General features: G+C 41.2%; 3 protein-coding genes across 9 annotated transcripts in view; 1 reads left to right on the top strand and 2 right to left on the bottom strand.

Annotated features, from left to right (window-relative positions):
- The window catches only part of LRBA (LPS responsive beige-like anchor protein), a 367,500-nt gene extending 319,158 nt beyond the window's left edge, over window positions 1-48,342 (bottom strand). For all 3 annotated transcript variants that reach the window (XM_081875163.1, XM_081875165.1, XM_081875164.1), the window contains exons 1-17: window positions 48,015-48,342; window positions 47,188-47,574; window positions 15,317-15,548; window positions 15,076-15,176; window positions 14,385-14,480; window positions 12,484-12,605; window positions 12,235-12,361; window positions 11,107-11,226; window positions 9,476-9,622; window positions 8,738-8,935; window positions 8,145-8,278; window positions 6,424-6,532; window positions 6,147-6,299; window positions 5,241-5,409; window positions 4,651-4,730; window positions 2,241-2,303; window positions 178-275 (exon numbers count right to left, since the gene is read on the bottom strand). In XM_081875163.1, coding sequence (XP_081731289.1) covers window positions 178-275; window positions 2,241-2,303; window positions 4,651-4,730; window positions 5,241-5,409; window positions 6,147-6,299; window positions 6,424-6,532; window positions 8,145-8,278; window positions 8,738-8,935; window positions 9,476-9,622; window positions 11,107-11,226; window positions 12,235-12,361; window positions 12,484-12,605; window positions 14,385-14,480; window positions 15,076-15,176; window positions 15,317-15,548; window positions 47,188-47,424 — 2,186 coding nt within the window. In that variant the 5' untranslated portion in view covers window positions 47,425-47,574; window positions 48,015-48,342. The remainder of the gene's footprint in view (window positions 1-177; window positions 276-2,240; window positions 2,304-4,650; window positions 4,731-5,240; window positions 5,410-6,146; window positions 6,300-6,423; window positions 6,533-8,144; window positions 8,279-8,737; window positions 8,936-9,475; window positions 9,623-11,106; window positions 11,227-12,234; window positions 12,362-12,483; window positions 12,606-14,384; window positions 14,481-15,075; window positions 15,177-15,316; window positions 15,549-47,187; window positions 47,575-48,014) is intronic.
- Window positions 48,343-71,540: 23,198 nt separating this feature from the next.
- Window positions 71,541-75,915, top strand: RPS3A (ribosomal protein S3A). The gene is made up of 6 exons (XM_081875486.1): window positions 71,541-71,693; window positions 72,572-72,675; window positions 73,293-73,480; window positions 74,259-74,467; window positions 75,347-75,456; window positions 75,753-75,915. Exons 1-6 carry the CDS (start codon window positions 71,632-71,634, stop codon window positions 75,872-75,874), a joined length of 795 nt encoding a protein of 264 aa, XP_081731612.1. The 5' UTR covers window positions 71,541-71,631; the 3' UTR covers window positions 75,875-75,915.
- Window positions 75,916-77,816: 1,901 nt separating this feature from the next.
- SH3D19 (SH3 domain containing 19) lies at window positions 77,817-143,753 on the bottom strand. Of its 5 annotated transcripts, none has more exons than XM_081875264.1 (22): window positions 143,628-143,687; window positions 125,626-125,665; window positions 116,072-116,112; window positions 112,133-112,173; window positions 110,692-110,734; window positions 108,893-109,040; window positions 108,493-108,700; window positions 106,272-107,240; window positions 101,355-101,462; window positions 99,438-99,550; window positions 97,766-97,824; window positions 94,734-94,992; window positions 94,279-94,347; window positions 94,048-94,188; window positions 93,236-93,308; window positions 91,767-91,897; window positions 88,768-88,826; window positions 85,808-85,995; window positions 85,501-85,544; window positions 84,036-84,222; window positions 82,654-82,751; window positions 77,817-81,761 (listed from the first exon to the last, which is right to left on the bottom strand). In XM_081875264.1, the coding sequence occupies exons 4-22, from the start codon at window positions 112,146-112,148 to the stop codon at window positions 81,645-81,647; spliced, it is 3,030 nt and encodes a 1,009-aa protein (XP_081731390.1). In that variant the 5' UTR covers window positions 112,149-112,173; window positions 116,072-116,112; window positions 125,626-125,665; window positions 143,628-143,687; the 3' UTR covers window positions 77,817-81,644. The 5 variants fall into 5 exon arrangements, with proteins under 5 accessions (XP_081731390.1, XP_081731389.1, XP_081731386.1 ...); XM_081875263.1 differs by lacking the exon at window positions 143,628-143,687 and adding an exon at window positions 127,059-127,309; XM_081875260.1 differs by lacking the exon at window positions 112,133-112,173 and having other exon boundaries at window positions 143,628-143,753.
- Between the last annotated feature and the right edge of the window lie 426 nt (window positions 143,754-144,179).

The following is a 144,179-nucleotide window of genomic DNA, read 5'->3' as shown; positions in this document are numbered from 1 at the left end:
GCCTGTAATATGTTTACACAATGCAAGCACAACATTAACTGAGATGAGAAAATCAGAGGAAATTACTCTGCAATGGAGACTCTAACGGTATCCAAATTCAAGTAGGACTTCCAGTGGCAAATAAAATGATACGAATACTCTTATTTATGGCTGTTTTGACTGAAATGTAACTCTTACCGTAATCCATTCCTCTGATCAAAGGCTGGGATCATAGAGCTGGGGTGCTCTGACATAAGGGCAACAAGTAGCTGTAGGACATCCATTAAATTGTCATCCTGTTAAATATAAATGGAGATCCACATTCATATAATCATTGAATTATCAGTGCAATCTTCCAGATAAGAGAATATAGAATTGTAATCCAAATCAACTTTGTTGAAGACAAAGAGAGAGAACATACATAAATAATAAAAATATTGGATAAATATATGTGACTGGGGGCATGACTACCAAAAAAGCCCAGTACGTTTGATCCAGACTTCACCTTTTTGCCAATTCTCTCCCTACACCCCCTCCCACCGTTTTCCACACTGCAAAGGAGTCTATTCCAGCCTTCTATGGGGGCTTTTAATCTGGATCCAGTTCATTCCAGGACTGCTTAACCTGAAACAACAACTGGACAACCCTAACAAGAACTCAGAATTCACAAAGCAGTACACTTACCCTGTGTGAAATGGGGCATTTTTATTTTTAAAAAATGCATGAATAGTAGCTATATAGTTTTATTTACACACACACATGCACACATACATGTCAGGATCTAAAAAAACCCAAACAACTTGGTATCTTTCAACAAAAAACACCACCAAGCAGAAAAGAACTTCAAAAGAAACTTTAATATAGAACAAGTGGAGTGGAGGAGATCCCACCAGGAATACCCGAAACTCTTAGCTATGCCTAAAGTAGTTATTTGGATTCCAGCCATTATATACCAGCTTAAGGGCCCACCTGTTTTGATAAATAGGGAATGGAGAGTTGATGTCAAAGGGAAAAAATTACACAACTTCTGTATTTCAGCTTTTGTAAATTCCACTGGTATCAATGAGTCAGCCATGAATAACTAAGTGCAAGGCTGTTCCTGCTGAATTTAACCCTAACTCTGAAATTACTTATGTGAAAAATGTCCCAGTGGATAATTGGAAAAATCAAATACACAAACTATTTCAAGGCTGCAATCCTGAATTTGCAAGATAGGCTCTGTTTAAGGTTTCTTTCAGTGTGAAACTGTTTTTTATATATAGCAATCACATTCGGATCTCATGGATTACGTAGGATATTGAAAACAGCATTTAAATAAGAAATCAATGGTGTATAGAAAATGTAACTTGCAAGCTATTTGGCAATTTTAAAAAAAATGGTACTTCCATTACAGAAATAATAATTTCTTATTACAATCCAGGAATAGGTTAAGAAATGGAAAAACAATAAAACACACTCCAAGAGGTAAAATGACATTGGCTGTTTTTTTATGCAAAGTAGGCAACCATCAAAAATCCTTATTTACATATTGCAATTTTGCGTAAATAATGTATTCTCCAGATTTGTTTAATTTTTAGGTATTGCCCAGAAAGTCATTTATTGAATCTCAAGGAGGCAGTTTTGTTTTCAAGTGCAATCTCCCAGCATAAATGCAGCTATAGGTGAAAACACAACAGAGGGGGGAAATTTATACTTCTCAAAGAAAAATTCAATTAATTCTTTATTCTACCCATTTCAAGCACCCTGAAAGAAATTAGTTTGGTTAGATTTATGTTCCTATTTCCTAACTCTTTGATGTTACATCTGGCATCAAGCACTTGCCTGGTGCTAAAATATGAAGATGTAGATATCCCCTTGGTAATGTTTATTTCCAACTATGTTTACAATCTTTGCTTAGAGTTGATTAGTGTGTTTATTTTAAAATCCACATTTAGAAAGAATTATTTTACTTAAAAAACAAGATGGGAGGAAAATTACTTGAACCACATAAAACAGCTTTTCATATGTGCAGCTTTGCCATCTGTTTTCTACACCAACTCTCCTCAATATATCAGTTCAATGAACTGAATAGGAAACTATCAGAACTTATTACGTTAATGAACTTCAATGCACCATTGAACAGGTTTCTTAAATCATCACTCACTATTTGTAGTTTCCACCAACAGTTGATTTTATGCTTCTTATTTAAAGCCATCTTGTAGCGAGAAGGGCTGTTTTGTTCAAACAGTTGTTGGAAGCAAAACAGTTAAAATTAAGATTACCTCATGCATGGTGAGGAGATAGTTGAGGATGCCCTGTAGTTCATCTTCTTTTACTCCATGATCCTTAAAATATAAAATAAAATAAGTGGCATAACACAAACAAGTCATGCATATAAAGCATCTTGAGCTACTTTATGGGAAATGATACACAAATGGAATTAAATAAATTAAACCTAACAACGGAACACAAAGGGTACATGCTAGAGCAGTGTTTCCCAACCTTTTTTGGGCAAAGGCACACTTGTTTCATGAAAAAAATCTCGAGGCACACCACCATTAGAAAATGTTTAAAAAATTAACTCTGTGCCTATATTGACTATATATAAAGTAATTCTCTTTAATAGGAATCAAACACAAAGAAAGTATTTTATAATTACTTTATTATGAAATAGTAAGTAAACAGAAATATGAAAAATTATAAAATACTTTATTCAGTGCGCCTTTTGTCCCTCTCCTCGAAATGCTCCAACTCAATGTTCCTCCGCGGGCTGGCCATTGGAGAGCCATGTCGCCCACACCGCAGCCCAATACAATATGAACCCTCCCCTCGCAAGCGGCAACCCCTCCACACTCCCCACCTTAAGCCTCCACACGCCCCCTGCCCAAAGAGATGCCCGTCCGTGCGCGAGGGGATCCTTTACCTCAGCATCCCGCCAAAAAAAAAAAAAAAAGAGGGCGGGAGACTGCGGTCCCTAAGAGGCTGGGCGTTAGGAAGAAGCAGCCGCCTTCATCCAAGCAGGAGCAGCAGCAGCTGTAGCTGTAGTAGCGCCAAGCTGTGCCGGGGACTCCATGCCCATGAGGGGAGGGAGGGGAGACAGAGGAGAGGCAGCTGGTCGCCCTCTTAAGTCGCGCGCGCGCAGGCACCACCACGCATCCCTCGCGCCCTCTCGCAGAGCCCCTGCTCAGCACCTCCCGCCTCGGGGACGCCCGTCATGAGCCGCTGAGAGGCCGCCAAGCCTCCAGGCTGCTCCCATTCAGCCTTAGGCGCGCGCCCGCCTCGGGAAAAGCGGTGCTGGGAGGCGGAGAGAGAGAGAGAGAGGACGCCGCTGGCCGCGTCCCACCCTCAGTCAGTCGGCTCGGAGCTACTGAGGAGAGGGAGGTGGGGACGACGGCGCGTCTGTTCCGCTCGGGGCCAGCGCGCCCCCGCCCCCCTCTCCAGAATCCCCAACTAAATACGATGCGCTAAGGGAGGGGGGAGAACCCACCCACAAAGAGGACGCCTTTCTGCAGGGCGCCTAAGGCCTCTCGCCGCCCGACTCGCCCGCCTCCCTCCCACGGCACACCAGGCAACGTCTCGCGGCACACTAGTGTGCCGCGGAACACCAGTTGGGAAACACTGTGCTAGAGAAATGCCTGTGAAATCAATAGGATTCACAAACAGAACTTTTCCAGTTTTGCACCACAAGATATAAACCCTCCAGGAACTGTTCCCACATATACTCCAGCGTTTTCATGCTTAGCCCATAGCTGTCAACTTTTCCCTTTTCTTGCGAGGAATCCTATTCAGAATAAGGGAATTTCCCTTTAAAAAAGGGAAACACTGACAGCTTTGGCATAGCCTGTATATTATTCTTTTATATCTCAGTCCTTTAGCCACTTTGTCATGAATGAACCTATTAACTTTGAGGAGTTATGATGGCAGTTGTGGTCTAAGTTAAAATAATAATAATTTATAGCTATAATTAAGAATGTGGCACGACTATCACACAGGCCTGTACCTCCTAGAAATTAAGCAATTTACACCAGTAGTGTTTGCCAACTAAATGTGCAGTCCTTTTCCACAAAAAAAGCAACCTCTAGTTTTACCACCATTCACAATAAGTGCTTTTCCTATGTAATACCATGGCCCACGAGGTAAGATCTTCAAAATTATAGTTCACTAAGACTAAGCAATTTGCTAGGCCTCAGCTCCAGTACAAGATCTGAAACCCAAATAGCCCCCTTCTTCCTCCTCTCTTGGAATAAGTCCATCCAGGTTGCCACCACCACCACCACCTCCTTTCTGCTCAGCACAGAAGAGTTCTTTGCAAAATAATCAGCCTTCAGGGGAAGAACAGGATCAGCCTGACAGGAATTTTATTTAAATGTTTCTGTTCTAGTGTTTTGATTGAAAAGACCCAATAAAGTTATTTATCTCAAAATTATTAAAACGAAAGACTCCTGCAGACCCCTTGACACTTAGTTGAGTAAGCCTGTAAACCTTGAGTGCCAGAGAGGGATGCAGCTGTACTAAGAGGAGGAGATAAAAAAGTTGCTGCAACTTACATTCTCTTCTCGGTCCCTCACCCACCTTCCCAGCTAGCCAGAGGCGTCAGGTCTCTTTCCTCCCTCTCTGGGATAAGCACTGCTTAAGCTTCAGCACAATGCAAGACACACTGCAGAGCCCAGCCCCAATTTGTAGACTGCTTACCTTCATTACTAACTGCTTAACAAACATCAGCAAAAAGGCTCTCAAGGAAAAAATTTCTTTCTGATTGGGTCGCGGTCCATCTTAATTTAAAAGAGACATGTTATATACTTCACAGCTTGGTATTAATTTTGCTATTAATACATTAACTCTGAAAATTAAATCATCCTCCACCTCCACCACCCAAAAAACAAATTGAGAACACACAGATTTACAGGAAAACATCTGCTCACACTTCTCTGGATCCAGCCCCCAGTTAATAAGCATGTTCTGGATCTTCCATCAGCATCTGGCAAATATTTTCTGTACCTACTGTTGTGTTTTCACCTAGCTACCTCACTGAAAAGGACACCAGCATCAGCCTTTCCACTGAAGTGGCAAGACCCTGTTACACTTTATTAGGTCATCTTTTCCTTTATAAACACCTCCATATCTCACAGAATGGAAGAGGTCTCTAGGGATCCAGGAGAGGGTAAAGTCTCACTACACTCTTAACAAATTCTGCCCCTACCAAGATCCACAACATTATAAAAAAAAACCTGTGCAATTGTTGTGGTACACTGTTGATGAGTAGCACTGGACTTTTCGCATACCTAAACCTTTTGGAATAATTCCGCTGCGATCTTGAGGATTCACCACCCAGTAGTAGTACTTCAATGTGTGCATAGCCAGGAGAACTGTTCCTACTCGTCGAATTGCATTGTATATATTGGCTGTGCCAATGAATTCGGTAGATAAGTAAGTGTACAGGATCAACTGAACCTGTATCAGACAATTGAGAATAGAAATAGGTTATATAAGATGCCATACACATGGCAGGGTGAACCACAAGCAACTAAAGGTTGGGTAATTCCAACTAGTAAGCCTACAATACTGCACTCAGTGATGCTTACTTTTCGGTAGACATGTACAGTAAGCGTGCAATGTACGCAGGAGTTATGTTCTTTCTTATTTAATAGTATTTGGTTTGAATTGTGTAAAGGTAAAGGGACCCCTGACCATTAGGTCCAATCATGGCCGACTCTGGGGTTGCGGCGCTGATCTCGCTTTATTGGCCGAGGAAGCCGGCGTACTGCTTCCAGGTCATGTGGCCAGCATGACTAAGCCACTTCTGGCGAACCAGAGCAGCGCACGGAAATGCCATTTACCTTCCCGCCGGAGCGGTACCTATTTATCTACTTGCACTTTGGCGTGCTTTCGAACTGCTAGGTTGGCAGGAGCAGTGACTGAGCAATGGGAGCTCACCCCGTCGCGGGGATTCGAACTGCCGACCTTCTGATTGGCAAGTCCTAGGCTCTGTGGTTTAACCCACAGCACCACCCGCATCCTTGAATTGTGTAGCACTAGGTTAAACAGGTGACTAATAAATATACATAATAAATAAAAGGAAGCTAAGTAAATTCATGTGTCAAAGAAATATTCCCTTAGAACTAGGGTCTAAGATGTCTACAAGACCTTAGATACTTTCATGCCATCTCCATGAATTGAAAATGTTTTACCTTGGCTGGAGTATGAATCCATATTGCAGGGTTAAGGAGAATATGATCACACAGTTGCTTCAGCAAGGGCACGCCATTGTGCAAATTGCTCAGATACTTAGCAAAGGCAAGACAAAGTTCAAGAACAGCTCTGCTAATGTGTGCTTTGGAAGACTGCAGAAAGAGAAAAGGAATGTGTTTAAGACAACATATAGATAGTGATTTATGTGACCAAAACATGAAACGTATTTAATGCAGATTAAAAGAGAGAGAAAAGCAAGCAACAGGCTTCATTTACCTTTTCAAGACTGTATCCTATTACAAGGAAGCCCTTACAAGAAAGCATTTGTTCTTGCATAGCAATTGAGTTCTTCAGCAACTCCATGATGAAAGCCAACAGAATGGAACTGGAAGACACATTGTATTGAAATACTGCAGTTTATAGTGTTTAATAGCAGATTAGTACATTAGACTTGTAATAACAATCTATTTCCTCAATTCACATACTACTTTTTGAACATTATTAAATTTATGCATCCTATTAGTTTGTCTTCATATCCCCACAATCACCCAGTGGTGATTGCTGAATTCAAAGAAATAGAAATAGAATACATCACAGTACACAAAAAATGATACATGATTCAGACGGCAGTATCTAGGTATATGATAGGTGTCCCATGTTTTAACAAAGCAAGGCAAATCTTGCTCTGCAATGGGGTTTTATTTGTGTTAAATCCATTTGGACTTGCTTTGTAAACATGTAAGGAATTAAAATATTTGTCTTGTAACAAATGGTTGTAAGAAGGGATTGCTATAACAGGATCATCATATCTGGATTTCAGTTCACTAGTTCACTGTTCCCATGCAGTGATCATCAGCAAAGTCAGAAATTACACTTCTGTAAGCAGAAGAGGTTTTCTACTCACTAAAGAGCACTTTTGTATCACAGACAATTTACTCTCAGTCTCATTAAGTCTCCTAAAGGACAAGTGAAGAGTGTACAGGAAGTAAGAATTGCAAAATCATACACTTCCAATTACCTCCTTGATTTGTTAATATCTGAAGCAAGGCTCAATGACTGCAATGACCTTAGAAATCTTAGGTAACAGTAAAAAGCGTAAAATCAGAAAATTGAATTGACAGGCAAATGACAGTATAAATAGAAAGCTAGGGCAAGGGATTTGCGTAGCTGTATTTTTGAGGAATTTTAAGAGTCACACTCCACATTCCTAACATTTTTTCCTTAACCTGTTCTTTCTACAACAAATAGAAATAGCAATACTTTGAGAAAGATACTGTATAAAACACACACACATTATAATACAAGCACCTTTTATGGCTTTTACCACAAAACATCATCATTAGTCGTCTGAAAACACCTAGCCTTTCCTTTTGACAGTCCCATAGTGAAGTTGAAGTAGTCTAGATATACAAGACATCTTTCACTGATCAAGCACTGGGCCAGGAAGATAAACTCTCCTTGGTTAGAACCAGCAGCCCTGTAAAAAAATAGCCCCCCCCCCTTGACAGGAAGGAATTCATCCTCGAGAAAGAGATTTTCCATATCCCCACTACTCCATAAATTACATAGCTACTGAATGATGTACACATTTGTGTAGAAGACCTGGTGCCAGTAATCTTGACTTCATCTCAAGGTCTTCTCTGCACAAGAGATTTAAAATGATCTAACCTTGAAAATATAAATAATGTTCCCAATGCTGCAATATAATTGCATTATTTGGAGGTAATTTCCCCCCATAAGGGGAAACTTCCTCTCACAACATCTTCACCTTGGCTATATTTAGATGTGCATGTCCATCATTTAGTGTGCATTTTATTGTCAGCTTACTCTATCTAGAAAACACTTCTCCCAATTTAGACGGCAGAATAACAGTTAATAGGCTAACTGAAAGGTCAGGCATAAGAAATTGTATACTACTGTAGAGTGCTAGTTTCTCTAGAATGCAATAGACATCGCAAAACAAATTGGCAATCTGAAGAGCAAATAAAAGGTCTTACCAAACAGTTGTGTCAGGTTGATCCAATGAATATTGCCTATAGTCCAGCTGTGCAAACAGAGGAAAAAGCACCTGCACTCCTCCAATTGAATGCATTGCACTTTGGATTGAATGGGTTATGACTGCTTTTACATCCTGTTAATACCAAGTTTGTACAAATTACAAATGGATATTGCATTTGTTTAACTACTTTGAAGCATTCAAAATGTGACCTGAATGCTTCAATAGGATCTCTAAAAATTAAACGGTTACCTTGTTGAAATGACACAGAGTGTGGGGGAACTTAAAGATGTGTGACAATAAACTTCAAAAGAAAAGCAGTTAAAACAACTTCGGGAATGGAAAATCTATCAGAAATACAAAGCACTGGGCCTGTTCAGCTTTGAGGAAGGGAGGAGAGAGAGCGATATGACTGCACTCTACAAAACAACTACATTTGGCGACTGAGCAGGCTGTAAATCTAAATAAATAAACAAAACAGATGGACCTGAGTGCTTTAAAGGACTCACAGTCAAACAGAACACAAAAGTATCCAAGGGAAAGAAAACAAAGGAAATCCAGTCCTCCTTGAAGTTGAAACCAATGCTAAAATACCTGCAGCATGAGGGCATGTGGTGAATGTACAAAGATGGAAGGGTTATCCTTGGGTGATGATTCTAGGCAGAGCTGTGCATCTGTAGCCCTTGGATTGTACGTAAAGGCAATACAATTAGAAAGTTTCCCGTCATACAGTAACAGTTTGTGATGGTCAGCAAGGAAGAGGTCACTTTCTCCCTTGAATTTAAAAGTTCCCTAGAATAGAAACAAAAGGTAAAGTAGGCTAGAATCCAGTTGGAAATAAAACTTCCACATGTGAAATATTTCAAGACAGCTTAACCATGGTGATCTGAGGTGCATTTTTCTAAATAAAATTCATTAATTTGTGGTCCAAGGTCATTGTAGTTCTTTTAATTTTCTAGACATATGTTTTAAACAGTGTTTTCTTTTAAAGCATGAAAGATTTTGCTTTTCTTATTTTGTAACAGAAAAGAAGACTAGTATAGTGTCTTTAGACACAGTCATGAATAAAAACTTATTTGCTTATATTCATAACAGTGGTTTGGATGTAAAAAGTTATTTCTGTTTTGCAGTTTAGCTTGATAGCTCTGCAGGTGGTTTGTGCAAATGCAAAACAAGACATTTGACAACCCACACATAACTTTCATAGGAGAGTTTAAAACTTTTTAAGGAAAATGCATAACAAACTAAAGTGTCTGTATTAGCTCTTTGCTGAAACCAGAAACACCGGAATACAGTAAGATTGTATTGAAACTATATTGAGACAATAAATACCTTGTATCCAAGACCAAGCTGATAAATAGCAAAAATCTGAGCAGCATTGAGCGCCTCACTGAAAAGATAGACAGCTGTCATCTGGCCACAAAACACTCGATTGGCATCTGCTGTTTCTGAAGAACCCAGGAAACATTTATCAAATGTCTAGGAAAGAGAACAAAATATTAAGGAATAATATAAATGGGATCTATGTTAGTGTGGTTCTCTTTTGGAAGGTAAGAATATACATCCAAGTTTCAATATGATGTATGGCTTTGATGCACATACATGAATACCAGGCGCTGTGGCAGAGAAGGGATGTACCCACTCTCATAAACATCATGTAGGTTATATGAGGTGTGCATGTGAAAACCCAACTGACACAGAAGTCAAGGGGAACGTCCCCTGTGCTCATGTGCACATCTATGATCTAATCCATTAGGGCTATAAGATATAGCCTGCAAAATTATATTTGATCATGGTTAATTCTCCATCCCTCTTCACATTTGACTATTAAGTACGATGTGATGGGTAAGTTTGATTCCAGAGTAGAGCATATGCTTTGTATATGAGAGGTCCAAGTTTCAATCCCTGGCATTTTTATTTAAAATTATATCAACCTAACAGGAAAGACCTCTGCCTAAGGTTTTAAAGAGCTGCTGCCATTTGTAACAGACTATACTGACTTTTTAAATCATTTTAGACACAAAATACACTGTAGCAATTCTTAAAATATCCAGGGAAATCTTTCATATTTCCAGGATGTAGGCATGAACTTTGTGTCATGCAACCACAATTTTACCTGCTTTTGCCTGCATATTATGAAACAGCATATCATCCCTACAACTTCAATACATATTTATGGGTGAATAAATGTGGTAATTCACTTCAGTGACTGGGACCAGACAAAAGTAAACGATGGAAGAGGTGTTTATTTAGGGAAGATAACTTAGTGCTCATATGCAAGATCACTGAAGGCAGATTAAAGCACTAGGCAGACTGATGTAGTCAAAACTGGAGATATGAAGAACTGGCAGAGTAGGGGTGGAGAACTGAATCTGGCCAGTGGGCAGTATTGCTAACTTCCTCCACCTTTGGAGGGCTATGGATGACATATGAGGGTCACCAACAGTACCAGCTCAGCCATTAGCTGGGGCAAGGCCGCCTCTTCAGGAGGCGCCCCTGTGGACACCCTGCCTTCCCTGCCACTTCCACTGGCATCAGTGCCAATTTTGGGCAAGATCTCACCAATTTCCATGGTGATTGTACTGCTTCTCCACTGGCAGTGGCAGCAGTGGGGCAGGAATCAGCAGCAGCAGGGCAGAGTGGTACTTCCTGTTTTGCCTCATGTGGTGAAATGGGACACACCGCTCCCGGTGACCCACCACATTTGATATCATGTGACTAATATATGCTCACACAATTTAAAAAAAAACTCTGAGGGCAAAGACACAGCCCTCAAAGTACTGATCACCTGATCGTTGGGTACTGCATTGGGCTTTGCAAGACCTGCTAATTATCCAAGTGTTGGCACTTTGCAGAACCCTATGCGAGGGATTTATTTTTTTAATTTCCATTTATACATTCTACCTCAAATTAAGCATCAAAAAGAAAGAGAGGGACACCTTTTGGTGTAACAAGTTACTTACGTCACTGGTATTGACAAACCATGTTATCTCTCCATAAGATGCAAGTTCCCCATTCACATAACATCTGAGTTCACTGTTCTTCCAACGGTTATAGATATGCACTATAGTAACCATGTACCACTACGTAAGAAATTTAGAAATGTTAAACTAAATTTAAAGAAGATTTTTTTCTTCACCTGTTGAAAATTGTGCATTAGTTAGAAAAATATAGAGAATTGGCATCACACACACTTCCCAAACAAGGGGGACAAAAGAAGACACAAAGTTTGCATATGGTAATTTATATGTGTGTGTCAATTCTAAAATAAGTGCTGTAATTTAATTAGAAATACATCTCACCATAATTTAGAAGGCATCAGGTGACTTAGGTTGCTGTTCAAGTCTGCAAAGCATTGGACAATGTCACAGCCCAAATCTCTCTTTTTAGGGTTCCTTATCTTGAATCAGGTTTGGATGGTACAGCCCTCAAACAGAAGACTGGCCTCCCCTTACAAGGACAGAATACTGTCCTCTGTAAAGTAGGACATATGGCCATCCTCATTAGAATAAGCAGCAAAATTGTCGCCAAAATGCTTAAAATATAATGACCATAAACCAAACCAACACATCCAAAACTGATTCATTTTGGGGGGGGGGGCATTACTCTTATATTCTTCCCCTGAATAGTTTCACCAGTGTATCTGGCTGTGCTGTGGTAACAGCTAGTATTTACAAGGAGGTAAACCCCTTCAAACTTAAGCGCTTGCCTAACTAGAAAACTTCAGAATTAATCAACAGCTGCAAATTCCTTTCAACTTGAATATTCTGCATAAAAAGAACACAGCAAGGTTGCCATATGAAAAAGTAAAGCACACAGAAAACCTGCACTCTAGATTATTACTTTTAAACGACATTTTTATACCACATTTAGAGACCTTTCCTTTCCTTTAACTGTAAACTAAACTCATATGCCAGAATTTTCTCTTTTCTCTCCTCAAAGCCAAATTTCAGAACATACAGATGACAACAAATGTTATCATAACACCACTAGAGCCAATGGCCATTAATTCCTGTAGAGCAGAGACTTAAACCTAATGTCTACTGGCATGCATTTAATGGGCATTTGCAGGACAACACATCTGAACTCACCTTTTGTGGCTTGAAATCAAATTTCACACAGTGCTGAAAGCCTTTTCCTTTTGATTTAATTGAGGTCACAACCAAACAGCCTCCAACGAAATGAGCAGAATACCCAAGTCCTTTGCTTGTTCGAAAACTGAAACAATTTATTTTAAAATGGTTAAATTCACCATTTATTCACAGGTAGTTGGTGAGAGCAATCTTTAAAAGGAGACATAGATGAAACACATTTCAGAAGACATAATAATGCATACATACCAATATAAGTAAGGCTTATCCTTGTCTACATTGATATTATTTACAGGATCCATTCTTAACCAAGTATGAAAAGTAAATCCATTCTGGTAGGGCCATTTGGCTATAGGAGGTAAGGCAATAGCCTAGGGGAAAAAACAAGTTTATATAAAGCAGTGAGGTACTTCAGAGCAAGTCATTTGATTTGTAGAATCAGAAAGCATGGAAAAGAAAAGTGTATACAATTTAGATGTGACAGTATTGATACCAAAGTTTGCCTCTTCACATTTAAATCATAGTGAGACAAAAATATATTTGGGCTCTTCCACATGAAAAAAAAATATTTTAAATAGTCATAATTATTATATATAAAACCCAGTCCTAGAACTAGAAGTCCCCTTTTGCCCCAAGTGATGGCAAAACTTGCTGCAAATAGAAGTGCCCTTTTTTTTTTAGCCTGAAAGATAGCACAGACATGAAGGCATTTGCCTTTATTAAGGGGGAAGCTGCAAGGACAAATCTTCGAATCAAAAATTAGTTTTCTGAAAGGTTTCTGTAACTCTGTGGTTTAAAGATGCTGACAACTTTATCGATACAAATGAACACAAACATCAAAGAATTTGAATGTCAGCAGACTTTGCATTACATTGCTAAACTCTGTCACTATTCCTGCCCAAACACAATGCCATAAATCTTCTAGAGAGGATATATCAGTAACCCACTGACATATCTGAGGAAAACATTCCTTGAAGTACATGAGGGCAAAACATTTTAACCAAAACACTATTCCTTAATATATTTCATCCTTATGTTTTATTTATACAACTATCAAACATTAGAAAATATCTGTATGTTGCAGTTCAATACATATTACAATGCTTTTATATTGTTATACCTTTATTTCAATGTGATACACGAAGTTCCCCAAGCCAGTCCATAAGGATAAAAATAACTATTGTACAATTTTTATTTTTACTTTTTAGTAAGGTTTTTTTTGCTATGATTTAAAAACCTATGAAGTAATTTAGGGACCAGCACAAAACATACCATGGTTCTGGAATTCATTAACATTTGACCTCCAGACTACCATATTCCAGGCCTTTTGAAAGGCACTGAAGATCTACCTGGTATCAAATCGTGGCAGAAGTGGAGAACCACCACAGCAACTTGGCAAACTATCTACAGAAGCCACTTACTCTAATAAGTGTAAGATGCACCTAGAACAAAGTGGGCTCTTTTTAAGAACACCTGGAGTTAAGAGGCAGCTTCCCTAGGAATTTGGCCAGGAAAATATTGCTCATCAAAGCTCTCTTGGTCAAGTTATCAAGAAGCACAAAAAAACAGCAAAGGCAACACACAAACACACACACACCCCAGTACAGTACAGTACAGTACAGTACAGTACAGTACAGTACAGTACAGTACAATAATCTCATTCTGAAAATATTTTAAAAAGCTACAACAATGGTTGCAAAATTCCCATCAAAGTGTTTTCAAAGCATTGCTTACTGAGACTAGGGCTTGAAATGAGGTTCATTTAATTAGGCAAACCACCCATGAGGTTCTTATAAGCCATTATATCTAAAACAGTTCAATACAATAAACTGAGTTTTCATCAGTTAATAGACAGCAGCCCTTACGGTATGGTATTAGCAAACCACTATCATAGAGAAACAAATACTTGAGCAATAAAATGTTTATCAAGAACATTAAAAATTTAACATTCATGTACATGTGTGTTATGTTCAAGTTTCTAAAACCTGGGAGTGGAAGGAGGGCAGGTTGAAAGAGAAAAGATTTGTGTTATTTTTTACTGCCTTGTATTTGAGTGTGCTTAGAACTAAAGGGGCTTAATGAAAGCATGTAGGAAAAACAACCCAAACACATAAATTAAAGCAAAAAAGAATAGGGAAATAACTACTTACTGCAGCACTTTTTCCTGGAAAGTTGAAGAAGGCATCAGGACCATACTTCTGAGGCATGTGCTTTAACACAGACAACAGCTTTCCAGCATGTGGTGGCTATTTAAAGAACGATTTCTCATTTAGTATTTGAATACAAAATTCAGCAAAATGATTGAACATTAACTATGAACTTTAGACAACACTTCTGCTGACTTGCACATTACAATAATGCTATCATACACAAATTATCTCATAAATCCTATTTGCCTTGGATATCTAGAACCATCATTCTGAGTGGATGGTACTGGTTGCAAGTTGAGTTCTTACAATGTAGAATATGAGACTTATGCCCACCCCTCTGCCATCCAGTGCCAAGGTAGTGAACTAACCACATGATAGGGCACCATACCATGTCATACAAATGTTGCCTAAATAACATGTCTGTTGAGGGTATGGGCCCTTAAGAACTGTCATTTCAGGGATTTTGGTGCTTTAGTGAACATGTTAAACTGAATGTTCAATTAACAACAACAACAACAAAATTCCAAACAAGTACAGGTCACACAACCACATGCTGGCCTGGTTACAGCCTTCCATCAAATCTTTTCATTAACCTTATGTATGAAATCAATGTATGAAGTCAATGAAATCAGTTTCAGTGAAATAAACATCTTTTCTCTCTTTTTTGGCTAATGCAGAGTGTTCTACTTACCCATTTTCCTTTGTCTCCCTGAAGTTTGCTGAAGTACAGCTTTAACTCCCGAACTGTCACACTGTAGCTTGCTAATACTCCCAGCATATCAACTAGGAGATCTAAGAAAAGCAAATTATTAGATTTAGATTAATAACCAACTTTTTATTTTACCAGCAAAAAATGTTATAAAAAGGATTCTATGTCAATTAAAGACACTACCACAGTTACTTCCAGTTTTAGGCTTACTGGAAATTCATACCTGCAATCATATTGTCAGCTTTATCAATCCTCTGGAGCACGTGCTCAACAAGACCCACTTCTGTGCAAATTTGGAGATTTCGTATACTTTTCTTCAAGATGGCTGTAAACATGCTCCATACCTCAGCCTGGCAAGTGACATCACATTTATCCAACAAGTCCACCATGCAAGTAATACTCTCTCCATCTTGTATAATAAAGTTCATTTCCAGATCAAAGTGACCTCCTACAAGCTTCAATATAAAAAGAATAGACATTAGTGATTTTCTCTATCTCCAGAATTATATGTTTAAAAGATTTACAACATACAATAGCAGCATTCCTTCTCTGGGGATACACAGTAAGGATATGAGAAGACACCACTAGAAACTTTAGATTGCACAATCGAATAAGTGCAGGCCGAATTAGAAATAAGTGTTACTGGGTGGAATCCAGAATTATATGCACATAATGGGGTGGGTGGAAGCTAGCCATCCCTCATCCCTATGGCAGCATTCCCCAGGTCCTCAAGAATGCTCCACTGAGGGATAGGGGCTCTACTACATGAGGTGAGCACCCCCCACAAAAAACTGGGCATGGCACCTTCCATGAGTGAAGCTCCTGCTTGAAGAAGTTGCTTCTGCCCAGTTTTCAAGAATCTCCCTATTACATGCACTTAGTTTTAAATCCAACTCATTGAGTCCAATGGGTCTTATATTTGCATGTGTTTCCATCGTTTTACGTTAACAATCTAGCAACAGGCATCAGTGTATATGATCAATGTATATAGGAAGCCAATGTCGGAGTAAGAAATATGATCCCAAATACTGTTTTTCCAAGGAGCAATTTTAGAAACATTCCTTTTGACACATGACCGGTCGGTTACCATAGCTGTCCACAGGAATTTTGAGGGTGAGAGGGTGAATGCTACAAACAAACAAACCTAACTGGCATCAGATAATAGGACTATCATTTGTGGGTAGACCTGGCTCTGTTGAACTTGTATTCTGAGTATATTCTTCCATTTGTTCTCTATGGGTAGACTGCTGTCCATCTGCCTAGACACATGCCTGGTGCACCTGTAATGTCTTTTCTCTCACCACTGAAACTAGGTTATAAACACTGTACTATACCTTCAGAGTTGGATATAATAATGATGGACTTTATGCGCATTGGCATGAACAGATTACTTTTTAAAATGTTTAGGAATTCAGAATAGTACCACATTTTTGTATGAAATGAGGCCTTAGTTAGAAAGATCACAAGTTCCTGGTTTTGTTGCTGTATATTGTGGTTGAGCTGGCAGGTGAATCCCCAAGTTGCTACTCCAAACTTAAGTTCCATTGAATTGGATAGGAAAGTGATCGTTGCACTTATTTTGAGGGGACTAACGTGACTAAGGCTGCAATCCTATGCACGCTTATCTGAGTGGGACTCTACTGACAAGTAAACATACAACAATCCTATACACATTGCTCTTCTGCTCTCACTGCCCCATTGTACTGACTCCCGCTACTGCTGCCCGTGTATTTATACTCCCGGCTTGCTTAGCTATGTTCTTTTACATAGCACTTGGTGGTTTCTTCAACAGATCATCAGGAGTAGTGCCTCATAATACCCAGCCTGCAATGTCACCTGCCAGCTCGTCTGATGACAGGGTTTATCACACAAGAGCTGTATTTAATTCAGTGAATGACACCCCTTGGGTATATGAGGGTTAGCAGCAGAGATCTATTACTAAACAGAAACTAATCAGATAGGATTTTTTCATTAAAAATATATTCATTCAGATATAAGATTTGCCAAAACAGTCACTCTTCCTGGCTTTTCCCTGAATCCCAGCAGCTCCCACTCATTACTCAAGATCTGAAGTGTTAGAGATATACATGTTGGGAAGCACATTTTTCAGCATTCTTAACATAAATCAGCAACAATGTCATGCACCTCAAGATTAGAAAGCTACAGTGAGTGTATCTGAGATTCCTAAACAGAATACACGTATAATGGAAAAGAAAGAAAGAAAGAATAAATAAATAAATAACACCTTAAATATTTCTCCTCTTTCACTCTTATTTCATTAATGAAATGAAGGAAGAATGGCACAGGTAACAACTTGTAGCAGGTGATAACTTTCTTCCGCCTCCATTAGCAGCAGTAGTGAATGTCAAAAAATGAATGGAATTGGAATGTGGCCGGCTAGACCTTTTGGCCTAGTGGTGAGAGGGTCAGCCCTAGGGGTGTGTTTGAAAACTGCTGATAGTGAAGGTTCCTAGCAGGGATAGTCAATAGACACACATTGTGCAACAGCGTCCAGGCACAATTTAAAGCTATTTTTTTACCTAGGAGGGTTTGCAGTAAAACTAAAGGACTACTTTCACTACCTTCCATTGTAGTGCCCAGATCAGAGGGCAACTCCTGACTGACATATTGCTGCCATGTCACAAGTGATAACAAAGTAATGTTGGTTTTCTGGCTAGAAAACCTACCCTTACCGTTTTATGCATGCAACAGCAACAGTCAAGTACTTGGGCTCAGTAGAAAGGCAGACTCATGCAAAGAACTGCCAACATCTTGAAAGCAAAAGATTTAAGGAAGCCATGTATGATTTTATGCTTATGAACCAACGATGGAATTATCCAGCTTTTCTGCCAATGTCAAGCACAGTGCAAAGTTGTTAGGAAAAAAATCCGTGGCTCACTAGCTTCTTAAAGTTCATTTCTATGAGTTAATGTATTTGGTTTTAAGTGACCATCAACTACCATGCCAACACTTTACAGGCCATACATTCTGCTGTTAACTAAAATGACCTCACCTTCACCTCAATTCTCTACTACCCATCTTTCACTTTTGGCTACATGTACTATTGTCAGTAACTACCCATCCAAGAAGTTGACAAATTAGTTTTCCTATCTAATCTGCAAAACACAAATAATTCAGCAGCGTTAGAAGTAGAACACTCCTAGGACCAGACACTAGACTTAAATCTCCCTCATTTAAGTGTTTTATGAAATTACTTTAAGAAAATATGGGAAACAGTTACATGCAATTTGTAGTGAATTTGATATACTGTTAATATGCAAAAATATTATAGATGCACATAAGTGCACACCTATACAGTATGTCATATTAACCCTTTCTAATGGCAATTTGAGACTGATCAACCTTCAAGACACAAATTTGTTGCCAAAGACAGGGATCGTAATCCTGGTCCGTACACTGGCTAGTTATTATCCGAGCTGCAGTAATGGCTGTGCAGAGCAAAATGTAATCTCGCGAAATGTCACAGTAAGTTATGAATATCTGAGCAGCCTAATGCACCTTACTAGCCATGAAGTGTGAGGATGTAATCTTATTACCTTTTTTATGGTTGTATTTTTTTGAATAATGTAGCCTTTGAACTGATGTATAGTCTTTCCCTGCACTTTAGCATGATTTGGTCTCCCGTGTCATGCAGTTCATTTTTCAGAACTCCCTGATTCAATGTATTTTAAGTCTTAGGCTCAACTTCATAAACAATCTTTATAACAACCCACAGGGTGGCATAATATTTTCGCTCTCTAGATTGTGGTATAATGTGTAAGCATACAGCAGTGATTTTAAAGCAACACATTTGAAGCATTCAAATACATCTTCATAAGTTTTACATTTCATTTTAATATTTGCCTTGGCTATTCGTAAATTTAAATAAGTCATAAATATATCAATACCTGCATGAATTCAAGAAGCAATGACAACCTTTTGTAGTTTACATTTGTAGATTATGTGTCTCAGCCCCAATTCCACCCCCTCCAAAATCTCTAGTATCCAGGGAGATTTCTTTACACCTAATATCATTACCGGTATATACCAAAATAATGGTTAGGCAAAATTAGGCAAGTTAAGAGCTAGAAACCAATTAACAGTTTATGAGTTCAAAATATCAGTCACAGGATTTTAAATTAATGACAGCTACTGTGATAATGTGACATTAATTACAAACAAAAACCTGTCTGAAAGTGAACTCCAGTCAATCTAAGACCTATTTATTTGATATATTTAAGGTATGAGCTGAAGGAAGGTGCAACTGTTCTAAGTACACTGGTCTAGAAGAAAACCCCACTGAAATAAACTATTATGAGAATTAGTGTGCTTACTCTAATGTTGTACTGTTTTAGTGTTAGTTACAGATAGGTAGCCGTGTTGGTCTGCCATAGTCAAAACAAAACAAATTCCTTCCAGTAGCACCTTAAAGACCAACTAAGTCAGTTCTTGGTATGAGCTTTCGTGTGCATGCACACTTCTTCAGATACACTGAAGAAGTGTGTATCTGAAGAAGTGTGCATGCACACGAAAGCTCATACCAAGAACTGACTTAGTTGGTCTTTAAGGTGCTACTGGAAGGAATTTGTTTTGTTTTAGTGTTGTTAGCCGCCCTGAGCCCGGCTTCGGCTGGGGAGGTCGGGATATAAATAAAATTTATTTTTATTATTATTATTATTATTATTATTATTATTATTATTACTCTGAAATAACAGAGTAAATAACGATGTCATTTACATTGTTTTAAGATACCAATTTAGGTTCCTTTAGTTACCCAGACTGGGGCATGGAGACTTAAAAACAATTTGAAACTTTCTTTTTAAAAAAGCACACAAAGTTCAATAATATACACAGAGGCGAACAGAAACACACAACACAAGTTGTATAAAAAACACCCTACATTTTAAAACACTGCAGAGGTACTATGTTATACACCGTAAACTTTTCCTTAATGATAATAAAGAATTTAATATACATAAATGTTTTCCAAATACAACTTTCTATATGCATAATGCACACAGTCAAATTTCACCTTGAAACTAGAATGAAACAGCAAGTGACTGGTTGGCATTAAAAAATTATGTATTGCTACCCAGATCATAGTTATGTAAACTGCAAGACAAGACATGCCCAAGGCTCACTGGGTTTTTCACATGTCAGGTTTAAATGCTGGAAGATACAAATGTTTCAGACCATAAAAGGTACATACACTATGATAAATACTAACATCTGTGACTGCTGGCCAATCTTAACTTTCCTAATCCAAGATACAAGGCAATCACTGCAAGCTGCAGAATGTCTAGTTAAAAGAAAGACAGAAAAGTGACAGCCTAGCTGATATTAATGAAAGTTAATTTTCATACCAGCTGGCTCAGACTTAAATACAAAGTATGGTCTGGCTGTACACAAATTATTGAAGCCTGCACATTGTGCTTTCTTCAACCTATTGTACTCTGATTTCTCCTCTCAGTTTTCTTTCTCCTTCCCCATCATCTTACACAGAAAGCATAGGGATAACAGAATTAGAATAACAAACCATAGAAACAACCAAAATTCTCACGATCACCAATAAACCGGGCAACTCTAGCTTTCAGACACCCTAGGGTTTGCCCAAACCATGGTTTGCCCACTTCAGATATAACAGCAGCCCTATGCATGGTTTGTTAAAATCAAAATGAAGAGGGGAAAGCAGGGTATGTGAGACTAGTGGGCAAGAGAGGGAGTGTAAGACACAGATTCATTTATGTAGTGTCAAATCTTGGTTTAGTGTTAAGTCTGAAACAACACAATAGTCACATTTATTTTAAACATATCTGATGAAGCCAACTCTCATTCATAGAAGCTTATGGCATGTCTTTGAAGGTACCTTAAGACTCTTCGTTGATTTTGCTGCAGCAGATTGAACATGTCTATCCTTCTGGAAATTGGATCCAAAAAACGGTTCTATTGCATGAGTGGAAAGCATTGATTTTCATTGATTTGCTTTGTGCCCTCTTATCACGTGGTTCCCAAAGGTCACCCAATCTTTAAGAGGAGTTTTTCAGAAGGTGCAGGAGACAGCAATAGGAAGCCATGTTGCAGCAGCACACTTCTGTTCCCTTGTCTTAGGCTTCAAGTCAACTACAGAGACTGAAGTAAAAGCTACTTAAATTTGATGTAATTTTAATATCCTACGTTAAGCTGTTATATTAAACATATCCATTATCCTTCTATTCAAATTTCCACATTGAACCACCCTACATATAAAACCCACTCTCACAAAATAACCAAATTCGTAACCTTAGTTTAATCCAGACATAAGTACATCAAGGTAAAATTCTTGCCTAAAGTCATATGCAAAGTATGTGCCTTCCTATAGGAAATGAGATTTCCAAAATCCATTACATCACTGATTCATACATGAGCACTGAAAGCCAATAAATCACTTAAACTATGATACAGAGGTCCTTTAAAAATTTGCATTTACCTATAGTAAATACCGCCATGTTCTTTAATAGCTTGCTAGCGCAATCTTCGCAAACTACTGATTTATGGTTGTGACATATTTTCAAAATCAGAAATCCATCACTGTATGACATCTACTAGAAAGGCAGTTCAAGTTACATAACTCTAAATTTAAAGTCTGTGTAACATGAAAGTCACATAGCAAAAAAAAAAACCTGTACTGTATTGCTTATTTTAGTTTCCCTACTGTTCATTTCCACTCTAGGAATATATGGAAGCTATTTGTTAGTAGACCACATCAATTTACAGCCCTACTCATAGAGGTTTCTCAACATTTCATTAGGAACATAATAATAGACAAAAAGAAAATATAGTGATACGGCCCCTAGAAATGAATAGCAATGATCAAACTTGGAAGTAACAAAGGCTGAAAGCAAACAGTGGACATTTCCTCAAGATAACAACTGTCATGATCTCTTTTAGCAACTTTCCTGAAGAAGAGGTAACCAATGGGCTACCCTAAAGTGACTTTAAAATTTATATTCAGCAGAAACAATACTGTTTGACCAAAGCCTATTAAAGTTTGTGAGCCATATCCAACCCCGCAGCTCTGCCTGGTGCAACAAGCTTCCATGCAAGCCACAAGCCTTCCTCTTCCTCTCCTGTCCCCTCCAGCCTCCCGTGCAACCTCAAAATCAGCTCCAGGGGGAGAAGAGGAAGTGGGATCATCTTAATAGATGGTCCTGGTTGCAGGCAGGCCCTCAACCCAGTCCCCCCACCCTAGCATGGGTGGAGCCATTACCCTCACCACAGGGTGGCACAACAATTACCCAGGGCTATCACCTAATCAATTTGAGTGGGGTGATCATGGGGGGGGGGGAGTATAAAAGCGGCAGGGCGGCGTGTGCCAAGCACCTGCTTCGCGCTGCCGAACACCCGCCCACGCTCCCTTTAATTTAGGTGTCCTCTGGCCTTGCTTTGAACTTTGGGTTGGTTGCCAGTCTTGGGACAGGGACCAGGTAGGAATTTTTCCATTTGGCAAATTGGCACTGGCCACTTGGTTTTCACCTAACTCTTAGCAATCGTCACAACTTTGTAAGGTTTGGCAGTTAGGCATTGGCTTATTGTTGAGTGGGGGAGGGGGAGGTCAGTCATCGCCTGCCCTTCCATTGTCCAAGAGTATTCTGTTAAAGTAATCTGGGGCCTGGATCTTGTCCAAAGTCCGCTTGAGGGGCTAGGGCCATGTCAGGCCTCAGGGAACACCGGGGGAGATGCAGGCGGGTTCCCCCGAAGCAGCTCCCCTTTGGGTGGTTTCCCCTTACAGACTTCCTGCAAAGGGGGCAGGAGTCCGATATAATCTTTTGCCAATGCCTAAGCCAATACCACTCACATTTCCTGTAATCAATAAAGCTGTGGCCAAAATTTGCCCAGTAACCTTAAACAAAAAATCTGTGTCTGTGTGAATTTCTTTATCTAATGGGGCGTTGGCTTCAGGGTCTTGACACGCAAATAGAACTCCTGTTATACCTCTAGAACCTTGCTAGTGCACAACTGGATAAAACCCAATGTTCAAGACCAGCTAATATGATTTTACTGAAAGAGGATGACCTTCAAAAAGACCTGCCACATGAGATGCTTGAATGAAATAACTGGCGAAGGTAGACAAACCACTTAATTGAAAATTCACACTCAGAGCTTCCTGATTCTTTAAATGGGAAATATATCCATTCATTAAAAAAAACAACCTCAAGGTACAAAAGTTTAAAGTGTTTTTTTCAGCCAGTGTCTACATTGAATTAATGGCAGTTTTATGAATTTTAAAATAACAAATAGGTATTTCTTCTCCAAAATTTCCTTGTTTTGTTTTCTCAAATGATGAGGCTTACAATAACATTTCCCCCAATGTTCTTTCTAAGAGGGATACAGAGAATGGCTTGTTTTTAATGACTATTTTATCATCCTGTGCTCCATTGTGATGGAGGTGCCACTAAATATACTCCAAATTGTCAGGCTTTGACAAACCATTTGTGCAAGAATTCTAGTTTTGTATAAGATACATGGCAACAAACAGCATACAATAAAATAATTGGGAAGGACCATAACACCTGTACTTAGTAGGACTACACCAATCTACACACTTCCATAGTGTGCGTTTTCTCTCACACCAATGTTCTGAAGGTCCCATACACAAATGAGTATAAGAAAGACAGAATGGAATGAAACGCAGGAGGAAAATATCAACTGATCACGACAAATATGCTTCGGATAGGCCCTTAACAAGGTACTCAAAACACTGACAAACTGTGGCCCACCAACTGTAGACCTGCACAAACTGTGACCCACCAAGCCAAATAAAGTTAGCTAGCTGTGCACTGTGGCCTGCCAAGTGATTGATAATCCCCCTGCCAGCCATGGAGTAATAACTGGAGGTTTCCCTGGTGACAGCCATATATAGCTGGTGGGTTGCATTTCATTTTGTGGGTGACAAGCTGTTCAGACATGCTACTTCTGCTAGCTTTCATTCTTTTACATTTACCAACATTTGGGATACCAGAACTTTTCTGTAGATAATTGTGTAATCTGCAAATGTGTTTTTGTATGAAGCCAGTCACCTGCTATTTACCAAATAGTCAAGTTGGTTATCACACATTTGTTTAACTTCCATGCATTTGTCATCCAAATGTTTTGCAAGGAATAAAGAAAAAACATATTTATAGATATAATTAGATTATGTTGTCCACAGCTAACTAGATAAGAAGGAAACATTTTGCTTTGTATTCTTTTAAAAAAAGGTACAATACATATTTTAATTGCCTAGTGTTTAAGACATTTGCATACAAACAATACTAGATGGCTCAGAACTCAATGCACATTTTTCCCAAATTAAAAAGAAAGTAAGGTGATGTGGACTGTGCTGCTCAATATATTTTCCACTGTGTAACCATAAAAGGGTTGCCAGGAAAGTCTCACTAGAAGACAATCCAAAGTACTGGGCAAATTTATACATTGGGAAGCAGTCCTTTAGCTACTGGGATCCTAAACCATTTAGAACTTTAAAAGTAACAGCACATTAAATTAAGAACTAGTTGTCAATGCAGCTGGTACAATGAGGAAATAACATGGCCCCCAAATTTGGCAATAGTCAGAACTCACAACAGCATTTTGAATCAGCTGACATTTTCGAACAATATTCATGGATCAGCCTCTTTAATGTGTTACAGAATCCAATCTAGATGTAATTAAGGGATCTGTGACCATGGTCCTTATCTACCCTCCAAGTATAGGCACGGCTAATGCTGAGTAAAAGTTCCATTGGCCATCAAGAAACACTGTCAAGCTGTGAATATGATCCTCCTAGGGGATGTACAGCCCTAATCTAGAACAGTTTGACCATGATGACTTCTGCCTAGTCCAGAGTAAATTTCAAGATCTGTCACAATCCAAGCCACATTTCCACAGCTTCCCCAGAATGAACTGATGAGGAGATATATTTTTAAAATCTGCCTCTCTCTATATTGGTTATAGTCATTGGTTACATGGCTTCTCAAAAGAACATTTGGGGATTGGAATTATTTTGGTTGGAACTTATTGTTTGTTTTTATATTGTTTGACCTCCTTTACAAGGTAAAAAGTCATTTTCAAGTGTTGGGGGGGTGGCAAATGCATGACATGTAGGCTGCAAAATGAGGGTGGGGTGAACATGCGCCCTGCAACATACAATATATTTCCCACCCCATACCAACTGCACTTCAGGGATTCTTTATTTCACTGCAAAGCTATGAAGAGGAATTCTAAGCACATTCACTGGAACATGCTTAAAAACCCTTTGGACATTTGCACTGAATATGCGAAGGTCTGAAGTAGTGGTGATGAGTAACTGGTGATGAGCCTTTGATGCGCACTTCTCAGTCATAGACACACTTTAAACCCCAGGCATTTGAAAAGGGATCATCAGGCCTAAAGGGAAAACAGTCGCTGCAATGTTTAAGGATTAAAAAGAGCCCATCATGAGCAGAATAACCAATATTTGTTTAGTATATAAACAAGCAAAGCAATGGTTACTAATTATCCTTTCCCCAATTCAATATTAGCACAAAATAAGCTTGCTCAGCTATTGCAAAAAGAGAGAGAGAGAAAGGGGGGGGTACAGTACTTAGTGCATTTGACACCATACAGAGAAGAAATATACTGTGCAGGATGTTTTACTCAGCATACTGTTCCAATACCAGCACAGGAGAGGAGATTATAGGGGCATTCACTGTCTGCAGTCTATACCAGGGGTGAGCAAACTTTTTCATCCGTGGGCCAGTCCACCGTCCCTCAGACCATGTGGTGGTGGGGAAATGGAACAAATTCCTATGCCCCACAAATAACCCAGAGATGCATTTTAAATAAAAGCACACATTCTACTCATGTAAAAACACCAGGCAGGCCCCACAAATAACCCAGAGATGCATTTTAAGTAAAGGGACACATTCTACTCATGTAAAAACACGCTGATTCCCGGAGTGTCCACAGGCCGGATTTAGAAGGCGATTGGGCCGCATCTGGCCCCTGGGCCTTAGGTTGCCTACCCCTGGTCTATACAGTGGAAAGCACTCCACTAAGTGCCACACAAAATATGGTCCAGTATCAACAAAGGCAAGAAAATGTAAGGTTTAGTAATTCTGAATTAGGGGTCAGCACAATTGTCTTAGGCTATAATACAACACAGGATATTAGGTGGGCAAAAAAGGAAGAGGCTGCAGCTGTAGCTGCAATATCTGAGATCATTGTGTGGGAAAATGAAGCCACTCACTCACTCATTCTTCTTTCTTTCTTTCTTTCTTTCTTTCTTTCTTTCTTTCTTTCTTTCTCTCTCTCTCTCTCTCTCTCTCTCTCTCACACACACACACACACACACAAACACCCTGCTTATAGGTTTAGGTACGTACACTGCATTACAGATGAATACACAGCCTTAGAATTTAGTTTGGGAACCATTCCCTCCTATTTAAACACAAAAATATTTTCATTAAGATGACATGTTAAGTATACAGGTTTAAAAGGTCAAGTTTCCTTTGCAAATTGTTTAAATTTAGGTCTCCTTGAAACTTTTCTGATCTTAGAAATCACAACTGTGAAAAAATTGCATTTTCTTGTTTCTTAAAAACTGTTTCTTCAAAACTAATTTATACCCTATTCTTAAGCAGCATAGGTTACAAAAAGTTAAAATACTCCGCCTTGCTATAAATGTAATCAGACTGTGTCCAGAGTTCATTCAAATGTTATTTTTATTTTACATTTTGTATGTCCTAGTAAGTATACTTCCTGCACAAAGCAGTTATCAGTAACCCCTAAATAAACCATGATATAACACAAAACCAATGCACCGTCAGCACATCCTTGCATATGTGAGAAGTCTTGCACACAATGTAAACTTTATTTTAGGATTTCAACTGCCTGAAAAACTACAGCTTCTGCACCCTTCCCCTGTCCCCACTATTTATGTACTGTATTTTTTCGTGTATAAGACTCCCCCCCCCCGGGTGTATAAGACGCCCCTTATTTGGGGGAACTCAAATTTAAGAAAATGGGCGGAGATGTTGAACTTTTTCTGGGGATGATTGCCCAAAGTTGTTGAGCTTCTTTTGAGGAGGATTGCCCATAGTTGTTGGGCTTTTTTGGGGGGGGGGATGCAGAAAATCACCAACCCGGCAGACAAATGCTCATAATCACTTGTACTGCAGAATCATACCAGTGCCTGCCCACTCACAATATCCCCTATTGCCACACCAGCCAATCCACAGCAGCACTTCACACAGCAACCAATCATCCACCCAATTACCGCAGCAGCAGCCAATCCAAAGCAGCCCTTGCCTCAGCCACCAATCACCCACAAAATTACCGCTTACAAGCTGCAGCTCACGGCTGCAACCAATCACCTATCCCCCCTATGCACTATCTGTGTATAAGACGACCCCAGTTTTTAAACATTATTTTTGGGTAAAAAAAGCTCGACTCATACATGGAAAAGTACTGTAATTACTTTGAACAATTAAAAAATGCTTCTGTTTGGAGATTGCACTGATGACCTCATCAGTATGCTGAAATCCTACACAGTAGCAAACCTTCTGCCAGATTCTGAGTAGATACAGGAAATGACACACTATGCAGCCCATAGTACTGTATGTGGGCACATCCTCCCTTCTTCCAGAGATACACATTGGAAAGTCAGTGCTGCAGGTTGTTAACTCACAACAGCACAAAGCTAGAAGCACTGGGGACTTCTATAAAATGGCTTTAAAAAACAACAACCCTAAGACTCTAGCTCACTAACATTAAATCTGTTTGGTCTTTGAAGGTGCTACAAAACTTGCTTTTGCTACAACACACCAGCAGAGCTATGACTTGTCCAAGTGATCCTGTCCCTAGGTACACAATTATGTGACCAAAGGACTATGACAACAGAAACCAATGGAGAAATCATACACCAAGTACATTGTGCTAGATCACAGGATGTGCCGACCTGTTTGTATCAGTGGATGTTTGGGGCAATGGTATTTTAGATTAGGATGCCAGACTAGACAATCTCCATTAGTTATTCCAGGACAGAATCATAGAACCATACAGGTGGAAGGGATCCCAAGGGTCATCTACTCCAACCTCCTGCAATGCAGGAATCTTAACTAAATCTTACATGACAGATGGCCACCTAACTTCTGCTTAAAAACCTCCAAGGAAGGAGAGTCCACTTGTCATTTAAGTTCATCGATCTTTTGTCACCAACTGTTACATTTGAGCAAGCAGGAAGTGGAACGACAACACATCTGGACCCTATGAAGCATTTAGCCAATTAGAAAAAATAAAAATAAAAAGGTCCAATGTGGCAGCCTGTAATTACTTAAAATTCCCACAACAGATCTAGAATATAAAACTGATTTTTTTAATTTATTTTCCAGATTTCCATTCTATTCAGAAGCACACAAAAATACAACTGAAAAGTAATAAAAACAGGAACAGAGATCTCACCCTGAAGAGCAGTGGTCAAGCTTTTGTCTTTCAGACGATCTGTAGCTGGGTTCCTTCAGAGATATTTTTGGGGAGGCTACAAGGGGCATGAAAGCATAAGAAAAGCCTACTTTGCAAATGGACTTCTACTCAGAACAACTCTGGATCCAACCTATCGTCAGTTTCTATATTATTATTAATAATAATAATAATAATAATAATAATAATTTCTATACTGCCCTTCATTCAAAGATTATGAAGGATGAAGATGAGGAAAATTACTACTACAATCTACTATCAGCCCTTCACCATATGGTCCCAGGATGGATTACAGCAATTAAAACACAATATTAAAAATAAAATATATTATTAAAAACATTAGAAACAATTTACAATTACAGAAATAATGTGGGTCCTAAAAGTATACATGTATATAGATGTAATGCAATATACACATGCCATTCAGAATACAAATATAGAACGACCACAGTTTCTGCATCAGCTTAATCAGGGAAATGGCTATTGTGAGGGGTGAGGTTTTGGAGTACAGAATATGACTACAGTACTATTAAAGAGCGTAACACACAGAGCTAAAGAAAGCCCTGTTATGAATACGTGCTGTTAAACAGTATTCTGGTGTGATCGTATGTCCACAATGACCCAACAATGCTCTCTAATTAATTTAACAATACTGATATTTCTTGAAAATGGTCCAATACTTTTAATTACCACTGTTAACTAATGTCTTGCTGCATTTTTGAACTAGTTACTCGGTCATGTTTACTTAAGACTATTCCACAATTAAACAATGTCTTCAGGTATTCTTTTATTAATATAACAGTGTAACTTTGATCAGCACAACTAATTTATCCCTGTCTTAAGTTAAAATGTTTGTAATTATATGTGTCAAACATATAAACATTAAAAAAAACCTGCCACATAAAAAGCAAAAGGGAATGAGCACCATCTCATGGGCATTGGAGGTAATGAAAGAAGAAAAAATGTATTTGCAAGTCTCCTGTACGGTGGTACCTCTAGTTACGAACTTAATTCGTCCCAGAGGTCCATTCTTAACCTGAAACTGTTCTTAACTACAGACATGCTTTCGCTAATGGGGCCTCTTGCTGCCACTGCACCGCCAGCACATGATTTCCGTTCTCATCCTGGGGCAAAGTTCTCAACTTGAGATAACTGTTCCAGGTTATCGGAGTTTGTAACCTGAAGCATTTGTAACCTGAGACGTTTGTAACTCAAAGCACCACTGTACTCAGATGTGAAAATCTCCACCTGATTCTCTAAAATTCTTCAGAAGTATACTTATATTTTAACAGGTTTTTAAAATGTAATTTAAGAGAAGAACTCACGTAACTATACAAAGCTTTTCTACCATTAAGCTAAACATATACTGGTAGCATGTAAAATTTAATCAATTAAATCCTATAGGAAATGTTGTACAGGTTTTAGATTACCAAAGCTACAATCCCTCTTGGAAGTACCTGTAAACAGAGTGAGATTTATCTTCATGTAAACATGCATAGAATTGCACTGCAGCCCATTAGTTATCAAAGGGGCGGGCAGAAATATGAACACACCACTGAAGGTGCCAAGGTAACTTTTTGTTGTCAAGCTTGGCTTAATTTAGTACAGTGGTGCCTCTGGTTGTGGACACGATCCGTTCTGGGGTGCTGTTCACACCCTGAAAAGTCTGTAACCAGAGCGGCGCTTCTACGCATGTGCGAAGTGTGATAGAGCGCTTTTGTGCATGAACGAATCGCGCAGAACGCTTCTGCACGTGTGCCGAAACCCAGAAGTAAACACTTCCGGGTTTGAGGCATTCTTAACCCGAGAAAACGCAACACTAAGCTAATGCTATTCTAGGCTGCATATATATTACGCAGAGAGAGAGAGAGAGAAAGAGCGCACTTTATTTTATCAAGCACACTTTGCTTTGGAAGTAAATTAATTCTGCTTCTTCACAATATCCTTCTTAATTCTGTACAGTATAGGAAAATAGTGAACAGAAAAAAAATACAATTAATTCCATTAAATTTGATCAAAGTACTCCTTATTTCACAAAAACGGCCCTTGCTCATTTCCTTTAAGCTATCTGTTTTACGTGTACCAATTTAAGTACTAGTTCCAGTACCCACTGACCTGAAATTTTACCCAGTAATAGCAGTACTCAGAGAAGTCCCACACCAGCTTCTGTGTCAGTTCAAGTTACAAACACCTGTCTACTGCCATAACAGTTTGGCAACATACTCTTAGAGGAAATGATTATAACAATGCCATGTTTATACACTGGTGCTGTCTGTCATTAATGAAAGTGTTCACAAAAGGAAACTGTATCAACTCCTGATGCTAGGAAAATGTTCGCAATAGTCTGCATCAATTAACAATTAAACATGAATGCATAGCTTTTTGAAAAAACTACTTTTTACACACTTCCAAATAGAGCTCTTTAATTGAATGGACATGTTTGGACTAAAGCCATCAGTGTTGTGAGCAGTGCTATTTTTCTAGAAAAAGAGGTGCCGGAACTCACTACAGAAACGTACCTCATTCTCTTAGAATAGCATGGGGAGGTGCCAGAACCCACCTGAGAGGTTCTGGCTGAAAAAAAGCCTTGGTTGTGAGTAGCCTCTGAATGGACTTAAGTGTAACATGACATGCAGAGAGGATTCTTCTTGCTGTATATAATTTTTAAAAGTTTAGAGGAAAAGAATTGATAAGTTATGGTGTATGAAGGTAGGAAACGCCTTGCTGGATCCAGCCAAAGGATGAACTAGTTCTGCAGTTCATCAGATGCCTACATGAAGCCAACTAGCAGGCCCTGAGTACCCTTCTCATTTGCAATTCCCAGCAGTCAGTAGTCAAGAGGCATACTAGCTCCCATAGTGGAGGTACAACATAGAAATTGTGGCTAATACTTACTGTATACTCCATAAATTTCTCTGATTCCCTTTCAAAGCTGTATGACATACAAAACATTTTCTTTTATTCAGAATTCGAAGCAATTTACAGAGATTTAGATTCTCTACCAAAAACGAGGAAGACTACCTGCAAAGCATTCCATATGGCTCACTAAAAAATCAAGTGCATGTAACCTGGAACATTATAATCGGAGGGTGAAATATGCAATTTTGAACATACTTGTTATGCAAGGTCACGACCTTACTCCAGTGCTGGTATGCACAATTCAATTAACTCAAGTTGTTAACTCAAGAGGTGCAAACTGCCACATTAAGTGAACAAAATAGTTTACTGTGGGTTATATTTTCTACCTGTGCAATGGAACTTCTTCCGCTCCCTGCTCCCACCCCACCCCCCAACAAAAAATTAATCCAGAGGGTTAGTGGAAAACCTAGGGCGCAGCACAGGAGTAAAAGACTAGGTAGGAGCAAAGCAGCTACAAGCTTCTCTCCGGGGTCCAGTGTGGTCCCAGTAAGCTACAGCTTGGCTTACTATGATGTGCAAACCAAGTCAATGCTCAAGTTGTCTAAATTAGATTTAATTGTCCCGTTGCTCAGTCCCTGCTCCTGCCAACCTAGTAGTTCGAAAGCACATCAAAGTGCAAGGTACCGCTCCGGCGGGAAGGTAAATGGCGTTTCCGTGCGCTGCTCTGGTTCTCCAGAAGCGGCTTTGTCATGCTGGCCACATGACCCGGAAGCTGTACGCCGGCTCCCTTGGCCAATAAGGCGAGATGAGCACCGCAACCCCAGAGTCAGTCATGACTGGACCTAATGGTCAGGGGTCCCTTTACCTTTACCTATAAACTAACCAAACCAAAACAAATCTAAAATAAATTCTGTTGAAAATGAAAGAATACTTTTCTTGATTTGTTATCGAAGTTAAAGGGTTATGAAAGAACATGTGCTATGGGTGGCATTCAAATGAGTTTTACTCAGAGCCTCCCTGTCTCTGCTGAGAACAAGGCCTATTAGGGCATGGAAGCCTGAGTCAGTACTCCACCCCTGGAACTCACAAAGAAACAATTTTGTAACACAATTTTGTGAACAATTTTGTAACACAATTTTGTGAACAATTTTGTAACACTTGTTTTGGCTGATAGTCAAACTATTTACAAATTGTGAAATATCTAGCGAATGAAGGTACAATTTGCACACACATTTTGATCAGCTTCCACATTTAAAGAGATAATACAGTGGTACCTCGGGTTAGATACACTTCAGGTTACATACGCTTCAGGTTACAGACTCCACTAACCCAGAAATATTACCTCGGGTTAAGAACTTTGCTTCAGGATGAGAACAGAAATCGTGCAGTGGCGAAGCAGTGGCAGCAGGAGGCCCCATTAACTAAAGTGGTGCTTCAGGTTAAGAACAGTTTCAGGTTAAGAACAGACCTCCAGAACAAATTAAGTTCTTAACCCAAGGTACCACTGTAGACTAAATAGACATGAGTCTCTCAGACTGCAAAATGGAAATATCCCTAGGCATAGCTAGGGATATCTAGACTTACCGTATATAGATAGGAGAGCCAAATCTAACCATGGATTGAACATTGACAGCAGTTGCAGACTTTGGGCTCTCAAATTTCCTGCAGTGCCCTGTGCAATGCTAAAATCCACGTTGCACAGATTTGAACTGCCAACCTTCTGATCAGCAAGCCCAAGAGGCTTGGTGGTTTAGACCACAACGCCACCAGCTCCCTACAGTTACCTTTACTTATTTCAACAATACTGGGCTGTACAGTCTAAGACAGACAATTAATTAGAAAACACTAATTTGTACAATTTTAAAGCACTGGCATCTCATTTTTGGAGTAATGCTCTAGCAGAAAGCGTTGTGAACAATTAAGCTGTTTAAGTAGGTCTTTGATAACTACAAGCTACTTCATTACAACAAGCTGTGCAATTTATTGACAATATGTCTTGTCCTAGTCTGTACAATTGTAACAGAAGAGCATGCAAAGGGTTTGAAAGTTACAGAGAACATGAAAGAGACTATTCTGAAAATGGTTAATTGAGATCAGATGCACAGGCTACAAGACAGTCAAATCAATTTTGACGAGGCTTTGTTTATTCATTGATACAAGTCAGAAAATAGTTACAAGAAGTGGAAGAACAATCAAGAACTCATCCATTTATTGTGTCAAACATTCACAGTTGGCCAAAGAGCCCATTTTGTATCAATAAAAATATAAGATCACTGTTATTTCCATGTCAAAGATAACAGCACAGCTAGAAAATGCATTAAAACCTCCTGCGTTCTGTCAGGTTGGATTGAAAACAAGTAACAAACAAACTCCAAGAAATACACGAAAATATGTTTCCTTGAAACATAGTATGTCAGTCTGTACTGAACCTTACTCAGACTGGGAAAAACCAGGTTGCAAAATTTAGAGTAAGGTTTTACTGGGGGTGGGGTAGTATTAGTCTCAGATCATACGGCCTTCTGTGTGTCTTCCTTATAACACATGTTTCACAAGGTCATCTTGGATTTTGTTTTCAAGGGTTGGGTTTACACAATGGTTAGTATAATGAGACATACGGCTGTAAGATACTGGTGTCCATTGTGCTTTCATAGTGAAAATACAGGATCTTTTGACATCAAGACCAAAAGCAAGACATCTAAAAGCAAGACATCTTAGAAATATACAGTAGCCCTTAAAGACTGGTGATAAACTAGCTGCAAGCTAGAAAGTCAGTAGTGCTAAAAGGAGTAGGTGGGGACTGCAACTTCTATCAGTTTGGCAAAGGAAGTGGCATCTATCTGGTATTCTGAAAGTAATGAGTAAGTGGCCTTTTTAGGTCTCTTGTTGCTTGAAAAACCCACAACTCATGCAAAATAAATAAAATATCTTGTTAAATACAGTGGTACCTCGGGTTACATACGCTTCAGGTTACATACACTTCAGGTTACAGACTCCGCTAACTAACCCAGAAATAGTGCTTCAGGTTAAGAACTTTGCTTCAGGATGAGAACAGAAATCATGCTCCAGCGGCGTGGCGGCAGCAGGAGGCCCCATTAGCTAAAGTGGTGCTTCAGGTTAAGAACAGTTTCAGGTTAAGTACAGACCACCGGAACGAATTAAGTACTTAACGCGAGGTACCACTGTACTCTACTCTGACAGAAACCTCCCCAAACCCAATACATGATCTTACCATGCCTTGAGGTGCAATTTATGCAAGACAAACCTAGAACTCATATCATTTTTCTGTTCTCCTGGCTCACAATGTCATTAAAAAATGTTCTGTACCCTACTGATAATGGTAGCAATTAATAGTCATTTGCAGTGTATTTACTTAATAATCAGTGGTCATCTATTGATAATTTAAATATTTTCAAAACATTCAAAAAAGTGACCTAGAGATTTATTTAATTTTTTTACCATGGTAGCACTTACATATTTCAAGGGTATTACTCAAATTATTTCATAAGAAGGAATATACAGATAGAAGTCATCCACTGAAACTAAAAAGGAAACCAGTCTGGGTAGAGGAGCTCCTTGCATGCTATCAAATTTCCACACCCAGAACAAATTGCTGAAAGCTGGTGATATGTCAGTGCTTTAAGTATTTATGGATGCAGCAGACACAAAATCAGGAAACATGTCTTATCCATATTGGTGACAGTTAGCAGGAATGTATTTTAGAACCGGAGTGTATCTTCTATGGATAATACACCAGACTATTTATTCCTTGGAGAAAAGTCCAGAACAAAATTTAAACTACAGTATATGCATAAGGACAAATTTGCAAAGTTTTGTTTCAGTAACACTTCATATTCTTAATGGACTTTTAAAAATATATTAGTATATACTAATATAGTATATTAGTATATTAAATATATTAGTATAATCAACAGCATGATGTAGAAGCATTTATGGAGAGGGCTTGTCATGAATCTGACCTATTGGTATTCAAAAGGCATGGTGTTCAAAAGGCATTTGCAGGTGTTGGTTGTGAAACTAAAGCAAAAAATAGGCAGCAGGATGCCAAGCAAGTTTGGTTCTCCCGTATAGCAGCAGCACAGACTAGTCCACAGGCCAAATTTGACCTTCCAGGTGTCTACATGTGGCCTGCCAGGCCATTTGCCCCAAAGCACAGCCACCTACCTCATACTTGGCATTGTATGTAATGCCATGTGTGGGGCAGATAGAAACTTCAGGTGGAAGTTGACAGAGTACACACTAACATTCAACCTGAGCTGCTTCAACTGGAAATCAGAGGTAACACCTTGGTGCAGCCCCACAAATCTAGACTGACTGGTGTTTGGCGTATGCTGTCTGTTAAACCAGTTCACTAAAGACAGAGAAAAACTTAGCTTATACTATTAAACAACTGATACTGTTATAGTTAAACAAATACAGCTTTTATGCTCCTATAGAATCATCCCAGCGAAATAGGTGTCTTTCCCTAAAATACAGGTGTTTGTTTAGGATGTACATGACTCAAATACACCAGAAATATATCCATCAGAAAATGGAAAGTAATTCCTAATTGCTACAGTTTAGCCTAGCCTTTCCCAACCTGGTGCTCTCCACATATTTTAACTCCACCTGCCATCATCCCTGATCATGGCCATATTTGCAGGAGCTGATGGGAGTTGTAGTCCAAAACATCTAGAGAGCACTAGGTTGGATAATGCAGATAGCATTACAATGCAATCTTATACAAGTCAACTCAGCATAGGTCTTACTACCAGATAAGCAGTTACAGGATTGCAGCCCTAGTGTACTTTGTATGGAGTCACTCAGATACTAGCAGCACAACCCTATACATATTTATGCAGAAGTAACTCACCCTTTGCTCAATATGATCTGCAGTAAATAAACTAGGATTGCAGTCTAAAAACAATAAGGTTGTATCCAACATGGCCACTGCACAAGAGCAACAGATTCTCTGAAGCAGTTGTTGGCGTGTGCACACAGCAGGAAGGAGAGGCAGGATAAGTCCCACTGTTGAAGCAGAATTCCACTAACACAGTACTGGATGCAACCCATGGTTGCTGGAAAAAGGATTAGTTATAAGGTCTATTGAGAGTCTAATTAATACTTTTTTAATCAATGTTTCATGACAATAAGTGCTCAAGGCTAGTTTAATTTCTGAAATAACTATACCACGTTTTCAGCATGGACAAGTATTTGGGTCTCATTTATATGTTTTACTCAAGAGACTACTGTACTGTAATTATTTAGGACATTAGAGTAAAAGGCTAATAATAAAAGCAATTATCTATGCTTCATCCGTGTACTCCAGAAAGAAAAAGAAAGAAAAAAAAAGAAAGAAAAAGCAAGAAAAAGTGAAAGAGTGAACTGCTATTTTTACAAACTGTAGAAAACCAATAATTAAATCATCCTTGTCATTACCATGGCTTTAAAGGTTTCAAGAAATTGTGCAAATGGATAGATCTGAGCATAGCCTAGGCAATGTTTACCATTGGGGTAGGAAAAAGGAAACTAATAAAAAAGAGGTGCTTCTCTCAGAAGGACAAAATCAGAAAAGAGAAAATGAACAGCTCAGGTTCCTACTTAAAAATATATGCCATCACTTAATGACAGCATTATTATTTTTGTATGTTTACTGTGAAGATCTAACTTAGTATCATACATTTGTTGCATATGGCACTACAGATGGTAACAAGTAGCTTGAGGAAGTAAGTTTCTAAAAGACTGCAAACATGAAGGCAATCAGGGGATAAAAACTATTTTGTTTCCTTCCAGTCTCATCACCCTCTAGATTTAGAACAAGGTGTAATTCACAATTTTAATAGTTCCATTTAAAGAATCCAGGGGCATGAAAAAAGGCAAATTCATCTCAGGCATCTGAATTTTAAAGGGACGTCATTAAACAAAAGTAACAAAAATGGGGATATATGACAATATAAGCAAGAATTTAATCCACAGCAGGTTCAAGGAATACAAATTCTTATTATATCTAGTAATATGCTTTGTTTTTTACATCTCAACTTTAAAAAGTATACTGAAGTTTTCACAAAAGTATTCAGAGTATCAACTTATTTTGCCCCAAACTGGAAATTCACAAGATAAAAAGCATCACTAAAGCTATGTAAGATTTCAGGACTATCTTAATACAGTAGACTGTAATCAGTAGTCTTTTATGCCGCATTGCACAAAAGTTTTAAGCTTCAACCATGAAGGCAGACAATTCAACTACAAATTCACTTGTAGCCAAAGTTCCCTTTGATAGGGTTTACAATGCAAAACTATACCCAATATATTTTACTTGTACGATGGTTTCAAGCCAAAATGTATTAAACATTGGCGTTCAAGGCTGTCTTAACGAAGTTTGCCGCAAGGGTAAGACAAAATAACTCTAAAAACTTTCCTCAGTACATGTAAAAATATTTTGTACTTCACTGACAAGTATTTTTTGTCTGCCTTTCCATCCTTTATTAACCTGGCTATATCTGTTGTTGTTTTTTAACTTTGTTATTTGCATATAACCATCAGTACAATGAGTCATATAACCTTATTACAGTATATTCAGAAGGTTTTTAGATAGCATCACATCCATTACTTTCATAGCACAGAAGAAACAAATGTGGTCTGAAAAGCTGTCCTGATCTATTTGCTACTTCTGACTTACTTCTCGAAACACAGTAGAAGAACTCTTGAACTAAGGGATGCATAACTTGCCTGTGCTGGTTAATTGCAATTTTATTATCATATTAATTAGTCTATTGCTAAAAGTTCTATATTTCCAGAAGTTTTTAATGCCAAGAGCATGCAAAGCACCATATAGCAACGAAAAAGAGTTCCTGCTCTCCTCAAAAAAGGACAATCTACATTAGACAAGTGGAACATGCAACAAATGTTGCACTGTATTTCCCCCACCCTCTTTCCTGGGTTCCTGCCAGCCCTTCTGTAACAGAGAATGCCATTATTCTCCCCGCATTTCCTGTTTTTCTTTTCTCAACACTCCATGAGTAGTAAGCATACTGAATCCTTACTGAGTTGTTTGAGTGCGGTTGTCCCCCTGAAAGTTGTTTTCTATTATTTTTTAAAATGTATTTTTGTACCTCTGCTAAAATCTTGGATTATCCAGCATATGTTGAGACCATTTTCTTTCACTGGTTCCAATAATCCCATGGGCAATTAATCACCTGAGCTTGCCATTAAAATTGGCAAGACTGGATAACCCAGGAAATGGCAACACATTCCAGGATGAGATCCAATAAATTAAGGAAAGCTCTACACTCTCTCTGTGTGTGTGTTGTATTTATATTTCTTATTATTTATCAAATTTATATAATGGATTTTTGAGAAGAAACTCAACGAAGAATAGGAAAATGGCCTGAAAAGAAAAAGCAATGGGCTTTAAATTGGTGGAGAGGAATGCGACAGAAGGTACAAAGATGGGAATCACAAAAGCAGACAAACGGGATGAGACTGTATGGAATGTAAGACATATAAAGTGGAGAAGGAGATATAAAAAAGTATCACTTGTTAGGAAGTGTTACAACTAAACCAGTTTATTCATAAAGCCTTTTTTTTTTTTTCAACAAAATGGGCTTAAGCAGTTAAGCTTGATATGATTTCCCATATAGCTTCCTGAAGACTTGCCCTGCAGAGTGAAGCGATTACGTTGCTCAAAACTAACACTGCTTGCCAAAAAGGATTCAAATGGGGGGGGGGGAGTTCACTGAAACCTTTAGATGATTTGAAGATTAATCTTTATTAAGTGGTGTTCCTCATTTACCACTGCAATAATGTGTGTCCACAGCTGTAAGTCACCACAAAGCCAGGCCCTTTACTAAGCCCACTGTAATTTCTTCTAGAAACAAAACCTACCTCAAATCTTTATCATGGGCACAATACATAGACTGAAGTGACAGAACTAGGATAACCAGAGCTAGAGGTGCATTCACCAATGACCTAGAAGAGATTATGTAATGACAGTTATGCACACTTCCATTGAATACGAAGTGATTGCCAAATACTACAGTAGTTGGATCTCCTCACTTAGCACCAACATTAGAAAGTCTTGTTAACACAATGAAAAGAATGACTTACATAAGTTTCATGGAAAAGGTACAATAGCATCCTAAAGAATGTATGGATTTACTTTAAAAGTTGGGATAGCAAAAAAAAAAACCACAACATTTTGAGAGGTGAAACACCGTTCCATAGCAGCCTTGCACACTCCATTGCTGAAGTACAACTTCTCACTTTTTAAAAAGTAAAGTTGTAGTTATGCAGAAACAGTGTTAATACAAGTAGACGGATTTATGCTGCAGCTATTAGACTGCACATTTCAAGCATTCCCCCTTATGTGATTTACACTTGCATGGAAGACATAATATGGCCACGCCAGGTGACACAGCCATTGCATCTTCTGCCAACCCTTCCCCTTTCTCATCTAGGTGTTTGGGGCATACCAGCAGAGCAAAAGGCTGCTGAACAAACATAGGCTCTCTCCGTGTTCTAGAGCCCTGCATTTGTCAAGCTTTACCTTGATAGATATGCCCTCAAGACATGGATGGTGAGGGGTGTAAGTGAGCAGGAGACATAAAAGCCGAAGTTAAGTCCCACTCCACTTTCCCCCTCAGACCTGTGGAGTAAACCAGAAAGGAGCTCATGTTCATATGCATATCTGCATGGATGTAAGGCCCATCTAGTTCAATGAGGACTTATTTCCAAGTAAATGTGCACAGACTTGCAGCTTCAATTAGAAATATACCTGATATAGCATTTTAGACCTTATATTAACTAACGGTCAAATTATTTATAGAAAATGGTTAAGACAGAATTAGAAAACTGCACATAATATTTAAAGATACATAAAAATGCTTTTTTCCTCATTTTGAAAAGGCTAGTGTAAAACATTTTCAAGGAAAAACAATGCACAGAACACGCAAAGAATACGCTCCAGATCAAATTTTAGAGGCGAAGCACAATTACTGGGTTAATTATTTAACAGACTTCTAGTAAGGAATGCGCCTTACTTCACAATAAGTCACTATTCAGACCAACTTCTAGAAAGGTCCAGCAATTTTCTTTTGTTAAAACTTCACCTCTCTACTCTTCTACCAAGTCTTAGTATCACATTTGCAGAGGAGAATGCCCCTGTGCTTCTCTCACATACTATTGATGGTACTTACTCTAACAGTGACCAAGGTTAGAGAGAAGCCTTCAGTAATGAGCTAAAGCATATAGAATATGACATGTTCATGCGTATAACTTCTGAAAATTGAACTATTGCTATTATTCCCCTATATATCATCTGGTTTGATGACAGATATGTATTTATATGGTACAGTATTTTGGAATTTATTATTATTATTATTGAATAGCATTACATTGTATTTTCAGTGTAACCCTCCATGGCACCATATGATGAAGGGTGAGTAACAAAAGAGTTGTTCTAACAAAAGCTGAAAGCTTGGGCCATCTATACCAACCCACATCATGATCAGAGCAGCCTGATTGGGAATTACAGCCTTAGACAAGTCCTCCAACATTTACAGTTTCTCTGGGCATGAGTTCCCTCCTCCCCCCACACCTTCCCTACCTATACTCATTTGTCTTAGTGATATTCATAGAGCTTCAGTATGCTGATGACAACGTAGTGTGTACACACTCAGAGGATGACCTCCAAACCATCCTAAATATCTTCGCAGAAGATTTTGGAAAGCTTGGCCTATCGCTCAATATCCAAAAAACCAAAGTGCTGCACCAACAAGCAAAAAACAACCCCTCTGCAGCACCACAAATCCAACCATAGTATAACGTTGGAAAATGTCGACCAATTTTCCTACCTGAGCAGTTATCTTTCTACAAGGACCGACACTGATGCCAAAATCCAGCATCACCTGAACTCCACGAGCACAGCTTTCTCCCAATTGAAGCTCAGAGTAGTGAAACCAAAATGCTTGTTTACAAAGCTATTGCACTACCAACTTTACTGTATGCTTGTGAAACGTGGAACACTTATAAATGCCATCTCCAACTCCTCAAAAGATTCCATCAATGTTGCCCCTGAAATTGTTTACACATCACTTGGGAAGACAGGCAACTAAGGTCAGTGTACTGGAAGAAGCAAAGATCACCAATGTAGAAGCAATGATTCTTCAACATCAACTTTGTTGGACTGGTCGTGTTGTTCAGATGCCAGATTATAGTCTTCTAAAGCAACTACTCTATTCCCAACTTGAAAATGGAAAGCGAAATACTGGGGGAATAACAAAAGAAGTTTAAAGATGTTCTCAAGGCAAATCTTTAAAAATGTAGTATAAGCACTGATAAATGGGAAACACTGGCCTGTGAGTGCTCCAGTTGGAGAACAGCCTTTACCAAAGGTTTTGTGGACTTTAGAAGCACAAACTCAGAGCGGAAAGGAGAAACGAGCTAAGAGGAAGGCACATTTGGCAAACCCTCACCGTGATCAACTCCCAAGCAGAAACCTATGTCCCCTCTGTGGAAGGATATATGGATCCAGAAATGGCCTCCATAGTCACTTTAGAACTCACTGTTAAGACCGTATTCATGGAAGACAATCTTACTCATCTATAAGTGATCACCAAAGAAAGAAGAAATAAAGTTCAGTAATGATGGAAAGGTGCAAAAGGTTGCTTTCAAAGAGATGGTGATGGAAGGAAGGAAGGAAGGAAGGAAGGAAGGAAGGAAGGAAGGAAGGGCTATGTTTAAGGGTCCTGCCCCCAATCAGCTTGTAGGACACTGAACTAATTTAAGGTTCTCATTTAGGATTAGCCAATCTTAACATGTCTCAGAGAATGATAGCACTCGTCTGAAGCTACACTTTTCTTAATGGGATAAGAATACTTTCTTCTAACCACAATTCTTATAAGAGCAAAGAGCCTTGAGTCACATAGTTTATCACTTCAAAGAAATGGATGGGTCATTAAGATAAGAAAAAGGGCAAAATGTCTTGGCAAAAGACCAGTCTTTTACATTTGACATGACCTTTGGGAAAGGGATTTTGGAATGAAAGAATTTTTAAAAATTACTTTGAAGTACATGTGTTCTCAAAAAAAGTGTTATCTATAGAACTCTCTCAGTTCACCTTAAAGACTTGAGTACAAGTCTAATCCTTTATAGCAGTCTTTTATTGAGGACTTTTAAAAATAAAAAGGGTTTCTGATATAAAAAATTTTTATAACTGACATTTTCAAGGGAAAGATTAGTTAAAGAGGTTGAATCCAAATACAGGCTGAACTGCCTTATTTGCAGTACAGTCGTACCTCGGGTTACATACACTTCAGGTTACAGACTCCGCTAACCCAGAAATAGTGCTTCAGGATAAGAACAGAAATCGTGCTGTGGCGGCAGCAGGAGGCCCCTTTAGCTAAAGTGGTGCTTCAGGTTAAGAACAGTTTCAGGTTAAGAGCTGACCTCCGGAACGAATTAAGTACTTAACCCAAGGTACCACTGTACAACCTTGTATAATATGAATGCTTCCAAGTAGTTGTGATGCTAATTCTGGAGAGCCTTCCATCAGAAACTCTTACCCTAGGTGCAATGTGTTGCATTATTGCAACCTGCAATGCAACTGAAGCTACGGTTAATACACTGCTGGCATAACCAGGGAACTAGCCAGCCTACTTAAGTCATGCTCTGGCAAGCAGCTTATACAACTTGGCAGAGAGGTGCGAATAAAAAATTTCAATCCCTGCTCAAAAGCTTCCCATCTACATTTAGGCAATGGTGAAGTTGTGCAAGAGGCTAAACGCAGAACAATGTCTGCCATTGAATAGCAGTACGTTGCACTTCAGCTGGTGCTGGCTCTTTTCTAGCAAGCACACCTGTACATAATTGAGACATGAAGATAACAGGCTTGCAGATCTTCCATTATACTAGTGTAGCCAAACACAGCCACATCTGAGATATGTCAAGCTTGCTATTCTTTCCTGTCCAAATCTGTGTGGCTCCCCATCCCTCCCATGCTCACTTTGAACTTGATGAGGCAGCAAACATACCTTTACTTAGGAACTTGCCATTATTAAGGTTTGCATCACATATTATTTTCAGAAGATCCGAAGTTCACTTTATAAGTGAAAGTCATCTAATTTCACAACCCAAATGCCACTTCAAAAAAAAAAAAAACTGGCGTAATTAACCTGCTTTTGGAGAATAAGTATGGCATGAAATCAAAATACTTTAAATAGGCACTAGCTATAAAAAGGCAGTGAGAGTACTCATAGGACTATCTATTAAGATTCATGAAAATAAAAATGTAACTTTTGGAATCAGTCTTGTAACATATTTTGTTTATGGTGATATCTGGTCATTCCTGCCCTATGATTACTTACAATGTGACACACGCAACACCAGAGCTATATCCAGGAACTACCCAAATACACAAACACAAAATTAAGTTATGCCAAGTGCAAAGAGAAGTTGCTACTAGGCAAAACAGGTGTAGGAGGAAGGACTGCAACAAGTCTTGGGGGGGGGGCACCATGAATTTGTGCCTAACTCATCTGTAGGCACCAAGGGTCAGGAGCACTGAGTATCTCCCAGTGTAACACTTTCCTGAATTACAACACTTCACTTTTCCTCAAAAAAAGTGAGACACTCTACTGGAATAGAGGCTCAACTATACCTTTCTCCTGTTTACTTTATCCCCACAAAACAATCATATTTGAATAGTAACTTTTTAGTGCCCAGCTCATTATAACATAGTGGCTAAAAGTCCAAGCCTGCAGTCTTAACCTTGTCCACTAAGAAGGAAAACATATTGAATCAGCAGAGCTTAGTCCCAGGTACATGAAGTTAGGATTGAAACCTAGGAGAAAGCCCCTTTTGACGCAGTAAGACTTACTTCTTACTACACATTCGGGATCTTTTTTCTTGCTTTGCCGTTTTACAGTGCTATGGCTAAAGTAGGGTGTCAAAGCCATAGGATACCAGTTCAACACTACATGTGTTCAACCCATTTTTACTGTTCCCAGCAAGCATGCAAAGTCTGCTTGCTCAAACTAAAGCAGAGCTGACATTTCTTAGAAAACTTTTTCCAAAAGAAAGAGGGAGGTTTTTTCCCCTCACCTCCCCTAGAAAAAGAACACTTCCCAGACCTTTTCTCCAAATACAGTGGTACCTCTGGTTACGAACGCTTCTGGTTATGAACGCTTCAGGTTACAAGCTCCAGTAACCCAGAAGTAGCTGCTCCTGGTTGTGAACTTTGCCCCAGGATGCAAACGGAAATCGCACGCCAGAGGCACAGGCATAGCGGGAGGCCCCATTAGTGAAAGCGCGCCTCAGGATACGAACGGACCTCTGAACGAATTAAGTTCATAACCAGAGGTACCACTGTATTATTCAATTTTTTAACGGTGGCTGCCACCCCTTCCTCACCCCACACACCCTGTTCCAGAATGATGCTGGGTCAGGGGCATTGTATAGGATGCAAAATGGTTGCAAGGCTGACAATGCGGTTTTCGAAGGGGGGGGGGAAGCTTGGGAGGGTAGAGAAAGAAGCTGTGCTACAGCCACTACTAACAGGGAGTCCAACCCTCATGAAAATGTTGAAAATATTCTTTTTTAAAAAGTAATGAGATGGTCCACCCAGTTTTCTACCCACAAATAGGGTGGAGAACTTTAAGAGAGTAGCAAACAAGACATACATTGCCACTGCTATCCACATCCAAACCACAGATGAGTGACAGAGGACATGCTTTGCATACAGAAGGCCAAGTTTCAACCCCTGGCCTTTTCCATTACAATGTTCTGAAGTAGCAGGGATGCGGGGGGGGGGGGGGCGACACACTCTGTCTGACACCTTGGAGAACAACTTTCAGTCAGAGTTGACAGCACTGGTTAAATCAACAGTCCAACTTAGTGCAGCCTGGTATATTCATGAGTTATCTACACACACACATCCTGCAGAAATTTCTAATAAAGTTGTGGGTGTATTTAATGAAACTCAGTTCTAAAGGAAACTGTTCTTCCTATCTTTCTACTCAGGTTCCAGGCAGATGGAAAATTTGCAGAATATCCTGTTATTTAGGTCACACACTGAATTTCTTGAAGACAGCTTTCTATTTCCTATAAAAACTGCATTATTATTTCAGTGCAAAACATGGGAGCTATTTCTTCTGCAGCTTCCACAATGGATAACATTTCAGCATTTATCTACAGAAGTCAGATTTTAAAAGAAAGAGATTTTATAGTTATTTAACTACACATAGGAGAACGATGAGTGGGCAGGAAACTTCAGAGCAGTACTTCACTTCTGTAGTATGCCTGATCACACACGCTAGCAATACTTTGTACAGATGCTGCAATGCTTCAGAGACTTAAATAGATTTCTGTATTATAAAACAGTTGGTTGTCTGTAGCTTCTTGATCAGTTTAATGTGGAACAACTGCTTTGTTTTTTCTTCTGTGCCAGGGAAACACGTAAAAGTTTTGTTTTGCTTTTTAAGCTACAGGCAGCTGTAAAAAGTTACAAGAGGCCTAGTGCACATATGTTTTTGCACTATTTAGTCAGAATAATTGCTTTCTATTTATTCTACATAGCAGGTCTAGACCTCAGTTTTCCTAGGCAGAGCGTTTTCGTTCCACCCTAGTTATACATTACCAATATTTAAGTCAAATAAAAGTCTGCAGTCTTACCCAACCAAGTTGTATGGACATTGTGAATGCATTGCCTACATTTAACTTCTAAAGGGATATCAGTTCTATTTGCACCAACCAACAACCCTCAGCAGGGCCACAAATGATTTGCAAAAGAACTTAAATTCTTGCAGGATCAAGAATTCGGCCTCCAGATACTTACACACATGTGGAACACTATACACTGTGCCTTTGAGCTTTCCATTCCACTTTTTAAAGCCAGATTACATTTAAGCAGTGTTGGGGTACAGCCTTCTCAACTCAACCATTCTTACCTATGGTTGAGACAGCAATATAACTTATCCTCATCTAATGATTATGTAAATGTACATTGAACAGGCACCACCATTCAGAATATCGCATAATTACTATCTGTTGCCATTACAATTGTGATATTCAAATATAATCTCACCGTTAAACAAATCCTTCTGTTTTGGTGTAGCATTTGTCATTCTCCAAAGGAAATTCTTATTACTAGGAAAAGTTGAGTGCTACCAAGATAAGTAACACTGGTGCACAATGTTTCCAGTTCTACCCAAATTGGTAGAAATATCTACAAAGAGTTATATTGCTATGGTTACTGAAAATGGGCTTAAAATGTTCACATGGGAAAAAAGAGGCATACCTCTGCAAAATCAAAGCCTTACATCAGAGCCCTAAAATTTGCAGCACCAGCAATTGTGTGTTAACAATGGTATATTCCAACTGTGAATTAGCCTAAAATCCCAAAATACATTTAAGCATTGCAAACAGATATAACAGCACAACTATTTAGAACCTAAGTGCTTTCAAATGACTACTATGAAGGTGTAAATAGCAGGAAAGTTCCTTGATAGAAGCTATACCTCGGGAAAGCAAGGAAACAGAACTGTGAGTGGAAAAAGTATTGCAGCCTCACGGTTACTAAGTAAGGCCTAAGTAAGGATCCCTTCCGGGAGAATAGCTTACCAGATGCACCACCCTGTGACAAATAGGTAGGCGGGCAGCCTTAACTGTAAGGATGAAGTAATATGAATGTGGGTAGAATGTATTGCTTTCCTTATGTTTCACCACATACCATCCTTCTCCTTTAAAGAGTTAGAAAGGTGATTGCCTTACCAGATTAAACACAGTTTCCACAATATCCCTGTTGGATACTTCTCTGACTTCCACCAGTCCTGTCAGAACAGCAAATTTCATCCTGATACCACGAATAGGGATTCCTGGATTCAAAGGCTGCAGCTTGCTCTCCATTTCGGCCGTGTTTCCTTCTTTTCCTCCTCCGGTACCACCTCCCCCTCCTCCATCGTCACCTGTTGGCCGAGGGGAAGCAACCTGTTTGTCTTCACTCGCCATAGCTTAGTTCACTTCCAGGTTGCCAGCAGAAGCCAGCACCCCAGAAATAAAAAGAGTTCAATCCGTAGCCTCGGGTCCAGTTTCTGAGCGCTGAGATAATCTTGTTTTCCTTCCCTCGGCACAAGGACAGCGGCCTCTTTAATCTGAAAACTAAAGAAAAAAATACAATTACAGTAAAAAATTAGTAGCAGGCGCAGCTTGTTGAAAACATGTGAAAAAGCCTGTCATGTAACTAATCAAGAAACGCTACCCCATTCTCTCTTTGCACTCACCCCCCCTCAACCCAGAAAATGAGGGCAGGTGCAACTGCATCAGGCAGGTGAGCCCCTTTCTTTGTCAGGCACTAAACTTGCCTGCAAGGAAGAAAGCGCGGGACTCCCGAAGGCGTTTACTTCTGTATTATTATTATTATTATTATTATTATTATTATTAGAGACGCGCCTCTCCCCTGCCCCGCTCTGTTTCTGCAGTGCTTCCCTCCGCCGTCCTTGTGCTCCAGTAGCTGAGGTAACTGCAAGCTCCGTTCCTCCCTTCCCGCACAGTCACAGGTGCAAGGACAAAGTAGGGCCGGCAAAGAAGTTCCCACTCACCCAGCCCTGCTGCTGCTCCTCGCCTCTGCCGCGGACGGGGCCGGCGGGGAGGGACGAGGCTCTGCCGACCCCGGGCAGGAGGTGTCTCCGGCGCTTCCCCACCAACAGCCTGGCTTCTACCTGCCCGGGGTAGAGAAGAGGGATGGGCAAAGAACTTCGACCTCAGGCAAGCGGCTGGAAGTTTCCTGTGCAGCTCCTTCACTCCGCCGACGCCGCGAGGAGCTCCTCCATCGCTTCCTGCCTGCCTTAGCAGTTGCTGCGGCGGCGGCTGCTGCTGCTGCTGCTGCTGCTCTCTGCCGCCATGACAGCGCTGAGCCGAGCCCCGGGAGTGTTGCCGGGCGAGCGGCAAGTGCGCCTGCGCGGCGGCCAAGAGCGGGCGGGGCAGGGAGGCGAGAGGGCAGCGGGCTTGGTGGAGGGGGGGGAGGAGGCGCCCGCGCAGGCTCAGGTGAGCACAGGTGTGTCCAGGTGAGGCGCAGGCGTAGCCCGAACGAAGGTTCCCGTCTGTTCTCCTCGAGGCAAGGGAAACGCTGCGCCGTTGCTGTGAAGGAGAGCTGCGTTATCTCCTCCCTTTTCTTCTTTTAGTTTCGGGCAAGGCACCTGAAGGGCAAGCGGCAGTTTCAGGAAACTGCAAACCTACCTTTTTAGATAAGTGCAGGAAACCTGAGGGGCAAGGAATTAGTAGCGTCATTTTATTTGTTGCGTCTTCACGCACTATGGACATCTGGTGACTTGAGGTGCTAGTCCTGTCGAATTCAGGACTGCTTCTGGGGAAACGTGGTCCCGTGTAGATTGAGATAGGGAGGCGGCGGGGGGAGCGGATGCCCTTTAGCACTGGTGTGGATAATATACGAAAATGAAACCTCTGCTGAACAGGGTACAACGTTCAACTGGGTTTCTTAATTGTTCTTGGCTGCTTTCTAGTTTGCAAAGCGTATACACAAAGTATCAAATGTGGTGACAGTAGTAATAATACAACAAAACAACACCACCACAAACTGGCTTATAAGTATGAACCAAATTTACTAGAACAATAGCTAGAATAGAGATAGACTTGTAACCATTCAAACAACAAACATACTAAGGTGCCAAGTGCAAGACAAAGCCTGGAAATACTGTAAACATGGAGTGGATAAATGTACAACTCTATCTGAACAAGTTACATTTGCAGTAAACATTATGCAGACTGGATAAATGAACCGTTCACCACAAGTGGGCAAAAGGAGTATACTTTCTTTATCCTGAGCAAACCATTTTGTATGATTGGCTTTTTGGACTGATGAAGCGTGTAGCGAAACCTGTACAGGTCTCCTTTTGCCCACTTGCATTATTTTCACCAGGGTGGTGGCTTTGATTTGCCTTCCCGTGATTGATCCATGCATACAGCTTTGTGTTTCCAACTCAGGACCCATTGAAGAACATCTCATCCAGCTCAATCTTTGAAAAACAGCTTTGAAAAACTTTTCCATATTCTCCAGTGTGCTACCCTTGACATTGTGGCGGCACGGGGTTGCCGTTCTGTGATTGGACTTACGCTACTTGTTGAACAGTTCATTTAACCAGTCTGTATAATGTATCTCCAGGCTTTGTCTTGCACATGGCACCTTAGTATGTTTGTTGTTTGAATGGTTACAAGTCTATCTCTATTCTATTATTCTAGTAAATTTGATTTTATACTTATAAGCCAGTTTGTGGTGGTGGTGTTTTGTTGCTTTCTAGTTTGCATCAAAATGAAGGCTTGTATATGATCATATCAATCCTGGTTATAGTTGTATAAAGTTGCATACCCGTCAAACAATAGTTTTGAAAAAAACTAAAAACACAACACTTTGACTCACTGTTCCTAGTTTTTATAAGACTATACACGTTCCAATGACGCTTGTATGCCAAAGAGCATGTTGCCATCAACACCTGACAGAACCATCAGTGGCCAGAAGGACCTGTTGGGGCAGCTCCTCCCCCACCTTACCTGAGGCTACTTAAGACCTGCTTGTCCTAAGGGAAGGCAAAACCTTTGAAGCCCAAGGTAGGGCCATCAGTTTCTACAGAACATTTTAGCTAATAATATTTTGTACCATTTGTATGAATGCTGCATTTTAAATTGTAAAACGCCTTGCATTTGCATTCATTTGTTAATATAATGCAATGAAAATATACAAAAATAGTTCACGTGGTTGGGTGGTTAGCTCTAAGAGGCCTCAAACTACTTGGAACTATTCAGTAACACAGTTCCACTATAAAATGAGTATGAGGCAAATCGAATATCAGTTTTGTAACTCTTCTTAAAATAAGTAATAAACTGATCAGCATATATTGTTCAGAGTGTACCACTTGTTTTGGACTTGGCTGGGTCCTTTGTCCTTCCAAAATCGCAAAATATACTGGTAAGTCTTCTACATGGAGAGGTCTGTGAAAGCTGTGTTTGCTGTAATGTATAAAGAGCACTGCAAGCTTGGTTTTTTGTTTTGTTTGCTTTTTGTATTATGAGTACAGGGGAATCCCTGCTTACATGGGGGTTCTGTTCTGGGTCACTGCCCAGAAATAAGTTCCAGCACGTTCCACTCCCATTCCACCTGTGGCCCACCCTGTTCCGCCCCTTTTTTGTGCCCAAACTGGCATGTGTGTCAATGGTTGCCTATCATGTGCAAGTGGGGAGGTGCCTGTACATAGGTCAGCCAAAGCAACACTTGTCCATCACACGTTCTCCTGCTGCTAGAATCAGACTTCCAAAATGCAGGAAGCGTAATTGGTCCTAATCGCCAGCCACAATCCCTTTATTTTCCTCTCACTGGTTTCTTGGTTGTCTAGAACAGGCTTCCTCAACCTCGGCCCTCCAGCCGTTTTTGGCCTACAACTCCCATGATCCCTAGCTAGCAGGACCAGTGGTCAGGGATGATGGGAACTGTAGTCTCAAAACATCTGGAGAGCCGAGGTTGAAGAAGCCTGGTCTAGACCGAATACAGCCAGCATGGTGCTGGACTGCAACTCACATCATCCCTGACCACTAAGCATGTTGGCTGGGACTCATGGAAGTTGGGAGTCCAACAACATCTGGAGGGCACCACGCTGGCTAGTTCCCATACATGTGCACTTGAAAGAATAAAAAGTTACAGCTATCAGAATCCACAAAATCAGTATGGGCAAGTCAGTTGGTAGAGCATGAAGAAGAAGAAGAAGAGTTTGGATTTGATATCCCGCCTTTCACTCCCCTTCAGGAGTCTCAAAGCGGCTAACAATCTCCTTTCCCTTCCTCCCCCACAACAAACACTCTGTGAGGTGAGTGGGGCTGAGAGACTTCAAAGAAGTGTGACTGGCCCAAGGTCACCCAGCAGCTGCATGTGGAGGAGCGGAGACGCGAACCCGGTTCCCCAGATTACGTGACTACCGCTCTTAACCACTACACCACACTGGCCGCTCTTAACCACTACACCACACTGGGCAAAACAGTTCCTGCATTGCAGGGGGTTGTATTATATGTTCTGTGAACCGCCCTGAGACCTCTAGGTATAGGGCAGTATATAAATTCAATACATAATAGTAATAATGACCCTTGTGGCCCCTTCCAACTTTACAATTCTATGACATACACTGCATTCCATCATATCATTGCAGATTTCTATAGAATTTATTTTCTATCCCCCTGCCCCCTTAATTGTAATAGGGAAAATACTTAACGGAGAAAGAGAAGATAACAGATTATTATTTTTGCAATAGTTACAATGGTTTATCTGTTCAGTGTAGCTGCTTGCCATGCAAATAACCCAATATTAAGTCAAATGAGCTGCAATAAATTGTTGTGGTTGTAAATACCAAAACACGTTTATTACTACTTTATCTGTGTCTTTCATCTGCAATAAAGTTGTCCTACTAAATTAGCCTTTCTACACCATGCAATGATTGGCCCAGTCTCATCATCATTGTAACTTTTGGTATTATTTTTTCACACCTGAGGCAATCAAGAAAATGCCCCCCCCCCAAAATCAGGGAAGAAGGGGAGAGTGAAGATCTACAACAGGAATAAGGAGGGAATAAAGTTTTACATTGAAAACAAGGGTAGGAGGAGACCAGAAGTGCTGCTGTAGAGGCAGGTAGGGGCTGCCAAGGTGGCAGCAGATCCGATCTCCAAGGAGCGCACCAGAGCTGTCGCTGTCGCTGTCGCTGCCACTGACACATTCATTGGAGGCCAGATTTCCTGGCCCTGTGGATCCTGCCACCTGAGGCAGTTACCTCCCCTTGCCTTATGGGTGGGTTGGTCCTGATTTTCCCCTTGAGGTCTTTTACCCACATACTATTTAGGCTCAAGTTAGTTTTCTAGACAAACAGAATCACAAACTATAGTGGCCTGGCTAAGAACCTTCACAAAAAAATGTAAAGAATACGCAGTCAGTATTTAAGACTTTAACTATTATCTGCAATATTCTTTATAATATGGCAAGGAATTCTGTGACTTGCAAAGCTATATTTGTATATAATTCATTTTATTCCAATGTAATCATTCATACTCATATTGCACATTGTGAGGAAACTATAAGCCTGTGCAAAACCACATAGTTTGCCTTTTCTTGTCACCTTGAACTTCCTGTTGTTGTTTTCCTGTGTTGAAACGTCTGCAGATCTTTAGCACGATATGCAGGAACTTGCAATCTCATCTATACTGAGACTTCTTAATTGACTTATTTCTATGCAAGGTCTGCTTTTATATGTTATAATGATGAGTATATTAGTAAATCAAGTTAAGCATGTTTGTCCAGGTTTTTAAATGAAAAGCAAGGAAGTCTATCAGTCTTACCAAGCAGTGACTAACTCTTCTAATAGTATCCCACCAGTAATGTATTGGAAGCTAAACTAGGTGTGTGAACAAACTGATCTATTAAAAGATAAAGATAAGCTGTGTCAGAACTTGTTTTTACCACATAATCACCATTACTATGTAAGAGAAGTCCTAATACTCTGTTTACCATCTTAATGGAACCCCCACAGAAACCAATCTGGAGATTTGAGGTAAGGGAGAAACTGTCTGCGGACAAACGTCAGCTCCCTCGGCCAGTAAAGCGAGATGAGCGCCGCAAACCCAGAGTCGTTTGCGACTGGATTTAACTGTCAGGGGTCCTTTATCTTTACCTTTTTTATTATCAATAGGCAGGTGTTCTCTGGGTCCCTGTCAAGTAGGTAAGGCAGAAAGTTCTAAACCCACTGAGGGTAAATAAACTGAATGTTAATCCCAATGAGATTTAGCCATGGCAGGCACTACAACCTTCCAACGTCTTGACCTCGCCCCCAAAGATGCAGTCATCCATTGTCTCTCCAGACAGATGGATGTGAACCTCTACAACCCTGTGGGTGATCAGTCTGACCAAAGAGGCTATGTTCATCCCTGAGTAGATTTGCAGCCACACTTAAAGAACAAGTTCACAGATTGGGGATCCAACACTGTTTAATGCCTTTATGAAAGTCCTAAGGTATCTCAGCTGGATATGAATTTTGATTCCTAGATGGCATCTATGCCACAAAGTGCTTTTCTATAGCTAAGGCTGGTGCAGTAATTGTCACACACACACACCCACACCCACACCCCAGACAGGGATACTCTGGTTATCTATACGTTGGTAACATACAGGTAAGACTACAGCAACACGTTACATATAGGACTGCCCTTGAATTCTACATGGAAACTTAAATTGGTGCAGAATATGGCAACCAAATGTTTCTCATGAACTAGATGCATGGAGCTTACGTTGCTGTTGTTAAAGCACAGTCTTCCTCAGCATTCTGGGGCAAAATTCAAAGCTCCATTATTGGGACCTACTGTAGGTGCTTATACTCATATGGGCCTGCTGCTTGTTAGTATCTTTCTTTAGGTCACCTTGCCTTTGAAAGTTGGGCAGGTGACACAGAGAGGGCCTTTTCTGTGGTGATATCAACTGTGGACCCCATCCCAGAGAAAACTCACCTGACACCAAATACTGTAGTTCTGGGTACCACGTCAAAATCATTTATCTGTCTAGGTTTTTAATGATCAGTGAGGCTAACTTTAGTGCTGCTTTCAAGTTTTTTATTGTTTTGTAGCTGATTATTTTGTGCAGTTTCCTATGTGTTACTGGTTTTATTGTGCTGAAAATTAGTAATGCTATTGTATTATTGATTTTTTTTGTTTTGTTTTCAAAAGCAGTATTGCTTTTTTTTAATTAAAAGGTGAAAGAGAAATGCATTAAACAATCAATTTTTTTAAGGTCCCTGAAAGAATCCATGTGATATGTTTTTCTCCTGCCTGCTATTTAAATCCTGGATGTATGAGGTGTATGTTTACATTTAACATAGGCTCTGCATTATATTCTGAACTCTAAACTATGAGATAGGAAACACATATATCGTGGATTCATGCACAAATTTCACATATACACAGCGTCTAAAACAACAGTGAGTGACCAGGAAAAAAAGACCAGGCAATTATATTGAATAGCTTGATGGAGATGTTGAGTCAGTATGCGTCAGCTATGAAACAAGCAAATTCCTAAATTGCCAGAATCATAATGTTGTTATGCAAATCTCTGGTGACACCATACTGGAAAAGCTGGAAAAGGGTTTTGGCTGCCCTTGGAAAGCAAAACGATCAAAGGGCTGGTGCAAATTCCCTATGAGGAAAGGTTACAACATTGGAAGTTTTCCAGTTAGAAAAAAAGACAACACTAGAGGTGCAGAAGTTTTTTAGATGGTGTGGAGAAAGAGGCTGGAGATAAGTTTATCTCCTCTTCTAATAGTAGAAACTGGGACCATTCAATGAAGCTGAATGTTGGAAGTTTCAGGACAGACAAAACAAAATTCTTCTCCACACAGTGCATAATAAAACTATGGCATTCACAGCCACAAGAGGTGGTGATGGTCATCAACTTAAAGGTAAAGGTAAAGGGACCCCTGACCATTAGGTCCAGTCGTGGCCGACTCTGGGGTTGCGGCGCTCATCTGGCTTTATTGGCTGAGGGAGCCAGCGTACAGCTTCCGGGTCATGTGGCCAGCATGACTAAGCTGCTTCTGGCGAACCAGAGCAGTGCACGGAAACGCTGTTTACCTTCCTGCCGGAGCAGTAACTATTTATCTACTTGCACTTTGACATGCTTTCAAACTGCTAGGTTGGCAGAAGCAGGGACCAAGCAACGGGAGCTCACCCCGTCCCGGGTATGTGAACCGCCGACCTTCTGATCGGCAAGTTCTAGGCTCTGTGGTTTAACCCACAGCGCCACCTGCATCCCACAGGTCACCAACTTAGATGACTTTAAAAAAGGATTAGACAGATTCGTAGAAGGTATTCAGTTGCTACTAGCCTTTATATCTATGTTCTACCTCCACTGTTGGAGGCAGTATGCGTCTGAATACCAGTTTCTGGTGCTGTTGCACTCAGGTTCTGCTCACAGGCTTCTCAGAGACAAGTGGTAGACCACTGTGAGAACAGAATGCTATGCTAGAAAATCTTTGGTTCTTGTGTTCAGTTGTTTCCATAGAAATCCTTAGTTAAAAAAAATGCTGACCATTGGAAGCTCTTCATCTACTTTACCAAATACTGGCTTCATATTTCATTTCATTTCACTTGAAACCAGAAGAACTAGAAACAAAACCTGGACTCCTGGACAAGAGATCTCTCTTCTTCCTGCAGAGCAAGTGACACTTTCTCCCTCCCAATTTCTGCAGTAGTGTCTTGAATGCTTGGGAAGCATCAGAAAATAGATTAAGGAATGCACTTTTTTGTGGTTCATCTCAAAGTTATCTTGAAGCATTCCTGAGTCACAGTTTTGACTGGGAGCTGCCGCTCATACTGATTTACATATATCTGCGTTTGTGCCTTCTGTTGACTTCTTTTACAGCCTTAAATCTATTTCTTCCCCAAGCCTTTATGTACCATTACCTATTTACCTGTCTGTATTGTCTGGTACAAACCAAATCAATGCTGTCACCTATATCAAATGTGGTGTCATCTCCATATTCAATGTTGTATTCTTCTTTTCATTGCGTCAGCACAATCATTTCTACTTGTCAGGTGGAATGTTTTCCCCTCTTTTCCCCTATGTGCTGTTCTGGGATTTCCCCTGACCCACAAGAGCAGATTTGGGGAAGGGGCAGAAGAGGAAAAGCCGCAATGCACTAGTGGGAGCCCTTGCTCTGGCTTTCATTAGCACAGTGGGTTAACTGAAGCCTTTGATTCACAGTCTGATAGCGGTTAATCGTGATGAGGTATTAGAAACCCCAACACTTCATATTTATAATCTTGTTGCCTATCAACTGGATTTCCTAGAATATGACAGGTTTAGGGGAGATTTTAAACATTGTCTCAAAAGGTGTGACTTGCTTTTTTGTAGAAAAACAATTGGGGATTTGCTTGATTTTTGCTGTAAGGTTGTGAAATCAGAGGTAGAGTAATGGGTCCAGTTATAAGGATTAAAACTCCACTTTTATGTAAAAGTTGCACTGTAATTCTATAGGATCTGAGGATAAAAGTGCCTGTGTTGCATGAGAAGCTTCATCTTTGACTTTTAATTGGAAATGGCCCAGTTTATTTCAGCAGCATTTTATTGCATATAAATATACAAGCACCACAATAATAGTTGGTCAAATTTTGATGCAATTTCGTTCTGAACAAGCAAGTATTTGTTTTTGTGCTCATCCTTGGTTTAATTCTTAGCTGTGCTTAATGTACATTCTTGGATGTATATGTTAAGTCAAGCATAGTACAGTGGTACCTCAGGTTAAGAACTTAATTTGTTCTGGAGGTCCGTTCTTAACCTGAAACTGTTCTTAACCTGAGGTACCAACTTTAGCTAATGGGGCCACTGCGCCGCCGCCACTCAATTTCTGTTCTCATCCTGAAGCAAAGTTCTTAACTCGAGGTACTATTTCTGGGTTAGCGGAGTCTGTAACCTGAAGCATCTGTAACCCGAGGTACCACTGTATATCTAGAAACAATCAAAGATTTATGCAGCGTATTGCAAGCCATGGGTTAGTACAATTAGCCAGCTTAACTAAGACAAAGCTTGATAACTAACCGTCACAGCTAAATGACAGTTGCCTGTTCACCTCTTATGATGGCAAAATATATTTGTATCAAGACACTGGGTAGAAGAAAGGGCTCTGTGCTAGTGTCCATAGCCTCTTGTAGAAACTATATTGCAGAAATCTGGAAGCTATAAATATTTCCAAGGCTTGGTAAGTCTGGATTAGTACATCTGCAGTCAGAATTTGTCATGAGAATAGGAAATGAGGAAGCTGCAATTCAAATAGTGTCTGTGGAAAGACGAACAGTGTATATGGAAATACATTCTCACTCTAGAGGCAGGAGTAATGTGCCACAAGCGCTGTTGTTTTGACAATTTGCCATAATTTTATTTAGGTCTGACATAAATTTTCCCCATAAAGCCTGGTGAAGAGATTCCCAGCGTGCAAGGCTGATTTAAAATGTATGTGTAGGCAGTATAGTTTCATTTATCCAGATCTTCCCTGTCCAGATCTTATTATGTGTTGGACATACTTTATGTTCTTTGACACGTCAATATTGAGATAGTATTGTTCTACAGCAGTTGTAATGTTTCTTCCCAGAACTCCCCTCTGTGTGATGCCTGTGATAAATGGGACAGTAATCAGACAGTTTCCCGTGGGCCTATGGATAAACATACTTAGCTTTCTTTCTGAGTTTTGCTCTTTAAAATCAGGACTGTGTCTAACATAATTTCTCAGACTGCTAAAGTTAACCACTGCCTTGTTCACTATTCTATGCCCTTATGCTTTCTTTGTTGTATCATTGTGTTGATTCTTAAATCAAGAGTGCGATCCTGAAAGATAACCTTCCCACCCCCTGTATTACCTTGCTCCTTGGAAATAAAATAGTGTTTGCTGTGCCCATAAATCTATGCAATATTGAAACTGCAGATGCAGTCTTTTGAGGTATGGGAAATCATTCTGTTATGTGATTATATACTGTACAAAGCACAATAGGACAGGAAGGGGCAAACTTTCAACATAGAGCTTTAATAGGTATATTTTTAATAGTTAGGTTGATGGGAAAACTTTGTCAGATACAGACTATAGATATTTGGAATTTCCTTTATGCAACCACTAGGCAACACAGGGTCAAAAATTCCTTCAGCTGAATCATACTCAATATTCCTATTTATAGTTGGAGAAGTAAGAAGATAAGCTTGGATCCAGACATAGGTGTGGCTGGGTTTTTGTTTGGGGGGGGACACAACCTCAGATTTGCATTGATTTTGATTGATTTAGGGGGGCAGCTGCCCCCTTGGCTATGCCCATGGATCCAGAGGAGTGGGGCTTGAACACCATCTGTGCAGTGGCACTTTTCCACTCGCCCCTAACCACTGTGCTGCATGTACTCCCCAATAATCACTCCTGAGTCCCAACAGTCCAGAGACTTTCTGGAGTGGCAGGTGGTGCAGGTGCCTGGTCCCATTTCTACCAATTCTCTTCTCCCATTACAGCATTCTGTACCACATTCCAGAAAGCCCACTACCACATTCCAGAAAGCCCACTGTCTTTCAGGAGCTGTTTTTCAACACTTCTCCAGGGAAGGAGTGGGGAAGCCCCATTTTACGACCAGTGTTTGCACTTCAACAGTTTCCCATACCATCTTATAACAATAGCAGCAGCCCAAGAAGTTGAAAACTGCCTTTATTATTAAAGATGAAGCTATTGATGGGGGCCGGTGTCTTTACTTGTTTAAAAGTGACGTTCTGGATACAGGCCTTCCTGTGACTTTCTGCTGGTTGTAATTTCATCTGTCCCCATCCGCCTCTAAAACTGCTTCATTGCGCAGTATCAGATTCTCACACTTCACAAAACATGCATTTTAGGTGACAAAATGAAGTGGTTGCAATAGTGTGGTTAAATGTTCAGCATCTCTGAAAAGTTCTATTGTATCCCATGGATCACAGATGGCTATATATTCTGTTGCATGCCAGCCTAAGCTCCGAGTGGTGCAAGATTCCAGGTGCTTGCCCAGGGTTTGATTTCTCAGAATCAGGGACAGTGGACACTCTGGTGTCTTTAGGAGATGTGGTTTATCTATGCATATGTACAACCTGAGCCTGCAATAGAGGGGTTCACAGCATTAACACCCCTAGAGGGTTATGCTTCTTCCACAGCCACAGCCTTGGATCCCAGCAGAAATCAGTCATGGCTCTGTCTTTTAGCTGCCTAGCCTGCTTCTTTGCTTCTAGCTTCTAGCTCACACACCTGAACTCTGTCTGCTGGCCTTCTAACTACCAGACAGTCGGGGGACCCATTTTTGCTTTAGCACAGACCCGCTACCTTTGTTACTTTAATGACCCATACTTAGGGAGCCATTCCCAAGAAGCTGGCCTGGCTGTTCAAGCAATGAAATCCTCTATTGGATTTTAACCCTTGCTGGCTCCAGGAATTAGAAAGGACTCAGGCATACAGCTTAACCTCAAAAAAACAAACAAAAAACCTCACAGCAATACTACGAAGAACTATGTGTACTTTACTTACTTTCATAAATATTCTCCAATTAGAATTTGCTTTCAGGAATATGTTTGTATCTGGTAATCAAATATGAATCTAAACATTTCACTCATTTTCTCTCAAATGGCAGTATTAGTAAGCTAAATTATACAGATGTCTACCTTCAAGCACAACATAATTTTCTATCTATTTTTAGCTTTTCGAGAGCTACGGAATTGATACGATTTCCCTCTGGTTTGTGCACTTGACATTTCAATATTGGAAGGTCACCCAGATTTATGTTTCTATTTATATGTTTTAAATGTTTGATATTTTCTTTTACAACTTTGTTTCCATTTGGTTCATTTTAGGGATTTGGGACACAGCCAGTCTCTTTCTGCTGTCTTCTGCTCCTTCATCAGCAAATTCATATGACTTTCCAAACAATTCACAATAGGGGAGTCCAGATTACCACCAGCATTCAAGGAATGTGTGAGACAGACCTCAGGGGCAGGCCAGCCATATTCCCTGTTATTTTGCATACGACAGGGGGCTCTATGCATGTACCAATGTGCACATGTAAAGAGCCTCTGAATGGAGCAGGACCTTGTGTGGAACATTTACATTAGTACACTCTCTTGCCCTCAAGCATTGCACTGGAGGTGGGGCTCGTCTTGTTTGCCAGATTGGCCTGGTTGCGCTTTCATTGCAAACTGCATATCGGAAATTATGGCTAGAGACACAACTTTTTCCAAACTTTTCCAGTAATGTGTTGGGCTGCGTGTGTTGCAAATTTCAGTGACCAAGTAGCCATTATAAATGTGTGTGTGTGTGTGTGTGTGTTGGAATAATCTCTTAATGGGGTTCACAGAAGTCTCTTGGTGCACTGAAGTGAGGCGACTGCAGCAGGGTCATCCTCTCTCCACCAGCCACATATTAGTCCAGGGGTAGTCAACCTTTTTATACCTACTGCCCACTAAGGCATCTTTCTTGACGGTAAAATTTCCTTACCGTCCACCAGTGCTTGATGGAAAGAGGATTCAGCTTGTGCCATAGAACCCTCTACCACCCACCTAGAATCCTGAAACGCCCACCAGGTTGACAACCCCTGCATTAGACAACAATGGACTCAGCTACATTAGTAAGGAGGGACACGGGTGGCACTGTGGGTTAAACCTCAGAGCCTAGGACTTGCCGATCAGAAGGTCGGCAGTTCGAATCCCCGCGATGGGGTGAGCTCCCGTTGCTCGGTCCCTGATCCTGCCAACCTAGCAGTTTGAAAGCACGTCAAAGTGCAAGTAGATAAATAGGTACCGCTCCGGCGGGAAGGTAAACGGCGTTTCCGTGCGCTGCTTTGGTTCGCCAGAAGCGGCTTAGTCATGCTGGCCACACGACCCGGAAGCTGTATGCTAGCTCCCTCGGCCAATAAAGCCAGATGAGCGCCGCAACCCCAGTCGGCCACGACTGGACCTAATGGTCAGGGGTCCCTTTACCTTTACTTTATTTTAGTAAGGAAACAGCAATTAGAATACACTATAAACATGCAACACTAGATGGCGGCAGAGAGCAGGAAATTTTAAAACGCTGTTTTCCATAGGGATTTCTTTGTTTCGTTATAACGATCCAATTTCTGACTTATTTATAGCATTTTTCCCCTGTGTCTAGATCCACCCTATGTGATGCAAGCCTATGTGTGCAACAGGGAATCCTGGGTCAATTAGCATTCACCCTCATACAGAGGACCCAATATGTGTAGGGCTGCTTCTCATGGCTGCCAGATGTGCAGCTAATGGTAAGCTCTGTGGACAGCATGTGTAGCAGGGCAGAAGACAGGTTAGCCACACGACCCCCTAGCACGTGCTTCCAATATGTGGTGGAGCTTCTATGAAACCTCACCATCATTACTGTTCAAAAAAGTTTTTTAAAGCTGGAACTATAAATGTCTTACAAAAAGAGGACTTTATTGTAGTTCAGGTGCTTTCAGTGTGCTCTAGCCCTCTAAGCTTCACAGTTCAGTAGCTATCTAATACAGTTTACCTTTTCAGACAGCAGTGCCAGCTTTCATCGCATCATCTGCTGCTGATTTCTTAGAGCTAAATAAATGGTTCCTTATAAACTTTGATCATTAAAGGCAGCAGTAGAGGCAGAAGAAGGTGTTAACAAACTGCCAGGATGGATTTTTGTTCCAAAGCTGATATGGTAATGCACTGCAGCAAGAATAATTTTGGACTCAGTCATATCCAGCATAGTTATGCAAGTGAACTTTCACATGAACAATGACAAGATTAAAGTCAACCTTTATAAAATTCAGTCTTTCTTGCTGAGTTGAAAATCCACTAGTGATTGGTGTCGGGGAACTTTGATAAAGACCTATGTCTGCCCATCATGAACTTAATCCTTTATATGGAATTAGTGATTATGGAAATGTGTCAGTTGGAATAAAGGAAAGAGTTTACCTATTCTGTAGTGTTTTTCAGGTTTAAACCACTATAGCCCACTCTGTGCATAGGATTGCAGCTTTGGAGGTGAAGCAGTTTACAGTGGTACCTCGGGTTCCATACGCTTCAGGTTACAGATGCTTCAGGTTACAGACTCCGGTAACCCAGAAATAGTACCTCGGGTTAAGAACTTTGCTTCAGGATGAGAACAGAAATCTTGCTCCGGCGATGCGGCGGCAGCAGGAGGCCCCATTAGCTAAAGTGGTGCTTCAGGTTAAGAACAGTTTCAGGTTAAGAATGGACCTCCGGAACGAATTAAGTTCTTAACCTGAGGTACCACTGTACTTTGGGTTGAGTATAATGACTTCAATGTGGTTTACAAAACTTTACAACAAACCAATCAGCTGCTAATGTGCTATATCACACCGTGTGACATTTTCATAGTGTCACTTTTTACAGTTGGGCTGTTTTAAAGAACAAATTCAAGCATAATAACATTAGCAAGTGCAAGTGAGTCCTTAAAAAAAGAGACGCTATTCTGCCTTTGGGGAAATCTGCACCCAGAATGTCAGTACACCATGTACAAAAATAAAATAAAGCAAAAATCTCTCTTGGTTCAGAGCTGATAAAAGTGGTGCGGTAAATAAAATGATAAATTCTCAGTTCAATAGCCAAAAGGAAAATGAATACATTGCTACGCATTGTTTACCCAATGTTTTAAAAAGCTCTTGAAGTTATGCATAAACATACAGGACACTGAACTGGAATTTCTGAAAGATGGTCTGATCTACACCAGCTGCAATACCAACATATATTTCATTGGCGTGCCAAGAGGCAATTACTTTAGAACTAACGAGGAGGCAGCACCCCACCCGTACCCAGTGGAGCACCCTTTCAAATACATTTTCCCCAAAAAATAATAATGGATAAAAGCATGAGCACGTAAGATATTGAACTGCAAGCAAATCCAAACACAGTTGTGTTAATGCTCTGCATGCAATGTCTGCTCCAGAAGCAAAAGCGGGGTGTGTGTGTGTGTGTGTCATTAGTTTGACTGCATTTGTAGTTTATTTATTTCATGTCTTTTAAAATGGATTGTTTTCCTCCAAATGTATTTTTAAAACACGTGCCCATTTTACTGATTTATTTAGTAATATTCTTTAGACCACATTTCGTGACACTGGTCATAAAGTGGTTCCCAAGATAATGAAATCACACAGCATTTAAAACCAGGAGCAATTAAAATCATCAAAAATTAACAGCAACAGTAATTACAGTGCAGGAAATCCTAAAACCAAGCTTAAACAAAAACCCATGAAATCCTGCGAGAACAGATGTGTTGTTAATTAGGTGATGGAAAGCCATCAGTGATCAGTGTCTCCAACGGGAGTGAGTTCAGAAGCATATTACAGATCTGCTCAGTGGCCCAAAAAGACTGGCAAGCCCTAGAAGAGGAGCAAGGTTTCTAGAAGCAGGCAATGCCCAACTCTGCATCTGGTCTTCTTGGCACGAACCTCTATTTGGCAATTAATCACCCCTGAAGAGAACAAATATATTTTCCTGATGAACACTGCCCCTTCTGGTTAAATCAACCACAGGGACCTCAACCAGTTTTTCACATGGATATCTATTGGTGCACCACTCTATAACTCCTGACATGCAAGGTCAAGTACAGTCTCTGTCAACTTATACCTATCTGGATTGGCTCACCTATGCTTCCATCCACTCGCAAAAAAAATTGAAGGTAACAGGTCTCCAGTTACTTGGCAACCTTTTGTTTTTGAATCCCCTCCCTCCTTAGCCTCAGTCTCAATCATGTTCATGTTTTGTCTCAGGGACCCCTCCACACACACACTTCTCATTAAACTGGGGCTTTAGGTTTTTGTCCCCAAGGGCCCCAGCACTGCCCAATCTCAATGGGAGGCTCCAGAACAATTTCAACCCCTAGTAGCTCCTCTACTCTCTTCCCTTGCCTCTTCTCTTTCTGTGTGTGCTTCTCTCCAAGTTAGTTGAGGCCCTTAAGGGGACATGAAGTCATGTGGCCTCCCATGAGGCAACTTTCCCATCCTTAAACCACCTGTAGTGGGTTCTCCACCACGCAGAGTTTCCTGGGTGAAGCACAGTCTGCAAACTTTGAAGGGTAGTGTCAGGGGCTCAGGAGCAGAGGCACAGGGAAGAGGGGAAATGGAGAGCGAAGGGGAAGAATCCGAGGGGAGCGTAGGAGAAGAGGACAGTGGTCCGAGGGATTCCATGAGCCTCTCCAGTGAATCGGAAGATTCACAGAAGGGGGCGCCAGTGGCCAGGGGTTCCCAGGGGGAACGCCCCAGGAGCAAGGGGGCAGCAGGGACTCCCAGAGCAGTAGTTGGAAATCAGGACCAGCTTCCCCACCAGAGCAGAGTGGGGGGGAAGAGTCCCAAGCATCGGGGGCAGTGCATTCCCCACCAGGGAGAGAAGACGAGGCAGAGCTGACCACGCCTCCGTCGGAGAGTCGGGCGACGGAGGGGAGGTCAGATCCGGCTAGTGTCCCGGAAGAGGGAAGCAGTGACAGAAGTAGTGTAACGGTTAGGAGAAAGGTCACTGGGTTGGCGCGAGAGGCAAGTTCAAATGTACAGGAGCGCGGGACAGCAGAGAATGAGGATTGGGAACCGGGTCCTAAAGCCCGACGGAGGCAGGGGGAGGAGCTAAGCGACTCAGCGTCGGAAGAGTCCAGAAAGGGCAATGCCCCAGCGGGCAGGAGGACCCAGAGGAGGAGAGAGCAGCGGAAAAGGTGGAGCAGGGCTAGGATCTTAAACTGGTGTCAGAGGGGAGGAGACTCAGACGGGACTTCGCCGATCTAGAGTTTAAGACGTAGGGCTGCACGTTGCGGCTTTGAAATGGAAACTGAACTTCAATAAAGACTTTTGTACATTACAACAGCCTAGCATTGGTCCTTTGTGAGCTGGGACCTAGAGGCAGCCCTGACAGGTAGGTTATGTCTTGTGTCCATGCGTAGCCATTTCAAGATCCCTGCTATGCAACTGTGGCCCCAGACTCCTGGGTCGCTGTGAAACTTGGGGAACCCACTGCTTCTTTTTGCCTGGCAACATGTAACTCATAGCATTTTAACCTTTGTTTCTTTCTCTTCTATTTCCTTGAACTTGCTGTCTTTTCTGGCCGCCCAACTTCTACTTAAAAACCTCACAAGAATGAGAGTCTGTCACATCCCAAGGGAGTCTCTTCCACTGTCAAGCACCTCTTAGGATCAGAAGGTTCTTCCTGTTAGTTGGAATATCCTGTCTTGTAACTTGAATCCATTAGTTCAAGTACTACTCTTTGGAGCAGGAGAAAACAAGCTTGCTCCATCGTCCATGTGACAGCCCTTTAAATATTTGAAGATGGCTATCATATTTCATCTCAAGTTTCCTCTTTCCCAGGCTAAACTTGACCAACTCCCTCAACTGTTCCTCATTAGGCTTAGTTTGCAGATCCTTGATCATTTTGCTCATCCTCCTCTGCACACGTTGCAACTTGTCAATATTCTTTTTAGATTGTGATGCCCAGGACCAGAAAGAGTACTCCAGGTGTGGTTTGACCAAGGCAAAAATGCAGGAAATGTGACTTTCCTTGACCTGGGCGCTACATTTCTGAGTAGTATACATGCAGAGACTCAAGCACTGAGTGCTACATGATTGCAAAGCCTTGGAGGTATATAAAATATTTGCACTGTTTAGCATTGCAAAGACAAATGCTTTTACATAAGAACACACTCTGAACTAATCCACCAAAATCAGTCAGTTAAGCCTTTAAGATGTACACAGCACAGTATCTAGCTCTTTTTCAAGAAATGTGTGGCAAAATGGAGCATATATTGTTTGTTAGAAGCTGAGCAAACAGAACTGGAATTCTGATGTTTCCTAGCTGTGAATCATCAATTTTTTAAAAGTCAGAGCTTTTTTTTTTTAATGCCTACAGTGCTGACACCCAGTCCAGGTGCATATGCTTAGAGTCAACCCAGGAATAAAAATGTCTGCTATGACTGATTGCAGCCAATCCATTTTGGAAAAAGAATGTCTATCCTTCACTCTACTGAACTATTCTTTTGTTCTAAAGATAAGAATGACGAAAGAATATGTGAATTTGGTTTTGTCATTTGAAAATTTAGAAGACCCCCTATCTAATAAGTATTTTTCTATATAATGCTGACATATTATATAGAAAAATATATATATATTGCAATTACAGCAGCACAGTGCCACTGTTGGGGTCCCAAATGGTGCTGGGGGTGGGACAGGACTGGTAAGAGGCTGAGTTTTGATTGCATTCCTGAGACTAACATTTGCTTTGACCCACCAGTGTTGCAGCATGTTGTTTTCTGTAGATGTTTCACTTGAACAAGTTTACATTGGAATGTAAGCTTAAAACTCACATGTATCATGGGTTATGCAGTAGGTCTTTCTCGTCCTAAAAACAGACCATTAATTTCAGGAAACTCCTTTAAGTACAGCTCACCAACATTTAAAACTTGAACCACACATTATAAAACAAGAAGCATTATTGTCATGAATTACGGGGATCAAAGGCAGCAAAGAATCTGTTTCTTTGAAATCAACCAAATTCCATTCACATGAGCCATAATGTCTAACACTACTGAAAGTGCTACTACTTCTGAATTTTTACTAGCCAGGTTTTCTCCCCAGTCCTACTGGAAATTCTGGTTCCTCGAGTGATAAAATCTTATCAGATCAGCAACTCAGGTCATTTCTCCCTTCTCTTCAAGTGACATAATTTGAAGCACTTGGACTAAATGCTGGGTGTCCAGCAAGAGATCCAAAATGACACCTTCCCTCCAAGTTACTTAACTTGAAATTTTAATGCAACTGTATGCCAGATATGTAGAATGTGAGCAATGCAAATGGTTTTGGATAGGTATACTTATATAAATTTTTTAGGCGCTTAGAAACAATGTTGAAAACCCTGAAAATATTTGCTTTCATGTTCTTATACAAGTAAATTTGTATTGCTTGAAGAACAGGGCTGGAGAACCTTTGACTCTCTAGATCAGGCTTCCTCAACCTTGGCCCTCCAGATATTTTGAGACTACAATTCCCATCATCCCTGACCACTGGTCCCACTAGCTAGGGATCATGGGAGTTGTAGGCCAAAAACATCTGGAAGGCAAAGGTTGAGGAAGCCTGCTCTAGATGTTGCTGAACTACAACTCCCATCAGCCCCAGCAACTATGACCAATGCCCAGGGATTAGGAGGGCCATATGTTTCTCACTGATGGCTAAGAGCATCTCCATACAAAGGGCATCCTGATTATGCTAGGACCCACCCACCCCCAAACATTACCACATTTATAAAGCCCTTTCTAAGCAACCTGGGGGCATGGGACTAGGCTAGCCTGCATGGCTGCACTACCTGCTTCAAGTGGTCTTTCAACAGGCAGAACCACCACCACCTTTTAATTATCTGAATCCATGCCTTGAAATGCAAGGTAAAAGCCTCAAGTGGAATCAAATACATGGCTAGGATAGAAGGGAAGCTGCAGACATGTTTCCCCCCCATTCATTTATTTGTTTAGAACACTTTTGGGTTGCCCAGCCAACTAAGTCCTCTGGACTGTGTCCAGTTCTGGGCGCCACAATTTAAGGATATTAACAAGCTGGAACGTGTGCAGAGGATAGTCACCAAGATGATAAAACGTCTGGAAATCAATCCTTAAGAAGAACAGTCGAGGGCGTTGGTTATGTTTAGCCTGGTAAAAAGGAAACTGAGAGGAGATATGATAGCCATCTTCAAAGGGCTGTCACATGGAAGATGGAGCAAGTTTGTTTTTTTCCTGCTCCAGAGGACAGGACCCGAACTAATGGATTCAAGTTACAGGAAAGGAGATTCTGACTGAACAGAACTATCTGAAAGTAAGAGGTGTTTGACAGTAGAACAGACTCCCTTGGGGGATTGTAGACTCCCCTTCATTGGAGGTTTTCAAGCAGAGGTTGGATGGTCATCTGTCATGTAGGATCTAGTTGAGATTCCTGCATTGCAGGAGGTTAGACTAGATGAGTCTTGGGGTCCCTTCCAACTCTACAGTTCTTTGATTCTATGATGCAGACAAATCTGAAAAATGTTTTTGAGTTATATAACACTATTCATAATGCGGTATGAAAAAAAAATTATGTGCTTTTCAGTGGGATACGGGTAAATAAAAACAAAATAAAAAGGACACAGCTTCACAACTGTAAACTCAATGGAATTAATGCTTGGATTGAGATGGGTCTGCTGTTGTAATCCCTCTCCTCCTCCTCCTACAGATTTTACTACCTTGTGTGACCCTACTGGGAGTATGAGACTCCCGATAGCTTTGCTCACAAAGATCAGAGGAACGTGCAGGCCCACTCACCACGGCAAGGTGATGATCCAGCGAGTGAGAGAATAGGGGTTATTACCTTTTGAATCTTGGGTGTAGGAATTTGCAGCAGTGTTTGAAGTGCTACCTAAGGAAATATCTTTTTGAAAGGGAAAACATTGCACAAGAGTGGTTTTTATTTTACCCCAAACAACCAATTTCTTTGCCAGAAAAACAAATAAAAGTGAGGAAAATGTTTTCTTCTAAATGTTTCTGGGTTTTTCCAGGCCTTCACATCTCAATGTATGTGGGCAATGACAACTGAACTGTTCTGTGCATTCAATTGCTCTTCTAAGGTCCCATTGTTAAATGTAGTCCATTGATCCTATCTGTAAGACATGCATTGCCGTTTTTTTAAAAAGAGGAAGCTGCACCAGCATAGTCTTTTGCTGAAAGAGAAAGGAATCCAGATTCTTCAGTACTGCTGTAACTAGTAGTATTAGTGTAAGTGCTGGGTTTATGGTTTGGCTGTTAAGGGTCCCTGGATTCAGAAAATCTGAGCAACTACAGTCTCCTCTTCTTGGACAAGGTTTTTTGGGTGGTCACAGACCAAACCCAGGCACTTTTGGAGGAAATTGATTTCCTAGATCCATTTCCATCAGGGTCTAGGCCCATTTTTGGCACAGAAACTGATTGGTCATCCTGTATGATGACCTCTCCTGGGAGAGAGACAGGGGAAATGTGTCCCTGTTAATTGTCCGTGACAGGTTTCAATACCATCAGCCATGGTATTCTTCTGGAGCTGCTATCTGAGTTAGGGATAGGCAGCCCCACTTTGCAGTGGATCAACTCCTACTTGGATGGTTGTTTCCAGAGAGTGATGCTTGGGGAGTGCTCTTTGGCCCTGTGGAACCATCAATGTGGAGTTCTTCAGGGTTCACTTTTATCCTCTGTGCTGTTTAACATCTACATGAAACAGCTGAATGGGGTTATCTAGAGTTTTGGAGTATGCTGTCAGCAATATGCCCACGACACACAGCTCTACTTCTCGTTTACATCTGCAGGTCTGAAGATGTTTCAGAAACTTCAGCTGATGCAGAATTTGGTGGCAAGGTTGCTCAACAGGGAAAGACCATTTTAGCATATTATACTGGTCCTGAACTGACTGCACCAGTTGCCAATTAGTGTCTGGGCCCAGTTCAAAGTGCTGGTTAAACAACTTACAACTGCAATACCTCAAGGACAAACCTCTCCCCATATGAACTGACCTGGGCCCTGCAGTCATCATTTGAGGCCCTTCTTTGTTTACTTCTTCTACAAGGGGTTTGGAAGATGGCAACATGAGAACAGGCCTTTTCTGTGGTGGCTCTCAGTTTGTGGAATGCTCTTCCCAGGGCGGCTTTCCTGGTGCCTTCATTACATATTTTTAGGCGCCAGGTTTCTCTTCAATCAGAGAATGTTGTCTGGCTGATCAACAATCTTTTTTTTTTAAAAAAAAACAAAACCCCAAACCAACACTATTGGTTTGTTTTTGTTTGATTATGTATTTTGTATACTCATTTTGTTTTTTACTGTTGTGAACTTTTCCGGGGTCTTTGGCCAGCTGAAGGACAGCATACAAATTTAATAAATAATAGTAATGAAATTAAGAAGACCTATTATCTCGTTGTGCGACGCGGGTGGCGCTGTGGGTAAAACCTCAGCGCCTAGGACTTGCCGATCGCATAGTTGGTGGTTCGAATCCCCGCGGCGGGGTGAGCTCCCGTCGTTCGGTCCCAGCTCCTGCCCACCTAGCAGTTCGAAAGCACCCCTAAGTGCAAGTAGATAAATAGGTACCGCTTTATAGCGGGAAGGTAAACGGTGTTCTGTGTGCTGCTCTGGTGCCGGTTCGCCAGAGCAGCTTTGTCACACTGGCCACGTGACCCGGAAGTGTCTGTGGACAGTGCTGGCTCCCGGCCTCTAGAGTGAGATGAGCGCACAACCTTAGAGTCTGTCAAGACTGGCCCGTACGGGCAGGGGTACCTTTACCTTTACTATTATCTCGTTAGGAAAAAAAGTTGGGGGAAATGATGTAGTTCCCTTAAGTGACGTTTCTCTTGATTTTTTTAGAGTAAATTTTTGTAGGTTTGCAAGATTCTCCTCACCCTCCACAAAGCATGTGAAGCGGGGAATTTTCTGTACTTGCTTTTCATGTTATAGTAAAGGTAAAGGGTACAGGGACCCCTGACCGTTAGGTCCAGTCGTGGCCGACTCTGGGGTTGCAACGCTCATCTCGCTTTATTGGCCGAGGGAGCCAGCGTACAGCTTCCGGGTCATGTGGCCAGCATGACTAAGCCGTTTCTGGCGAACAAGAGCAGCGCACGGAAACGCCGTTTACCTTCCCGCCTGAGCGGTACCTATTTATCTACTTGCACTTTGACGTGCTTTCGAACTGCTAGGTTGGCAGGAGCAGGGACTGAGCAACAGGAGCTCACCCCGTCGTGGGGATTCGAACTGCCGACCTTCTGATAGAACCCTGGAAATCAGGATTCTGCATCATCCACCGAGTCAGTGCAAGCAGCACTCCCACTTCAGACAGCAGCCCACCAACTAGTGGAGGAGCAAGCATACTGTATTCATTCTCCCAGTTTCCTCCTGCATGTAAACCCTCAATATAATTCTTCAAGAGGGCTTCTGAGGAGCTCAGATTCTAACGAATACTTGTAATAACTATCACTATCAAGGCTTGGCTGACAATGTTCAGCCTTCCCTGCTTCATCATGCTAATGTCCATCCGCTCTTACTTTAACCTCCACTCTGTGCAACTCAAAAACAAAGTATTCAACTTTGAACAAATGTGAATATTAACTTACATGCCCCTTTCCCTTTGTTATAGTCAAGTTTCTGGTATTTTGCTTTGTAGTTAAGAGCAACAATAAAATACCTTGTGAGAATAATCGTAAGTAGCATTGTGCCATAAAAGCCACTGACTGTACTAACGAACTTCCCGTGGTGGGCTGTATTTTTTTATAAGAATCTCCTGGTTTTTGCTGGAAAGGAGTTCTGCGAAGAAGCAACTTCGCGGGAGAGATACGCCTTTTTTTCCATGGGTGTCGCGTGCATTTACCGGGGATAAATCCTTGAGGATTTTCAGCCTGTACCACGTGGAAAAGACATTGCTGATTCAACAAGGGAAAGGCGTCCAGGACGTACTTCCTTAACTCGGCTGAAAGTGCAAAATAGACAACCTACCGCCAGAGGCCGCTGTGACTTCCTGCCGCATGCTGCCTCCTCCGAGACCCTCCGTTTCTCGCGATACGCGCTGAAAGCGTCATTAAATCTCGCGCGAGCCCGGTTCTCGTATAATCTCGCGGGGCGTCGAGTTTCCGGCCTCTTTTTCTCCCGGCGCGGCACTATGGCGGTTGGCAAGAACAAGCGCCTCACCAAAGGAGGCAAGAAAGGCGCCAAGAAGAAAGTGTAAGTCAGGCCGGGGCAGAAGCTTCGGGGTAGCCGGAGCGCGGCCGAGGGGGAGCCGCGGCCCGCAAACGTCGGATGCCTCCGATGTTGGTCGGATTGAGGAGAGTGGTTGGTGGGTGTAGGGAAAGCGCTGCTGACATGGCGGCTCTCTAAGGGAAGCGGGCGGGCAGGGGAGCGCGCGGGAATCGTTCTAGAAGGGGCACGTGCGAGTTCCCCAGGGGAGGGGAGGGGCAGGGCTGCAGATCTCGTGCCTGGAGCCCTGATTTGGGGGGCCCCGTCCGGCCTTTCCCTCCTAGTAATTGTCGGGCCCAATTCAGCGTGCACCCTGCTATAAGCAGAGCTTTGGAATAAAATGGGGAGTTTCAAAGAAGCATCATGGGGCGTCTATCACGTACTGGCGATCATCTTGCCTGGTGGCTCCAAAGCTCAGGTAGTGTAGTTCAAGGATGTAAAGTGGCAGTTGACTAACGCTGCTAGCCTCACCTGACTTTTCCTTGAATTGAGCTTGCTTTTGGGTAGACACGGCTAGGACTGTGCTGTAAATTCAGCACCGTTTACGCCTTTCTTGATATAACTTAGAAGGATGAAAAGCAAAGTTTTTGGCGTCGGGGCTTGCTTGCAGGCCCAGTGCATGCAGTGTAGATGGGTGAAAATTGCATAAAATATTAACTTTGGTGTTTTGCTGGGATATCAAGGGAGTCACATGCAGAAGCTGAAGACTTCCCTGAAACCCTGGAGATGTGTTGCCGAGTATAGATAATGCTAGATGGACCCAGAAATCTTTATTCTGTATAAGACATCTACCTGTATTCCAAATGTTTCTGGAATTATAGGAAGTTGCAGGTCTGACAAAGCTTTTCTCTTTTCCTGGAAATCAGGGTTGATCCCTTTTCAAAGAAGGACTGGTATGATGTCAAGGCCCCAGCAATGTTCAATATTCGAAACATTGGGAAGACATTGGTCACCAGGACTCAGGGAACAAGTAAGTTACCTAGATAGAAAACTGCTACATAATTCTAAGGCCTGCTAGGTAAAAATATGCTGAGCTGATAGGTGCTGCTACTTATTTATAAACTAATTGTTGTATGTTCCATGTTTCAACTCTAAAAGCAAGGCCTCAAACCTTCTAATTTTAACTGCAGAGATGTTGAATTCTTATCTGCCTTGGGAGTTTTGTGAAATGCAAAGCAAAAGAATTCAAAACTGCTTGAAAGTGTCTATAGGGCAGTTTGTTTGGAAAGCTAGCACTCCTGCATATTCCCTGGAGGAAATAAATTGGCAAAACACTTTTGTTTCTAGCTATTACATTAACAGTTTATTATGAGTCTGCCAACATAGCAGTTCGAAAGCACGTCAAAGTGCAAGTAGATAAATAGGTACCGCTCTGGCGGGAAGGTAAACGGCGTTTCTATGCACTGCTCTGGTTCGCCAGAAGCAGCTTAGTCATGACCTGGAAGCTGTATGCCGGCTCCCTCGGCCAATAAAGCGAGATGAGCGCCGCAACCCCAGAGTCGGCCACGACTGGACCTAATGGTCAGGGGTCCCTTTACCTTTATGAGTCTGCATGAAAGACACATTAACATTATTTTGTGTTTTTAGAAATTGCCTCAGATGGACTTAAGGGCCGAGTATTTGAAGTAAGTCTTGCTGACCTGCAGAATGACGAAGTTGCCTTCCGTAAATTCAAACTGATTACAGAAGATGTGCAAGGGAAAAACTGTCTGACAAACTTTCATGGAATGGATCTCACACGTGACAAAATGTGTTCGATGGTCAAAAAATGGCAGGTTAGTAATATTTGCATGTAATTGTGCTAATCTGTAAATGCTGCACTTCATTGCTGTTGCAGGGTGGTGGAAATCTTAGGTAATGGATAATCCTCTTGTAGCGACATAGGATCAACTTTCCCCAATGTTGGATCCAGTTTTACGCTCTCACCTTGAATATTCTCCCCACACTCACAATCATCTTCAAGGGGAGAAAACCGGTTTTTTGTTGGAACTTTAAAAGATTTGTTTAAAAAGTCCGACTAGATAATGAATAAAGATTTGGCATACCCACAGTGCCAAATTCATATTTGAAATTTTATAATCATGAAAGATTGCTAGCTAACTGGACAACATTCGAAATTTGCCAGGCACATCTTGCACCTGGCTATTGGCCTCTTGCAACCAAGTGAAGGTGCCCAGGCTCCAGGTTGGCACCTAATGTTTCCACCATCTGGAGGTGCACGCCTGGGGATCCATGGAACTTGATGTTTCACACACTAGCAATACACCCTGTAGTTATATTTTATCTGCGTAATCAGAATGAATTTCGATTCCAAGAACCAAAGTTGTCTTGAAAAATGTGACTTATGAGCTGTCTGGATCAAAAATGAAAACCAGGCATTCTGTTTCTAACAGGGTAACTGGGTATCGGGGTGTTGATTTGTAGATGTGGCTGCTTGGATGACTGTGTTGACATAATCCTTCCTTTGTTGCACTGAGCATTGAACACCTGGTCTTTTTGCTTCGTCCAAGATTTATAGTAGACACTTTTACTCAAGTACATTATTTTTTCCAGACAATGATTGAGGCCCATGTGGATGTAAAAACTACAGATGGATATCTTCTGCGCCTTTTCTGTGTTGGCTTCACCAAGAAGCGAACTAACCAGATTCGCAAGACTTCCTATGCCCAACACCAGCAAGTCCGCCAAATCCGCAAGAAGATGGTGGAAATCATGACACGAGAAGTGCAGACAAATGACCTGAAAGAAGTTGTCAATAAACTGTAGGTTAAAATTTGTGTCCCATGTTTAGGAAGGAAGTTTTTATTCCATCTAGCTTTAATTTTCATAGCAGTGTATATAAATATTCCAGCAGATTTTAGCTGTTCCAGGCCAACCGTTAACACCCATTTCCATAAAGCACAGTCCTGTCAGCTTCAGTTTATGGTGGGAGAGTTGTTCTGTCAGCCCCTCTGTATTATGAAAACAATATTCTTAGTACTCATTCGTTGTATCTTAATACTTGTTTTATCCAAATAATTTATCAATTTTTATCCAAATTTTAGGCAAATATATTGAATTTTCTTGAATTGTTTGCTAGTCACGCGTAGCAATCTCATCATGTGTTTGTGATGGGGTTTCTGTGAGACAGGCACCATAAAATTCCTTAGTAGATTTACCGTTGTGGAGGTATGTTACAGTGTGACTTTGCTCCTTGAGATCTTTTTGACAAATTCATGGAGCATAATTCTGCCAATGTGCCAATCAGGATGGCTATGCACTTCCTCCATAATCAGAAGCAGTATGGTTTCTTCAGAGTGGGAGAGTGCTACTTTCCTCATGTCCTGCTTATTGGTTTCCCATAATCATTTGGTTGGCTACTGTGGACATTTGATCTAACATTTTAAGTTTTTGGCTCAAATGTGGAATCACAGGTTCAGTTGCAATCCTTTTTTTATCATTGTGGTGCACAGTCAGTGGAGAACTGTCATCTCCATTTAGGCTCCAGCAATAATGGCTGCTTTCTGGGATATGTAATGGTACTACTTTTGGGGGGATATGTAATGGTACTACCAAAAACTGGTACTACTTTTGGGGGGGTTTCAATACTGTGATTCTTAATTTGAACATAAGAAGTCAAACTTTATTTCCTTCCATTCTAGCATCCCAGACAGCATTGGGAAAGACATAGAAAAAGCGTGTCAGTCCATCTATCCCCTTCATGATGTCTATGTTCGTAAAGTCAAGATGCTTAAGAAGCCCAAGTTTGAATGTAAGCATTTTGGTATCTTATCTAAATAATATTTTTTGCTATATTCATTGGTTGGGAATGAATGATGACAATTTGTTTCGGTCCCAGATGAAACAGTGATTACTATTTTCAAATTCTGACATTCCCATAAATCATAAAAGGTTAAGTCTTGATTGTTTTCAAAAAGTGTATTGAGCAGCCAATCAATTTAATTTTAAACACGGCTTCATTCTTTAGAAGCACTTTGTTAACTTTAAATGTAGAATCTTAGCATAAAATTGTCTCTGTGTTAATTCAAACTGTTGCATTATTTGCAGTGGGCAAGCTGATGGAGCTGCATGGTGAAGGTGGTGGTGCTGGAAAGCCATCAGGTGATGAAACTGGTGCCAAGGTAGAGCGAGCTGATGGGTATGAGCCCCCTGTGCAAGAGTCTGTCTAAAATCAGATACAGAAATAAAAAAAGATTTAATATAAATGGCATGGTTATGGGCTTTGTGTCTTTTTCTTTTTTATAAACACAATTGGCCATTATACTTCAAGGTATAGAAGATGGAGTGCAGATATTAGAGTGATTTGTAGGTAGGAGTAGTTGAACAAAGTGACTATGGTTGAATAAGATAATTAAAGCCACTTGAAGAGAAATGCTTGTACAGCTATTCAGTGTTGCTTCTCTTATCTAGAAAGCATGTTGTCAATTAATACTTGAGACATTGAAGATTCTAAAGGCAGTAAGTTGAGTTGTAGTTCCCATTGAAATTAGTTTAGTCTGGATCGACCAAACTAGTTGGTAAGAAAATATGGACATTAACAAGTTGAATAGTGAACTGTCAATCAAATGCTGATATAAAGGGCGGCAGTGTATGTTAAGAACCAGTGTGCAATTTCTACTTACTATTTGATGTATTTGAAATTCTTACCGTATACCTTGGGCAAATAGTCTGCGAATCGAGGCACTTTCAGCAAAATAAACTTTCAGAAATTATTATTCGTATTGTTAATACCCCACTAATCTGACTGGGTTGCCCCAGGCAATCTGGGTGGCTTCGAACATAATATATAAAGGTTGAGCTCAGGTAGTAACTTAATCAAAGTCAATTACTCTTCAAGTGATTTTGCTTGGTATCTACACAGAGAGGCAGACATTCTGTCTCTTGTATGTAAGCGTATTAAGTTTTTTGCAACAAAAGGGCATGTCGGCTATGTGCTGAAAGATTTAGGATTGTACTCCTAGGTTTATTAAAACCAGTTTTACTGAAGCACAGTTAAATACTTGTTTTTTCAGAAGCATGACTATTAACATAGAAATTTTTACATTGGAAACTTCGTTGGTTTAATAATAGTATAAATCAAACATGTCCAAAGTCCGTTTTGGGGGCCTAATCTGGTCTGCTGGTTGGTTTAAAACCTAAAAGAAGTTCAACAACCCCAACCCTAAAAGGTCGTCAACTTTGGTCGGCCCCCACGCCCCTTCACTTCATCACATGTGGCCCTCTTTGAAAAAAGTTTGGACACCACTGGTATAAATAAACCCACTCTTAATACTATGACACTTGAGACCGAGCTCACTGAAATAGTTTTAATAGCCACTACCTTTATCTAAGGCTGCATCTTACGCATATTTACTCAGAAACAATTTTTGAATTCAAAATTTATTTTTGAATATATGCAAAAGATTACGCATAACAAGTATCTTGAAATTTACAGAAGAAGAAACTGGTTGGGAAATGTTGGTATTGTTTAGTAGGCACATTATTGTGACGACAGAGTAGGTATTTGGACAACATAAAATGGAAGTAAAAGATAATTGATATTTGCTTGCTTGGTAATCTTGTTAAGTATAAGATTGTGTCTCATGGTCAGGGCCTTGCAGAGCCAGGCAGAGGTCGGGCCAGGTAGAAAATGTGCCCCCCCTTTTTTTTTTTACCCTGAGGATAACTGAAGTCTTATAAATAAGTATATAAATATACTTTGGAATTGGAGGCTTGGCCCATATGGCGCCCCCTCTGTCTGGGCCTCCTCATGGTTTCCATAGAGTTCTCAAAATGGCCATGCCTAGCTTGTTTCTGGGTTTGGAAAACACAGTAAATCTTGGAGCAAGCAGTAAACTTTGAACTCTGTAAATAATGCCTTCATCCTAGCAGCTTCTGGACCACGTTAGCTGAACTTACGATTACTTGTGCATGGATAGCTCAGTTGGTTAGAGCTTGGTGTTTGTAACGCCAAGGTTGAGGGTTCGATCCCCGTATGGGACAGCTGCATATTCCTGCATTGCAGGGGGTTGGACTAGATGATCCTCATGGTCCCTTTCAGCTCTACAAATCTATGAAACCAAACTTCGCATGATGCTCACCGTGTCCAGTCAGTTGTTTCACTTTACACCGTTTCAGTCAAACAGAAAAGTTTATTGGTTAAACAAACATGGGGTACCATAAAGCGGAGGGGGACTACACTGAATGTCCAGAGGTAAAGTGGCTTTTGTATGCAGATTTTGTAAGTTTAAAAATCCCTGCAGATTTAAAATAAACTTGTATACTTTAACAGTCCCTGGTTTACATTTATGATTGCATATATATTTTAGACTAATTTGCCCTATCCTGCTTTCCCACGGAATGGTATGCTGTGGAGTTTAGATCATTATCTAAAATACTTCATAGTCCCATTCTGGAAAGTGATGTCAACTAGTCATGCATTTAATTTTTAATGAGTATTTTTCAAGTTTTGATCATTAAAGCTGTATTATGACCCTCTTAGATGGCACTGTTGGGATGAGATTGTTGCATTTGGCAATCTTGGTATGCAGAACAATGAGACTAAAAGAACGCTCAGCCAGTTGCCTATTTAAATTAATGAGATGCTAATAGATATAATACCCATTTAGGAAAAAGCAATTAATGCATTTTCATTAAAGAGGCCAAAAAAGTCAGCAATTCCCAACTGCCTTAATACTTAAATCTCTATTTGTTGGCAATATTTCTTTGAAATCATTACAAAAGCAGGCATTTTCAACAAATAAGTAAACATTACCCTGAATCTGGAATTGATTTTCAGTGGGCACTTCAAGTGACCTTCAGTAACTTACGCTAGTAACTGCACAGGATATAGCTTTGATAGAATGAGAATCTGCTAATGGCTCTTATAAGACAGCCAGGGTTATATGGTGAAAAAGGTGGCTTTTGCATAGAATGTATACAGCTCTGCAACTAGAATCCAGATGGGCGGGGTATAAATAATAAAATTATTGTTATTATAGAATCCATAATAGCTGGATGAAAAGGCTGGTACAGTGGTACCTCAGTTTACGAACTTAATCCATTCCGGAAGTCCGTTCTTAAACCAAAACCGGTTTTAAACTGAGGTGTGCTTTCCCTAATGAGGCCTTCTGCCACCAGCGCCCTTCCACCGTTCGGATTCCGTTCTTGGACCGAGGTAAAGTTCACAAACCGGGACACTGCTTCTGGTTTTGCGGAGTTCGTAAACCGAATCGTTCGTAAACAGGCCTCTTCTTAAACTGAGGTACCACTGTATTGTCTTCATACTAGCAAAGCCCCATATACTGTTGTAGGTGTGAGAATTCATATAGTAGTCCATATACATTTTGCACTGAAAGCAAGTTGGGTGAGTATGTATGACTCATCTATGAAAAGGCACAGAGGAAGTTTGTTCTTATAAAGATTAGATAACCAGAATTTTCTTTAAGCAAACCTTTTAGGTAGCATACATAAAACTTTCCATGAGATGGAAAGTGGTCAATCATGACATATTAGGTACAATTAAACAATCTTGCCTCCCTTACCTTTCCTAGTACAGTGCTAAGCCTAAAGTCACTTCTCTAACAATGAAGAGTTCTTCAGCTTAATGCCTTATTCAAGGGAAGGGGGAAGAAATTTACAGTAATCTGAATATAGTATGGGGTTTCTCCAGACCTGTTCATCTAATATCAACAAGGTTTACTATCCTGGGTCTAGGGACAGTCCTGTGTAAAAATATCCAGTTGACATTTGACTTGTTTTTAAAGGGGAACTTTGAAATGGATTAGGAGATAAAATTTGGAGAAAGCCACCTACAAAGTCAATTTGAGTAGGTTCTTGATCAGCATTAGTCACCTCAGTCCTCAATTGACCAGATTGCAAAAGAATTGCAATTAAAAGCAACCTGTAGCTGCTTGAAACTTTCTGTATACTTGGATGAGAAGCAAGCCTCCTGCAGTTCCAGGCACGGTTAATTCTGTTTCATATTGTTCAGAGGAGGGTATTTGTAATTTCAGTATCCTCGTATTTTAACAAAGTTTTGTTTTTAAAATTTGAAGCTGAATATAGCAAGGATCTGAAGAAGACTGGGTATCTACTGCCCATGCAGAAATAAATTATTTGTACCTATGTCATACAACTACCCAGTTGGCTGGAAGAAAGTGAAGACATTAATTTATGTAGAACTCAACTTGTTATGAGCTAGATGTTAGTAGTCAAAAGTTCTAGTCAGTCTCTGAAAAACATTGTTAAAATTCAAATGCCTAGGTGCCTGCTCTGGATGCAATTGGAAGATTCCTTCTTTTGAAGATACAATTTTGGAGTGTCAGTGAACGGCTCAGGGAAAGACTTAAAATGGCTGAATTTACTTAAATCTTTATGTAATTGCTTTTGCAGTTTCACGGTTTCTTGATCAGTTTAGATTCAGTCTAGTTGCCTGTGGCGTAATCAGATTTTTAATGTATATGCATAAAGTGCTGTTTCCTACACTAACTTACGTGTGTGTGTGTGTGTGTGTGTGTGTAATGAAAATTATTCAGCACAGACCTGCATTGCAGATATAGGATAAGTATAATACAGCCAATGAATTGCTATTTTTCCTTTATCATCTTAACTAGATTCATCTCTGAGAAAGGCAGGCAAGAACAAACCAGCATGCAGCTTAGATGTAAGTTACACACTTTTTAGAGACACACAGGAAGACAAAATCCATGGGCAGCAATACAGACTTTTGACAAAACTATGGTATGTCTAACTTGTTATAAAGAAGCGGTCATATAGGGTGGTATCCAACTAAGCCATAGCGTAGACTCAATGAAATAAGTCATTGATTTCTGCAGATCCACTATGAGTATGTCTTAGTTGGATGTCACCTATAGCGAGGCATATTTTCACATGCAACATTATTTCGAACACAAAAGTACTCTTAGTTCAAGAAAATATGGTGAAAAGATGACAAGAAGTCAGCAAAAGGTTTAAAAAATTGAATACAATATGAAAGAATGAAGGGTATAAAGCACCAGGTTGAATTGAAGGCAGCATTCTGAATAGAATAACCTTTTATACTGTAATTACTAGATAATGAGCCACTAGTCTGCATAATTTAGTGGTGAAGCATGTGTCCTGCACACATACTGTTTTGGATTCAGTCCTTTATATGACCAGTTAAAGATCAGATAGCAACCAAGAAACTACTGCTTGAACCCATGTAGAGCCACTGGCAGTCAGAGTAGATAGTGCTAGGCTAAATAGAACAATGGTATGGAGTAGTATACGGAGCTTCATCTCATATAACTGAGTAACCTTCTAGACCAGCGTTTCCTCAAACTTGGGTTTCCAGCTGTTGTTGGACTACAGCTCCCATCATCCCTAGCTAGCAGGACCAGTGGTGAGGTCCAACAACAGCTGGAAACACAAGTTTGAGAAACATTGTTCTAGAATCGTGTTTCATGATATTTTAATCCTTTAAGTGATGGAGTAAGCAATAAGTAGTTTAACATGGTTTCTGAAAAAAAAGCCCAAGCCACCAAACCCTGTACCTTACAGTGATCAGACTGTACATCAGGGCTAATGTTTTCACACAGTGGCTATTTAGTGTTTACTGATTTAAGTATAGTATGGCATTGGAAAGGAAGAATGCAGCTTGAATATTTAGCTGCATTTGCTAAAATGCAAGTTGCCAGCAGTCAAGTATTGTACCAAATTCCGTTTCTTGGAAGAACGAGTGAGCAAGACTTCTAAATAAGTGTAAACGTGAAACAAAATATTGTATAGTCTACAAAATATTGTATATTCTAGTATACCTTTATAAAAATAGTGCAAAAATGCATTTGATAGTCAAAGAGTAGATCATATGATCATAGAGGGCAACCTTTGCTGCCTGCAGTAATGTGCTTTTGTGCTAGTAAGGTATTTGCTTGTATAGGCTTCTGTAGGCAGATGGTCCAAAACTAGGTTTTATCTTCAGGAGGGATGTATAATCTGGACAAAGTTTTTGGGGAATATTCCAGTTTTGCCATGTAGCTCTCCAGTCATCCATTCTTCATCTACAGACTCCAGTTCAGTTAGGATATCACCAACCTGATGGAATAGTTAAGAGTAAATATAAATCTGGAAGGGTGTCATTTTTTCAGTATTGTCAAGTTCCCATAGCTGGTCTTCTAGTGGCATTCTGCTGAAGTTCTATATTCGCTTGCCATTCCTTTAGGTTGGGTGAAATGAATCTTACTGCACAAAATAAAGACTTTCCTTGACTAGCCAAATTGCAGGCTGTATTTTGTTTGCCAATATGTTGTCAGCTGAGAGGTAGCTGATTGTGGCACCAATTTCAACAGCACCTCACTCTTATCTTCGCTGTCACCTCACTCTTATTTTCAGTTGTATTCAGCATACTATAGGAACTGTCTTGATCCTCAGTACACAGTATCTAGCTTAGCATTGTGTACATTGATTAGCTGAGGTGCTCTAGGGTTTCAAACGACCCAACCCTATTAAGATATGCTAGGGACTAAATCTGAGGCTTCCTGTCTCCATGCACACTTAAGTTTATGTCCCTTACCCCACTGGCCACTGGATCAGTTTAGGGAGGCCCAAACATTTAAGCAATAAACAGCAAGTATATGACCTCATATTTTAGGGGCTGTAGCTTAGTGGTTGAAAAGACCCTAGGTTCAATCCCTGGGGTCAAGATGGGGACGGGAAAGATTGAAACCTTAAGAGAGCAGCTTTCAGCTATGGTTGTCAATACTAAGCTAGCTAGACCAATAGTCTGACTCAAGTCTTAAGTCAGCTCCTTGGCTACGATGTAACAATACTTCAAAAATAGCTCTATCAAGTGAAGAATTGTTCTAAATATACTTATTCAACTTATCAACTGAGAAAGATGCAGATCAATATTTTTAAGAGTTACACAGTGCCACCTTTAGCACTGCAGTGTGGCAAATAAACAAAATGGATGGGTTTAAAAAGATACCTTGAAGGAGAGTTCATCTACGTTCTCAGCATGGAAGTCATATAAAGCCTTGGCTTTTTGTTTCTTAGTACCTGCAGGTTGTGATGACTGTGTTCCTCCTGTAAAACAGAATGATAGTATTATTCTTTCATCGCAAAAATGGCAATTGTACTATACTGTTTCCCATTAGCTACCATATTTCTTACTTTCGTCTAAAATTTGATTGAGTGGAAAGGGAGAGGAGAGCAGGATACATATTGTATACCTAAGAAAAAAGTTTGTTCCCCATCTTTTTTCCAAGCAGAAACACAAGTACGAGTGGGAGTTTTGGAAACTGTTCAGGGTTTCTAAAAGCACGGAGTTAGTTGAAGTCAAGTTGAGGCATTGTGTGAGGTTAGGAACCACTCTTTCCCTGTTGCCCCCTAGCTGAAGAGACAGCATGATAGTACCCAAAACATTATTGAGATAATGCCAAACCTGTGGCCTATGTCAGTGCTATTGCACCAGTAACTGGCACTGTCCCAAGACACTCAAACAGCAGGTTAGTGGGATTTTTATAAGCACAACAGGTTGGGACTGTGCTGCTTGTATCCCACATGATGCTGCAGCTTTAGGATCTGGGTACCAAAAATACCATGGAATTTATGACAATTGTACATCACCAAGGTACACTCTTCATCCATCTCTGTCAATTTAGCAAGTCGCTTTCTCTGTCTAAACAAATGTTTTCCCTTAAGAGTTCATTGCTATTTTTTTTTTTTTTTGCGATACTAAACCCTGTGTGTGATAGTGATGTTTTATTTAGAAATGTAACCAAGCCTCTCCCAGGGATGGACTAATTGTTAGATCCATGGCAGAATGTGTCACGCTTCAAGGACCAACTGAGGCTGTCTGCCCGTCTAATCGCCACCATAATAAGCTTATCTGCAAACTCACTGCAATGAAGCGCATTTGAGTGTTGGGAAACTGCCTTCCATTTTGAAGGAGCTAGCTAAAGTGTGACATCTGCATAGAGATCTAGAAGAGCACGAAGTGTGGCAGTATTTATTTATAAATTAATTCAAAGGGATTTCATCTGCCCTGGAAGCATTGGAGCTTCCGCATCAAAATTTTCAAGGGCAGCATCTTGATGAAGAAAGCTGATTGGCAGCAAACTGCATCATGTAGAATGGGCATTTAAGAAAATGTATTTGTACAACCTGCCATGTGTCCATCTAGTGTAGTGGACCATGCAAATTACCCATGTCCTAAAGCCCCTTTCCACATACCTGCTAAGGCATCAAAGGCCTAAAAGAACTATAAGCCCTTCATGTTTGAATCCACTTCATACATTTCTAAAAACCTTAAAAGTTTATACAAAACTAGATCAAGAAATTCCCATTTTCCATTCCATTCAACACTACCTGAGTAAACATGAACAAACACTGCAGGGAAAATTCCTTCCTTTCCATTCAGTCTCCCTCTGTACCACTCTGAGTCCAAGTGTTCCAATATCAAGATACGATCTCCCCTTTTAAAAGACAAGTCTTCCTGCGTTTCTGCTGTAAAATCATGGAGTGCATCACACCACTGTCCGGCACGTCCTTCCAGCTGCAAAAATGGAAGAGAGAATTTTCCTGCTACTGTATGGAAAGCAACCCAGCCCCCATTACTTATGTACATAATATTTAATAGGCTTAAAGCAGATTACTGGTGAAAAAAGCTTTATATCAATCCTGGCCTGTGAAGCACAAAGAAAAGATAGCATATCTTTCAGCTCAGTTTAAGTAGCTTATTTCCCTGTGCGCTCCTTACACTAAAAGGCAGAAGGTAATGTGGCGTTCTGAGTACACACATCTTATTTCATTGACTTTCATGGAGAAAGCGGAAGCCCAATGAGTACAAAAATATAACTGCTTTCCAACCCAGACCCCTGGGCATGCAACAGCAAGAGGAAACTGAAATGAGTGGGCTTCCTGCAAGTCTGCTCTTCCTTCTCTTGACTCCATTTTCCTTTAATGATTGCATCTGAAAATGATGGCCATATTTGAGAATGTATCACTGCAGGTTTTTAATCCTAAACATATATGCCAGAAGAAAGAGCTGTTGAATTTGGTGTGCTTTACTTATAAATGAGCATGTTTCGGATGAATCTATGAAGAAGTGCCTAGGAATAATAATGCTTTCTATTTTGCAGAATATGATAATAAGGGTTCCCCAGCCCCTAAAAATAACATTTTGTTCATTTGATAAAAGTTATTATTAATGGTATTTTTGATTTAGAAGCCAAGCTCTCAGTTCTTTTCATTTTATATTAATTGTCCAGTGCTTCTGTGCAGCTATAAATTCTGTTGTCACCAAAGAGAGACTGCTTTTTACTCATCTCTACAAGCACACATAGGGCATCTTTATCAGTATCAGAAACAAAAATCTAATTACCAGTGAAAACCAAGAGCAAATTAAGCAACTCAAAGAATTGTTGGCGGAACAAAAGTGTTTTAAAATAAACCAGAAAAAAATGTTTGGATTTTTCTTGCTAATTGCAAATCTGTTATTTCCTTGAAATTTGTATAATTTAAAACTTTCTAATCAATTGGACTGAATCAGTCAGGAGTTATGGGGGGGGGTGAGTGGGTTTCCCTATGTCCCTCCATCTCTTTTCACAATGCTTCAAGCCCCATTTCACCACCTCCATTCTACATCTGTACTAGGGCATTTTATCTCCCTTACCCTTTCAGCGACCCTACCCTCTGCTTCTGTTCAGGGTGTGAAAACTGGATTCTATCCATGTTAATTAAAGGTATACCTAATGGCATATTTACCAAACATATGTGAATAGCAGAAACTATAATGCCTACTGCTAGCGTGAGACAATGTTAAATGGATTACCTGTGACACAGACACAGAATTCTTATTCAGTGATGTTCCACCATCTATATAAGAGGATGATAAAGGGAATTATTATTTATCACTTATAAACCACCTAAACTTTTCAAAGCCCTATACAGAGATTAAGAGTTAAGGCAGTACCTACTTCCAAGATTTGGATCGGTGTATGTTCCACTGCTGAGTCAGGATGGGGGAGTTATGCCCTGGCTCAACTAAGAAAGCCCAAGCTCTGCGAATCCAGCATCTCTCATCTCAGTGAACCTTGGGTTTGGGCTGTAATGTTACTCACAATTGCTTTCTGTATTACCTGGTCCAGGGAGATCTTCAATAATTTCTACGAAGTTCAAGGGGAAAATTCCAGATGTGCCTCTCAGCTCTCCTCTAGCCCATTCTTCATTGACATATTCCTTCAAAGTAATAATTTCACCTTCCGAAAAGCTTAATTCATCTTTCTGATCTCCGATGTACTCAAATCGAGCTATACATCTAGGGCCTCTAAAATAACAAAGATAACAAAACAAAGCTCAAAGAAACAGCAGTAATAGCCCCCCCCCCCAACTCTTGCTCCAAACCATCAACCACATTAAGAATGGAGCAACAGCTTTATTCTAAATGAGCCCATTCATCACATGTATGAACTGACTGCTGACTTGAAAAAACAGCCTGCCTCTTTCCATTGATGTTAAGCCCATTCCAGGGAATCTCTACCCATATCTGACACAAACAGGTACTATGTAGGTACAGCTGTCAAGCAATGCAGTATCTACTCTTCGGTGAGGCCAGGTTGTAAAGATGGCCCTAATGCTCAGACCTGAGCAGCTGGTTTATATACAGTGGTACCTCTGCATGCGAATGGGATCCGTTCCGGAGCACCGTTCATATCCAGAAGTGAACGCAACCCGCATCTGCGGGTCACGATTCACTGCTTCTGCGCATGTGCGTGACGTCATTTTGACTGCGCATGCGCGAGTGGTGAAACCCGGAAGTAACGCGCTCTGTTACTTCCAGGTAGCCGCAGCGTGCAACCCGAAAATACTTATCCCGGAGCTACTTCAACCCGAGGTATGACTGTAATGCAAATTCTCACTGGGATCACAGGTGCAGGTGGGTGGCTGCATAGAAATCCATTTATGTAAACTGTAGTGCACAGACATTGCCAGCAGGAATTGATGCAACTACAGTGGTACCTCGGGTTAAGTACTTAATTCGTTCCGGAGGTCTGTTCTTAACCTGAAACAGTTCTTAACTGAAGCACCACTTTAGCTAATGGGGCCTCCTGCTGCTGCTGCGCTGCCAGAGCAAGATTTCTGTTCTTATCCTAAAGCAAAGTTCTTAACCTGAAGCACTATTTCTGAGTCTGTTAGCGGAGTCTGTAACCTGAAGCGTATGTAACCTGAGGTACCACTGTACCTCAATACAGAGCTCAACTTAACACTTAACATTTCTGCATGTGATTGCAAACCAGCCTACATGAACTCAATGTGGGTGGAAAGGTGAGATTTACAAAGTGGTCCCAAACAAAGAAAACCATGCGTATTACGTCCAGTTATTAGGCTCAGAACAGGAAGTGCAGATATGCTGGAAATCAACGTTGCTTCTGCAATTCACAGCTGGTAAAGTAAGTACTATGAGCAGAGGGACAACCCATCACTTCAGGTCATAACCAGGCTGGAAAAATGAATTACTATTAATGCACCTGAGCCGGGGGGGGGGGGGGTTCCAAGGAAGCGCTCCTGCCTTCGTTCAAGCCAGCAGCCAGATAAGTGGGCAGGAAGGACTCGTGAATTGGCTGGGAAGGACATGAATTCTTTTCTGGCTCATAAAATTTGAGGTGGGAAATAATTATTGTTTAATATTTTAAGTGACCGCTATAGCCTTGAGGTATCTATTTCTAAGCCAGAAAATTTAAAAAGTTTCAGTGATATCTCGTTTGTGTGCAGTTTGCAGTCTCTATTTTCATCACTGGCTGAACAAAAAAGGATATCTGCGGGGGGGGGGGGGGGGGAGAGACTAGCAGAACAGTAAATTCAAAGTAAGGTATTCTTAAAGCCATGTTGGAGATGAGGGCAGATGACACTGAAATATTATTTTAATGACATTGGCAGCTGGTGGTTTATCTCCAGATTGATAACAAATGGAAATAATTCAAATCACTTGTTATTGTCTGAAATATAAAGTAACATGTCCAGCCTTCTTAAATATTTTTCCTACCATAGTGAAAATTCTAATAATAAATAAAAAGACAGATGTTCCCATTAACCTACTGAATGATTATTTTACACAATAAATAAATTTTCTGCACACTACCAAAGAACAATAAATTATAACTCAAGAGTTAAAAATGAAAAAGAATTGTAAAAAGTAATCCTATAGTAGGCAGATACTCTACAACTGAGTATAATCAATCCGGTACCTTAATTGCAATTTTAAAATGCTATGTAACAATATTTCAAATGACAGATCCACTGTGTCACTGGATATATGCAAATGTTTTGATTTAGCAGGGACCTCACAGATACATAAGAAATTTGCAATTGTTACCTTCCTCACATAACTCAGTCTTTAATGAGAATCTTGATCAAAATAGGTTACTGTTTTTTACCTTCAGACAGTTTATTGCCTATCATCCGCAAGTACAGGCTCTACATCTAGAACAAATTAACATCAATCCTTGGAAAAACACGTTTGAGGGATGATGCCATCTGCCAGTTCCTTTTAATCATTGCAAATCAAACTAATGTTTATATTCGGCACACAAAAAGCGTCTTGTTCCTTACCTTACGTTGTAATTGATTTTGAATTAACAATACTGATTTTTTTTTTAAAAAAAGTACTTTGCAGGAATCAAGCAGCACAAAGTCAGGTAGAACATTTCCCACTATCATTTGTCTCACTAATCATACCTTCTGACACAATATGAGAGAGCCTGGAGTCCTGCTACATTATTTTGTAATATCGTGGCATTTTAAGGAACTTGTGTGCTGGTGCATGAAGTCTTAGAATCAGGTTGCAGGTTTCATAGAAACCCTAGTGTGAGTGGAAGGCATTTTTATTCATGTGGGTGTCTGATTCTTATTGCTATATCCAGCTGTGGTCCCCTGTAAGACGTTAGACATTATTCCACATAATTCCATGACCCAGAGGAATAGTGTGTGTGTGTGTGTGTGTGTGTGTGTGTGTGTGTGCAGCTGCAGCTGCTTTGTTGACAAATCAGAACTCTGCTTGTGGTTCTCTGGACATTTACTGCATATTGCTGTGAAAACTTACACGATACTGGATGATGAAAAGTGCCCCTTTTTCCTGTTGCTTTCTCCTGGAATATCAACCTAGAAAGAAGACGTAGGAAAATGTAAGTGTCCAGCTTCAGAGGTTTGCTCTGCTTTAAAAACAGAATTCTTAAAAGTACAGACTTGCTTGATAAAACTGCAGTTCCACCTGCAGCCTTCATGTGGCAATGCTCAGTTATTAGAATGTTTTGGTCACGCATCAAAACCAAAGGGGTTTCTTGCAGGATAAGTCTCTGATTCAATATTCTGGAAGACACACCATGTTCTATACTTTTTTTTGTTCCCAATACCATACTTCAGTATCAACAGTCCTCTCTTGGCTGCACACACGACTGGCAGAAATCAGGACTGAGAGTACAGTAATTACATGCTGTTGCCTTTGGCTCCTTCTCCTAATTGATATTACAGTCTATTATCTGCTTGTTCATGTCACAAAAGTCAGAATAATTATTCAGACATATCCATTCCAGGACTTTGATTTCCTGGATCTCACCATCTGCAAGCCAAAACAAATAAACATATGTCGCAAAGCCTACTACTTTATTCATACAGAAGCAGAATTTTAAGAAGATGGATGAAACAATCTATTATCCAGAGGCTCTCCCACTATGCATTTGGTTTTATACTCAAGGAGATATGCTATAAACAGTCATAGAAACCCTAGGGTGAGTGTTGTAAACTTTTACTGCAAAGCAATAACTGCTTCCAGAACCAATATTTCTTATTAGATGGCAGAATTGCAATCTCTTCTGCCACACATCAGGGAATCTATGTAAAATCTCTGTTCATTTTTGGTTTTGAATTCACCTGCCTAATAGAAATATTTTGGAATTACCAATGAATCTTCACCTAAACAGTTTCAGTCTAAATGGTTGGAAATGGAAAATAACACACATATTTAGACATACACACAAAGGAATTTTGCACTTTCACTGGCATCATAACAGTCCATGTCGAAATCTTAGGTGTGTTCACCCATTTACCTCAAAACCGGTGTTGGAAGCCTACATATTGTACAGAGATGGGTTTATTAGCAGTTCCATGAGGTCAATGCCATTATTTATGGCACTACCATTATTTAAGGGACGCGGGTGGCGCTGTGGGTTAAACCACAGAGCCTAGGGCTTGCCGATCAGAAGGTTGGCGGTTCGAATCCCCGTGATGGGGTGAGCTCCCGTTGCTCAGTCCCTGCTCCTGCCAACCTAGCAGTTCGAAAGCACATCAAAGTGCAAGTAGATAAATAGGTACCTCTCCTCCTCCAGATGAATATTTTATTTATCTGCTGTACATGCATAGCAGGCACCCCAAGTTACCCAAAAAAGTAATTGCATGGGACAGGTGTCCAATTCCTATTTCAAACTGAGTTAAATATGTTAAACGTGAAAATATTCTGGAGAATGTGTAAACAGAAGAATTACTGAAATACACTCCAAATTCTAACAAGCGCATATGGCTAATGAATCCCAGTGTTGTCAGATGGGTTGAGCCAGGTTTTTTTCTGACTCACGTAGCTCCTTGGAGCATTTTGGTTATGGCCCTTGCTACTTACTAAAACCAAATGTTTCTAAGGATGGAAATACAGAATCTCTGCAAAAGACATGCTGCAACTCCCCCCCCCCCCGCCCATCCTGAGACTGATGTTCAATCTTCCAATTTAAAATCTATTATTCTCTGTTGGTTAGAGGTTGTGGTGCTGATAATGCCAAGGTTGCAGGTTCAATCCCCATATGGGACAGTTGTGTATTCCTACATTACAGGGGGCTGGATGATCCGATCCTCAGGGTCCCTTCCAACTCTACAATACTATGATTCTAAAAACATCCCGCCCACCCCCAAAGTATTCCCCCCCCTTCAGTAAACACATTTATGAACATTAGATAAAGCAGTCACTCTAGGCTCATAGTTTTGCAATTTATAGTTGTTTTCAGACCATCACAAGAGCAAATGATTGATAGATAAGACACACACACACACACACACACACTAGTCCTACAACATCTGGGGACCCACAGGTTGAGAACCGCTGTCCTACAGGAAGCAGAAAGCACTCTTCTGCTCCTCTCTTGTTTCTAAAGTTCTTAAATCCTTCAATGGATTCACAAGGTGTGGCCGTGGTGGTAAGGCACAAGGTGAATTGTGGAGCAAAAGCTAATAGTTTACTGTCCCTGAATGCCTGATAAATCACAGAGCAGCCGTAAGACTCTTGCAAGCTGCAATCTTCTGTTCCCCTGGCCACCAGTCATTCTGGATTCCTTTGCCTGTAGCCGGAGTGGCTAACCTGGAACCCCTCCAGATGTTTTTATATTCCAAGCTCCCATTATCCCTGACCACTGACCACACTTCCTGGAGCTGATGGAAGCTGGAGTCCAGAAACATCTGGACGGGCGCAGGTTAGCCACTCTTGCTTTATAGTTGCACAAATAACAAACGCACGCAGAGTCCCTTAAATTACATCTTGTTTCTCCCAGTGCTGCATATTTTGGAACCCTGCTTGATACAACCACAGCATCAGCTGCAGAGAACGGGTTTTGTAAGATTTTGACATTCCCATTCCTTCTTTAGGAGATGTACAGACACACTGAAGCCCGTAATGGGTGGTCATGTTATTTAAGCGTAGGAGTGGAAGACAATCTGATCTGATGTACCAAGAAGAAGCCCCAAAGTAACATGGCTGCTGTTGTGAAAAACTGCACAATATGCTCTTGGGTGATTTATGAGCACACTTGAATTAAGTAAAGGATGTGTTCTCACTTAACTTGAAATTATCATGAAAATGATGCCCATAAACTGCCAGCCAGAGCTGCGAGATTAAATAGATTTGCTGCACCTCACAAGCAACTTGATATCTGGCTTTGTGCACTCAAGCAAGATTTATCTATATGGCATGCTCAATAAAATGCACAGGGGAGAAATTAAATTAGAACTGGGATGTGTACATAGATGGAATGCACCATATTTCACTGGAAGTGGCCTACTTACAATAACTTTGACAAAACTGGCAGGAAAGATCCCTGTGCAATTCTTGCATTTTCCTCTGTACCACTCCTCATCTATTTTCTCCAGAAGATAAACGGTCTCTCCAGAATAGAGGTCCAAATCATCAGTATGTTCTGTGGACAACAAAAAATTATACCTGTTCATGTTGTAGCCTAGTATATTGAATATCGCTAAGAAAAGCCTCATTTAAAACAAACGCTGTATGCAAAAACAAGCCAGAGTTTGAAAAATACTATAACATAAACTATTTAGGGTTGGGAGTAGGGAGCATACTGGAATTTGGAGCCAGCACAGCCCCTTACAATAGCACAGAGAGAGGAGCTAGGTTACATCTTCCCTATGAACATAAAACCTGCCTGCTAAATCAATGGGTCTAATTTACTTGGCTGTCATCCTATGATTCTAAATTTCCTCCCAAGAGTCACTAGGCATATTAATATCAACAAAATGAAGCCAATTATTTACATTTAAAAGGGGGGATGGGGGGTGCAGGTGGAGTTTGGAAACTTTGGGGCAAGTCCTTCTGTGCTAACCTTCTTGCAATCCACAGAGTATGCAGTTTAATTTAAGCCATGAACCATTTCTGTGTGTGTCTCTGGCAGTGCCAGAACATTATATCTACCCACGTCGTATGTCAAAACAGTAGTTGTGCACAATAGGCAAGCTGCAGTAATTGTATTGGGCCCCTTTCCCCTGTTCTCAAGTCTACCCATATACAGTGGTATCTCAGGTTAAGTACTTAATTCGTTCCAGAGGTCCGTACTTAACCTGAAACTGTTCTTAACCTGAAGCACCACTTTAGCTAATGGGGCCTCCCGCTGCTGCCGTACCGCCAGAGCCCGATTTCTGTTCTCATCCTGAAGCAAAGTTCTTAACCTGAAGCACTATTTCTGGGTTAGCGGAGTCTGTAACCTGAAGCGTATGTAACCTGAAGCGTATGTAACCTGAGGTACCACTGTATCTCTGACACCATGTCCCTCTGAAAACTGCCCAGAAAGGAACCCCAGAAGCCTATCAAACCTGCGATGCCCATAGGCCAACCAGGTTTGTAACTGTGTTTATGGTTATCTAGCCATTTCTACAAAGGTAACTCAGTGAGTGACTCTGGGCATCGCAGACCTGTGTACACTTTCTGCCTTACACAGGTATCCTTTCAATTTCTTCTTCATCATCCTCATCCCCTTTAAACTTTCTCACTTAGCCACTGCATTGTGTCCCTTGCAGCAATCACTTTAGTTGTGTTTGCTTATAAGCAATAAACTGGAAACTATGAATGGAAACTGCTTCAAGCATGTTGCCATTTCCCAGCAAGAAACAGCCTAGCACTGTCAGTATGTTCTGGCATGCAGCAGAACCAGTAAACTAAAATCTGTAAACATGATTCAAAAAGAAAGAAGAGCCCAAATTTTTAACTGTTTCCATTTACACTGCTACCACTGAACTGCACTTACCTGCTAGAAAATCATGCAGCACTATCGCATGAGGAACACATGGGTCGGAAATCTTCCGCATATTGTCCGAATCCTTAAAACACAGTAGATTTGGAAATTGTGATGCTTGGTGTTTGTTATTTGTTGGGAGCCCTAATTTCTGTGTGGATCATCCATCACTGACTTAAATATAACCTTCCACCGATTTATGTTGTTAGCTGTTAAGACATAAAATGTGGGGCCTGCTTCTTTTCTCATTTAATCTGGATTTTAATACCACCTGATCTCATTGAAAATCAATGATCTTAAACCAGCGCAGTACATGCATCAGCGAAAAGAAAATCGGATCTCTGAAAATTGCAAGCCGCTGCTTTGTTACTGTAAATGAGATGTGTGCCTGTCTAAGCCTTTTCCTTATTTGCAAAGTTTTCTAACTAATTCTCAGATAGGCTAACTCCACAGCACCAACAATAACAGTAAATCCCCTTGGGAAGTATGAGCAAAATATGCTGACCATTTCAAAACACAATATCCATTTTAATTTGTTAAGAGCCACAGATAAAGGCCTCTTGGTATATTTCTAAGAGTAACCTAATAGCACGAGATGCTTAACATCCTATACTAAGATAATAAAATTATGTTTTGGATTAGGATTCACCAACTGCTGTTCCAGTGAAATAGTGTTGCCCTGGAGTAAGAAATTTTTAAATACAAAGCATGCTAGGATCTGCAGAAATGTACAGGAAGCTATAGGCCCTGCTCTCGATAATTGTCTATTTTTTTCTAATTTGTTTCAACTATGCAGTTTTTGATACGTATATTAAAATTCATACCCTCTGTCTGCTTTTCAAACTCTCATCCAGGGGAGTTATTATCTGCATCTGGGATGAATGAACTTTGCCAGTTTCTTCACCCTTTTGACATTCAATGATGCTGTTGTCAACATGGTCCACCAGCACAAGCACATCCCCACGCTTTAAAGTTAACAAAAGGCCGTTAGATGGTTCATGATTCAGCAAGTAGCATGTGCATATGGATGAATAAGCCACAAGAAAGAGCTTTACCTTGCAAGAGAGATGGCTGGGATCTTGTGGAGAGATATCTTCCTTGGCGATTCCATGAGGCACCGGAAGCTTAAGACAAATAACTCAAACGTTTCAGTCCAAAATAGCTCCTGTCAATTTGCTACACAACTTAATGTTTTATTACATATTGTAAAGAAAGAAAATCAAAATACATTTTAAGCATTTTAAAGATACAGAAGCAACCATATTTTTGGAGCATAATTTTTTGTGTGAAAACTGCAGTGTATTAATTCATTGTTTGTCTGTTTGCTTGCTTCTTAAAAATGTGTCTATCCTGCCGTTCATCATAAGATCTCAGGGTGAGGAACAATAACACTTATTTTAAAACCCACAGATCCATTAAACAACCCAAAAGCAGATAACATTACTATTTACATAAGTTACAAAACAATAGGGTGGCTTCTATCAAACCCCAATTCTGTGCTTTTCCTCACCATGTATTTACTGTAGAGAGGATGGCCTGGCTTGGGTCGAGGAGGTAAAGCTGGGTCTTGATTTTTAGCAGTATCATTCTTTGTTCTCTTGACTCCTGGCCCTGATTTGCCTGGTTGTTTATGGAGGTTCACGTCAGATGATGAGCGAGAAAACCTCCCCTTTTGCGATGAGGCCTTGGTAGACTTTGGTGGTGGTGGCCTTCCAGGCACACCCTTAGGTGGAGGAGGTCGAGCTGGTGTGGTTTTTCCATCACCAGGCCTAGAAGTTACACAGACAACAAGGAATATAAACCATATAACAGAAAGCATAGTTCATTTAGATATGTAGAAAAATACTGTAGGGCTGGATTATCTGAAACTCCTGGGAAAAGGCAAGAAGCATTTTTTGAGGGGGCAGTGGACAATCATTGCAATATCCCCAATAGCCTTGTCTCTTAAACAGAAAATTCAATTCCTGCTGACCAGTTTTGATTACAGACAACCAGCTATTGCAGAAAGGCAGACCATAATTAAAGAGCTTTGTTTGAAGCTGCCGAAGCCAGTTATGTGCACCATGTCTGAGCTGCCTCATGTGCAAGCTTGCTGAACCAGCTAGACAGAATATCAGATTATAAACAGTTAGTGGTACCTTGGTTCTCAAACGCCTTGGTACTCAAACAACTTGGAACCCAAACACTGCAAACCTGGAAGTAAGTATTCTGGTTTGTGAACTATTTTCGGAAGCCGAACGTGCTCCATTTTGAGTGTTATGCTTCCGCTTTGAGTGCCACACTTCCATTTTGAGTGTTACGCTGAGGTCTGTCTGTTTTTGCTATTTATTTTGTGTTTTTGTAGCTCTTTTTTGTGTTTTTGTGACTGTGTGGAAACCAGTTCAGCTACTGACTGATTGATTGTGTGACTGCAGTACATTGTTTATTGCTTTCATTTTATGGATCAATGGTCTTGTTAGATAGTAAAATTCATGTGAAGTTGCTGTTTTAGGGGTTGTTTTTAAAAGTCTGGAACAGATTAATCCATTTTGCATTACTTTCTATGGGAAAGCATGCCTTGGTTTTGGAATAGAGTTCCGGAACAGATTAAGTTTGAGAACCCAGGTACCACTGTACTGGTAAATATGTTCCCATCTACTGAAGTATTTAAAACACCATAGGAACAAATAGGTTTTTAGCTCACAAATGTCATTCTGCTGGCCACTAAACAATTTGATTGATGTGAGTTACTGGGAAATTGTCAAAATAGTACACTGGTACCTCGGGTTACAGATGCTTCAGGTTACAGACTCCGCTAACCCAGAAACAGTACCTCGGGTTAAGAACTTTGCTTCAGGATGAGAACAGAAATTGTATGACGGCGGTGCGGTGGCAGCAGGAGGCCCCATTAGCTAAAGTGGTACCTCAGGTTAAGAACGGACCTCTGGAACGAATTAAGGTCTTAACCCAAGGTACCACTGTAATAAGTAAGAATAACTTGGCAGGGCTTTGATATGTATTTTTACAGCGTTCATTTCAATAATGATACCTGTTGTGCCTAATTCTCTATATTTGAACAGGGCAGTTGCACAACATCATAAAAAAAAAAATCCTTACAATCCTAAAAACATTTAAAATTACTTCTCTAAAGATATTAAAAGAACATTGCCACCATCTTAAACATATTTTAAATACAAAATGTTTAAGCAGAAAGGAGAGAGGCAAAGTATATATTTATTACGATCTTAACAAACACAAAAGCAACAGGTTAAACGTGTAATACAACAAAGCTGACAAAAGATAGATAGAGAGAGAGAAAGCCATGTTTATATCAACAGCAACAATGACTCATCTCCTTTGGGATTAGCCGAGTCTTCCTGAAACAACGCTCTCGGGTTTACTCCTATTATCATCATTCCTCCAACTTAAGATTTCGGAGCTGAAAGACAGCTCTGTCTTCTTGCTATGCAAGACTGGACTGATCCAGTTCCGCAATCGGTTCAAGCTGTCTAATGCAGGATAGTTATGTCAGAAGAGCAGTGGTACACTTTCTAATTTACTGTATCCTTGCTTGGAATAGCTGGCCAAACAGTTTATCTGCTACAGAGTTGAACGTCATAAAAGCTTCCTTAGGGCCCAATTCCTATGTTGCACTAGCACTATGTTACCAATTTGAAAGTGGAATCATATAAATGCTGTTCTGCTTTGTGTGGAAGCAGCTCCCCACGTGGGGAGCTCATGAAAAAGGAGGACTGCACTGGCAAGGCTGAAATCATGAGGATCCTGTTTCGAAGCAGCTTCATGCAAGCAGCTTCCCATGTGTAACAGTGTTTATATGATTTGGTTTTTCAATAATATACATGACCGGAGTGTTCTTTTCTGGGTTGCTCTCAAACTGAGCAACTTACTATTAGATGCACTCTTATTGCTGTCTAATTCACACTTGACCAATAGCAATCTGCTGCAATTCCTAGCTATAGAATGAGGCAAATGTATCAGGCTAAACCATGGGTTAGCGCTAGTGCATGAACGGGAACAAGCCCAAACAAAGCCTCCGGTTTAGACATTCCTCCCTGGGAGAATAACACTGCCAGAATTTAGTTTCACCTTTGCAGAATGTTGACTTAGTTTTGCATTTGAACCAGAGGTTGTGGCAAAAGGTAGTTTAATTATTCCTGTCCCCCCTGAGCAAAACCAGTTGGGCATGCAGTATTCTCCGTCTAATATTCCCTTATACATTTCAAGGGAGCCTGGGATAGCTCTGACTTTGCTAATGTATGGGGACAAAAGAGAGAGGAACAGCAGGAGTTCATATTCCACTCAAGAGGCAGTGTCAACAGTATAGAGGGTTCATTGCTATTGTAGTTAAAAGGAAATGAAACTGTTGCAGTGCAAAAAATGATTTGAATGCATTCTTATGATGGATCAGTGACCATGACCAATGTATGAACCACACACACACACACACACGAACTAGGCAGCATCTTTACTACACCAAGACTTTCCCCCATCTCTTTCTACTCCTTTTTGTATGGTTATTGGACAAATTGATACTTTACTCACCTTGGGGGCATTATGGGTTCATTCTTTGATGACTGTTTCAAACTAGAATGCTCAGATTCCTATTGGAATATAAAATCTGCATTTTTATTTGGACAACATGATTTGAAAGTTCAACATTATTATTATTTCAAAGGAAAACTTAAATTAAGATATCGCTATTGCATCCCCCCCCCCCGAGGGACTGTTTTCTGGTGAATATTAGCACAACTTGTGCTATTAGTATTTTGAGAGACGTAGGGCAACTATTTGAGAATAAAATGTAGTAAAGCCCGTTTACTGTAAACTAGGGGCCTCAATACACAATGGCAATGTCAGTCATACTCCAAGTAGTCCACTGATTTCATGTGGTCTACTCTAAGTATGTCTCTAAGTATGCTGAATAATTGATGCATTTGAGTTATGGTGCTGGAGGAGACTCTTGAGAGTCCCATGGACTGCAAGAAGATCAAACCTATCCATTCTGAAGGAAATCAGCCCTGAGTGCTCACTGGAAGGACAGATCCTGAAGCTGAGGCTCCAATACTTTGGCCACCTCATGAGAAGAGAAGACTCCCTGGAAAAGACCCTGATGTTGGGAAAGATTGAGGGCACTAGGAGAAGGGGACAACAGAGGACGAGATGGTTGGACAGTGTTCTCGAAGCTACTAACATGAGTTTGACCAAACTGCAGGAGGCAGCAGAAGACAGGAGTGCCTGGCGTGTTCTGGTCCATGGGGTCACGGAGAGTCAGACACAACTAAACAACAACAAGAAGTATGTCTAATGTTGTACAATAACCCAATGTGACTGAAGAAAAGCTAGTGCCAAATTTTTCCCTAATGAAGAAAAGACTAATATCTTCCATCTTTGTGATATTCAGTGGGGCAGTGTGGTGGGGTGGTGGACAGAAGATCTTTCTTTCTAAAGAGATATGATGCACTTTCTAAATGGTAAGTGGAATTAGTTCAAAGAAATCACATTAGAGATAAAAATTCTTAGTAGAACTTTGTGTATTACTGTAGGATATGGGGACAGCCTTCGCTGAAGAAAGGAAACAGAAACTACAAATGATACAACTGTATTTTTCCAACATAGAGAATGGCCTTCTGTATCAAAGCAATGTGTTTCCATGCTGATAGCCGAGGCATCCTTTCTTTTCTGAGGTAAAAATAGTTGATGCCTTCATTCTCATGCCAACTCCCATCAGCCCCTGCCAGCATGACCAAAGGTCAGGGTTGGATGGGCCTGAACAACATATGGAGGGGCTCCATGCTGCTGACACCTACAATAGAAGATCTCACACCAGTACATTAATGTGCTCTGACACACAGTTTGGGACTTTATGGTCTAGCATAACAGGGTTGTAAAAGAGAAATTAAACCAAGATGGAATCATGGAGCTGTGTGTGTCATCCTGTAAGCTACAGGATATACATACATATATATCCATGGAGGAATTTCAGAGCTATGGCAACTCCAAGAGATGGCTATTTACCCTCTACTTGAAGACCACCAGCAAGAAGGAGCCCACCACCACCTTTCTAAGTAATTGGTTTAATTGTTGAACTGCTCTTATGATTAAGAATTCTCTCCTAAAGTTCAACAAAAAAACAATTTAGAATCTTAATTTTCAAAATGGCACCTTATGTACAAAAGGATAATTCAAGGATTATAAACAAAGAAGAATGAGTTACCACATTTTTTGTTGCTTTGTTGTTATTGGGTTTTCCAGCCGAAACGCCAGATGTGTTCCCTATTGGTTTTTCTGTAGGAAGTGGAGGAGGGCTCTCTGGAACTTCATTTAAAGCTGAAAAAATATTAGTGCTTTTATAAACATCACCATAAACATCATACAGATACACTAAAAAACATAAACATCAGTGGATCCGATCGATCAAACGGAATCACAACAGATCCTTCATCCTGGCCAAGGGATTTCACCATTTCAAGAAATGACACGTGAACGCCACAAGAAAACCAATGACCCATGTAAAAAAAGGTATGGACCTCTTCACTAGGGATACGGACGCACTGGTGAGGACGCATTATGTCAGACTTTCCAAGAGATGCTGGAGTGTGTCATAGAGATGACACACCTCCCATTTAAGAACTATAAAGACTGTGTCTTTCACAAATGAACTGCCTGTTTCCTCTTGCTATCAGAGCATGACTGTTTTCTTGTGACAGAGGACAGTAACGAGGATGGCGCTGTGGGTTAAACCACAGAACCTAGGGCTTGCCAATCAGAAGGTCAGTGGTTCGAATCCCCGTGACGGGGTGAGCTCCCGTTGCTCGATCCCAGCTCCTGCTAACCTGGCAGTTCAAAAGCATGTCAAAGTGCAAGTAGCTAAATAGGTACCGCTCCGGCGGGAAGGTAAACAGCATTTCCGTGCACTGCTCTGGTTCGCCAGAAGTGGCTCAGTCATGCTGGCCACATGACCCGGAAGCTGTACGCCGGCTCCCTCGGCCAATAAAGCAAGATGAGCGCTGCAACCCCAGAGTCGGTCACGACTGGACCCAATGGTCAGGGGTCCCTTTACCTTTACCTTTAAGAGGGGCATAAAGCTATAGCAAGAAATGTAGATCATCAAGATCTGAAGGGACAAATATATAGAATGATTTTTTTTCCCTTATGGAAAAAAGGAAAATGTAACCACAAACATACGGTAATAGGCACATGGTCAAATATTCCACTTTCAAACTTCAGTTGTATGCTACCAAATATATGCAGTGACTTTGAACTCTTCGGATAAAGAGCAAGGGTACACACCTGACAAATAAAAATAAAATACTCAGTATTCCTAGTGTTGTTCAGTCAACCTGAACTTTAAAAAAGAATGCAGTTTTGTTTAAATGTCACTCTAAAGACCCTAGAAATGGAGGTATCGTTCTAATGAAGGCAGATGTGCATGTTGCTAAGCAACAGCTCACTGCATGGAATGAACTCTAAGACAGAATAGGTGTGTTTTCAGGTATCTCTACCCAGAAGCCTTTCACTGTTCTGTCATTATGAGAAAGCTTTTGCTAAATCTTTACACCAGTGCACTAAGGAATAAAGGAGACACACAGCTCTTAGTAAGCTGCTTTTTGTCAGGCCAGACTATTTGTCCTCCTGGCCCAGAACTGTCTACTTTGACAATCAGTGGCTCTCAAAGGTCTCAGCAGAGGTCTTTCCTGTAAACTTAAACTGGAGATGCCAAAGATTGAACCTACGACCTTTTGCATACAAAGCTTGCGCTCTGTGACTGAGCAATGATCTCTCCATGCGTTAGAAAACTAGTATTGTGCAAGGAACTGTGCAAGAAGTCTCAGCATATGCCACTGGCATACAATGGATCCCTAAATTAAACCACTGCATAATACAGCTGAAAAATGTTAAGCGCTAGGGGTGGCATCCAACGTCATGTCAACATACTTCCACTTCTGCAGCAGAGCCTCTCCTTTCTCTCTTTCACCCACAATCCTTCTGTGCCCAACTCAAATTTGCTCTGGAAGGCCCCCCCTCCACCCTCCAGAGCAGATTTTTTAAGGAGACACAGGGGCCTGTAGGGGAAGAGAAAATCTGTTCTGCTCACAGACAAATATAATTGGATTTCACCCTTGGATGTTACCTTTTGTTGGTTTAGCTGGGATTCGGATCACAGTGGGTTTGCGCACAACAGCTGGTTGAACTGCCTGTTCTTTTGCAGGCTCTTGTTTGGAGGGCAAAGTGACAACATCTAAGGAAGACACAAAATTCAGCATGTTATCTTACTCCGGTTCCAGAGAAAATGCCATAAACTTCATTCATTATGGAAATGTTGCCGAAAGGATAAATCTGTGTGCCTGAAACGGGGGGTGGGGGTGAGGGAAAATACCCTTACTGTACATTAATTCTGTAGCCATCTTGACTGTGAAGACATGCAGAGGTTTTTGTATGGGGGGGGGGCTTACCCCTGAAGACAATTCTACCCTTTGTTCCTGAATGTCTGCTGAAGGTCACCTATGCCTCCCCCATTTGAACTAAATCTATGTTGCTGTATCAAATGATTCTGTGGGAAAAACTAATTGATTTACTTTTGTCATTTCCATTTCCAGAATTGAATTAGTACAAAAACTGGCTTGTAAACAACTGCAAATACAGTGGTACCTCGGGTTACATACGCTTCAGGTTACATATGCTTCAGGTTACAGACCCCGCTAGCCCAGAAATAGTGCTTCAGGTTAAGAACTTTGCTTCAGGATAAGAAAAGAAGTCGTGCTCAGGCAGCATGGCGGCAGCAGGAGGCCCCATTAGCTAAAGTGGTGCTTCAGGTTAAGAACAGTTTCAGGTTAAGAACGGACCTCCGGAACGAATTAAGTACTTAACCCGAGGTACCACTGTACAGTCATACCTCGGGTTACAGACGCTTCAGGTTGAGTATTTTCGGGTTACAGACCGCCAAAACCCGGAAGTACCGGAACGGGTTACTTCCAAGTTTCGGCGGTTGCGCATGTGCAGAAGCACTAAATCGCGCTTTGCGCAGAAGTGCCAAATTGCAACCCGTGTGTGTGCAGATGCATCGCTGCAGGTTGTGAACGCTGCGGGTTGCGAACGTGCATCCTGCACGGATCACATTTGCAACCCGAGTATTCACTGTAAAACAAAACGTTGAACATAGGAGGCTGTCTTATAGTGTGTCCAGACCAGGCCCGGGCAGGGGGGCAGGCAGCCGGGTATACTTGCCCCAGGCCTCAGAGGGCTAAGTTGGCTGGGGGCTCTTGCCAGGAACCGGCTGCATTTTTGTTTTGAGTTTATAACTTTATTCTAACAAGCCTACAACCCTGCCGCCCCTGGCTGGGCCTCAGACAAGCTCTGCATGGGCCTGAGTCAGACCACTAGTTCATCTTGCTCAGTACTGTCTAAAGTGACCAGCAGCAGCTTTGCAAGGTTTCAGGCAGGGTTCTGTCCCAGCTCGACCTGAAGATGCCAAGGATGGAACCTGGGGCCGCCTGTATCCAAGGCAGGTGCTCTACCACTGAGCTATGGCTCCTCCTAAGAGATATATTTCCGTGAGCGCCTTTGAGAGGAAGGGAAGCATGTACACTGAATTAATTATGAATAATATGCTCAGGGCTTCTGTCCTAAGAGGAATTTCCACTGCCCTGCCTTTCTGTTTTCCTTCTCCAATTGACACCTAACAATCCATGGCTAAGGATCATTGTGCTATCTTTACTAGCTGCCCACTAAGCTTTATGGGGAGTTTTGTTTATTTCTGCAAACCTTCGGATTTCTCTGAACATGCTGATATCTCCTTATTTCTCGTGGGTGGTGGGTTTTATAATTAAGTGTATAATTATGCAGCTGTTGTAATTTAGATATTATATTTTAGGTGAGGGAATCATTGGGACTTTTGGTTATTATGTATATATGTTAAGCTTCAATAAAGATCTTTGTGGGGGGGGGGAGGTATCTCCTTATTTCTCAGTGGCTTCATTTTAAACTTCATTCCTGTTGGCACTTGCCATCTAAGTGTGTTATTAGAGAGACGAATGCAGCTGCAAACAAAGGGGCTGGCAACCTACAAATACTCAGTGCTATCTTGAGCACAATCCATAAAAATGAGAAAGCAAAATGCTTAATGCACTCGCTAAAGACTTCTCCAATCCAGCGATAACCAGCGAAAGATCAATTCTTTTCTCTAGCAATAATCTGATCCTATTTAGGAGTGTGAACCTCACACAGGTTGGAGTTGACTACTTTTACTAATAAAGGGTTATTACTGTATGAAGCTTCGAGAGCACAGTGTAAGACTAAAAAGGGGCAGTATGCAATTTTCCTAAAAAGTATTCCCCACCCCAAAATAGTTGCTTTCCCCAAATGCTTTTTGCCACATTTCTATAAGATATTAAGGTGCTTTCTATCTTTCCTACAGACTACAGATGCAGAATATCCTACCCTCTTTCAGTGTGCTCTATTCCTATTTTGGCACCATTATCTAGATCAGGAATGGAGAAACCTGTAGCCTTCTAGATGTTGTTGAATTACAGTTCTCATGATCTCCAACCATTGGAGGTGCTGGCTGAAGCTATTGGCAGTTTTAGTTCAGCTACATCTGGAAGACCACACATTTGCCACCGCTGAGCCAGACATACTGAGCTCCCTGCCCTTTGCATAGCAACAAGCAGAAACAATAACCCCACAGTATTATTATAATAATTATTATATCACGATATAAGCTTTTCACAACCATGGTGCCCAAGACTTCTAGTCTCCATCTCTCTGCAAAATATATGTCGACTACGATGAGAGAAGGTGCATATGGCTTTTCTCCTTCACTACACTGCTGTGCGATGCATGTTTCATTTCCATAAGAAATGTAGACCAGCTATATTTAATCTGATTTTAAAGTACAGCGATAAAAAAACAAAACAAAAAAAAACCACACCATTTGACTCAAGGTACTGGTTTCAAGTATATACAAAAAACCATCAACAGTTCATTTCCTGCTGTAATCTGCCAAGGCCTCATTAAGGCAATAACGAAAGGAAGTTGCAGTACATCAAAATTCCATCTACTTATTCACTGCACAGGACGTAATAAGAACACACAATCCTTAAACATCATTAATACAGACTCATTTGTGACAACTATACCCTATTACCAGCGCAGATTTACAACCCACACAACTGAAAGCATTTAGTAGTAAATGAGGCAAGAAGCTAAAATAGCCTCCCCCCCTTCAGTTTTGAAAACACATTCTCTGCATGAAGTCTACACAATATTATTGGAGGGGGGAACCATATGGCCCCTATAAAGTATTTGGAAAACTATGAGCAAGATCCTATTGCAGCATCTGACGTGGAAATGGAATGTGTGTCTCCCCCCCCCCCCCGTGCACCTCTAAAATCTGCTGCAGAGCATTAGGGGACCCTCCAAAGCAGGTTGGGAGGTGGCGAATGTTATCATTTGCTGGCGTGACACTGGATCTTGTCCTATATGTTTCTTCAAATAAGAAAGAGTGCCATTTCCCAATAAACAATTGGAAGTGCATATTATTATTATTATTATTATTATTATTATTATTATTATTTGGAAGGTACATATTACTGCTGCTGCTACTACTATTGTTTACTTGATTTATTACTCATTTACTACAAAAAGGTCTCTAAGTGACTAACTTTAAGCTGCTGATTGTTCCTTCGCAGCCACATCCTTACCCATCCCATACCTGATGTCAAGCGTGATACAGATGAGCGTGGTTTGGGAAAACAGACTGGTGGGCCAAATCAGGACTCTGGGCTGTGGATTGGTGGTTCCCTCCCACTGCTGTAATGCGAAGAAGCAGCACATTCCATTCTGAGCCCTGGCTGTTTTTCTGTTTTTATTTTGCAGCTGACACTCAACATTCAATGGCTTCTGAGCATGCTCAGCCTTCATTGGGCTGTGTTTTGGGTTTGTTTGTTTTTTGCTTTTGCCACCATAGGGTTTGGGGTTTTGTTATTAACTGCGGAACTCTCCTGTACTGCATATCTCACTAGGCACATTTAGATACCCACTGGGGAAAAGGTAGGGGTCTTCTCCCCCTATCTCTTATATTTCACCTTTCATTGAACCTTTCAGCAGCATTTAGATTTTTGTTTATACGTAACACAAATGTATCCTCATGCAAAGAAATGCCTGCAAATCTTGTGCTATAAATCTATAGAGGCTAAATGCTAGATAAACTAATGTCTCATTAAAGATTCTAACTACAAATGTGTGTGTGTGAGTGTGTGTGTGTGTAAAATCTACTCAAAATGTCACAATCATTCTTACAAGCAAGGGTAAGTTTAATTGGGCACTCCCAATACACATATATGCTATTTATTCAGTGTATTTACCAACTCACACTCTAAACTTCTTTGAACACCAGCTCCCAGTCCTAAGGCAAAATTCTCACTTGGTATCGGGTCTCAAGCTTTCTTTCAGTACAATTTATATATAACCACTACATAAATGTACATTACTACATAAATGTAATTCTTGAAACCATCAATCATGGATCAGTTGTTATGCCAATGTTCCAATGTTTTTTGAAATCTATTCCTATAACCAAGAGCACTGCTGCCAGGAGCCACATAAATACAAGATTATATTGAATAACATCATATAAAATTTAAGAAGACAGGAATAAAAATAGAGAAAAAGAACAGAAATACTCTTTTTTGCATTTAAAAATTAAAACAAGAATGATTTAGGGAATTGTAAAGCAAAATTATTTTAAACATATACTAAAGGTACAAGTCCATATCTACATTGCCTGAGATGAAGCTGAAATACATTAGGAGAATATTATTTTACTGGTAATGTTTCAGTTCCACTACCCTAAAAGCCTGCAAGCTTATGGAACCAAACTTTAATTCCAGATTCTAGGCAGACACATTCACCTGTATACAGCTCAATGAATGAATTTTGACCTTGATTTGATAGGTTTCCCAAACATACCAATGTTGTGATAAAAACAGGCATGCATATTCAGAATTGTAATCATTCTTATAGGAAATCCTTCCCTCTTCTTAAATCTTACCGGATTCTGACGGCGTAAGTTCCTGAGGAGTCCCGGCTGAGTTAGAGGGTAAAACATCATCATCAAAGCTAATGAGATCTCCTTCCGCAGGTGGCTTGCTCTGCCCTGGAGGTGCTGAGAGGCTGCTTGCAGGGAGCTCCGCCAGGGATCGAAAGGCATTAGACTGGGCAGCTACAGAGAGCCTAGGAGTAGCACTTATTGGCTTTAGTGGGAGCATAGGAAGAGCAGGACTTTCAAAAGAAACCGACTTCTTGGGAACAAGCGGCCGAGGAGCAGGAATGGGAGATTTTCTCTGTCCATTACTATTTTCTGAAGCTGTCTGGCTTGTTGAACTAAGCAGTCCATTGCTACTGCTTTTTACAATGCCTGATTTTGGTTTCTTTGGCAATTCAGGCTTGGTTATGTTGCTCCCAGCTTCCTGAGGTTGCGGTTGCCTTTCCTGGGAAATGACCTTTAGTTTGCTTTCTGTCCATGAATCCCACTCACCTGAAGCTCTGTTGGCCACTGGCTTTGGTGCCACCACAGGTTTTTTTGCACTTATTATGGGTTTGGGGCCTAAGGAGCGTGGAGATATTTCTGGCTTCTTTGTTTCGGTGTTTGCTTGCGATTCAAAAGCTTTAATCCGAGATAGTATGCTACTTTGGCTCTTATCTTTATCCATACTGTCCATATGAGTATCCCAAAGGCTGTCATCTAGTAAGGAGAGCAGCTGAATTGCCGGTGTGTCCTTTTCAGTCCTTGGCTGGCTTGCTTCTTCCTGATTGTCTTGTGCGTTGCTTTGAGTATCTCTAACAACAGGTTTCAGATTGCCTTTTGATCTTGGTTTTGGAACAGGACATATTACAGCATTAGGCTTCTCCTGACATGCCTGCTCCTCTTCCAACACAACTAGAAGTTCCTCATTTTTGGAAGGATTGCTGATCAGCAGAGATGATGAAGGTCTAGGTGGCTTTCGAGGAATTGGTACAGCTGCAAAACAAAACGGTACCTCCAATTCATTGAACAAATTTTAGAGGGGGAAAAGATTGCAAACACCATCTAAAAAGAGGAATTCTTCATTTTCTCACATAGAAGGGTATTCTTTCAAGAAAATGCCTAACGCAACACAGACATACAAACAAAGAAATAGGTCCAGTTACAGATAGGTAGCCGTGTTGGTCTGCCATAGTCAAAACAAAATAAAAAGATTCCTTCCAGTAGCACCTTAAAGACCAACTAAGTTAGTTCTTGGTATGAGCTTTCGTGTGCATGCACACTTCTTCAGATACAGTGGTGCCCCGCAAGACGAACGCCTCGCAAGACGGAAAACCCGCTAGACGAAAGGGTTTTCCGTTTTGGAGGCGCTTCGCTAAACGAATTTCTCTATGGGGTTGCTTCGCAAGACGAAAAAATCTTGCGAGTTCCCGCGGTTTTTTTTCCGCTTTTCCCCCCCTTTCCTAAGCCGCTAAGCCGCTTATCAGCTGTTCCGCTGATAAGCCGCCTCTCAGCTGATCGCTAAAAGCCGCTAGACCGCTAATAGCGCTAATCCGCTAAGCCGTCAATGGGCTTGCTTCGCAAGAGGAAAAAACCGCTAGACGAAGAGAATCACGGAACGGATTAATTTCGTCTTGCGAGGCACCACTGTACACTGAAACAGAAGTCACCAGACCCTTCTATATAGTGAGAAGGTGGGGAGGGGTATTACTCAGAAGGGTGGTGGGATTGGGTGATTGGCAGATATTGCATGCACACGAAAGCTCATACCAAGAACTAACTTAGTTGGTCTTTAAGGTGCTACTGAAAGAAATAGGTTTCTTCCTTCAGAACAATAGTTTTCCACCTATATGCAAATTTAATCTAGCAACTAATAAATTCATATTATCCAGCTAACCTTTCTTTTGTTGTTTGGCATCCCTAATTCTGCTACATCTTAACTAATCACATTTATTTATGTCCCTTCCCCCCCTGTGATGCCATTAATTCGTTTTTGTGAGCAGTGGTTTGGCTCTTGTCAGCACATGTTCACATGCAAGTCATTTGTGTGAATGGGCTCCAGTTGTGAAAACTCAACCACAGCAATGCAACACACTCATATAAAACAATACAAGAGAGATGCTGCGCTGGTCTGAACTGGATCTCCAACAACTCTTTAGGGAACACTTCATAATCGGATTTGCCTCATACAGCTGAACCCATGCAGCTGCTTTTAAATGTAATTCAGCTACAATTAAGAGTTATATACCTGGAGTGCTTTCACATTCACAGAGACCATGCAGATTACTTTTCACATTTGTTCCTGGCAAGTTGCTGATTATCTCTTCTGGAAAGTCAGTCTGTGTTGAAGATGTAGTGGTGCACCTAGCATTAACAGCACTGGCAGCATTATTGTGGCTAGGAGTGTTGACTTGAACTCGACTGATCTCTTTGATTACCTGCTCATAGGAAGGGGGCTGCAAAAGAAACACATGCAAATTCCACATGGCATGGTTTTGTTTCGCAAATGGAGCATTTCTGCATGCATACGAATCTGTCCCATGCCCCAAGCGCTGAGGATAATTATTAATTCAGATATTGAAGTCATATCACCATATCGTAGTCACCACATTAAAATCAGCCTAGAGGGAAACCCTCAACTTCCTCACCTCGGCTGAAACAAGATCATTTGTTCTCCAAGGGGCCTGGGTGTGAGGCGACTGAAAACCTAGCCCTTGCTGAGGGACATGATTTCCACCAGGAAACCAGGAGGATGGTCCAAGCGGCTCAGCTGCAACTATTGTGATTTCAGGGCGCCTGAAAAAGGTAAAAAAGAAAGATTAAACCAATGGCTATTCATGTAATTTGGAGATGTATTTTATGTAGATCTTCAGACCAAGCACAGGACCCCTCTGAGCACACAGTCTATCAAACAACAGTTTCCTAAGGTAAAGGTAAAGGGACCCCTGACAGTTAGTTCCAGTCGCGGACGACTCTGGGGCTGTGGCACTCATCTCGCTTTACTGGCCGAGGGAGCCGGCGTACAGCTTCTGGGTCATGTGGCCAGCATGACTAAGCTGCTTCTGGCGAACCAGAGCAGCACACGGAAACGCTGTTTACCTTCCCGCCAGAGCGGTACCTATTTATCTACTTGCACTTTGACGTGCTTTCGAACTGCTAGGTGGGCAGGAAAGAGTTTCCTACTTTCTGCAAATAACCAAGAACTCCACAGATATCAACAGAGTTCTCAAATCTTTGCCCTCTGTCATTTTGATTACCATACATTTTGATGTGTCCACCCATGAAAGACCATAAGAATTCTAAAAGCAAATTATCTGGGGTTAAGAGCATCTGTTGCTATGGTACTTTGAGAACTATTTTGTGGGTACGGCAATGAAACATCTAGACACTACCAAAAGAGAGCCTACAGAGGGTGATTTCAGTACTTCTTTTCACACACTGGCCTCCTTGCATGCACATGAAACCCTGCAATATAGAGTATTTATCTCCTAATAAACCACCCATGCTAATATTAAGTATTTGCATTTCAAATTATGTCTTTCATACTTAAGAAGTGTAACAGAGTCTATAGGATGAAAACAGAGAGCATCACATAATGGTATTAACAGGTTAAAGAACACAGGAATTACTTTGCACTACAGCTTAAAATATTATCACTAGAAAAATGATTTATTATGAATATTACAAAATTATTATTCTTTAAAATATTGGTTGACTGATAGTAAGTCCAACTATGAACTCATATGGAAAAAACAAAACAAAACCACCTGCACTTGCTATAAAGGCTAAGGCAACAATCGAACAGCTCAAGTTTTACAACGAAAAGTTTTTATATTGTGACATTTGGGTAAGTAAACAGGAGGAAGTGGTAAGTGGTAAGTGAAGAGAAAGGGAAAGGAAAAGAAAAGGGGAAAATGTGAGAAGTCAAGGGAATACAAAACGAAAACATGTAAATGTAGATTATTTGTCCCTCAGCACACTTTTGTACTTGCAGATGAGAAAGATGGATAAAAAGATGATTTTCCACAACCTTTTAAAATCATGTTTGCCAAATGGCAGGTTTAGGAACAGGTGAGGATCTTCCTTGTTAATTCCATGTCATTAATCTGGAACAAAAGGTTGTAGAAGCATGCATCAGGAAGCAGCCAACACAATCTGAGCAGTGGAGAGTTCCAAAGGAACTCAGCATGGGAAACAGGGCCAACTCTTTACACACTGAGGCATACTTTCAGTTAATTCAGTCCAGTGCATACTCTACTGGAAGAGTAACAGGTTTTAAAATAAATTTTACAAGGCAAATGTGTTTGTGAGAGAGAGATAAAGAAACACGAGCACAGATTAGAGAGAAAGAGAGACCAGTTGACAACAAAAACAGGATTAGACATACATTCTCAAACACATTTTATTACCAGGAGAACTGAATGAAATATCAATTATCACATCCTACCTTCTCTCTCTTTGCTGTTCACTGTGGCCAGATGTCCGAGAAGCTAGTTTGAAAAGACGTCAACAGTTAATTTGGTCTAGTACAGGCATAACATTTATATTTCAATACCCAAATTCTTGCCAAATTACTGGGGGAAAACTGATTGTAGTGAAATTTGTTTATCAGTAAAATCATTCATGCTAAATTCAACATAAAATATGTTTGTTAAGGCTAGTCCTTGAATGGCATCTCGAATGAAATTAAAAGAATTTTCACAAAGCACATCTCATGGTTTGGAGGACAACATAAAAATGTTAAACCCGAAACTGGTTTTGTAACGCGGTATTAAAAGACAAGGCTGCACACTTGAACAACAAGGTTATGAAAAAATACAGAAGCAATGCTCCAGTCCAGTGCGCATACAGATCTCTTGAACTTGTCAGGAAGCCAGATTAATTTCCAAGAGAGAGAGAGAGAGAGAGAGGGAGAGAGAGAGAGAGAGGGAGAGAAAATCTTTAACTGCAAAAGTATGTGTGCCCAGAACTGCTTTCCATCATTTAAATTATTGAGAGAACGCTTTAAATGGAGGGTATCTGTATGAAGTTCACAATTCCCCCTTGGAAATCACAGAATTTGGGGTGCTTACTTTTTAATCCAGATTTCTAAAATTTAAAAGAGTGTGTGTGTGTTGCTCTGTACACTCGTCCCACTCTTCAGAAGTTCCTCCTAATATTCTTCTTCTCAAAAGACAGAGAGGGAGTCACTGCAGAGCTGCAGAGACAGTCACTGTAGCTCTATTACACTGCAGGCTGCTATCCGCAAGCGGGAACTCCCGCCGGGCTCCCAAGGATAGCTTCCTGAAGCCTGGAGAGCGAGAGGGGTTGGTGCGCACCGACCCCTCTCGTTCTCCAGGCTTCAGCGAAAGCCTGCATTCGCCCCATAGGACACACACACATTTCCCCTTCATTTTTGCAGGGGGAAAAGTGCGTCCTATAGGGCGAAAAATACGGTATATATTAGGCACTATCACAATTATTAAACAAAGTTAATGATAGTTACGTTTTTAATGCATTTTTATTAAGTAAAACAATTCCACTACAGCAGGTACAATATAGTACCATGCAGATGTTTCGGATTTCAACTTCCACCACCAGCCCCATCATCATGGCCAATGGTGAGGATGCTGAGAGCCGTACGTAGTCCAAGCATCTCCACACTATAGCCTCACCTCAACCTATTTTTATTAGCATTATTTGAATCGCACTTGAATGCATCCTTTTACATAGGTCTTATATAAATAGTACAACAAAGAATTAACCAGGAGGATGCTTCTGCAGCAGTGGAATTTAAGAGAGGAAGTTTGGTCTTCTCGTGCAGAAGCAAGCTACCCTAATTACGCCACTGCAGATGGATCAGCAAAAATCAGCAAAGCAGCAGCTGGGAAAGGACAGCGCAGACGTACCTCTTCCACGGGGCATATTTGATGTGCACTATTCATGAGTGCTGAAGGAAAAAAAGAAGGGGTTACAGCAGAGGAAAGAAAGAATAAACCATGCTAGTAGTAAAAGATCCACTGGGTTTCTAATGTTAGTCACACAAAGATGTCACTGTAGTATTCCCCCTGCCTCCAAGGAACACTCCAGCAATCATTTGCCAATTTTAAAATTTAGAATATATATATATATATATATATATATATATATGCAGGTTTTGGTGTCCTCGGGTGTCTTCCCGTGTAAAAGTTGGGGTGTCTAGGCGACGTTTCGACGAGGTCTCACTCGTCATCTTCAGGCTGGTGCTTTCGGCTTCTTGTTACTGGAACAGAGCAGGATCTCAGTGTTTGAGTTCCTATAAATACTGTAGAGGGGGTGTGGTGTATAGCCTCCAATGTTCTGGGCAGAGAGGAAGTTCCCAGGCTAGTGTGCCTTTTCTTCTTTTGTTCCTTAATTACTTGAGAGATATCTTGAGTGATTTCTTGAGTGATATCCTGAGTACCACTTAGGTGGGTCATTAGGTGTGGATTAGTTGTTAAAGTCTTTGTGTCTTGACCTCTTGAACTTTGTGAAGAGTTTTCCTGAGAAGATGGCTGTACTGTACTTAGTTGTGCTCTGGCTTGGCTTCGTGTATAGGGGCGAGCTGTGGTTTTGTGGCTTGTGTCAGCCAGATCTGTGTAGGGATTGCAGGGGGGTGCAGCATCCGGAGGTGCCACCATGGATTGGCTACTGGATGGTGTCTGTAATTCATCTGTGGAGAGGGTCCGGATGCTGCACCCCCCTGCAATCCCTACACAGATCTGGCTGACACAAGCCACAAAACCACAGCTCGCCCCTATACACGAAGCCAAGCCAGAGCACAACTAAGTACAGTACAGCCATCTTCTCAGGAAAACTCTTCACAAAGTTCAAGAGGTCAAGACACAAAGACTTTAAATCTACGAAAGCAAATATATATATATATATATATGGGCTTTCTATATGGTTTAACAGTAGAATACATCAGGTACAACTGACCTTGCTTTGGCATTCCCAGGAATAAAAAAGTTATCTAATATGATTCAAAATTGCTGTGCTTGACTCTGCTATTCAGAAGAATGACAATAGGCCACTGGAGATAAAAGGATTGTTTCAAGCAGGTATCAGCAACAGATCCTTAGGTCCTTCTCTTATTGACCTTTTGTCTCATAGAAGCCTTTCTGGATTTAGATCCTTTTATGCCGCCCTTTAACCTTATACTCACTGACCAATGGGACTATGTGATGCTTGATGGAGGCACTGCCCAGTTGACACTGACTCATGGCAAGGCCTCTGGTGGTTCTCCATTTGCAGAATACCATCTCTAGTGAGGTGCTTCTGTCGCCATCATTATTAACTTTGAGGATGTATTTGAAACCATTTCTGTTTACCCAGGCTTTGGGTGGCTAAAATATACTGGTCCTCACAACCCAAATATCACTGGACGGGGCAAAATTTTTAGCTGTAACCATTTTTAGAATCCTTTAACTGCCTTGTAATTTTGGTTTGTTTTTGTTTTTTAAGTTGTGAATCTGTTTTCTGAGCTCCTTTGGCAGGAAGGGTGGGATATGAATTCAAATAAATAATAAATACTCTTATTTCTGAAGCAGAAGTTTTTTTCTAGTTTTTGTTCTGCAGCCTGGTTGGCATTGATATCAAGAGATGAAGGCTGGGCGTTCAGAGTATCCCTTAAGACCTGAGCAGGTACTTTGCAATTTTTCCTGGATTCAAACCTTCTCAAATCAATACTGAACCTGCTCCCAGAAAACTGGGTAGAGACAGACTTTATAACAAGCCAAACCACATATTAGCTTAAAGCAGCACAATATAGTCTTTAATTTCTATGGGATATGGATTAAGTCGTGTATAAGCAAGTGGTATCTAAGTATTACTAATATCAGTTGCTACTGAAGGGCAGTTCATAATATTATCCATGGGAAAAGGAACTTCGATGCATGATAAAAGGAATGTGAAACATTTTTCTTTGCAGGCCAATTTATTCAATATCCAGAACAGGAATCCTGTAGCAAACACAGGTTTTTTCATACCAAAATTTCTATACATCTTAATATCTTATTTCGATACCTAGTTTTATGAAACTGTATTTAGTTCACCTAAAAAGGTAAAGGTAAAGGACCCCTGACAGTTAAGTCCAGTTGCATATGACTTTGGGGTTGCGGTGCTCATCTTGCTTTATAGGCTGAGGGACCCAGCGTTTGTCCGCTCCACAGACAGTTTTTTCCCGGTCATGTGGCCAGCATGACTAACGCCATTTACCTTCCTGCCAGAGCAGTACCTATTTATCTACTTGCACTTTTGGGCGTGCTTTCGAACTGCTAGATTGGCAGGAGCTGGGACTGAGCAACGGGAGCTCACCCCATCGCAGGGATTCGAACCGCTGACCTTCTGATCGGCAAGCCCAAGTGGCTCAGTGGTTTAGATCACAGCGCCACCTATCTACAGAGTAATAATAGGGACCAAAAACTAGAGTAACTCTTGGACACAGGCAAAAAAAAGTCTGGAAAAAGTTGTTTTTATATGGAATCAGTCATGGGGAATACATTTGTGATACATGCAAAATATGGTTAGTACAAGACAAAACAAATGAAACAAGGGAAGTAATTCCTGGTAAGCATTAACTCCAGCTAGTTAGAGAGAATGAAGTACTGATATAAAGAACGGGAGAGTTCAGAATCGTTCATTGAAAAGGGAGAAAGAAAGTGGGATAGTTTCATTTCACACTTGGCCAGACTTGGGTTAGCCTGCAGTTCATTCATCAAAGTAGGGTGTGATCCCATCCCACATACCAAAGATGGTACAGGCCGTATTTCAATCTTCTAGGCCAGAGCTGCTTCATCTTTACTCATGCCAGAGTACTGTTCGTACAGCTGGGAGAGGTGGCAGGCAGGCACTTAGAGAACTTCCTTCCTTCCTTGAAAGGAGTTGAAAGGAGAAGAAGCTCTCTTTGGAAGAACCTTCTTCTCCCAACTCCACAAACAGGTCTAGCCTGTATGTGAGTGATTTTCTGAAATACGGATGTAACAGTGCTCCTGACATAGTTCTACATCAGACTTCCTCAACCTCGGTCCTCCAGATGTTTTTGGTCTACAACTCTCATGATCCCTAGCTAGCAGGACCAGTGGTCAGGGATGATGGGAATTGTAGTCTCAAAACATCTGGAGGGCCGGGGCTGAAGAAGCCTGTTTTACATTGACTGAAAAGTAGGAGGACAGTTATATGTCGAGCCAAAACGAAGTGAGCAGCATCGCTCCCACTTTCCCTTGTGCATTGCTGAGAAGAATAGAAAATGGCCTTTAATGCAGCTGCTTAGGACGGGGAGAGAAAGTAAGGACTTTCCATTAGCTTGCCTAGACAAGCTACCACCCAACCCTTGCCTTCGTGGACTCCCAAGAGCAGCCAACCATTCTGCTTAGCAGGGAGGAGTGACAGGCCTTTCCTTTCAACCATTTTAACTTAGCAGCCTGTGCTCCTTTAAGCTTCTCACAGGCACAGTGGTGAGCCATGGTGGGTAAATAATGTGAGACAAGATCAGTCTGGCTAGGCTCTTAGTTCTTATGAGCCCTGAACTTGTACACTCCCTCCTTCTCCTCCCTCCCTAGCACAGCAGTGAGGAGAAGTTTGGAAACTTTCACTTCCAGTTCAGACTAATTGGCCAAATCCTTTGAGTATTTATCTTAATTGTGGAAGCAAGACAACTTCAAGCCATGGTGCAGGTAAAAAAATGTTAGTTTGGCAGCTACTTCTCAACAACTACAAGACAAAACAAATGCATTTGCAATCTGCTTAATGAAGCTACAATCATTTTCGTTGTCATAAAAGTTAAGACACCTGCTCAGAAGGTGTACAGAGCAGTCTGAAAGTATACTTACTTCTCTTGATTGCTGCTTTAATGGATGACAGGGGGCCTTGGCTTGAAAAGGAGAAGACAACAAAACAAAACAAAACATCAGTACCCATTGTCCTAAAAGGTAACAGAAAAACAGGGGGGAATTATTCTACACACATCCCTAATTATCACTACCTATAAAATTGTTCATTTTGTAGCGAAGTGAAATTCTAGTTTATTTACTGCAGTAAATAAAAGTAGGGAAACCACTGTGGAATCATTGCACAATACCAAAAGAAGACCAGTCTTATCTCTTTCTGGTAATTTTAACAAGTGTGGTTGATTGCAGTTCAAAGTCATTTTTTCCAGCTACAATGACATTTTCCATTTACTACTTTCTTCGAAAGCCCTCATTCCTTTAATGGGAAAAAAAGTATTCAATGGAAAATCTAGAGGATATGGTGCAAGGAAAAATGGAACTATGTAGAACTATTCTTTCCAACAATAGGCTCCATCTCCCCTAAGGCTCCTTTATGAGCTCAAGCTTGCCAATACCTGTTTACAGGAGCGAAGTTCACAAACTGACCCAAACTGTCTATGGAAAGCCCCAGCAAAGATGTAGGGATTGTTCCATTGGGTACTGGAAAAGCTGTATGCATCCAATCTTAAAACCTGCTGCTTCAGGAAACCAGTATTTTAATGGGGTATGCAACAGCATGAAACAAGACATTATACTCAGGGATAAATCCTAGGAATAAAGCAGGGATTGCTCTGAGATAATGAGCACCAGCAGCCTCGGTCTCTTTACTTAATTTGGAACAGAGAGCTATTTCCCCCCATTATTACAATAACAATTACTCAGCTTTTGGTGTGTCAGGTCCCCCTGACCTCATATGGAGAAGAAAAGCAATAAAAAAATCCTTCTTTCACTGTTCTACCTCTGTACCCCTATGAGTTCTTGATGTCCTAGTCATTTCAGGACTTAAAATTAAAATTCCAATCTATCTTATAAGGATAAAAGTCCTATTTGAGGCCTGTTCAGTACTAGGTTCAGTTTTTATTTTCTTTGCTTCAAGGAGGAGAAAAGCAACTGGATCCAAAACATAATAACAGATCCCAAAGACACCCTCCTTTATCTTAACCATCTTCCCCTGTACAACTGAGGCACAAGCAAAAGGTATTTTAATTTCCTTGTCCCCAGAGTGACGAGCGATGGAGCCTGGGACAGTCAGTGCCTTCCCTTTTAAATAAACTTCAGTTTTGTATTCCAAAACGCGGGAAGAGATTTTTTAAAAAAATCTCCTTCTATAAATGTGAGCAGAAAGTCTGCTAGATCACTATTCTCTCATGCAACAGAATGAATGGTAGAATTCTTAAGATGGGACAATGGAATGCAACACTTCAGACTGAAAGTGCAGTAGCACATTTTAAGAACATAAGAAGAGCTCTGCTAGATCAGGCCAGTGACCAATTGAGTCCAGCATTCTGCTGAAGCATGCAAGCAGAACGCAACAGCCCTCTCCCCTCCTGTGGTTTCCAGCAACTGGTATTCAGAAACATACTACCTTCTGACAGTGGAGGTAGAACATTGAAAGTGGACAATGTTTTTGAATGCTCCTTTAACGAACCCCCAACTCCCAGCAAGCAGAAAAGTAGCACAACAGGCAGCAGGCTATATTAGAATCAGATGTGTTTTCTTATTTTCTTACAGGATTCCCTTCCTGCCACATACCCCAAAAACTGTATTCTCACCATCGATCACAAATGGCATAGTTTTCTCCCCTGTTGCTTGGGTCGTGCTTGGAAATGAGCAGCTACGGTTTGCAAGGCTTGTGTGTGTTGCTGTTGAGGGGGAGGCAAAAATCAGATCCTGTGATGAAGACGAAAGCATCTTCCCCCTCAACAGCAACACTCACAAGCCTTGCAAACCGTAGCTGCTCATTTCCAAGCACGACCCAAGCAACAGGGGAGAAAACTATGCCAAAACATCTGTTGATGTTCACATGATGACCGAGAGGGTTAAACAGCCCTGTGATTGATTTGAGTTGGCTTTCACAGGAGTGAGTCATTGGGTGGTTTCTTGGCCCTTTACCTCTTGCACAATTCAGTCTATAACTCCAGTTAAGCTTTAGTTTGCAAATAAGGGTCATAAGCATTTTTTACTTTCTGTATTCTATATACTTTCCGTTTCCATTGTATACCAATATTCCTGTGAGTGTATATAATTATGTATTGCCCTTCGTGTTAGCTGCAATCTACCCTGATTAGTTTAGCTTTTAAACACTAGTTCAAGCATGAATAGTTTGTGGTTTCAGCACACTATTAAAAGGCTCACATTAATCATAAGCCCTCACCCATTTCAACATTGTGCAACAATAACAGTAATCATGGGGGATAAAACTTTACATTAGACACCATGGGTTGTACACCAACATCACCACAATAACACAGATGTGTCTTGGAAACAATAACATCACACACACAAAATGGTATTCCACCCAATTTGTGCGTAATAGAAAAGAAAAAAACAAATTATTTTTAGCAACAAAGTCCCATGGCACTATAAAATGTTGACAGATTTATGATACCATGAAGCATAGTTTTGTGCACCAGAGCCCAACATGTCTTTCTCATGTGCAAAAAGGAGTTCTCTAAATGTGCTTGCAAAATCAACCAACCAGCAACCATTTCCTCTTGCCTTTGAATTTTGTCTTTAAAGGAGACACTGTTTATGCTGTTTATGGAATCTGTTACCAGTGATACTTTAAGATGAACCAGTATTTCAAAAAGCAAAAGTTATCTCTCCTCCACACAGTAACAACTTGTTCCAAGTAGCTGCTGACTCAGTTGAGTTACACCCTTTATGGCATTAGAAACACAAAGTTGTAAGCGTGTGACCTTTGAAGAAGATGCCTGGCTCAGAAATTCTAAATTGGTGTAATACAACCACACCTCTTCTAAACTTGCCTTTCCAGATGCAGCAACATTGCATGCAGAGCTGTGCTAATGAAACGTCAAACTTTGCTGTACTAACCCTCCATGACTACGTTTCTACCATACCATACCCCAGAAAGGAATTTTCACCAGAAATAAAAATACCTCTAACAAAGCAAAACCCTCTTACACCCCAACTTGAAATGCAGTCATCAAAACTGTTAAAGTTGACTATCTTTCCTCCACTACCACATACAGCAGGACAGCCATAAATATTGAGGGCGAAGTAGCCCTATGACCATCAGAGGCACCTGTCTGGGAGGAGGAAGGGGGCATGGGAAGATCAATATACCAACAACATGTCATTGAACTGCATCTGATGCCTACAGTGGTCATGGAAATATAATGCCAAATTACCATATTTTTCCATCTATAAGACGCTCCCATGTATAAGACACCCCCTATTTTGGGGGACTCAAATTTAAGAAAATGTGGGGAGATATATCCATGTATAAGATGCCCCCCCCCCAATTTTTGACATTTTTTTTTTAGGGAAAAAACCTAGTCTTATACACAGAAAAATACGGTATGTTAATTGCATGTATCAAAATATACAAAGCAGAGGTGTCTCTTGGGCACTTAAATGTACTTTCAACGCAGCCTTTAGAAAGTAATTTTGCCTTCAGTTTCCTAAAATGTTAGCTGTGAGAGGGCCTCTATTCTATGGTGTCAGGAGGTCATCAAATAATCTGCATTGGAAATTCGCTTCTCTTTCTGTTCCAATTTCTGCATTCCTAAATTACAGCTCTCCATTCATTTTAGCGATGCTTTTCAAACAAAACTCCAGTTATTTGAATGTCATCTGGACTAGATAATAATATACGGTACTGTATTATAAGGTAAAATGCCAAGCAAGGAATCACAATTTTTTTTTGTTCTGGAAAACAACATGTATCTCTAATAATATGCTGAAAGCAAACTGGAAAGAGGCTACAGTATTGTTTAGTATGCATCTTCTCAATGGAGCTGAGTGTTCTGAAAATTATTTCAAGTCGCCCTTCCTGCATATTTCTTAGCTCTCAATTGCATTTTAAAAATAACATTAAAGAAGATTAATAGGCATAAAGATTATCTTTTTTTTAAAATAAATCCATAGATTATACAGTACAGTGGTACCTCGGGTTAAGTACTTAATTCGTTCCGGAGGTCCGTTCTTAACCTGAAACTGTTCTTAAACTGAAGCACCACTTTAGCTAATGGGTCCTCCTGCTGCCGCCAGAGCACGATTTCTGTTCTCATCCTGAAGCAAAGTTCTTAACCTGAAGCACTATTTCTGGGTTAGTGGAGTCTGTAACCTGAAGCGTATGTAACCTGAGGTACCACTGTACTCCACAGATTATATTTAACAAAGTGATTTCTGAAAGTACACTTTTCAAAACAAAAACTTTTGGGGATTCTTTGAATGTTAAGCTTTAAAAGGACTCAAATATATTTTGTTTAAAAAGCAAAAGGCAAGCAGATTCTATTTCTAAGCTTAAGAGTCTGTTTAAAAAGTACAAATCTCTGGGTTGTATCCAACTGGAGTGGGAGACCCTCTGGAACAAACGTTTTCTTGGGGACGGGTTAGAGAAGACAGAAAAGGGGGGCCTCTTTGCTTTAACTTGCTTACTGATGATCTGATGACGTTTCTTCAGAGAGCACTCATCTCTCATAAATGTTTTCTAAATGGCACATTATGATTGAGGTTACTACAAGGCAAGATGGAGAAAGAGCCCAAAGTTCTGCAGCAAATGCTTATGTGGGAGAGAAAGAAAAGCAGCGTGGAGGTGCAAAATAGCCAACTAGACAGACACCAGGGCCATCTTTAGCAGATGTGGCACCAGGGTGCAAATATCTGCCCAGTGCCCCCAAATTACCATGGAAAGTATTGGGGTGGCCGTAGCTGCGCACTGCCAGCCATGGGGGGGGCGCAACTCTCCCCCATGCCATTGCGGGAGAGCAATCCGCGCAGAGGCTTGGGAGTGAAGTTGCGCCCCTCCCAAGCCTCCTCGGGAGGAGAGCAATCCCTGCAGAGGCTTGGGAGGGAAGCTGTGCGCCCACCAGCCATATGGTTGGCAGGGTGCAGCTTCCATCTTAAGCCTCTGTGGGGATCGCTCTCCTCCTGAGGAGGCTTGGGAGGGAAGGTGCATGCCCATCAGCCTTATGGTTGGCGGGGCACAGCTGGCAGGTGTGAAAGGAAAGGGGAAGCCGCCAGCAAAGCCGTGCAGCTCCACCACTTGCTGGGGCGCCCCTGAGAGGCAGGCGCCCTGGTGCGACGCTCCACTAAGACCTATGGGAAAGACGGCTCTGACAGACACAGCCTGAGATTTGTGGCTGACTGAAGGACATAAAGGGGAATGCTCTCTGGGGAATCAGTGCTGCTGTCCGTTGCTTGACCATTTTCCATGCTGATTTTTATGCTTATAAACAAGCACATTTTACAAAAGGCACAGTCTCCAGTCATCTCTCAACAAGCCCCGTAGTCCTATCTCTGAACTTCCCCTTGCCTCAGAAAGGGGGGCGGTATTCCTAACAATAGGAGCAGCCATTACAAAGATTATATTCTGAAAGTCTGCATTTCGTAAAGACATTCATTCCCCCCCACTTCTGTTTCATCATTTATCCTTTAGGTGGTATTCAACTCGGCTTTATTTATTTATTTTTATTTCATAAAATGTATACACCGCTTGATTGAAATGAAAGCTCCAAAAAGTGGTTTGCAAAAAGATAAAACAATAAAATTAAGGATCATTACAACGATTTGAAACATATAAAAAAAAGTTAAAATACTAAAACAGATTTAAAATCACACCTGCATTTCTAAGCATCTGCGTAGGCCAGCCTAAATAAGAGTCTTTTTAGCAGGTGCCGAAAATAATATTGTGAAGGCATCTGCTTGACATCAATAGGCAGGGCGTTCCAAAGTGAAGCTTCTGCCACATTAAACAATGGAATGGTTTATAGCATAGCTGTCAACCGTCCCTTATTTGGCGGGAAAGTCCCTTATCCCAGCGCCGTGTCCCGCTGCTGTCCCTTATTGATGATGTCCCTTAAATTTCCCGGGTTTCAAAGGAGGCAGCTCCTCTCCCTCCCTCCCTGCTGGCCAGGGAGGAGGGAGGCTCCAACTGTGTAGCTTGGCTGCATTGCTCACCCAATAAGGAGTCTAAGAACGACTGGGGGGTGGAGCTTGCACGCCTTGTGCCGATCAAATCAGCTGCGTTGCCTGGGGACTCGCCTTTGCTCAGTGTTTCCCAGAGGAGAGGTGATGGTGGTTTTCCTTGCTGCATCCCCTTTGCCGGGTTGCTGCGCTGTGGGAACCACCGCTTGAGGCTTCATTTGGCTGCTGGCTGGGCTTTCTGCCTTTGGCTCGGAGGGTCTCAGAGGTCGAACGTACCTGAGCTCTGAAAATCCCTTATTTTGTCTGCTGAACCCTTATTTCCGAGGCTGCTGGTCTCTTATTTTCAAATCTGTAAGTTGACAGCTATGTTTATAGTAGTGCCTATTCCAGCAACTGAAGCAGTTGAGTGGGCACATGTAGTAAGATGATCTTATAGTTAAACTGCTCACAAGTTGTTAAGGGCTTTGTATACTCAGTTTTACTCAGAGTATATACCTATTTAAATGAATGGACCTTATCATGTTTATTCATTTTAGTGGGTCTACTCAGTTGAATACCGCCTTATAGCTTGGTCATGTTTCCCTCCAGGATTCTCCACCCTCCTTTAAGAGTCTAGCTTTTTGGCTGACAGATGTAGAATTAAGTTTCTGCAAAAAACATTCCAAAACAACCCTCCTCACCAGACAAGCAGACAGCCCATTTATGCCTTTGGTGTTCTCACTTATATGAGCCGTATCTTGTCTTGACAGAAACTTTTACAAGCACAAACCAATTGTCTAGACAAATTGTATCTCCAAAAGGATATGAGAGAATGTTATACTAATGACCAAGACCAAAGTCTACTAGGCTTGTGTGTTGAGCATGCTGCTTTATGGAAGTGAGACGTGGGCAACAATGCCTTCCACAAGCACTGGGTCAGAAAGATTGTGGGCAACACATCGCAGGAGAGAGTCTCAAATAAAGCTGTTCTATCACAAGCCCACACTTCTGTCTCAGTGATGTCTATGCCAGCTTGGTCATGTATACAGAACGGAAGATGGCAGGATCAGCAAGGACAGGGAGCTGGCTTCAGGCACTAGGTCTGTTGGCAGAACAACTCTGCATTACAATTATGTCTGCAAGTGTGACATGATGGCTGGCAACATTAACCCTGATGTATGAGAATCCTTTGTAGACAATTGTGGTGCCTGGAGGCAGTCAGTCAAGTCATGTATGCACAGCAATAACCAGAGGAGGAAATAACTGTTGGGAGGAGCACAGAGAGAAAAAACGCCAATAGCAGCAAAATTGGATGCCTTCATCTGCCCCCACTGCAACAAAACATGTATTTCCCGTATCGGTCTCCATAGCCACAGCAGGCACTGTAACTCTCCAATGGTTTGATTCTACCCTCAAAGGTGCATTCTTCCACTGTCTTCTGAGACAGATGATGCCAACAACAAGTGTCATAGCTGACATACAATAAATATATTAAAACTGTTTAGCATTCATTCCTGTGAATAGCATGCATATCACACTCAGAACCTCGTTAACTACCATTACTGGAAACAGAAACAAATCCCTACCCCTGGTCACCCCAAGCTGTTTCTGCTCTTTGGGGTTTTTTTTTAAAGCCTATGGCAATAGAAAGTTCCTTGGCTCTTTCCATTGAATACTGTGACTCTGACATGGTGCACTGTGTTCCATCATTTTTCTGTATTAAAATCTGCAGGATCAAGATGAGTATTTATAAGACACAGAATATCTATGGAAACCTAATCCTAAAGATGAGAGGGATAGGGATAGTACAAAGCAGGAGAATGAGCAGCAGACATAGATCTCTTTGGTGCTTTATCATTCCTCCTATTTTTTCCACCTCCGTGACAAGACAAAGAAAGCAAGGGCCATCATTTGGATACAGGGGCACAGCTATTTGCTCCAGCTGCTTTGTTGACAATATTGCCACCAACAACAGAGACCTGTGATAGCATGCATCATTACCCTGTTAGCACTTTTCAAAGGTCGGCCCTCTCCTAAAACACACAATTTGTTTGTCCACCACAGCTTAGACGAGTGCTGCCTGTGAGATCTGGCCAAGAGGAATTCGCTGGAGACTTTGGAAAGAAGCCAAACTTAACTCGGCCCCAGAATTCAGTAGAGGAAAGGCCTTGAGAGAGCAGATGTCAGCTGACTATTGCGTGAGTGCAGTTTTCTCAGTTTCATATTCATACTGTTTCATTTATTCTCTCGCAAAAAGGGAGAGTTTGATTATGAAGATAGAAGTAAATGAATAGGGGGCAGGAAGTGCAATGTTATACAAAAAATAAGAAGCAGGAGCAAAAGAAAGAACATGAACGTTTAGGATAAAATATAAGGGATGGTATCCAGTGCTGCACTGTTTTTGTCCCTCCCCAGCTCTGCCCCCTGCCCCCATCTGTTTCAGGTCTGGAGTGAGGAGGAGAGGAAGAAGAATCACAGAATTGTAGAGCTGGAAAGAAATCCAAAGGGTCAAAATTCCATTGTACAGTGGTACCTCTGGTTACGAACGGGATCTGTTCCAGAGGCCCGTTCGCAACATGAAAAGAGCGCAACCTGCAGTGGCGCATCTGCGCACGTGTGGGTCGCGATTCACTGCTTCTACACATGTGCGTGATGTCATTTTGCACGTCTGCGCATGCGCGAGCAGTGAAACCCGGAAGTAACCCTTTCCGGTACTTCCGGGTCGCCGCAGGACGTAACCTGAAAGAACGTAACATGAAGCGGACCTAACACGAGGTATGACTGTATACACAAATGTCCCTTGCACCTGCAGAGCTGCAGCGTTAGCCACAGCCTCAGGTCTTAAAACAATTAGTTGAATTATTCTGAGGTAAACAAGTAACCCAAATGAGAATCCAAAAGTTATGAGATGTTATTGATGTGCACACTCCTCTTATAGCTTAATGATTGGGTTTGGGGTTGTGGTGGACCTTAATGCTGAACCCCAATAATTACTGCCTAGTTTCACTCTTTTGCTTAAAAACAGAACTTGCAATCACAGAACTGTAGAGTTGGAAAGGCACCCTGGGGGTCATCTAGTCCAACCCCCTGCAATGCAGGAATCTCAATGAGATCATACATGACAGATGGCCATCTAACCTCTGCTTTAAAACCTCCAAGGAAGGACAGTCCACTTGCTATTTCAATTCTTATATTATCAAAAAAATCTTTGGTCACCAACTGTTAAATTTGTGCACCTTTTAAAGTAAGCCTTTTGTTTTTCCTGTACAGTGAAGAGAAATTTAAAATGGGGGCAGGAAGTGGAAAGAGAACACATCTGGACCCTATGAATCATTTAGGCCATTATAAAAAAAATTAAAAGGTTCAATGTGGCAGTCTGTACTTATTTAAATTACTGGAACAGAATAGAAAACTAGAACAGAAAACTGATTTTTTAAATATGTATTTACTTTCCAGATTTCCATCCTATTCAAAAGCACACAAAAAGTACAACTGAAAAGAAATAAAAGCAGTAACAGAGATCTCACCCTGAAGAGCGGTGGTCGGGCTTATTTCTTTCAGAATGATCTGGAAAAGAGAAGACATACAGGGAAATTTGTTAGTTTAAATTTAGCACTGCTTAAGTAAAGCACACCATCATGATTCGCTTTACATTTTTTAAAAAAATCTGTAAAGAAGAAGGTAGATTTGCTTGCCCTCTTTAAGAGCCGTTTGCCTGAGAGCAAAGAAGAGGCCTGCAATCTCAGCATTTGTTAAACGCGGCCTTTTGAAACGCAACTTTGTCCATGTTTACTAACTTTACTTTTTGTGCTCGACATTTGCCGTTCTGAAAAGCAACAGATTTTTGTTTCGCAAAGAAAGTGAGGGAGCAATGGAAAAGAAAACCACTGGATTAGTCAGCACATTAAAAAAAATTCATTCCATGAATCACAGCTGGCAGACTCTGCTAAAAGGCTGGGAGAAATGAGTGGTGGCTGCAGCCATTCCTGCAAAGACAGACTGCCCTAACCAAAGTCCTTTTATGTTCTTAAAAACATCTCTGCACAGGCAGCCACCATTAACAGGCATTTACAATTTGTCTGACAAGACTTTGGAGGAAGCCCAGTTACCATAACTTGCACCGCTGTTGCTTCTATAGGCATACAGTGGTTCAAAGCGTTTTTTAATTTATTTTCAGAAATCCAAACAATGATTTCATTGCACAGGCGACAGAATATGTAGTTCATTTCATTATAACTGGACCCACCCAATCACTATAGTGTGATAGGGATTTTGGGGAGAAACTCTTCCCAGTATGTAAATCCCAAAAGAGAATTACGCAATGTTCTATTGCAACAAATTTGATTGGTTGGATCCCTCAGTTTATTGACAAAGGCTCATTTATTTTTAATGCCTTTATTTCCATTAGCCCACAATTTTCCCCCCTCTGTTCCTTTTTGGAAGGCTATATAAGTATGTTATATTTTATAAATGCAACAAATATATATATATATATACACATATACACACACACCAATCAATGTTCCTTTTCTATATTAAAACCAATCTTCTAAAAATGCTTTTCTAACTAATGAAATTCTTAACCAAAAAAGTTCTTTTAGTTCATGTCACTATGCGCACAAAGACAACATATAAGCACATTCATCTACATTGCACAGATGAAATATTGTAGTTTTCAGTCTTTATTTGGACTTTCTATTTTGCTAAACAATAAAGTGATTTACCACCTATTCCCCAGCAACCAATACATTTTCAATTTATAAACACCACTATTACATCTATACTACAGCAACACGACACTCCTGCCTTTTATTTCTGACATGCTTTTCACTGTATTGCATCAAAACTAACATTACTGTTTAACGACAACTTTTCAAGCCACAATCATAAAAAGCTGCTCAGAGACACAGGAAAAGCTCTCTCTTTCATCACAACAATTTAACCTGGCAAATTGCCTTACCTGAAGCTACAGAGGTACAAGCAGCCCTTTCCTTTTAGTTCGATTTCCATTTGATGTAGGAATTAAAGTCCTAGTTATTTGCACAGAAATGTAGCAGCAACAAACCAAGAGAACTTTCCAAGTTGGACGACATCAGAAGCGAGGAGGAGAAATCACAGAACATGTAAACAGCGTCCCAGCGCTTCCCTCCAAGGCCTGTTTCTGATTGGCAGCTGCATCGTGGCCAGTCTCAGAACTGGAATGCTGTCATTCAGGAAGTTAATGTTATTCCCTTTTCCCTTTCATTCTTTGTTTAAACAGGAAATGGTTCAGATGGAGTTTGCTGCTTAAAACGGGAGGACGAACAGCACGTGAAACACAACAGTGTCCAAACTCTTTTTTAAAGAAAAAAGGAGCTTAAAAAAAGAGAACTACCCAAGAAATAAAAGGCTGTGTGCAGCTTAAATACAGTATATACATTCAGAACAATGCATATACATTTTGCTTAACTTGATTCTGGCAAGAAAGAATGTTGCTTTTTAAAGGCAAGCCACACAGATTTCCAGTTTTATACAGGATAATCATTCTATAAAACCAAACTTTTATAGCTGTACTAGTCCCACAACTTGCTGCTAATATATACAGAAAGAGGACAGATAAATCTCAGGGACATAAAAATGTGAGTCTGACACATTGGAATCTGAAATATTTCCCATATCTGGAAAAGAAATGTACTTCTTCAAGAAGCGTAGCAGTGGCCAAGGTTTTTGACAACTGTGCCAAAAGTCAAGTCCAAAGGATTAGATAGTGATACTGCTATGTACACCACAACACATATGCAGCCTCTCTCCCCCCCCCCCCCCGGTGGCTTTGGGTCGTGCTGAGAGCAGACAGCAGTACAGCTCTGGAGAGTCAGTACAGTGGTACCTCGGGTTAAGAACTTAATTCGTTCTGGAGTTCTGTTTTTAACCTAAACTGTTCTTAACCTGAAGCACCACTTTAGCTAATGGGGCCTCCCGCTGCTGCCGCACTGCCGGAGCACGATTTCTGTTCTCACCCTGAAGCAAAGTTCTTAACTCAGGTACTATTTCTGGGTTAGTGGAGTCTGTAACCTGAAGCGTATGTAACCTGAAGCATATGTAAGCCGAGATACCACTGTATAGGTCTGACAATACAATAAAGTGAAATTGTACCGCAAACCTTTCATAAAGAGTAAACCAACAAATACACCACATCTATTTACAATGGTGCATGTGAAGGTAGCTGCTGAGTTTCAAACCATCAGTGAGTTAGGAACTTCCCCCGCATGTGACGACGAGCTCCGGAGGACTGAGCGGAAGAGACCAATACCGTATACAAATCTGGAGTCCCAAAGATGGTTGGCTGATGTCTTTTACACCTCTTTCCAGTAACTCCTGCAGCCAAACTGGTGCCAAACGTGTTGCTCTGCTTTCCTTTGGACGACATCAGTGAGACTGAATGCAGGTGATCTTGTCTGGTCAGCCCAGGACCTTCATACACACTGCCCAGGCTTGCACCCTGTAACCCAGCATTTTCACTTCACCCCTGGAGGCTTACTCCATTGTCTCTCGAGACAGACGGATGCCAACAGCAACATGTGCAGCCAACTGAAATAATTTTCTCTCTCTGAGTGTGGTATATCACATGCTGACTCAAGTTCGAAGCAAAATTATATGACCACAGTTCCTGAAATAGTTAAAACACACCAAGGTATCTTTGAACAACCAAACAATAGTCATTTGCAAAATTTGATCGCAATAGCATGTCTATGTTAACTGGATATATAATTCTGCACAGGTTCATAAAAATAAAGTAAAACTTTGGCATTTAAAAGGCGACATTAGATTTTAATTTAATAAGCATCTATGCTGAATGTTTTCAGGTTACTGAACTTAATTGCCGGACCATTTCCCCTCACAAGGGAGCTGAGCTGTGCATTGAAATCTCTGCCAGTCCCCACCCCCCAACTTGCAGCACTTCTGAAAGCCTTTTGTGTGGCCACAAGAGGGCAGCTCATGGCAAATCTGAGAAACCTCAGGGACTGATTTCTATAAAGCCCATAATCCGAGTGCAGACCCAGTGTGTTGGAGAATGAAGGAAGCACTGTCTAGCCCCAGGTGTGACCAGCCTCTCATAGGTTACTCTCTTTAAATGCTGCTTAACAACAGCATCCATTAGTGGAACCACCATGCCACGTTCAACTTTGCAAACAGCTTCTTGTTGGCATTTTTCACATCAATGGAGGTGATAAGGTAAAGGTAAAGGGACCCCTGACCATTAGGTCCAGTCGTGGATGACTCTAGGGTTGTGGTGCTCATCTCGCTTTATTGGCCGAGGGAGCCGGCATACAGCTTCCGGGTCATGTGGCCAGCATGACTAAGCCGCTTCTGCGAACCAGAGCAGCTCACAGAAACGCCGTTTACCTTCCCGCCAGAGCGGTACCTATTTATCTACTTGCACTTTGACGTGCTTTCGAACTGCTAGGTTGGCAGGAGCAGGGACCGAGCAACGGGAGCTCACCCCGTCGCGGGGATTCGAACCACTGACCTTCTGATCAGCAAGTCCTAGGCTCTGTGGTTTAACCCACAGCGCCACCCACATCCCAATACACCACTACTACTACTACTACTACAACAATCTCTCAACGGTATGCAAACATTCTTCAGGATTTTCTATTGGGCATGTGCCAATCTTAGCAGTATGCCAGTAAGTTCTGGCAGAGAATACCACATGTTATCTTTCCATTCCTAGCAAACGATTATATGTTGTACACTGTTGGAGACTACACCTGAATGGAAGCTGCTTCTGATCTTCTTGCTTCAATTCTCTCCTGGTTTGAAGAGACAGTGGGGTCCTTTACTTGCCCGGTCCTTTACTTGCCTGGCCTGCCTTTTCCTCCTCTTCCCCCAGCTCTGAAGCTTCCCCTGCCTCTGATTCCTGCATCTTGGCTTGTGCAGGCCCCCACAGATCACTGCCCTCGTCTCCCAAGTCAGACTCCAGCCCCCCTTCTCCTGGTGCACACTTGTCAGTGCCCTGCCAGCCCCTGACACATACCTTACAGGGCGGGGGCAGGGAACGGCTGCTTACACCTGTCATGCCTCATCCACCTGTTACAGGAGCCTTGATAAGGGAACAGCTGCCAGAAGTACTGTGAGGGGGGTTCTGGACTTTTGAGTCTAGGTCAGGGGTCAGCAAACTTTTTCAGCAGGGGGCCGGTCCACTGTCCCTCAGACCTTGTGGGGGGCCGGACTATATTTTTGGGGGGAATAAATGAACGAAATCCTATGCCCCACAAATAACCCAGAGACACATTTTAAATAAAAGCACATATTCTACTAATGTAAAAACACCAGGCAGTCCCCACAAATAACCCAGAGATGCATTTTAAATAAAAGGACACATTCAACTCATGTAAAAGCATGCTGATTCCCAAACCGTCTACAGGCCAGATTTATAAGGTGATTGGGCCAGATCTGGCCCCCAGGCCTTAGTTTGCCTACCTATGGTCTAGGTATATAAAATGGGTGGGTTGCTGGCTACTGCTGTCATTAGTTTTAAGACAGCTTTGGAAATTAAACAGCCATTTGGTAAAGTTTACGCTCACTTAATTTTTGACAGGTTTTAAATTAATTGTCGAGCTGTTAGTGCTGTACCAATATGCTAAAGTTTATTAAGTAGTAAGTTATTATTGTACTTATACTTTTTTTTGTACACCTCTTTGAGTACTTTTTTTAAAAATGGAGCATATAAACAATGACTACACAGTTAATAAAAGACAAAATACTCTCCCTGTGCAAATTGATGGGGCTGGTGCCAACCTACAAAGCAGACCCCAGTAGTTATGTTATTGTACGTTAACATTCAGTTCATAAAACTCCAAGGCCAGCTCACTACAAAGTCCATTTTGTTGTTGACATTGGGCTGGATCCAGAGAACCTGAAGCAGAAGGAAGTTCGACATTTATTTCTAGTATCTTATTAAAATAATTAATTTTACTTTCTGTAAAGAAATTACTGAATACCATATATACATAGTTTGGCCTGTAGCGTGCTGCTTAAAGCTGCAAGCCAATGCACACTTACTTGGGATCTAAATAGGATTTTCTACAAGGAAACATGCATAAGGTTGTTCTGTACAAGTATGATCCATTGTTTCCCTAGCGTTTTCAATAATTGGTCCAGTGATGAGAACTATAAAGCAGGTGGGGAAAGCTAAGTTTCCAGCCCCTTGAAACTCATTTTTGGCAGGTTGGTTGATGCTCCTGAACAGTGCAGGATGAGACATTGGTAACGTAAGTGGCAGTGGGAAATTGTCCAAAAGGATGGGAGAAGTTTGTAGGAGAAGTTTGGGCTGCAGCTCAGTGGTAGTGCAACAGCTTTGCATGCAGAAGGTCCCACCTTCAATCACTGGCACATCCAGGATGGACCAGGAGAGATTATTGTCTGAAATTCTGGAAAGTTATCATAGGCTGAGCCAGACAAAACAGTGGTCTGGCTCAGCTTTCTATGTCTTTATATTGCTGTTCATGCAAGGTTCCTCTACTGTGATGTTGGTCAATTACTCCTTCCACCAGTACAGTGGTACCTCGGGTTACATACGCTTCAGGTTACAGACTCCGCTAACCCAGAAATAGTACCTCGGGTTAAGAACTTTGATTCAGGATGAGAACAGAAATCGTGCTCCGGCGGTGCAGCAGCAGCAGCAGGAGGCCCCATTAGCTAAAGTGGTGCTTCAGGTTAAGAACAGTTCAGGTTAAGAACAGACCTCCAGAACGAATTAAGTACGTAACCAGAGGTACCACTGTAGTTACTGTATATACTTGAGTATAAGCCAACCCGAATATAAGCCGAGGCACCTAATTTTAGGACATAAAACTGGGAAAACTTATTGACTCGAGTATAAGCCGCAAACCTGGTGGTGGTGGCAGCGGAGGAGGAAGAACAAGCAGCCCGAAAAGGCTGCTTTCGGGCTGCTCGCTCCTCCTCCGCTGCCGCCGACAGCGGAAAAGGCGGTGGAGGAGGAAGGAGCAGCCGCTCGTGTAGAGCAGCTCGCAAGAGCAGGCATAGGAGCCCGGTTGGGAGAGGCACAGCGCAGCGCCTCTGCCAGCCGCAGCTCCAGTGCCTGCCCTTGCGAGAGGTGGGCGGAGGGACGAGCGTCGAGAAAGGGCTCCTCTGCAGCCGCCCGCCTCACTCGAGTATAAGCCGAGGCAGGCTTTTTCAGCATAAAAAAATATGCTGAAAAAGTCAGCTTATATTTGAGGATATACGGTACCAATGCACCATCTTATGTTTCATTTGACCTTCCAATGAGGCTTTTCAGGTGGGGTGGGGCCTCAGTGGGGAGAAGTGGATGGGATAGCATGTGGTTCTCTGGATCTGGCCCATTGTTTAAACTACATTGGATCCTTCAGAAATTTCTGTTCTGAGCAATCCTATGCATGTTTACTCACAAATGAATCCCATTTAGTCCCCAGTGAGTAAGTATGTGTTATAGTGCCTCTTTAAAGTGGCTTGCTGCAACCTAAGAGTGATTGCTTAATTTACTTACAGAAAAGAAACTCGGACACCAGTTATTTCTGTTTGGTTATGGAAGTGGACAAGCCTAAATATAACAAACTGCAAGACGGTGCAATTATGAGAAATAAATAATAAATAGATTATACACAACATTAACTGGAATAAACTGCATCCTAATTGTATAGCTCATCTACACATTTCGTTTTACGGTGATTAGTATGTAACAATATTTTCATTTTAAAAACTTAATGTGGAGGAGAGGGAAATGTAAGTTTTTGTATACTGCAAGAGCAAAACCGTACTGGAAAGCTGTGTACCAACAGGGGTTTTGCAAAATCTTAATCTGAACAGTGGGCAGGATTAGTTACTTGGCAACCCTGTGTAAAACCTGCCCTGAAGGGAACATTATAGCATACTTCCCTAATGCTTCTGATACCATGCTGTGTACACTGTACTTTAACCAGGCTTTGTCATAACATGTTTGCAAACTCTCTCTCTCCTCCCCCCCCCCCCCACCTTAACAACTGTATACCCTACAGGACACAGTGGCTTGAATCAGTTATCACATGAAAACAGTTCCTTTTCAGGAAACAACTGAAAACATACCCTGCTAAAACTGGACATAGGTTACATTTTGGCACTGTATGAACAGATCTGCATAAGGCTGATTTTGGAGACGAGATCTACTTCTTCCAAACACACAGCTCATGCAAGCCCAGGGCACATCCCTCAATCATCTTGCTTCACTGCAAGCAAGGATTAGTTCAGTCCACCCAGTGAAGAAACAAGATGTTGCAGGGAAGCAGACAGCAGCACAACACAGCTTGTTTCAAGAAATAATTGACTTCCACACTTCCACACTTTGGATGTCTCTGCTGGTGCAACAGTGCTGTGAAGACGAATTAGATCCCACCCATACAGCACTGGCCCTGTGAGGGCAGCATGACCCCATCTTTCCCCCCCTTAAAGGGCACCAAATGCATCTTCTCCTGCGTAGCCCCTTAATACAGTGGTAGCTCAGGTTACAGATGCTTCAGGTTACAGACACTGCTAACCCAGAAATAGTACCTCGGGTTAAGAACTTTGCATCAGGATGAGAACAGAAATAGTGTGGTGGTGGTGCGGCGGCATCAGGAGGCCCCATTAGCTAAAGTGGTGCTTCAGGTTAAGAACCGTTTCAGGTTAAGAACGAATTAAGTACTTAATCTGAGGTACCACTGTACCTGGATGGACCACTATCAGGGACTGGGTTACTCTGCTGAAAAATGCAGCACAGTCAGGGAGTGACAGCATCATAGTTAATAGTGCAGACAGCACTCTAAATTCAGGGTGGGGAAACTTCAGGCGTAGCATTTAATTACATAGTGGTTGTAAGATATGGAAATTTTGCCACACATATGATATTGTGCTATTATTGGCGGCAGGGAATTGGGATTTGGAGACAGAGAGGATAGTGTGCCTATGTTCACCTGGTGAATTTATAGCACAACCATGACTTGGATTGGGGACTTCATGGTTCCACAGTGCTATACATTTCCACTCAGAAGTAAGTCCCATTGAATATTGCCTAAGAGTAGACAGCTGACTGGCAGCATAAGAATATAAGAAGAGCTTTGCTGTACCAGACCAAAGGCCCATTATTTCAGCTTCCTGTTCTCAGAATGTACAACCAGATGCACAAGGAAGGCCCACAGCCACGGGCAACAGCATTCTCCCCACTTATGTTCCCCAGCAACTGGTATTCAGAGGTATACTGCCTCTGAAGGTATACTCTGAAGTATACTGACTTGCAGCAATTGACAGTCTTATCCTCCATGAATTTCTCTAAACCCCTCTTAAAGCCATCCATGTTTGTGCCCATCGTTATACCATGTGGCAGCAAATTCCACAGCTTAACTACCCGGTGTGTGAAGATGTTGTTCCTTTCATCTGTCCTTTTGTTCAAGTTTCATTAGATGAGACCATTCATACTTTTATATAACTCACATCCCTCCTCTATTCCAGACTAAAAAGCCCAAAATGTTGTAAATTTTCATCATAGGGGAACTGCTCTAGTTCCAAGGTCTCAGATCGGGATCTTTCCAAGGTTTGCTACCTTAAATGTTTTTGCAGGACCTGGACTGTCCATATGCAGGACTTGTGCTAGAGTTACATCACTGAGCTACAGTACCTCACAGGTTGCCGATTAAGCTAAACCAATTATACTCCTGCACTCTATTACAACAGTTATTTGAATATTGGGTGGTGGGGGATAAGGGAGTTAAGATGCAATATTAAGTGAGTCTGCATATTTGAAATGTTCACAATTGACTTCAGTTTCCTCCTAATAAATTCTACAATACGGTGAAGGAGCATAAAAGGATAGCTTTAGAACAATTATTAGCATGGTGCACCAACTGCTGTTTCCCCTTGAATTAATAAGAATGAAGCAGCACAGAGCTGTGGATTACAAACTGCTCATTATCTCAGAACTGCTGAAAATGTTCTACCAAATATATCAAAAGCAAGAAAACTATCCAACACTGACCTTTAGCATAGCTTATATCGTTGAATTTGACGCTTTAATTAAATGAATGGCGACAGCTCCCTCTAACAAGGCCCATTGTTTACTAATTATTTTGCCTCCAAGAAGCTGGCAACCTACCCGTCAGGAAACCAAAGAAAAGTATGGCATTCCTTTAAAAGTCCCAAACAGGCATTCCGTAGGCCTCCTCCACAGAATATCTGAACAGCTGCTTCAGTATGGCTGCTGACCAATAGTGTTATTTACCATGACAAAATGGGCAATGGTATTACATAGCTACATTAGTTGGCATTCCTTTGTGATGAGTACAATGGAAAGTGCCACCCACACCAGGCATCTTGCGAATTAGTCCACAGTCACTATGGCCCATTTGTCACATAATAGTAAACCATAGTTTAGGGGTGGGAAAGCTCATGATCCTTTCTTCAGGATTACACCCAGGCCACAGGTTATGGTTTGTTTTGCTCCAGTGAACGAGAATAAGCAACTATTGTGGTTTTTGGAGAGTGAAACAAACCACAAACTGTAGTTTGGACATTAAACTAAGCCAGGTGTTGTTGTTGTTTGTTCTCAGTGTAAGCAAGGAGGAGCAAAGTGGACAAGATCAGTACATTTGCAGTGAAATATTGACTTTACTTTATGTGTGAAAGAGGCCAATAATGGCAGCAGTAAAGCTACAATCTTGCCAAGAAGGGGAAAAGCTAGGAAAGTGTTCTGTTAACAGCTTTTCTTTTTTCAGCCTATGTTACAATTCCATAGGCCATACTTAACAAGCATGCAAATTCAAAACAAAAACAAACCTGCTGTTACATCTGTTCAAATGCTACAATAGTCTGCCATATTTCTAGAGGATTAAGTTGTGAAGTGAATAATATAACACCAGCCTGTTTTTTCCAGCAATCAGTAATGGAACTCCCTGAAGACAACCACACAAATGCCTTAATTTTCTACTTTTCAGAATCACTGACTTACTATCGTAAAAAAAAAAAATAATGGACTACATCTGCAATAAATTGTATTAAAATTCATCTTTAACTGCAATAGAGCTATAGTGCATTTTTTTGCTGACATCCTAAGATTTTCCACTTACCAACACAATGGATACCATCCACTGTGAAAGAAACATTAGAAACCTGCACCTAACACATTAACTTACCAGTTTTCAAGTGAATTTACGGGAATGTGAATTGTAAAGGCCTATATAAAACATTGAAATTGATCTTCCTGACCACAAGAGAACTTCAGAAATGTAAACATACTTTTTAAATATTTCAGAAAAACAGAGAAAGAGAGAGAGAGAGGTATGCAAACTTAGATACTGAAATAATAATCGCAGACTTCTTTCTGCAGGGAGAAATAAAGAAGTCTAACTAAAAATGTTGGGATCTTTGAAAAAGCTGCTGCACAAGCCCACAATGCACAGTTATTTGAACAGCCTTTTATTCATTATGCTTTTGCTATGAGGGAGCCTTAATCTCCCACCTATCTCAAATGAACATGCATTAACAGGGAAGGTTCACACACTTAAAGGGTTTATAAAAAGCAAGCAATCTGAGGCTTTGAAATAAACTATTTAACAAGACTTCTCCTAAAGTGGCATAAAACATGCTCTGTTGAGCTGCTAACTGGCAACTAAACCATGGAGCAGGCAGAAAGGGCAGAGGAATCCACCCTATGTTTTTAACCAGGAAACATCCCATAATTTACTTTCTTGAAACCTCCTGTCAAGAGGCAGGTGATGATGGAGCAGTTGATGTGGGAGGGGGGCTGGAAGAGAAACACCAAGTTTATGTAGTATTACACACAATGACAGCAACTTCAACTTGCATGTTGAAAAAGGCCAACATATCACTTCATAGTATATAACACACAGTGCTTTTCAAGAAAAGCAGTTCACACATTTAGCTGATTGTCGTAAGTAATGCACCTCTAAGTGATGTACCAAAGATTGAACCAGCTCAGAAACTAGAAAAATTCCGAATCTAATACACATGGTGATCAGGCTTAAAATGCACTATTGAATGCTTGCTCCTATCAGCCTCTTCCATATCATGGATGAACTTCCCCAAACTGATTTTAAATATGAAGGGGCTAGATTGGAATAGATATCAGGTGTTCAGCCAAATGCATGAGGGCACAAACAGTGCAATTGGCATGGTTCCATGCACAATGGGTCCCTACTCAAGGTTCCAGATTGCAAGGAAGGTTCTAAGCACATTCAGCTGAACATGCTTAGGAGTCCCAGTTCTAGGAGGGAAGGTAAAGGTTGGAACTAAGAACACTATAAGTCAGGGGTAGGCAACCTAAGGCCTAGGGGCCAGATGCGGCCCAATCGCCTTCTAAGTCTGGTCTGTGGACGGTCCGGGAATCAGCATGTTTTTACATGAGTAGAATGTGTCCTCTTATTTAAAATGCATCTCTGGGTTATTTGTGGGGCATAGGAATTCATTCATTCCCTTCCCAAAAAATATAGTCCGGCCCCCCACATGGTCTGAGGGACGGTGGACCGGCCCATGGCTGAAAAAGGTTGCTGGCCCTTGTATTTACATGTTTGGCTGAATGCCTGTCCAAGGGTCAGAGATCCCAGTTGAAGGAAAGCCCTGGTTAGTGTTAGATCATGACCAATACCTGCACAAGACCCAATGGCTTGCTTCAGAAGAGGGAGGAAGAAGAAGAATTAATTCTAAGTAAACCAACACCTTTACTGCACATTTTCATGAGCTTTTATATCCAGGGATGTAGCATGTGGGGGAGCCACAGTGGCGGTTGCCCCGGGGACAAAATTCTTAGGGGTGCAATACAGCTGTGCACTTCCGTCTCTAGGCTCCATTGAAAACGGCTTATTCATGCAATCTAGGAAGTAACCTCTCCAGACAACGGAACAACTCTTTTCTTATCTCTGCAGCTGTGATCTCCTGGGTGATGCAGACAACGTTAGGCAGTTGAATGCAACCCATGCTACACCACTGTTCATATCTCCTTTATTCGTATTGCAGCATCTGTTTGTGAATATACGTCAATAGACCTTGTTCTCAATACTCCATGCTATCTTTTCAGCATTAAAATAACTTGTTGTGGACAGATGCAAGAGCGTTCTAATGTAAATTATTGGTGTGCGCATGTGGAGTGAGCAAGACTTTATCTGGAGCACGGTTGTACTCCTTATAGTCCAACATTTTCCAAAAGGGCAACCTGACAAACTCATTTGACTCTGCCCAGATAAACAAGATACTTTTCATTATATATAGGAGAGGCCAACTTGGATTTTCTTTTCTTTTCTTTTCTTTTCTTTTCTTTTCTTTTCTTTTCTTTTCTTTTCTTTTCTTTTCTTTTCTTAAAAAGATAGCTTTCTCCTAGTTAATAAGCTTTAAACCTTTTTTAAAAAAGAAAATAATATTTCATTTTTCAGCACAATTTTTTATTTTTTTTTACAGATGCTTGAAAAATGCAACTTTTATGGTTCCATTTGCGTCCTGGTACAAATGTCAGCAGACAAGTGCTTTTCTGTAAAATAAAAACACACTTTATGCTTAGTGATGTTGGTTCATTTCCAAGGACAAGCTGCAACAGATAACAGCAAAAGAGCCTCTGTTACCATCCTTAATTTATTCCAGCAGTGCTTGGTCTGCAGCCAGTTGACTTCAATGGATTCTTCCTACTGACTTCCTTGGATTCTGGAGCGGACTCACAAGTACAATTCTTTTAGCTTAGATGCAGCCAGGTATTCAGTACATATGTATAATCACTGCTACCCAAGAGAACTGTGGATCATAAAATCGAAGAACTGAAAGGGATCAAAGGCACACATAATCTAATCCTCTGCCTAAAAGGAAGGTTATCTACCAAGCAACCCCTCACAAATCAACCCATACAATCTGGATCACATAAATGTTAAGAGAAAGGAGCATGTGCAATGCAGAAAGGTAGTTACAAAGCAGCAAAGAAGGTGGGGTGCATCATGTATTCTGCAACTCTCTGATCCTATCTTTTTTTTTATTACTGCTGCAGAACAAATCCAAATGGCTCAGTCACATGCTGCAGGTGAAGATGTAACAACAACAACAACAACAACAACAACACACTACACACAGTCTCTAATCATTGTCTGATTTGTGATCAGCCATATCCCAAGCAGAAGGAAAATCCACCCCAAATAAATTATTTGGCAAAATACCTTGCCCTATTCCTTTGGTAGAAGAAGGTTCTGGTGCTCCAGAGAAGAGGTGCCATCTTTTTTTGGCCAGTGGGCACATTTAGAGTTTTGATAAAGTGATGAAGGCTCTAGTCACAAAATGGCTGCCATGGAATGTGAAGTAAAACAAAAAGGTGGCCATAAAATGAGGCAGAACCACAAAATGGCATGGGTTTGCTCTCCAGTAGCCCCCATCAATTGGAGACCGGGAGGCATCAACATTGGCCCCTGCTATATTTATTCACAGAAGGAAAGTCTGTGTAAAGGAAAGGAAAAAAGAGCAAAACATTCCACATATACAGTATGTGTATTTTAAATAAGTGTGAGTGAAGAGATACAACCTAGCACCTCCCAAATACATATATCTAGAAATCAGGATTCTTCTTAGAATAATACACTACCAAGTAGCTTAAAACAGAGAGCAAAATTGCTTCTAAAAATTGTATTCTATTCCAACTCTCATTTCACTTCAGCCAACTTACCGTATTTTTCGCCCTATAGGACGCACTTTTTCCCCTCCAAAAATGAAGGGGAAATGTGTGTGCGTCCTATGGGGCGAATGCAGGCTTTCGCTGAAGCCTGGAGAGCGAGAGGCGTCGGTGTGTACCGACACCTCTCGCTCTCCAGGCTTCAGGAAGCTATCCGCAGGCCTTGCGTGCTCGGCGGGAGTTCCCACGGGCTCGCAAGGCTTGCGGGCAGCAGCCTGCAGCCCGAAGGGTGCCCCGTGCTTCGCGCAGGTGTCCGCAAGCCTTGCGAGCCCGGCGGGAGTTGCCGCCGGGCTCGCAAGGCTTGCGGATAGCAGCCTGTTCTGGGGGCTGGGGTCAGGGGAAGCTTGGGCTTCCCTTGGCCCCAGCCCCAGCCCCAGCCCCGCGGCTGAGGGGGGGGGGAATAATTTTTTTTATTCATTTCCCCCGCAAAAAATGAGGTGCGTCCTATCGGCTGGTGCGCCCTATAGGGCGAAAAATACGGTACCTTCACCTGTGTAATTTCTCTGATTATATTTTGACTGGTGAGTTAATCTCTCTGATACAACCTTGTTTTGCTGTCCAAAACCCAGCTAGCATTTTAGAAATCAAGTTAGAACAAGTTTAATGTGGGAGCTAAGATTAAATAATACTTCTATGAACGGAATGTTGCTTTAGAGGAAATTGGACACAAATTATTTTGCCAGTTTTCTAGCCCTTACAAAACTGAACGACAGAAAGGTGACTGATGAGTTTATAAAGAATTACTTTTTTAAAAGAACAGCCTTAACTTTTTTAAAAGAACAGCATAACATAAACAGGGGGTTTATAAGTACAGCAAGTGCCTGTTTTGCAACATTCATAGACACCACAAGGCCAGAGCTAAATCCAGGACATTAAACAAACGACAGATGCATCCATCCACACAGTTAACTTCAAAATCCTAAGACTGTTTACTCATAAATAAATACTAGGCCAAAATGAATTGCTCCTTAGTAAGTATGCTTAGGACTACAAGCATTTAGGCAACGATTCTGCACACATTCAGGCAGTTAGTATCATGCTGAGGAAATTTTCTGTGGAACTGAGGGCAAAGGGCTCCTGGAACATCTGCACAAACAGCATGGGGCAGCTTTACTTGAGGCATGAGGAACTTTTTTCCAGCTTGAGAGCCACATTTCCTCACAATCTTCAGGAGGCCACATGTCAGTGGTGGACAGGGCCAGAGGGAAGACTGAGACAGCAATGAACATGACTCTTAAAGTAGGCCATGCAAAAAGCCAGAGGTTTACACACATACACAATCCATCTAGGCAAGCAAGAGGCGGTATCACAGTTCAAGGACACATTCCACCTAGGTAAATTTACTGGGAAGGGACATGGAATCATAGAATAGAATCATAGAATCATAGAGTTGGAAGAGACCACAAGGGCCATCGAGTCCAACCCCCTGCCAAGCAGGAAACACCATCAGAGCACTCCTGACATATGGTTGTCAAGCCTCTGCTTAAAGACCTCCAAAGAAGGAGACTCCACCACACTCCTTGGCAGCAAATTCCACTGTCGAGTCCGGTGTGGGTTGTGGTCTGGGAAAAGGGTGTGTGACCTGGGGAGTGGTCTGAAGAAAGTCCTGAGGATCTGGAAGAGCAGCCTCAAAAACTGCCTTTGGCCTGAGTTTTCCCAGCCATGCATTACACATACTGTAGTTCTGTTTTAGATTAATGTCTAGCGGTTACTCATGGCCTGCTTCCTTGCCAGTTGACTCTTCACTTATTACTGATAGTGGCATGAGTCCCTGACCACCTGATACTTACAGGTAGCTCCTGGATTGTACGTTTTTCTAGCACAGATTCTTGACTTTGTTTCCTCAAGGCATGCCACTAATAACCCAGAGAATGGTCTGGATGGAACATGATTCCACTGCTGAAAGTAAATTGTATGGGTAGAAGGCTTATTAATTAAAACTGTTTGTTTGCTGAAGTTGCATTTGCCCTTCTACAACACAGAGCCCAAAGTGGCTCCAGCAAAATGCTCCAAATGCAGCTGTTTAATTAGGCAACAAGAGCATAAAATAGATTCTGCCTGTGATCCACCATAAACACAAAAGATCCCAAGTCAGTCTTCTAGCCAGTGAATGGACAGGTCTCTCTCTCTCTCTCTCTCTCTCTCTCTCTGTGTGTGTGTGTGTGTGTAGGAATCTGTCAATCTGTTTACAAGTCTGCAGTCCATAGCATGCATTTCTGCAACTACGCTGCTCCAGCTTAATAAGAATCCACAACTGTATAACTATCAGTGAAAGTTTCTTAAATACCTCTGAGGGTATCAGACAAGGAAGTTCCCTGCCAAAGAGGTGAGGAAAGAAACTACAGTAACACCTTTTGGGTATGGAATAGTCTACCACTGTTCAAACACAGAAACTACTGATAATTCTGGGAAGTCAGCAAAGTTAGCAGTCCAAAGTCAACAAGGTGGAAACCTTGAAGTATGCCAAATTGCAAAGTAGATGACCCTTCAGTGTTCCCTCTCCTTTTATGTGTGGCTTGGCTCAGGCATGCAGTTACATAGAAAGCTTACACAAATACACCAATGGCGCATCTAGCTCATTACTCTCTATACCGAGTGGCAGTGGCTCTGCAGAGTTTCAGACAGGGGAGATTCCTAGCCCGACCTGCATCCCAGGGACTGAATCTGAAATTCTCTGCATGCAAAACATGTGCTATATCACTAAGTGTTCTCCTGCTAAGTTTAGGAGGAATACTTATTTCACATAAGATCTACATTCTGGTCTTAAAACAGAGAAATAGTTAAGGACAAAAATCTTTGGTAAAAAACTTAGCAATGTTGACTACCAGAGATACATTGGATGTGCCTTAAGTTAATGTTCAGAATTCTAAAGAACTAAAGGGAATGTTCAAGTTTACAGTAGACTACACCAACCAGGAAGAAAAAATGTATTGGAATATGATCCTTTCACTGAACCATGAGTGACTACATCTGACTCACCATGAGATAAGATTATAAGTGGTTCCAGAATGTTCTTCCATGAAGACCCAATAACGTCCCCCCCCCCTTTCTTTAGCAGCCAACTGGGAAGGATATTCCCTGACCCAGACATCATAACCTTCGGTTGCTTGCAACACCACAGTCGAATACTGAGCCCATCCACAAGACTTATGCATATCTATTACAGCAGCCTTCCCCAAATGGAGCCTCCAGATATTTTGGACTATAACTCCCATTACGCCTGACCATTCTGCTTGAAGCTGATGTCTGTCCTTCTAAAACATTTGGAGGGCACCACAGGGAAGGCAGTGTTTTCAAACCAATCCCTAGGTCAAACCGCTGCATAGACTGAGAAATGGGGTGCACTCCCTTTTTGACAGAGTCCAAACTCTATGCTACTGGGGCACGGCTAAGGTGCAACGTAACAGCCCATGTCTTGACTGGATTTGAGGGCCAGGCCCACATGACCACCAGTGTGTTCTGCACTAAATGGACATTCAGAAACAGGAGGGCAGAATCAGAAAGGATGCTTGAGCCTACCACCAGAGACACCTTGACTGTCCCTCAACCCCTTGCTATATCACATTGCAATCACTTCAGTTCCCAGAGAAAGAGACTTAAGCATGTGGAGTTGCTTGTCGGGAAAGGCAACCAGAGACAATAAAAAAACCCTAAAAACGGGCATCGAAGTAAAATCTACAGCTCTTTGAAGTGCATGAACCTAACTCCTGAATATATATATATATATATATATATATATATATATATATATGGGCGCTGAATTCTCCCCCCACCCCTGCAGCACGTGCCTCCCTTCCCCACTTCGGACCCCAGCCCCTCGGGCCCCTCTCCCTGCCCTCTCGCGCCTACCTGTTGCTGGGTTCAAGCTGGGTCTCCTGTGCCTTCTGCCGAGCTCTTTCAGCTCCTCCTCTTCTTCTTCCAGCCTCCAGGCTTCAGCCATCGACGACAGGGAGGAAGAGGACCCCTTTCTCAGGCTTCCCTCTGCTCCTCCATGGCGTGGCTTGGAGCTGCCCTTGCGCCTGCACCTGCCGCTCCCGCCGCCCGCAGCCTGGAGAGGAGGCAAAGCGTCCCTCCTGCGCCGCCGCTGCTTCTTGCTTTCCTCCTTCCTCGAAAGTTTCAAGCGCGCTCTCGGGGAGGCTGCGAAGGCCTCGCTCTCTTTCTGGTCTCGGCTAGGGAATGGCAGGAGCTGGGAAGGCGCTCGCCAAGAGAGGCTCTCCCAGCTGTGGCGGCCGGGAGAGAAAGAGAAAGGCAGAGGGAAGTAGGAGAAGGTGGCGTTTCCCTGCCCATTCACAACATTCCGGTATCAACAGGAAACTGGGCTGCTGCCTGACACTAAGACAAAAGGCGAAGAGGGGGAGGTACCTGGAGCAGCGAGCAGCAATCAGAGCGGCGGAATGCGAG

Source organism: Podarcis erhardii (assembly GCF_964252035.2).
Source record: "Podarcis erhardii genome assembly, chromosome: 9".
In the NCBI taxonomy this organism is placed as follows: domain Eukaryota; kingdom Metazoa; phylum Chordata; class Lepidosauria; order Squamata; family Lacertidae; genus Podarcis; species Podarcis erhardii.
The sequence above is the reverse complement of the archived record's forward strand: the minus strand, read 5'-3'. Positions and strand labels throughout refer to the sequence as shown.

Coding starts and splice junctions, on each gene's coding strand:
- RPS3A (XM_081875486.1), top strand. CDS start 71,632: ATGGCGGTTGGCAAGAACAAGCGCCTCACCAAAGGAGGCAAGAAAGGC. Junction 72,676..73,292: donor CACCAGGACTCAGGGAACAA/GTAAGTTACCTA, acceptor TTGTGTTTTTAG/AAATTGCCTCAGATGGACTT. Junction 74,468..75,346: donor AAAGAAGTTGTCAATAAACT/GTAGGTTAAAAT, acceptor CTTCCATTCTAG/CATCCCAGACAGCATTGGGA.
- SH3D19 (XM_081875260.1), bottom strand. CDS start 143,718: ATGGCTGAAGCCTGGAGGCTGGAAGAAGAAGAGGAGGAGCTGAAAGAG. Junction 93,309..94,047: donor GTTTGAAAAGCAGACAGAGG/GTATGAATTTTA, acceptor CTGTGTTTTAAG/GATTCGGACAATATGCGGAA. Junction 84,223..85,500: donor ATTCTGTGTCTGTGTCACAG/GTAATCCATTTA, acceptor CCATTTTTGCAG/CTGGAAGGACGTGCCGGACA.